The sequence below is a fragment of the Lycium barbarum genome, chromosome 6, assembly GCF_019175385.1.
Source record: "Lycium barbarum isolate Lr01 chromosome 6, ASM1917538v2, whole genome shotgun sequence".
NCBI classification, from domain to species: domain Eukaryota; kingdom Viridiplantae; phylum Streptophyta; class Magnoliopsida; order Solanales; family Solanaceae; genus Lycium; species Lycium barbarum.
Window position 1 is genome coordinate 97647954 of NC_083342.1, and position 144179 is coordinate 97792132.

Here is a 144179-nt window from a genome sequence, read left to right on the forward strand (position 1 = left end):
TTGGTAATTTATGATAAGACATACCACAATATTTGTGACATACTAAAAGTACGTGACCAAGGACCTTTTGTTCCAATTTTTTTTTTCTTTATTTTGTCTCAAATCTCTCGTAGAGGTGAGTTGTGGTATTTATCCAACCATACATGAACACGTCCTTATCCATCATTTTACACATTTCACTATAAAAAATGGGTGAGCATTCATAATGCTTATCACGAGTCATATTCTCTTCAAGGAATGGCCTATAGTCATATATATACGTGATTCATAATTTCTTATAAGACCATTGTCATGCCTTGACATTTTTCAAAATTATATGACTCACCTCAGCATCAGCTTGAATTTTATTCCTTTCTTTTGATGGAGGATTTATAAAATTTTATGAAATTAGGTTGCACGACAACCGCGTGCCCAATGACCTTTCATACCATATTGATGACAAATAATTACCTTCACCTTTAGAAGAATCATTTTGAAAACCTATAATGTTCTCCCTCTTATATTGCCGCAATGACGATTAACATTACTTTGTCATTTGCCACGCCCACGTTCATTCGTTTAACCACTTATTTTCATTTAGACTTATTATGTACTATTTTCACATTCTCCTCACGGAATGGAGCATATTAAGTGGGATGGGCTTCACGAATTTTCATCAACTACACATTATTTTGCCTTAGTCATCATGATTTCATCAATATAGTGCATTGGTACTTAAAACCAACATCTTATCTATATAAAGACGTGTTAAGCCATAAATCGATGGGACTCGAACCCAATATTTTATCATCATGGTGCATCGATACTTCTAACCCGATGTCTTATTCTCTTGGTGCGATGTGACTTGAATCCACCGTGCTACCCTCAATCAATGGTATAATAGGCCAAACTGAAATTATTTATTTAACATATCTTGACAATGAAATCAATCACGGTGGAAGAATAACTTAGCACATCTTCCGAGAACACTTTGCAAACCTTCTATCAATCTGTCCAAAAAGAACTCTAAATAGCGAAGATTATAAAATCTAAAACAAAGTATAATTGCATATTTATAGATAGAAACAATATACATCATATATGGATATCACTTTGCCTTACTAGTATTTGACTCTTCATATTCAATTAGTGTAAACCAATAGAATAATAAATTTATGCACCAAAACTTCTGTTTGAATCACGAACTTATTGATACACCAAGAGACTAGAGAGTTCTCAAAACAATTAATCAAATTTGTCAGCTCCACAATGAATTTACTAGTGATCAAGTTCGTCATTTACGAATATTCCTTTACGATCTATACCTGTTTTTAACAAATTGAGATACTTAACTTGAACCTCAAAATATTGTTACTGTTGTTACAACATGATATTGGCCAAATCTGCACCCCATATATGAAAGCCAAATTATAATTGAAAAATCTTTTAATTTTAAAACCATATTCTCATACACAAACAAAAATAAGGAACCACATAAAATACTATCATGCATCATATACTACCCTTCTTGTTATTGAAAGCATTACCTGGAGCAATTAAACTAATCACTTTTTTTCATGGTTGTATACAAAGAAACTTGAAAACGGTTCGCATGCGAAGGCACTTACCAATTAACGGTTTGCATTCCTTTAATTTATGAGCTTCCAATTATAAACATATATAATCAAAATCAATAAAGTATTTAACTTACTTGTTAGGACATTCACAGTTGTATCCTATTAGAACTTGTGAAATAATAACAATTGGGATTAGATGATACAGGAGTAACATGAAAAATATAAGAATCATTCCAAACCATTTTTCCTTCTCGGTATGTCAATCAGTAAATGATAAAGATAATACTATGAACTATGAAGCATTTGAAAACAGTCGTACCTAATAACTTTAAATTAGGGATGAAACTTAAGAATATTACCCACTGCGTTGATGATCAGTGGTAGAGACTCGTGCTGATAACGTGTTGTAAAATTAAGCTAAAAGAGTAATAATAGTAAAGGATGAAAACGATAGAAATAGAGAGACAAGAGATGAGGGATTTCTTATTCATCCAAATGTGTTCAAGTGTGTATTCATATCACATCACATACCTCTACTTATACTATTACATAGAGGTAGAGTTACAAAGGATGTCTTAAAGATGACATTAACCAATTGACATCATGGGATAGTTATGGGGGAGATCATGGGGGTGTGGGAGTAATAACCACATAATGGTGAGGAAGTAGTGGAGGATTAACTATACATCATGGAGAAGAATAGTGGGAGTTAATTCTTTAGGAGTTGGACATCCACCATATTATTCTAAGTAAAAATTACTTGCCATAGCTTCTTTTTAACCATATTTAATGAACATAACTACCATTTGTTTTTATTATTAATAATACCTTAATACTTTTCAATATTATCAATTACAGCTACCATGGTAAAAAAAGGTAAAACATACACAAATACACCTAAAATCACGTTGCCCAATCCCAGTTCCCCCCTTTTAACGGTACAATTACATACTCACACATTAATTAGGATTCTCTCTCTTTAATTACTCAAAATTTTAGCCATTTTTTTCTCTTCAGTTTTTTTCCATTACTTTCAACCTTCAATCACGTTTCATCTGCAATTCAACCACGATTTTGTGCCCTAAATTCTCGGGTGGTTGTGTATTTGTGTAAGTATTTTTATATATATTGTGTATTTTTTATTTTTTAATGTTACTGTTCTTATAATTTTAACTTAAATCAAAGTTTATTTTTCAAGTGTTAATCACTAAATCATTCTTCTAATGGCTTATCAAACCACACCTAATAGGAGAGTAACTAGAGGTATGACACATAGTGTTCAAAATTTAGATTTTCCGACCTTTGATTTGGGTATTTCTCAACAAAAAATCAATGTTGATGCAACTTCTGTTGAGAAAGAATATGCTGAGATTAGATCAAAGAAAATACATGATCCTAAGAGAAAAGCGAGTCTTTAACTACTTATTTCTGAGACTAAAAAAAGCTTCTGTTACAACATCAGAGAGGAGAAATACATCTGAAGTTGATTCTGCTAAAAAGGAGAAGAATGTTGTTGTTGATGAAGATTTACCAGCAGCAAAATTATCCGTGAAGAATCAAGTATTTTTTCAATGTATTTGAACGCATACGTAATTTTTTATGAATGTATGTTTTGATTATTCTTTTTTTGATTTTCATGTTGATGTCGAATTTATCATATTTTCAGTTTATATTTATGTTTTAAACACATACGTTAATCTATATGAATGTATGTGTTGATTTTTTTTAGTTGTGAGACTCGTATGTTTTTGGAAGATAGATGTTGTATTTTTCAGTTTTTATTGTGTATTTGTTGACATCCAGTATTTTCTCAGATTTTACAGATTTTTTCATTATATGTATGTCTATTTTTCTGGAAATAAAACTTAGGTCTAAATATATATATGTGTTGCTGTTTATGTATTTTTGGTTGTTTTTTTTAACTTGCTTCTTATGCGAACATTTTTTCTAAAGTTGGTATGTTTATTTTGTGTTGTAGTTTTTAAATTTTAAGAACCAGTAATTTGTTTTTTTTGTGTTTTTTTTAATATTCAATCATATGTATTTTTTTAGTATACGATGTGTATTTGTTCTCATATTATTAATTATTTTTTCAGGGATCTAAATTCATATTGAAACGTCCTCCAACTGCTCCAGTACGTATTAAAGCATACATGAATCAAAAAATCAGAGATGATTTGAGGGACAAACTTACTAATGAACAGTTTGAGATGTTTGAGAACACTATTTTTGGTAAATATTTGGATATGCCGGTTGAATTCGAGGTTCAATGTCAACTGTTTAAATGTATGATGATTAGGGAGTTGAAACGTAGTTCGAAGGATGCTTTTGTTATGGATATCAATGCAACCGAACTCACGTTTACTCTATTTGATTTTGCATTAATTACTGGGCTCAAGTGTTATGGTGAGGAAATTGAATTTCCGGATGTTGAGAACAAATTCATGACAAAGTATTTTCCTGGGGCAACAAAAAATGTTTTAAAGATGTCGTTAAACAAGTGTTTTGAAGATCAGGATTGGGGTGTCGGGGCTAATGCTGATAGAGATGCTGTTAGGATTGCGATCTTATATTTCATCCATAATTATTTACTGTCCATTGAAAAGAGAAACGTGACAGTACCAAAAAAACATTTTGATTTGGTTGTGAGAGGACGATATGTAGATTATACATGGGGTAAAGAAGCATTCGATGATCTGATTGTTAGTGTTCGCAACAGGATGCAAAAGGTACTTTAGTTTTACTGTTTTCGGGGTTTTCCGTATGCTATGCAAGTTTGAATATACGAGTGTTGTTCCAATGTTGACCCTAATTTAGCTGTTAAGATAGGAAACCGAATTCCAAGAATGTTCAACTGGAAAACAATTAACACACAACCAACGGTTTCCCTACTCATGTCAGGCATGTTCAGAGAAGGTGTTTCCCAGGTAGAATTTCTAAAATAAAATATATTCTTATTACTTAATCCTTTATTAAATTAGATCCTTCATAATATGTTTTTTCCAAATACATGTTTCTTAACTACTATCTTCACAGAAATACATTGTTTGATAGTAGTCATACTTTTCTATTTCAATGTATTTTAACAAATGCATGACTCACAAATACAGATCTGACAAATACATGACTGATAGTTGCAATGTTTTCCAAATTTATAGGATCACATTAACTTTAGGAACATTGTTCCTCTGACCAATGAAGTTGAAGAGCTCGAGTTGCGTCCATTCTTTGTAGACAAACCCGTTTCACCTACGCAAATACAAGAAACAGAGGATGAGTATGCTGATTTCTCTACAACACCACCACATGTTGCTGCTGCCAAAGAAAAAGAGCGGAAAGACATTTCAAAGTCTCCACCACACAAGAAATCTAGGAAGATGTCAACGACACCATTGCCCGTGGAAAATCGGCAATCAACAGTCCAACAAACTGTCATCCCACCGTCAGTTCCAACAGGAGTTTCTGTCCCAGTTCAGCCCGTTCAATCAAAAGGAAAAGAAACAGTTGGTACAAGTACACACCGCGCATCTGTTGATGATTCATCCACCAACAAATTAGATGATATCAAATCTTTGAGGGAAGGTTTCAACAAATTCAAACAAGATGTAAGTTTTATATTTTTTCCGTCATATATGATGCATTTTATGTTTAAAAATACAATTTGTTTTTTTTTTTCATATATGATGCATTTTATGTTTACAAAAAATTGTTTTTATAATCTTCCTGATCTTGTTTTTCTGATTTTTCTAGGTTGTTGATGCATTCAAGTCTGTATTTACTGAATTAAAGGATTTCCGTCTTGCGATGGATGAAAAATTAACAAAGCTTTTGAAAAATAAAAAACTGAATCAAAATTATGAAAAGGTATCTTCACTTAACTAATACATTTGTCAATAAGGACAGAGTCAGTATGTTTTTTCAAATTTATTTGATAAATACATATTGTTAGACACCTAATTTTGTCCCACCTTTCCTCCAAAATATCTATTTATGCTTCTAGTATTTTTTGGCAACTTTAAAAAAAACATATTTATACTTTACTACAATTATTAGCCGGCGTTTCATTATCCTATTGTAGTCATTGCTGTTATTTTTTTACTACCGTTACCACTACTACTACTACTATTATTATTATTATTATTATTATTATTATTATTATTACTATTATTATTATTATTATTATTATTATTGTTATCATTATTACCAGTATTGTTATAATCTGCGTTATAATCATTTCAGCATTTTTACCATCTTATGCACACGCATCGCATTTATTTTCGCACAATTAAATAATAGCGTTTATTTACTGTTGACTTTCAAAATATTATTGCACGGCTATTATGACATCATATAAAAAAAAATTATCTGAGCACTAACAATTACATATTTTTATATTAAATAATATTTTAGCACCCGTTAATATATAATTAATTAAGGTAGATCTTTTACTTAAATTTAGAAGCCCAAATTATTTCTTTCATTCAGCCCATATTTTAATTCATCTAACCCAAATACGCCCCAATCAATTTATAAACAAATTCAAACCCCAGCCCAAACCCTAATCTTTTTCCTATAAATAATCGTTTTTCCAGTCATTTGAGGGGGCTTTGGAGCGGCGAAAATTCCCTAAGAAAAAACAAGTTCGGGAGCCGCCTCGAATCCCCCTAAAAAAAGGAGTTCTTCGGCCGCCCAAAAAACCCCCTTACAAAATAGGGATTTTTTTTTAGCCGCCTCAGTTTCCCCTAAAATATGAACTCACTACTTTCTTGATATCCGAAGCGTTGAATCATTTATTTTATTCTCATTTTTTCTTCTGTTACTGTTTCGCATCCGAGTCTACGCAAACTCGGAGATTTGAAGTGTTCGAGGGTATATCGGAGGCTCGAACCCCACTTCGTTGCACCCGAAGAAGGTAATTCTTCATTCCCTGCTTTTATTTTTTTTTGCATTCTCGGGTTTGCTTTGTGTTATTTTAGTTTGTTATTTTGTGATTGAAGCATGTTAACTTAGTTTGATAGATAAGTCTATTTGTATATTAGTGGTAGTTAGGATTTAATTAGTCCTGTATAATAGTTCAGTTGAACATGTTTCTGTGTTAGTCTGTTTTGTCTGGTTAAGTATGTTCATGTACGATAATTAGTTTAATTTGTTTAAATATGTGAGCTATGACCCTGCCTTGTTAGTAATCCAGCTTAAGACTATATTGAATGGTTGCTTGTCCTGTTTTGAGTCTAGTTTATGGCATAGACAGTTTTGCATCAGTCCAAGTTACATACATAAGTTCAATACAGATTGTGTATACTTGCTAGTATGTTTTAAAATACATGATTAGTTAGAATGTTGCTTCAGTTAAGAGGTCGGAGGTTAGCATCAACTCTGTTAGTTGGTTATGGACTTAGCCTAATATGACATGAGGTGGTTAAAGGAGATCCTTATATAGTTTAAATCTTTCTTTTTTTTGCATTAAGTCCTGCCCGACAAAGAATGAACAAGCATGTTTCAGTTTTTCTTGAATCTGCATATGCTATGTGTTGGCTTAAAAAATGAGATTTGCAAATGATTTATGCTTAGTGTAATATCATGTAAGTTCCCTTCACAGATCTGCTAAACAAATGATGGTCCAAAGAGTCGCATAGTAGTTTGTTGAGCTAGGTTCTGCCCCTGAATTTTGGAAATGCCACTGAAGGTTGACATAAATCGTGTTAAGGGTTACATTATATATGGGAGACTACCATTGTATGCCGTTACTGTGATAGAGACATTTTGAGATTAGTTTTTTTTTATAACCAAATGGCATGGGTTCTTTTCTGTAGTTTACAGGCAACATGTTTTGAACTTGTTTCACTTTATGAGATTTTGTATACACGTCACTGATGCTTGATTTTGACTTTGTTGCATTCTAAAAAGAAGTTTAAACCTTAATCATGTCCACATTGCATATTTATATAGATTTTTGCTCTAGAACGCATCTGTAAGTGTATAATTTTTCAACTACCATGAAGGTATTTGTTCCTCGTCTTTGTTTAGTCCTCTTTTTGACAATAGAGGAGAATCTTAATGGTCACGGTCTGCACATTTCTTTTTTCTTTAATCTTTCACCTTCATAGGGGTGGTAGTGGAGTCAAAGGCTCAGTTAGTGCATTTGAGTTTAAACTGATTTCGTGTCTAGTTGGGTACGTGTTTTTTTTTTGTTTGAAATTGTCTATGTTTTCCCAAGGTTAAGACATTCCATATCAACCCTTCTTCCCTTCTTTCTCTTTTAGATTTGAACATCAGGGAAAGTTGTTCCCTTTTCCTTTTGTCATTAGGTTTATAACTAAGCAGTAACCTATCATGATCTGAATTTTGGCTACTTAAACTGATGTTATTTTCATTCCTAAATTGTTTCAATATTTTGGCTACTTAAACTAAGTTGTTTTCATTCCTGAATTTTGGGCCTGTTTCTTTAAATTGTCATCTGTTGGGCCCTCACTTGTTTGTCTTGAATATTGAAACTGATCTGTTTCGAGTTTACATTTTATATGTTTAAAACGTGTTCATTGATTATATACTAATCCTTTCCTTTCGTTTTTATGCATGACCATCGCGTACGAGTCCGAAGGACTCGTCTTCTTCCGCATCCGGTGTTGGGCTAAAAGCCCAATGCAATTTCTCTCGAGTCAGCCTCATCAGCCCATCCGCAGTAATATATGAAAAAATGAAAAATTTGCAGGGCCGAAGCCCAACAGCAAACAGATCGCAGCAGTCCTATAAAATGGGTTGAGCCCATTTAATTTTATTTGCTCCTTATTTTGTGCATTTAAGTTGTATGGTATAACAAATACTTACTTGGTTTGTTTTTCTTAACTTAGATGAATTCTAGTAAAATTAATGGGTTAGCTTTAGTAAAATGGGTAGTTAATTAAGAGAGAAACTCACAATTAGTCCCATAGATTTCATTCCCTTTTTTATGTTAAAAATTATTTACAATATCTATAATATTTATTTTTACTAGAATAATTGATTTTCAATAATGAGAATACATGTTGTGAATTAGAGGATTACTTTTTGTTTCTTTATCATCTTAAAGATTTGAAATACCGTGGATATGTAAAACATGAATTTAAGTATCGCAAGTTTGACTTAATCATGCGTTTTTTTTTTAAGTATAGTTAAACAAAGTTAATTAAAAGAGAAAGAAAACTCACTTCCTTTTGCATCCCATTTATAAAAAAATAAGTCTAGATTTTTCTACATAGCCATACTCATATAACATAATTTTTCAAAGTTCAAATTTGCTAAAAGCTATTACTTATATGCAAACTATTATATTTTCCGTAAGTCTCATTTTAAATCGCATTATTATACTTTCATTTAAGGCCTTGGCAACATTTATAAATCTTATTCTAAATAGCATTTAAAGCCTTCTTTTATGCAAATCATTATACAAATCTTATTTTAAATAGTATTATTGTATTTCTATTTAAAACCTTAACAACATTTATAAGTATTATTTTGAATAGCATTATTATATTTTCCTTTAAAACCTTAGTAACATTTACAAGCTATAATTTGCATCTTTAGCCTTAATTAACCTAAGTTTGGACGGTAACCATAATTAATCGATTCTGAAGGATGTCTAACCCCTTCCCTTTAGGATAATCTAGAACCTTTACCTAGAATCACGCTAATTAAGCAGACCATTAATAGAGGTTTAGTTTAACTTTGCCTTAGTTAAATGTTTAGGTGTCCTAATTCACCGTTAAACTAATTAGGTGACGACTCCTTAAAATAATAAATAGGAATCACCAATTTGTTGTACTCTAATTTGACCCGTTTAAATGGGGTATAACACATTATATTTGTAGGGGGCTGATAGTAAAACACATGCTTAATTTCGTGATGAGAATATACCTCAAGCGGGTGATGCCTACATGGACCATGGTGATGGTATCCAAATGGATACTACTACTGTTCATGTTTCTTTTCCCGAGGTATGTTACAAATTATTTTGTCAAGTATTTGTCAATTAATTTTCTCTCACTATTTATTTCTTTATATTTTTGTTGATTTATTTTTAATTGTGTTTTTTTGATTCCATATTATATGGCATTTTTTATTAAGGGTGATGGTCATGAAAAACAAGCAGATAATGGCAATGGAAGCGGTGATACTGTCAAAGTTTCAACAGAAGAGATTATGGAAGGAGGTGATCTTTTGGGAGAATAGAAGATTTTCGATGAATGTCCGGCTGTTGAGACAACCAAAGAAACAGTGGAAGAAAAAAAAAAGAATCCGATGATTCAAATGATACAGAGGTATGCATTAAACTTGAATACGTTTAATTCGCAACCAATCTGTTTTTTTTTTCAATTTTATATGTTTGTATTTGTTAGGTTATTGCACAGGTATTGGCTCATATAGCAAAAGAGCATCCAAAAGAACAAGCTACACCACAAAAGAATGTGGGAAACACTAACTTTAATGATTTTATGGATCCTGGTGCAAAGGTTTGTGACGTGCAACCTCTATCTGAGTGGTATCTGCCCGACGAAGCTTGGTCAAGTCAAACTCCTGGAAAAGAGATAATTCTTCATCCATCAGTTCCTCGGACTATACGGCCCGAAAAATACCAGACCTCACCATGGTGCACAGAATTTGGTATGTATTTACATCTTTTTTTTGTTTGTTGTACATTTTTTAAAGTGGAGCAACTGTTGATTTTTTTTCACAAATACACAGGTAGCAGTTCGGCAAGCAACAAATGCCTATGTTTGACAAGAAACACCCCTTTCATCAATTTCCCATAAGCGATGTGTTGGACCTCGATGTATTTGAAGAATTCTGTGAATGGCTTAACCAGGGAATGCTCAAAAGGCATGATGCCAAGTATGTTTGTAAGGTTTTTATGAATTTTGGAATGATTATGAATGTGTCCCTTTTTTCATAATGTATTTGTGTTTTTTTTGTTTTTCCAAGAAAAATTATGAAGATCATTACAGGAAAAACATGGCAGCTTTCGAGGATGGTGTCCAATATGATTTTGTTGTCACAACGCTTAAAAATAAGAACTGATTTTACCTTTTGTCAATGGATGGTCAGTTGTGGAATGACGAGGTAATTTTTATAACAATTTTAATTACCAAAAATATGTACTAATTCATATCTAAAGTTAACTCATGTTTTTTTTGAATCATTTCAGCATATTGACGTCATATTCTACTACTTTCGGAAGAAAGGAAAATATGACATGAACAACAACTACACTTTCACCACTGTTGATTGTGTTTTCAAGCAGCACTTTGATGTTTGTTATCACGCATTCCACAACGTCGGAACACAGACCGATGTTGCCAACGAAGAGTCTACTTTGATCGATTATGTCAAGGACCACAGACTACTTGTGAATGTGCCATGGCATACGGTTGACAATGTGCTAATACCATTCAACATAAAAGAAGAAAATCATTGGGTGTTGGTTGTTTTGTCATTCTTGGACAGGTATTTTTGGTTAATACTTGTCTTTTAAATATTACAAAAAATACATGTTTACTGATATTCTGATTCCTGTTTTTTTTTTTTTAAAATGAATAAAATTTTTGATAGGCGTCTTTATGTTTACAACTCGTACCATTTTGCTCGGCACGCAGCAGTTGTGAGGACTGAAGTTGATAAACTGGTCACATTACTGCCACGTTTCCTTAATGTGTCGGGATTCTTTGTAAATCGAAGACGTCTCAATTTGGTTAAGGATACAGCTTCTAACGATAAGGGGCAGATGGATACCCTTGATGTTGTTTATGTTGAAAATCTGCCTCAGTAAGAATATGGTAGTATGTAAGTATTTCCAAATTAAAAGGTTATTTTAACCAACAAATATATATAGGATGCATCAGTCTATTCACACAAATACATAAATATTTTAAAAAACATAGATGGTGTTTATATCCAAATAGATAAGTCATATAGATTTATATAAACATACATTTTAATACTCTTTTCAAATACATTCTGTTATATGTATGTTTCATTACAAAAAATATTTGCAACATTTTTTATCCTTAATTATAGTTAGTATTAAAAACTAACATGTCTATCCCTTTTTATCACAGGGACTGTGGTATATTTGTGGCAGCATATGCTGAGTATGTGATCACGGCTGGGAGTATACCAGATAATATTGATGCACATATGCTGCGTATGAGATATGACACTCTTTTGTGGGGATATGTCGAAGTCAAGTTGGCCAACAATGCTGAGAGTGATAGTGAGGTTCCACCAAGACCAATTAGGACTGAGATAGATTACAACACTGTTGATGTTCCTGATGTTTGAACAATTATGTTAGGATAAACGATGTTTTTGTTCTTTTTTTCTTTAGTAGCTAGTTTATTGTTTTAGATGTATTAGATTGATGTTGGATAATAATTTTATGAAATTAATGTGTAGGTTTTTTTAAAAGATTACTATTAATGTTGACAATTATTTAACTGTTGAACATACTATTCGGAAACAAGAACATTTCATTGAATATCAAAAAGCGGCCTTCAAATACTGACATCATTAACATCTGTAAACTATGTATTTTACAAATGCATAATGTTTTTTCAACTTAACAGCTAAAAATACATATCATTTTTTTGATATAAAAACCTAATGTTCTTGTAATCCACATACTATATGGTTGTTGTATGTTTGAATGAACAGAAAAACAATTTTCAAGTATTCACATTAAGTTTCTTTAATAGACATACACAGTTATTTACTCAAGTATGTTGTAATACCAAATTTAATCTCAATGTTTGTTTAACCTCTGTTCATGAATTATTGATGATTTTTATACTGTAAACTTGATGTATTTGTACATATGTTGGCAGTAATCAATGAATTTTACGACAAACATTTAGACAAAACAAGAATTATAGAAATACAGATAATAAGTGTCAATAGAAATTATTGACATATTTGTCCTTATTCTTAAAAAAACCTGGAGTATTTCCCTAAGTAAGGGTACGATTATAAAAATATAATTGAAACCAAATCATTTCCTCCTAGGCTCAAAACCACACGAACGCCTATTGTGTCTAAGTTGTCCACAAGTACTGCAAGCATGTCTCTTTTTTCCAGCCATTAATTCATGTAAAGGTTTGTCACTCCTCTTCTTTGGCCTACCAGGTGGTCTTTTGTATCTCGGCGGCAACACCACTTCATCCAAGATGTCTTTTGGAATTTTCCATTCATGCTCGTCTAGTAGAGGATCCACAACAATATCGTATGTCTTTACAACTGTCTCCGGCTTGAATAAATCAGAGCAATACTCATCAACAACCAAATGTTTTTGTTTTATAACTGCCCATGCGTACGGACATGGGATTTCGTCTAATTGAAACATACGACAACTGCATGTTTTGTTACTCAGATTAATAATGAAACACCTTTGTCCATCATGTACCGTGTACACAAATTTTGTTGATGGTTCAATCTGTCAAACAAAAAAAAACATTATGTATTTGAATTTCTTTCAATATAAACTGTTTTAAGAACAAAAATACATTCAATAAAAAAACAGATTTCATTATGTAAAATCAGACTTCAGATTAAAAAAACTAAAATGTTTTCTTTCAATCTGTCACAAAAAAAAAAAAAAAAAAGCTCCATGTATTTGAAGGTTTTTCAATATAAACTGTTTTAAGATAAAAAATACATTCAATAAAAAAAACAGAGTTCCTTATTAAAAAACAGTATTTAGAATTAATTTTTTTTATAAATATATTTAATTTTTTTTATAAAAACACATGATTTTGAAACATACCATCATTCGTAGACACAAATACTCATTGATTGATAGCATCTCTTGGAATTTTTTACCGAGTGGGGTGAACGTGTATGTTTCATTTCTCCTATTATTGTAATTCCATCTATCAAACATCTTTCGAACCTCTTTCAGAAAGTCATATATTGGCAGTTCTCTAGCAGCTAGAAGATGTTTGTTAATACACTCTGCAATGTTAGAAGTCATTGTCCAACCTCGGTTAATAGTTGCATAAACTCTAGCCCACCTATCCCTACCAGCTTCATACAAATACTCTGCAACCCGCATATCTACTTTATGAACCTTAAGCATCAACTCATCAAACTCATCTTGAGTATATTCTTTTGCCATTGAATAAAAAACAGGCGACAAAATATCATAGCTTTTCCTGTGTTTTTTACATACATTACCCCATAGATGCCATATACATGCATAATGTGTGACTTCTGGAAAGATTCTGAAAACAACTTTGTTTATACTCACATGCGTATCGGATACGATACACATGTTCTCTTTTACTCCGTATGTTTCTCTGAAACGCTCGAAAAACCACGTCCAAGATTTGTCATTCTCAGAATCAAGCACACCATATGCTAGGGGCAATATATTACCTGCATATATGTAAGTATTTCTTCTGTAAAAAAGCATATTGTATTTGTGTTTATTAAGATTAATAAACAAAAGGCATCGTAAATTTTACACATACCTGCACCGTCTAATGTGCTTGCAGATACAAATGTCCCATTGAACGGTGTTTTTAAGTGGCTACCATCAACAACCACAATTGGTCGACAACACTCAAATCCCTTGATAAATGCATAGAGAGCAATAAAAACATACAGAAATTCATTCTCTCTGGTTTTACGCATTTTATATTTTAACCAGGATATGTTTTATTCAATATATATAGGTAACCAGGTAGCCGGTTATACGATTCAGCCATTGTACCCCTCAAATAAATCATCGCCTTTTCCTTTGCCCGCCACGCAACTATGTATGAAACATCCATGCCAAAATCATTTTTTATATCCTCTGCAATGTCTTTAGGAGTGTATTTCCTCTTATGATTTGCTATTTTTGGTTTAACAATTCCACTTATCAATCGACTCGTAGCTTGTCATTGGGAATAAACCTTTTCCTTTAGGGGACATGTATGTTTATCTTGAAACTCTCTAATTCTAAAAAGTTCAAACTTCCCTATACTTGACGCCCTCAATTTCCAATCACAATCATCAGATACGGAGACAAGTGTGTAGCTACATATAAGGAGCATGAGTTAAAAATACATTAAAGTCAAATACAATAATGACCACAAATAAATATAATCAAATCATTATTAAATACTGAAATATATAAAAAAAAGTTTTTAAAATATATAATGTAAAAGAAAACTGTTTGCACGTATAAATTTGTAAAAAATACAATCTAAACATACACTGTAACAGTTTTAAACATACACTGTAAATTAAACATACACAATTACTGACATTATAAATAAGCATAGTCACAATTTCAAATACACAATTTACATGGTAAAATGAAATACCTTATTGCACTACACCTTTCTGTGTGGAAGTTGAATCGGTTTGTAATCGCATAATTCACCATCACAGTTTTTAAAGTATCTTTGTCTTTGTAAGCTTGATCGACAACAACTACCTTTTGGTTTAGGTCGTCTATAACCATGAATTGTTTGTTTTCAAACAACGCATCAGCCTGTCCACAACTAGATGATGCTAATTCTACCGAATCAACTGTTTCTCCCAATGATGACTGATTCGTGTAACCGATTTGCAAGTGATTACCATGAACATAACTCTCTCCGGATAAACATATCTCCAAACACCTATCACTTGTAGTTATACACAGCGGATACATTTGTCACGCCCCAAAACCCACCCTAGACGTGACGGGCATCCGACGTCATGAACAACATCGGAAGAACCTAAACAACACAACAATATTACTTGAACCCGCCAGGTTCAACATTCGCCTCCAACAGTTTATAAATCAAATGTAACAAATCATGAATACATGAACTAAATCAGCGGAAGTCTTTAATATCATAAAAGTTAATCAAAACGTGACAACGCCCAAGAGTTAACAAAACTCAATAGCTACCCACAAGAATGTATACTATGGAGCTTCTAAGATAAAGAGGTAATAGTTTGACTCATCGGGACGCATGCCAAAAACTAGTAATAAATGAACAAAATAATAGGGTGTCCCACGAATGAACGTGTGGGCTCACCAAATCAGCAGCAACAGCAAGTCCTTCCTAAGCGCCTGAGGTATCAAGAACCTGCTCTCCTCCGTTACCTAACATACCATAAAAAACAACAATGGTATGCCTGAGTACTTCGTACTCAGTGAGTGCCTTGGGGACGATAAGTAACATAAAAATAAAATATAATAATACATAAAGAAATCAGTTCTGAAAAGATGGTATAAAAACTGTCATTCCACTTTATGATTCTTAATATCATTTGTTAAACAGTTTATAAAGCCATTTCAAAATCCCGGTTTCAATTATGCTTTAAATCGATCAAGCATAAATACCAGTTCCATAATAAAGATGGATATCACAATCTCCCATATAGGCCCAACTCAATATCAACAACACTGCGTAATACACCGGAATATGGATTCACGGTGGCTACTCTTCTTCCCGAATAGCAAGGCAATTAATACACCCCAGGTAGCGAACCCGGAAGTGGTCACTCTTCCCCCCGAATGGCAAGGCAATTAATACACTAGGATCCATAGTGGCTACTCTTCCTCCCGAATAGCAAGGCAAACACAACAACAAAGTCCATGGCATAGAAGCCGATTCACAATTTTTCCCAAAGTAGTCACACCATCAATAACATTAACGTTCATTATGCATATCGAAAGAATAAGTCATTCCAATCAATGTTTTGGAAACGTACAACTTCTTTACAAAGATTTCCATGTCCCAACTCACCAAGGAGAATGTCATTACCAACTCTTAACTAGCATTACTAAGCATCTCTCATAGAGGAAAACATTCATAACATCTTATACATATATAGGGTTTGTTACAATCTAGGTTTAATGTGGGTTTGTCCCCTCACACACATTAACCACCATTTAGACATGAATTAGAGTTCAAGAAACATGAAAAGATTGCTTTTCCTTTCATTCATTAAAGAATCTTGAATAAAATTTATACTTCCAACAATAGTTTCAAAATGTGACTTTCATTCAAAATAAGTTTTTAAAAGAGAGACATACCTTAATTTGTTAAACAAGGTTAAACAAATCACTTTTCTAATGAAGAACACCCAAACCCTAGCTTGAATCACTTTGGGAAGAATTATGTTGCAAACCTTAGGTTTTGGTCACAAAAATCATGTTAAGAATCATGGGTTTGATGTTAGAATGATTTAGTAATGTTAAGGATGCCCTTACCTTTGATTTGAAGACTTGGGTGAATGATTTTCGTCCTTAGGTTTGTTTAGGAAGTGGAGGAATAAACAAAACAAGGGTCTTATTTATATTTTTCTGGTGAAAACGGGCCAAAGGACGCCCCCAAAGGACGGACCGTCCTTCGTGTTACGGACCGTTCTTTGGACCTCCTTTAGTGAAAATTTCCAGAGAGTTCTGGTATTTTTTGACACGTTACGGTGCCATGTTACGGCCCGTAACACGTGTTACGGTCTGTAACGTCTCACCATAACACATGACAAATTTCCAGCAAAGACAGGCTTCAGTAAAACGGGCATAACTCTTTGTACGTAACTTTTCTTGGGCTGGGTGACCTACCGTTGGAAAACTATTTCAAAGAGAACTTTCATGAAGGAAGTTTTTCCAAATGCGCAACAAATTTTCATGAAAATCGTCCAGAAGACAGACCTACCAAAACATAGGCGAATTTAAGAGGCCTTAAGAACTTCACTAGTTGGTTTGACTTCAAAACGACCATCTTCCACCCGAATTCATCAAGAATGGATTCATATAGATATAATATCATCTTAATACTAGATTTTTACACATTCACACCTAGTTCAAGTTTACGAGGTGTTACAACATTGGTAATGCTTTATTCTCTTTCTTCAACTCCACATACACCTTTACACCCATATCATTGTGAATTTCAATTGGGATTTCATCACCTTCAAAGTTTTGTTTACGTATATGTTCTTTCGGAATTTATCCAAGTTCAGCTGTGTTGCAATTGTTTCTAAAAATTCAACATACGTAGAATACTCTTTGAATGTGACCGTTCCAAAATCCAGAGTGTTTAATTAACGATGAAATATTTCGACATCTGTTTTATAACAAATTTTATTCAATTATTCTGTATTAAAAAAATTTAACATGAATAAAAACCAGATTCTACCAGGCTTAACATACATCACACGTAAATATTGACAAATACAACATACATCATACTGTTAAATTAAAAAATACACATTTAAAAAAAGTTAATATTAACATTACAAATACAACATACACTTAATTATGTTATTGTATTTGTAAAAACGTATAATTTTGACAGGTAACATATAAACCAAAAATACAACATCAAATTATTCAATTTACAGTCGACAAATACATACGTTTCAATAACTTAAACCATTAAGAAAATTAAATATGTCAATCAAAATTTCCAAAAATTGGATTTATTTGCAGTTTGCATAAAATAATATCGATCAAATACATTATAGTGAATTTTGAATAGGTGTATGTCAATCATCAAGTACTGTTTATCTGTTTTCAAATTTACAATCAAAATCACTAGTTTTGAAATTGATGAAAAAATTATTTGAAAAATATTTATCTTAAGGTGAATATGTTCTTAAATTGGTATAAGTTCAAACAAAAACATCAATTATAAATCTCTTTAACATTGCAGGTATAAATTTCATCTAGTATTTCTGTTATGTATTTGTCAACAGATTGTTAAAAATACATGATTCTTAAGGTAAAAAAATTTAAACAGTAGATTGACGTAACTTTATGAAATTTTTTTTTGATATAACAAATACGTATTGATTGAATTACCTCAAACGATGATCTTCTTGGTGATCTTTTTTTTTTTTTTGAAAAAAACAGAGTAGTTAAAGGTTCAATAGATTTTGAAATTTGAATTTGGTTACGTTTGATTTTGAATATTTGATTGATGAAGGAAAATAGTTTTGAGCTGATTTTGTGTAACTAAAATTTGAATTTACCAAATATAGGATTAATTACAGCTTTAATGGTACACGGTTGATTAGGCATAATTTTAGGCGTTTTTTTTTTTTTACTGTTTGACCGTGTATTTGTGAGTTAAACATACACTTAAAACTGGAAAGGTAGCTATGTTTGGTAAATAAAAAAAAGAGTAGCTATAATTGGTAGGAAAGTTCCAATAGGTAGCTATTTTGTTAAGTTTACCTTCTAATATTTCATAACAATTTTACTATTTTTCATCTTTTTCCTTCATTTTCTTTTAGGCAGGGCCAGGGCAAGCGATCCTCTCTTTAATATTGTTTAGGGACAAAATTGTTTAAAATGTTTTACACTCTTGATAAATGGTAGTAATTTTTTAAGAAGGCACGTTCCACAAATAACTCAAAACAAAGCAGCTAATTTTTAAATACTAATATTTCACTTCTACATTAGTTTTTATTTCTATTTTTATTTTTTATTTTATACCTCAATCAAATATTGCTGAAAATCGAAATGCCTATTTTGACAGACCAAACCACACACCCAAGTTTGAGACTGTACCTTGCAAGGAGGCTGATCTTCATCTAAAATTGGATCTGATGGACCTGGGCCTAGCCTGGAGTCGGTCCCATTCAGGCGGGTGGTTTGCAAGGATGACCTAATGGGAGGTTTTGAACTTCTGGTCCAGCTTAAAAAAATCTTTAGAAAATAATTGTGGCTCATCGAGCATAAGTTGTTTTGTCTATAAGGTAGGAGTTCAGTTCTATTTTGATGGCGGCGAAGGGATATAATTTGAGCATTTCAATAAGGGACTGTTTGGAAAGCCACCCAGGTAATTGGAATTGGGTATAATGGGTGTAATTACACAGTTTGGCCTGTTTGTTTGATCAAGTAATTACACAGTTAGATGAGAATTGAGTGTAATTGATAGGGTGTAATTACACTCTCCAATTTTCGGGGGGGGGGGGGGGGGGGGGGGGGGAAGGGGAGGGGAGAGGGAGGTCGAGAATTGGGTATAATTACACCCTATAATTACATGGTTGTTATGAAATATAGAATGGATGTCCACTACACAAATATAATGTCTCTTCCATTATCTTCCACCATATTAATGGTTCTTCCATTATCTTCCACCATATTAATGGTTCTTCCATTATCTCATATATTGAATGCATATGTAGCACTATAAATAGAGACATAAGTTTTCATATGTAATGTACTTGGAACACATTTTGGAAGAATAATAAAATCTCTCCTCTTTGTCACTCTATGTTTATAGTTTTCATCCTTTAATATTATTACTCTTTTAGCTTCATTTTATAACACGTTATCAGCACGAGACTCTGCCATCTCGAGCAAATACTTTAAAAGACTCTGCCACCTTGAGCATGTCCTTTAAACAGATGCTAAGATGTTATCATTAATGTCCTTTAATGTTGATGATATGGTGGCTTTATAAGATTGTTTGGAACTGTTCCAGCAAAGCTAGAGCCATGAGCTTTCTAAGGTAAGTAGTACCAATTTGTTATATTTATATAAAATTCTACCGTTTATATAATGGCTAGAGAGGAGTGGTATTCCTTTAGCATACTAGTTACTTTCTATATTAACAAAATAACGTGATTCCATGATTGGTTGAAACTAAGAAAAGGATTAGAGAATTCTCAACATTTTGCACTTACATATATTTGATCGTTACTAATTTTGTGGAAAAGATGAGTAAGTGAAAGTCTAAAACAATAGAACAAATGGAATTGCCATCATTAAGAGTTTGACATAAAAGGTTAGTGTTTCCTTTATACCTTGAGTCTTTTTTCATTTGCTTCTAATGGCAGTTGATACCTCAAATTCATAATTGGAGATGTGTAATTCTCTACATTATATATATTTCAATTTGCTCCTGAAGTAGCAATATCATAACAAGATTATAAAGTGGATAATATAGACCCACTTAATATCCAGCAAATTTTGCAAGAAATATGTGATCACCAGAAGTGACAATATTTTTCAAGTCTGATTATGACTGAATTCATTTATGCAAACCACCAAAAGTGGTAATATTTTCATAGACTTGTTGTGGCTACAACTGAAGATATGTAAAAAAAATTCTCTACATATTATATGTATGCCTCGATTTGCTTCTGAAGTGGCAATGTTAAAGGAGGTTCTAGCTATCATTATTTGATATGATTAAGCCACTTTCAGATATATTTCATTCCTGAAGAATGAAACTTCTAATAAATGTTACAAATACGGATCTATTCCCTGAAGTGAATGTGACAGTATGTAGTAAAGCTTATAAATATGGACGTGCTCTTGGTTGTGAAGAAATCACGACTCAACTCCAGAAGAGGTAGAATAATTGAGAAGAAATATTTCGAATATTCTATGCTTTACTCCCGGAGTATTAAACTCATAAATCTGCTCCCGAAGTAGCAAAACTTTGAACTTTACTCCGAATGTTATAACCTCCGAGCTCTACTCCCCAAGTAGTAGAATTCTGAAATTTACTCTTGAAGTAATAAATAACTCCGAGATCTACTCCTGAAGTAGTAAGACCTTAAAATTTACTCTCGAAGTAGTAAACATTTAAACTTTACTCCCGAAGTGGTAAAACTTTAAACTTTACTCATGAAGCAGAAAGAATCGGTAAAATATTTGAGAAATATTTTGAAGCAATATCTGAGGAAAATAACGAGTTATTGATGAGTGTCGTATAGCAAGCACATTTGAATAATCAGGATTCATTTCCCGAAGTGAATGAAAAAATACCACAACCTATCTCCTGGAGAGATAAAATACAAGGAATATACATTTTATTGTGTGGTATGAAATTAAGGCATTGCAACACGTACCTGTCGTATGTAGAAACATCTTGAATAATTTTATTAAAGTATCATTTTAAAGAAAAAGGAAGCAGAGTAAAGTGCTTTCTACTATAACTACATTGATAAATTATGGTTAGTTGTTATTGATTTCCTTGAAGGAAATAAACATTGGTGTATCCCTTTCCTGAAGGGTGTGATTACTATGTGGTTGCTGCTTTGATACAAAATATTCAGATGTTAATGGCTAGTCTCCTTGAAGGAGATATTTAAAATACTGAAGTTAGAACTTAACATTTACTTTTCGTAATTTACAATTTATAATGTCCATTTAATTACTGTTTCTTTCATGACACCAGTAGTGTCTAACCAAATTTTCTCTCATGATACTAGCAGTATCTAAGCAATATTTGGTGATACAAAAATCAATGAGTCCAGAAGAGATAATTGTTTATTTACAGGTATCATGAAACTAGTAATGTCCAAATAATATCTGATTATGATAAATAAATTGAAGTCTCTTGAAGATGTTATATATGATAATACCATTTATCGTAGATCGTAATTGGTACGATCGGAACACTGTAGTAGGCCTGAAGTTTACTAACAATAAAAATGGTTATCATATTGAGACTACAAATGATCGGAATATTAAATATCTTCAAGTTACTATGGGTAAGAAATAAACAAGTGAAATGTTACCCGAGCATGATGAGATCACATACCACGATAAACCAGAAGTTTATTGATATACAATTTCATGCTATAGTAAACCAGAAGTTTATTAAAAGAAATATCACTCGTCATGGTAAACTTGAAGTTTACGGGTAAAGATAATTTTATCAGTTGACAAGACCATTTTGATCGTCCTGATTTAAATCTGATGTGCTAATTGAATATTAAAAACATATTGAAGACTAGAAGATTCTTCAAGAATTTATTTGTGTTGCTTGTTCTCATGATAAATTGATTACACCAGCTAATGTTGGGACTGAATCCCCAAAATTCTAAAAAAATATAAAAGGTGAATGTGGGCCCCATTCACCTGCAATGTGATATCTTAAATAGATGCATCTATGAGACGGTCACATGTATGTTTATTGTCAACTGGCAGTTTGACATTTACGAAGTTGCTTGCTCAAAATGATTGAGTTGGAAGCACAATTTTCAGAATATGTAATCAAGACAATCATCTTGATAATGCTGGTTTATATCTAAGTTGGTTTGGCATTAGATGACTCCATAATACAGCTAAACCATTGCTTATGAGAACAAAGTTTCAGATGTTGGTCTGAGATATGATATATTGCATACAACAACACTTGTATGCTTCAGATCAATAAATTTTGATAAATTCTCCCCTCAAATTTGGTTCAGGGTCAGGAACTAGATATTTCCATCTTTTAGCATTTGATGTGCGGTACATGATTAATGGATATACCATGATGCACACAGATGGATTTTCCCAAAGAAAATGGAGACATATGTCACTAAAATAAGGGGGAGAGAATAGGCAGCTAAGAAATATGTTGTGAATTATCATCAGTATGATCCTCAGATAATTCAAGTCAAATGCTGGAAGCATTTGCTGACCCAACTATTTCATATTTCATCTGCAAAATGCTCCTAATGTCCCTGAAGGACAGAGTCTACAACATACATGGAGCATGGTAGACCAATCGGTTCCAAATATAATAATCCTTGAAAAAAGGGAGGAGCAAATGATCATAATAAGGAAACAAAGTGCTCTTGAAGAGCCAACGACATAACACTTCATGAAACCTTATGCGAGGTTCAGGTACCTGAAAATAATGAATGATAATATCTCAGTAAGTTATGTCGAATTGCGAATCGATACAACATGATATCTTGTCGACAATATTTTGATACAATATAGCGCGCAATATTGTATAAGGTTGTGAGGATTTGATTTCTACGTCTCTTAAAGTATGTTGATGTAGAAATAATTACCAAGTAAAATGATGCATCTTGGTAAACGTAATGTTTATTGGGCCAGCAGTCCGAACATCAGAAAATGTCACATTATTTATAATGATGGAAGTTGTCACAGCCTATATGGCTTACTTGACAAAATTTATATGAAAATTCCTGAAGGATTTAAAATGCCTGAAGCAATTAGCTCAAAGTCTCGAGAGATGTATTCAATCAGATTAAAAAGATCGTTGTATGGTCTAAAACCATCAGGGTGCATGTGGTACAATCGCCTCAGTGAGTACTTGGTAAATGAAGGTTATATAAATGATGCCATTTGTCCATGTGTTTTTATTAAGAAAACAAAATCAGAGTTTGTTATAATTGCTGTTTATGTTGATGACATAAACCTAATTGGAACTCCAAAAGAGCTCTAAAAGGCGATTGAATATTTAAAGAAAGAATTTGAGATGAAAGATCTAGGAAAGGTTTTAAAACGATTTTACATGGACAATGCGCATCCTTTAAGTACTCCAATGGTTGTTCGCTCATTTGAAGTGAGTAAAGATCCGTTCCGACCTCAAGATGAAAATGAAAAGCTTTTTGGTCCTGAAGTACCATATCTTAGTGCAATTGGTGCACTTATGTATCTTGCTAACGCTACAAGACCTGACATAGCGTTCTTTGTTAATTTGCTAGCAAGATATAGCTCTTCTTCTACACGAAGACATTGGAACGGAGTTAAGCATATATTACGATATCTGAAGGGAACTAGCGATATGGGTCTGTTTTATACTAACAAAGAAATGCTATCTGTTTACATGCGGAGGTACTGCTATATCATGGCGATCCACAAAGCAGTCCATTATTGCTACTTCTTCGAATCATGCTGAGATACTAGCTATTCATGAAGCAAGTAGAGAATGTGTGTGGTTGATATCAGTGATACATTTCATCAGAGAAAGATGTGGCTTGAAGTGTGATACAAAATTACCCACGGTATTATATGAAGATAATGCTGCATGCATAACTCAATTAAAAGGAGGATTTATAAAAGGAGATAGAACGAAGCACATTTCACCAAAGTTATTTTTCATACATGATCTCCAGAAGAAAGGTAATATTGATGTGCAACAAATTCGTTCAAGTGACAATCCTGCAGATTTGTTCACCAAATATTTGCCAACTTCAACTCTTGAGAAGATGATATTCAAGATTGGAATGCGAAGGCTCCGACATCTGAATATTGGTCTTCGTCAGGGGGAGTGAAATACGCGTTGTACTCTTTTTTCCTTAACCAAATTTTGTCCCATTGGGTTTTCTTGGTAAGGTTTTTAATGAGGCAGCTCTCAAAGCGTATTACTAGATATGTGTACTCTTTTTCCTTCATTGAGGCTTTTTCCCACAGGGTTTTTCCTAATAAGGTTTTTAACAATACACATCACCTATGGACATCCAAGGGGGGGTGTTATGAAATATAGAATGGATGTCCACTACACAAATATAATGCCTCTTCCATTATCTTCCACCATATTAATGGTTCTTCCATTATCTTCCACCATATTAATGGTTCTTCCATTATCTCATATATTGAATGCATATGTAGCACTATAAATAGAGGCATAAGTTTTCATATGTAATGTACTAGGAACACATTTTGGAAGAATAATAAAATCTCTCCTCTTTGTCACTCTATGTTTATAGTTTTCATCCTTTAATATTATTACTCTTTTGGATTCATTTTATAACAATGGTTACTTTTTATTGATAAAAATAATTAGTTATTTCAAAAGATTTTGTTGGCTAAAATTGAGGCCATATACACGTGCTATCTATGTTACTATTAGTCACCTCATTTGTTGACAAATAAGTGACAAATGTATATCCAAGTGTCTATTGGTGGCACAAGCCATTGATGAGTGGCTAAGACACTTGTCAATTTCCTATATAATTTTTGTACCTATAAATAGCCTCAACATTCCCATCCGTGATATACACACAAAATCAGTGACCATCAACACCTATTAAACACACGCCTATCCTCTCTTCTTTTTCAGATTTTCCATTTTGCTTCATCCGTATAACCATACCATGAACAGATTCCTATAATAATTACCTACTACAAAGCCTTCTTTTTTTAATTATTATTATTCTTATATAACTTGATGGTATAATTTAGATTTGCTGATTCTTATATCCTCTAATTAATTAGAGAATGGCTTCTTTAATTCTCGAGAAACATTTCACTTTGCTGAAATAGTTTCTTAGGACAATGCCTAACACGGTTCAAGTCATATTTACTAAATATATTATCGTAATAATATTTATTTTCCTAGTGTTATTATTTTGCTAAGTAAATAATATTAATTATTATTATACTGGTTTATTTGTGATTTTCCCAACAATCTAAGAAACTATTTCAAATAATATCACTAGTAAAATTATTGATAACGCCGATGTTAGTGTTGTTATGGCTGCTGTTGTTCCCATAATCTTGCCAAATGTCCATGGTATTGAAGATGCATTAATATGTCCACAATTTAGCCAAAAAATGATGCCAAAATTCAAGTATGTAAATAGACATGATTACAAGCCTAAAGCCAATAATAAAATCTTCATGAAAAATACACCTCAATGCAAGAGGATTTTTGCGAGAAATGATAATCCCGTTAAATCAAAAATAAATTTGACTGAAGCAGATGATATAATTATTGCGGTCATTTCAGAAATAAATATTGAGGTCAATATAAGAAATTGGGTGATAGACTCTGGTGCTACTAGGCATATTTATGTAAATAGAAATAATTTTGTGTCATACACCCAAGTTAAGGAAAGAAAAGAAACTGTGTATCTTGGTGACTAAGGATAACTTAAGTCCTTGGAAAGGGAAAAGTTCTTCTCAAACTCACATCTGATAAAACTCTGGCATTGAGTGATGTGTTAAATGTTCCTAATATCCGAACTAATTTGATTTCTGTATGATTATTAGGAAAAGTTGGGGTGAAGGTATCTTTTGAAGAAAATGAGGTTGTGTTGACCAAAAATAATATTTTGGTGGGCAAAGGATCTTGTAACCATGGTCTATTTGTGCTTAATATTTCTAATGATATAAGTTAAAATGCATCTACCTCTGCTTCTATGGTTGAGTCTATTTCTTTGTGGCATGCTAGATTAGGACATGTTAATACCACATATATAAAGAAAATGCAATCACTTGGTTTAATATCTGGTTTAGACTCAAATGATTTTGACAAGTGTGAAATATGTGCTGAAACTAAAATTACTAAAAAGTCTTGTTTCTCAATAAATAGAGATACTGAGTTATTATCTTTGATTCACACTGATTGATTCACACTGATTTAGGTGATTTAAAGCAGACTATGACAAGAGGCAATAAAAGTTGAAATTGATTTTATCATGAAAAATAATACATGGGTTTTAACTGATTTACCTCCTGGTGCAAAACCTATTGGTTGTAAATGGATTTTCAAAAAGAAGCTTAATCCCGATGGCTCTATAGATAAATATAAAGCTCGTTTAGTAGAAAAAGGATTTTCTCATAAATAAAATATTATTATTTTGGTACATTTGCACCAGTGACTAGAATTGCTTCAATTCGAGTGTTAATTGCCTTAGCATCAATTCACAAACTTTTTATCCATCAAATGCATGTAAAAATAGCTTTTTTAAATGGTGATTTAGAAGAAGAAATTTATATGGTTCAATCTGAGGGATGTATTGTTATTGGACAAGAAACTAAAGTTTGTAAATTAATGAAATCACTTTATGGCCTTAAGCAAGCTCCTAAAAAATGGCATGAGAAATTTGATCAAGTCTTATTGAGAGATAGTTTTTCTTCTGTTGAAGTGGATAAATGTGTTTATACTAAAGTGGTAGACAATGATTATGTGATAATATGCTTATATGTTGATGACATGCTCATATTTGGTACAAGTTTAAATATTGTGGAAAGCACCAAAATTATTTTTGTCTACTAATTTTGACATGAAAGATCTGGGTGAAGTAAATATGATATTGGGAGTTAAAGTTATAAGGAGTGATGATAATATATTGCTGTCACAAGAACATTATGTGGAGAGACTTCTTAAGAAGTTTGGATGTTTTGAGGTGACACCTGTGGCCACTCCTTATGATGCTAACTCTCGATTGAAAAAGAATACTGGTGACCCAGTTGCTCAGTCTAAATATGCTCAGATTATTTGAAGCCTGATACATTTAATGAATTTTACAAGGTCTGATATAGCCTATGCTGTGTCTAGACTGAGTAGATATACTCATAATCCCAATCATGAACATTGGTCCGCATTAATTAGACTGATGAAATATTTGAGAGGAACCATGAATTATGATATCATGTATAGTGGATTTCCCTCTACTTTAGAAGGGTATTGTGATGCAACCTGAATCTCTGATTCAGATGAGACAAAATCCACTAGTGGCTATGTGTTCACCTTTGGTGAGGGTGCAATATCGTGGAAATCATCTAAGCAGACGATCATTGCTAGATCAACTATGGAGTCAGAGTTTGCAGCTCTGGAGTTAGCTGGTTCTGAGGCTGAGTGGCTGAGAAATTTCTTAGCGAATATCCCTTTAATAAAGGATGAGTTGCCTCATGTGTTTATGCACTGTGATTGTTAAGCGGCAATAACTATTGCAAAGAATAAATCTTATAATTGTAAGAGCAGACACATGAAATTGAGACATGATGTCGTTAAATAGTTGTTGAGAGGTGGAATAATTTCCATTGATTATGTGAAGTCAGAAATGAATTTGACCGATTCACTGACTAAACCCGTGGGAAGAAAGTTAATTCTTTAAACATCAAAAGAGATGGGGTTAAGGCCACATGATTGTCAATAGAGATGGTAACCCAACCTATGTGATTGGAGATCCCATAAAGTAGGTCCATATGGATAATAACAAGTCGATATTGGCTCTACGCGCACTTAAAGAAAGTGTTTGAGCTGCTACTAATTGTGAGGATGAGTTATTAACTCTTAATGAATTCATAGTCCTTATGGATGGTGTATTTAAAGTAGTGTACACTTGATGAATTCACCTATATGAGAGTGGAGCGGGGCCGCTTCTATGAGATGTTGGCCTAGTCTCTAGAGCTCTCATGAATAACCGGGCACGCGCAGCGGGGCCGCTTCTATGAGATGTTAGTCTAGTCTCTAGAGCTCTCATGAATAACCAGGCACGCGCAAGGCCTAGGGCGCAAAACTGCGTTGAACAGGAAAATTACGGAGTCGAAATGTGACTGATAAAGTCTCTGACTTACGATAAGAATTATTGATTCATAGAAATTTTATATTTCACCAGTAATTCTGTAAGTTAAATTTTATCGGTCTAATTTTGATTCATAGCCCAAAAAGCACCAAACCTACTGCATTTCAGACATGCAAATCCAGCAAGTTTTACTCTTTTATTTCTCATCTCTTGATTCCAAAAATCTTTTGAAATAGGCGGGAGATTGTTGATAAAGATAATTAGTTATTTCAAAAGATTTTGTTGGCTAAAATTGAGGCCATGTACACGTGCTATCTTGTCACCTCATTTGTTGACAAATAAGTGACAAATGTATATCCAAGTGTCTATTGGTGGCACAAGCCACTGATGAGTGGCGAACACACTTGTCAATTTCCTATATAATTTTTGTACCTATAAATAGCCTCAATATTGTCATCCGTTATATACACACAAAATCAGCGAGCGTCAACGCCTATTAAACACACGCTTATCCTCTCTTCTTTTTCGGATTTTCCATTTTGCTCCATCCGTATAACCATACCATGAACAGATTCCTATAATAATTACCTACTACAAAGCCTTCTTTTCTTTTCTTTTAATTATTATTATTCTTATATAACTTGTTGGTATAATTTAATTTTGCTGATTCATGTATTCACTAATTAATTAGAGAAGGACTTGTTTAATCTTCGGGAAACATTTCACTTTGCCGAAATAGTTTCTTAGGACCTAGCACGACTCAAGTCATATTTACTAAATATATTATCGTAGTAATATTTATTTTCCTAGTGCTGTTATTTTGCTAAGTAAATAATATTAATTATTATTATACTGGTTTATTTGTGGTTTTCCCAACACTTTTTAGTTTTTTTTTTAATTTATTTTTATTATAATTTATTTTTTATTTATATTTTTTTAATTTCTTTTTTATTTTACTTTTTAATTATTTTTATTTTTTAAAATGTATTTTTCTTTTTATATTATATATTTTTCATTTCCTTTCTTCCCATTTCCAACCTTTACTTCTTGTGGTTTCATGTAATTGCTTTTTTTATTTTTTATTTTATTCATTTAGCATAATCGTATTATTATTCTAATTTTTGAAACTACACCTCTTAATATTGAAAAAAAAAAATTATTAACAAACTTGGCATAGAACGAGTGACATTATTAAAGAAGAATTTCGTTGTGAATAAGGTTATAGACTTATATTTTTTCTTTCTTTTGAATTATTTACTTAAGTTACGTTGGAACTTACTTATGTAATGTTGGAATTCGACATAAGAGTATTGTGTTAAACTTTTTCTTTTGGATTTTGAATTTAGGTTATATTTTCAATTTTAAGTTATTTGCTTTAGTACTATTGACTTGTCATTTCACATTGCATGCTGCTTATTTTTCACTTACAGTTGATGGATTTTTGTGTCAAACATTTGAATAATTTTATAACATTTTATTTATAAATATTATTTTTTTATTAAATATCTAATCCATGACGTTCTCGCAAAAAAAAGTCTTCTTTTAAGTTTTATAATTAATTAAAATTAAATATTATTAATTTGAAAAACATATATCAACTATTTTTTACAATATTAGTTACAAATATATGATTATTAATTAATATATTTTCAAGAACAATGTGTTATTAAATAACTAATTTAATATCATTTATAAAGGTAAATATTTTTTAAATATTAATTTTAATTTTTTTATAATTAAATTTTATTTTTAAATTAAACTAACTATATAATTACACTTGTGCAACCAAACAACACGCTTGTAATTACACTGTTATTACATTATGACAAACAAACAGGTCGTTACAATTACACTATTGTGTAATTACTAGGCTGTGTAATTACTACCCTAGTAATTACACCAATTCCAATTACCAGGTGGCTTTCCAAACAGGCCCTAAGTTAAGGATAGTGAGCTTTCTCAATTGTCAACAAATTCTACCTCATAAGCAAAAGTTATTTGTGTTGCTAAATTATTCGTGAGTTGCAAGAAACTCATGTCCAATAGGCAACACAGTGAGCTATCTTCACTGTCTATAACTTCTTAAAATGTCTCATGCCTCATAGATAAAATTAATTTGTTAACATACTACAATTAGAACTTATGTCCAATGGGTAAGAAAGATCATTTTTACAAAATTATACTAAGTGAGGCCAAAAACTCAAAATCGCTCCTTGTAATGTCCTATTTCTGCAATGTTTTCTATTCAGATGGGGCCTGCTGATTGAACTCCTTACCCCTCGACCCTGACCTTTCATCTCTACCTTTGAGCGGTCGGGTAAGTTTTTATATGAATTTTTTATTTATTTTACTATAGTAATTATACAAAGAATAAAGTAATTAAAAAAGTTGATAGTAAATGAGAAAGACTAGTAAGTTTCTGAACTTATGTGTTTGTTTCATTTATTACAAGGTCTGCTTAATTTTGAAAGAGTGTCCTTCAGAATTTCAGTATGCGTTTCTCACTGTTCTGAATAAAAATTAAACAAATTTACCATGGATCCCAATTCGTCCATTGTTTCTGTTAGTGCATGTCAATATTAATAATCCATAGTTGTAAACACAAATTAAAAGTTTGTTAATTGGTGATACATACAAATTCGTTGATTTAATTATTTGTATTAAAGTGCATCATTCGTCACAGATCACTCTGTTTGCACGGTTCTATACCCTGTTCAGACTTGGTAAAAGATTCAAAATCGGTCGTAACATCCTGGATAATATTGACCATTTTTTTGCGTCGATTGTCCTTTTTTGGGGTGGTCTTTAATTTCTGTCCCTCAAATTGCTGGTCTTTAATTTTTATCTTTCGCTTCAAAAGGTGGCTAAAAATACCTCGAGGTTCTGGGTTCGAACCGCCGCTTAGTCTAAAAAAAAAAACGCATGGCAAGGCTTTTGCAAAAGTCTGTCTTATGCGGCAGACTTTGCCTTAAGGCGTAACTAAAAGCTTGCCGTCTCCGGCATATGTTCTAGTAATTTCGCCTGAATAGGCATAGATTCATAGAAACCTATGCCTTGCGAAATTATTATTATTGACTCTGCTGGGTTTCGAACTCAGAACCTTGGGGTATTTTCAGCCACCTTTTTATCGAAAGACAAAAATTAAAGACCAACAAATTGAGGGGAAAAAAATTGAAGACCAGTTCGTATGAAGGGTAATCGTGCAAATTGCCCAATATTTTATGGGTTGGGCTCAAGATAATTTCACATTGAGCTGATTTTAGCCCAACCCAACATAACTCATTTTCTCCAACTTAACCCAATTCTAGCAATTTGAGTTTATTGTTTGAGATTTTTTTTTTTTCTATGTATTCACTTTTTTCTTGTATCATGTATCTCATATGTTTGGGGTGTGTATGATATTTGTGGAAACTTTCTTCCATGAAAAATGCTTTCCGCAAAATATAATCCACGAAAAATGTTTTCCGCGAAAAAATATTCCACCAAAAACTTTTTCCCCGAAACTATTTTTCACAAATAATATTTTCCTAGAAATTAGACTGTTAAAAAAAAATTAGGTTAAGTTGGGCGAGTCATGACCCAGCTCATTTTTAGCCCATTTTAACTTGCCTAATTTCAGTCTAATCCGCCCACTTGACGACCCTAAAATTGACTCAAAAGGGCTTTTGGAAGAGGGGGGGAGGTACACTTGGCAAGTGGGCTTGGTTAGCACATGAAACTCAATGCAACAAATTTAAGGCACGAAAGGATCAATAGGAACCAAGAAGCAAAAAGTTCGTGTGCCAAGTTTTAAAGGGTTGCTATTTGATGCGAATAATATCCTTATGTTGATACACCTTGCCAATTTCTCATTTTAAAATCTATGCTGCAGTTTTATTTTATTAAACTAAGGCTTCGGTTGAGGAACCATTTAAAATATTCTAGCCTTGTTGACAATACAGCGTAGTTGATCTTTGGAGAAAATCTTCTGTAAATAATTGTCCAAAATAAACTTTGTGACAAGCTCAAATCGTGACCAGCAGACTCCGGGTTAAGAAAATCTGTACCAAGAAAGTGCTCTACACAAAATTAAACAGTCTCCAACACGAACATCCGGCAAGCCATTAATTTTTGAACTAATAAGAAGCTGCTTCTACGGAATAAAATGGTCACAATACCTTAACTATTAAAGCAATCATATGAGGAAAATAACTACTTTATACATCCAAAACGACCAACTTAAGTTGGCGCTCAGCTGGTACACCTTAATGAAAAGGAGTATTTTGCTGGAATTCCTTGGAATACTTTATCTTCATACAATTCTTGCTATAGACTCGGCAAAACCAGTCTTTCCCTTGTACACACTCAAGGCGAGGGTCGCAGTTATAAAATATAAATGCCAATGCCACATCCATGGAACCCCCTTTCACCAACACGTATCAGCATTCCACGTTACTGTTGTTATCTGATGGCACCGTATCTACAACAACCTCTTCCAAGCGATCTGCCAGGTTTTTCAATGACCTTTCTACCCAAGTATGAGTACTGTATTGTATGTAATTGTCACGGGAATAACAGGGTTTGCACACATAAGCCACCAAGTAGTCAGGCAAAATGCAAGGTATCTCGTGCCTTAAGAATTCTTGAACCCACATATCATAACGGGGCATGGTCTCATCGACAACGGCAAAATCGACACCTGAGTTAAGGAAGCGAGTGTAAGGCGGTGAAGTTGCTAATATTGTACCATCTCCGGCCTTGACAGTGCGCTTCAGTGTATCCTGATTCAACAAAGAGCAGCAATATTGAGACATTCTAGAGGAGATATGGGAATTCAATTTACAAGGAATTTAGTGAACAAGTGCAAAATAACTTACCAATGGTGGTACAATGCAGTCTCCATATATGATTATCTTCATTCCATAAAATGCACCATGTCCAGTTCTCTTCCTCAAGAGCCGCCACTTCCTTGGAGCTTCTAAGTCGATTGCTAAATCTTCTGTTAAGCCTTTTTTGTGCCATTCATATTTTTCTTCATCCAAAAATCTTCCAGCTTCGTTACTGGCTGTTAAATAATCAGACTTCAGGATCCACCTGCAAGAATCAATAGACCAATCAGTTTACCTGTAGAATTGACACTACTGTAAATCATGATTATTGTAGCATTACCTTCCAGAGGCTGCAGCAGCAAAGAATTTTTCAGTTCTGCGAACTGGATCTGGAACAATAAAATGAGTTGCCTGATATGACCATTGATGAGAATCTCTGCACACATTTCCTTTCAAACATTCAACGGCCTTCTGAAATTCCTTTCTTTGCAGCCGATGTCCACTAAGGATAAACCACTTCGGCTCAGTTTCTGCTTTAGTAACCTGCAATGAGCGAGGATTTGCAACATCAGCCTTTAGAGGTTTTCTTTTATCACATTTTGGAGAAGTTTCGCCAGCTCCACATTCATTATAACTCCAGCTTTGGCCTCCAGTAAGAGGTCTATTCTCCTTCTCCACAACCGTGGAGTTCAATTCATGATCAAGTGCCAGTGCTGTGGGTTCACCTGTTTCAGGTAAACCTTTTCCATTCTCTGTTTCCACATTCTTGTTTTTATCATTTTTGGACTTCTTTCTTTGGGCAACTTTTGCGGAAAATACAGCTCTTTTAGGAGCTAAATTAGTTGCTTTGCTCCTCTTCATCAAATACTTTGGACCTTTGGTTACTTTCTCATCCACATCATTCTGTGCAGAAGTTGATTTATTTGACCTGGTCTTCTTGCCAGAAATAGTCTTTTGACCTTCAGAGTCCTTGTTGTCAGCATCATGCCTCACAGCACAATCTTCCACATCAGTCTGATTCGTGTTCACAACTAGTTTCTCTGCAGATTTAACCCGAGACTGTGGTACTCCACTGGACTTTCCTGTTAAGACATTCAACTCATCATACTCTTCGTCCTCAGGAGTTTCAGCATCATCATTTTTGGATTCAGCTGTTTTAACATCTTTCTTTGCAGAATCCACGTATTTTCTTTTCTCAGTCTCTTTGCTTGATTCTGCACTTCCTGCTGATGGAACCTCAACCTTTGCAAATCTCCGAACCTCTTGGTGATCTCTGTCCTTTCTACCCCAGCTCACAGAGGGTGCAGAATCATTTGATGGAACAATCTTGTTAAGAACTGTAATACCTTTCTGATTTCTTGCGTCCCTTTCACAGAGATTTAGTCCAGATCCCAGTGTCTTCTTAGAAAGGGATTTTCTCTTTAATGGATTAGACCCTGACCTAGTATCTCCTACAGCATTTTCCAGTTCAGCCAACTGAATAGACTTCTCAATATCTTCTCTTTCATTGCCTGGAGATGGATTTTTGACAGCTTGCAGTTCGTTCCTTGGGCTGTTGTGTTCACCAGTAGAATACTCAGTGTCACATGAGTGAAAATTCACAGGGTCAACATTGCTGCTCAAAGCAGTCTTTTTTAACCGCACGATCGCACAAGTGCCAGCTCGCAATAGATCCTCATCACACTCTAGCTGACTGCCATGTTTTAAGGAATTGGAAATAGAAGAATCACAAGTTTGCAAGGGATCAAGACTTGCACCATTGCCAAACTGGACATTCTTCAGTAATGACAAATGTCTGCCTAACTCTTCACCACGATCTTCCACCAGGTCACCATTTAACATGCTTTCTGGACTATGAATAGTTTTTGCAGAGCCATTATATATCATGTCCACACTCCTTTTCTCAGGGAGTATACTACTTTGGCCCTTTTCAAGGCATGACATTTTACTAGTAGGAATTTTTGCAGAACCAACATCAGTTTCATCCTGCTCTTTCTCTGAGCAGAAGTTCAAGTTATCACAATGTTGACTCACAGCATTAGTGGAAGGACATCCTGCGCTCTCAATTTGTTCCGAGGCCATGGTAAGACCAATTTTTCTAGGTTTTTTTTGGGAATAACTACTAACACAACTGTTTGGCAGACAAGAGTTAGGAGACTTCTTAGCACTATTACAAACTGAGGCTGTACTAATTCCATTTTGTGGCATGCTAAGTGGCACATATTCATTTCTAGTCACAGTGGTGCCAAGGGTCTCAAGATGCCTCTTATGAGATTCTTCAAAGATTGTAACCAGGTCCGATTTTGATTCCTTGGGAGCACATGATGCCAGCTGCTTATTGTTTTCAAGATCTGACAAACCTGTAGGTGTGTGTATCTCTGAGATGTTTCTAGAGATTTCCTCCTTCAAAAGGAATTGATTGGGACTCTTTGAATGTTGAGGACTAGTGAAAGAAACTCTCTCTCCACCCATGTTAGCAGCAATGTCGTCTTGCTCATCTTCAGAATCCTTGGCTTCAGCTTCCATCATCATCTCCAACTCATACCCACTGGAGTCCAAAAAGAAAAAAGCACAAGCGTGGCATGTTACAAGTTTTCTTATTAATTTAATTGGATATTCAAAATTGAGGCTCACAAACATAAGCACATAGTGTCTAGCATGACCTCTTGTTTTGTCCGATAGATAGGATTGTCAAAAGGCAGTACCTGATGCCATTTTCATTTGACAACTCTTTTTCAGTAATTATTACATCATTTTAGGTGCATTACGCTTTCATGTTTATGTTTGTTGACTCATTTTCCGTTGGCACAAAAAGCTACCACAACTAAGAAAGAAAACAAGCGAAGCAAGAAGCATTAGCATTACAGACCTCTACCATTCTAAGACAAATTGATGACTGAAATCCGAGAAAGTACCTCGAAATTTCTGCATGAGCTCCCTCTAGATTGAGCTTAAGCACGTACAATAATTTATATTGTTTGTACTATTGATTACATAAGACAAATTGATGAATGGGGTCTTATGCCAATTGATCTGATAAACTTAAAAGATTAATCTTTGTGATGATTACTTCAAATAGGAATACTGTGACATTTTCGAACAGGATTTCATAATCCACATTGTAAAACTTCATAATTAAGTTTTGCAAAAATAAAGTGCAGCTTGTGAACTTCATACAGCGAAACCACCACCAAGGGGACCTCGATATGCTGTAAACTAAAACTTCAAAACCCAAAACAAAACAATATGCCCTCTGACTGATAAAACGAGCCAATTCACATTCAAGGCGGAAAATGTCTCACCTTTTATCATAGCCAGCCTCCGGAAGAATTTCCCAAGCCATTAAACTGCACAATAAAACAAGTATAAAAGGAAGCAAGGAAAAATGACCAAAGGGGTATGGTAACACAGACACATGTAACTTCTACAAAAAGTTCTGCCTTACCAATCTTCTAACCACCGGTGATTCACTAGTTTTATCTTCTTCAGTTTCTTGGCAAGCTCATATTTCTCTCCTATCAAATAACATAGGCTTGTTTTGAATTGTAAAAGTATAGTAAACAAAACAATAGCAAATACAGTAAAAAGAGAAAAATCAGATTGAATTTGAAGTCTCTTTCTTCCATCTCCTAATTTGGTGGAAGAAGCAAATTAAAAGGCATAATGAGTCTCATAAGAGTGAATTTCCATAACTTAAGGTAATCCACCATTTGCCAAAGACAGCTGTATTAGCAAGCGTCATCACTTTAAGCCTCAAAGCCTGAAATTTCCCATTGTAAACCATACATATGAAAGAAAGAACTCAAGAGTGAAGTTTATCAAGCACTTTCAGTTTATCATGCCAATTTAAACTATGCAGGTGATATAATTAAAGATGCTATGCTAACTGGATCTTTCACTTTGCTGCGACCCACCCATGTCCAACACATACCAACATCCAACATAATTTACAACTTCAGAATCAGCACTGCAGGTTACATATTTAGATGTTAATTCAAGTATTAAAATGAGGCTAAGGGGGTTGCTCCTTAAAAAGAGCTTTGCCAACCTGAAGCTCCCTTAACTCCAACTAGGATAAGATGCACCAAAGAAAGCAAGATAAGAAATAAAGGCTCGAGGTATTATAGCCAGCAAAACTGCAACAGAAGAAATCGATTTACCTTCGAATTTGTAGCAAATAAGATGAGTGACTTTGTTTGCAATCAATGGCTTTGAAAAATTTGCACCCATCAGCCCAACCATTGTCTAGAAGAAGAAGAAGAAGGAACCAAATAGCAATGTCACATGACATGAAATTGAGAAGCAACTCTTTAAATTATTTGCGAAGAGATATATAATGATCTTAAAAAAACAACAGAGTTGGAATCTACTAACCATTATATCATCTCGATCTTGCCGCTGATATCCAGTTAAGCACAGAATTAGGGATTTCGCGCCTGGGATTCCATCCAAATCCCTCGAAGGTCTGTACATGATCTGTAAGAAAAGTAGTGAATGTACTAAGTTGTGATATCAAACAGTATTTGGGGATTGGGGCTGGGGAGGGCGGAGGTAAACTGTCTAATTTTAAAGGGAAGGACTACAAATGTCCAGCAGAATCATGGAGCAAGGACTCAAAATGTTCCAGCAGACAGAATTTTGAGCTCATACAAACCAACGAAGACATCCATGTAGAACTTAAAAGGAGCAACACACGGGCCAACGGATACACTCACGGCCCCATCAAAAGGTCAAAGTAGTTAGTTACATAGCTATTTAGGACAAATTTTGTACAGATCTTCCATGCAAAATATTTTCAACTCTCTTTGTCCTGAAAGATAAAAAAGCAAATACGGGCTCCTGAACTTACTTTCATAATTGATCAAAGATCAAGTGAGGCACCATACTAGCATTCATAAGAGGTAAACAAGAAATTCTCAGGGAAATGTGCATATCAAGCCTATCACAAAATTGCTATTTCTCTGTCGAATAATTGAAGCCTTGCAGTCATTATCATTAAACATTCAGGTATTAGCATACATCCAACTTATTTCCAATTCATAAACAAACCATATGTATTACATAAGGACATTCCAGAATGAACTCACAGAGAGGTGATCGACAGGCATTCCCAGATCAAAACTGTGCTCGACCCACAAGCCTGTGACTACAACCTTTCCGTCCCGTCGGGCAGCAACACATACATGATCATCCTAAACATGAAAAAACAGTGCCCAGTTTCATTAATAACAGTAAGATATCTAAGTAAGAAAATAAAACCCGGGATGAGTTGATCAATTAAGAGGAAACTTATAAACACATTAACTTAGGGGTCTTTTGGTTCGAAGACAAGTTATACAGGGATTATAATGCAGGAATTAAGAATTAGTTATACAGGGATTAGTAATACAAAGATTATTTCTTGTTGAGTGTTTGATTCTTGCACTAAAATTGGGTATACAAGAAATAATCTAAAATATTTATTTATTTTTTAAACTAAAAAGCAATATGAGTTTACAATTATACACTTGGATGCTTGACATTCATTGGCTTCTCGGAAAAAGACATAGTTAGTATTGTCCTTTTGGTGCTTTATCCATGTACTATAAGTTATACATGGATTAGTTATTCCATGTTGTTGGTCGTATAAAATAATACAACAATTGGTGTATTAAGTTATACATTATTCAAGTTATACCATGATTATTCTCCTTATACATTACCAAATGAAAACAAGAAACAAAAATTGGAAAAAAAAAAAAAAGAATTGCAGTTATTCAGTTGTTCTTACATAAATAGTTTTATCTACAATGAGGTGTGTGCAATCCGGTCCGTATTCGGACACGTCAACTCCACCACCCACCAACAGCTTGAACCGAATCTTCAAAGAAACAGAAAAGTATATTAAAATATGACAGTAACAATGGAAACCTGATTAAAAAGAAATTACAGCAATAACCAAAATACTTTGAACTGTGAAAATACAAATTGATTAGCTTAGTAATACCTGCTCCAATTTTAGAAAATTGAATCCGACAAGAACAAAACGAACACCAGTGAAGATTCTGGAGAACATATCTTGCTTGGTTTCTGCCATTGAAGTTCCTATCCTTATTTGTATCAAAAATATATTCACTCAAAATAGAGAATATAAACTTATGTACAACTCAAAATACTGTAATTGAGTTTTCAAAATCATAGAGAAAAGAGATCTTTTTAATTTCATAATTTTGGCTTGAATGGCGGGAGATCAAATTTGGCGGACACATGATATACACGTGTCTTATTACGGGTCGTTCGGGCCATGGGCCAAAGCCTCGGGCTAGGAGGTCACTTGCACTTTTGGCCTCTATTTGGTGGTGGTCTTTAATTTTTATTCCCTGTGATGAATAATTTTTTGGTGAGACATAAATTTAAATTTTCGTATCATAATATTTCACGAGTTATGTCCCGTGCTCTTAAAGAGTGATGCACTTAAAGTGATAAGATACTACTACTTTGGTCGGATTCTATTATAAAAATTACAAAATTGAACCAAACCGACTAACGCCCATCCCTTCATTAGTTCACTCATGATAGTTATTTTAAAACTCTATCACGGGTAGCATAAGTGAAACAATCCTTTAATATTTTTTTAATTACCTTTAGAGTTTGAGCCTTTGTAAATTGATACTCTATGAAAAAGACATTGAATTTTGAACTGTTTCGAAACTCCCAAAAAAAAAAAAATCAAACCGCAACATATTATGGTGGACTTTCATTTGTCAAAACGTCAAACTCTAGCACCGTTTTTTGAGGTTATTCTATATTTTAATTAGGAGTATTTTTGTTTTGATATTATTTTCGTATAAAAAATTAGCTCTTTCTTGATTACATTTCAGATGATGGTTATGTATTAGAAAGGGTGAAAAAAAGGGTCATTCAGATTAGTTTTTATGACTCAAAACAATTCTATAATCAAGAGTAACATGTGTGATTTGACTATTGGATGATATAATTTTCTTTTATATTTTTTGCACCACTAGAGACTACCAGTCAACAACATCAGTTAATTTAATAAGGTAGTCAGTTTTCACTTTGAATTTAAGTTATATTTTATTTTTTTAATATTATTTAACATGCTCAGATAGTTGTGTGGACATATTAGGAGAGATACAATTAGGAACGAAGTTATATGGGATACGGTGGGAGTGACCTTTGTGGTGGTCAAGATGAGGAAAGCTAAGCTGAGATGGTTCGAGCATGTGCAGAGAAGGTGTGGGGATGCTCCGTTAAGGGGGTGTGAGAGGTTAACTATAGAAAGTTTTAAGGGAGGTAGATGTAGGCTTAAGAAGAACTAGGGGGAGGTGATTAGGCATGTCATGACTCGTCTTAAGCTTACTGAGGACATGACCCTAGATGAGAAGGTACGGAGGTTAATGATTAGCGTGAAAGGGTAGTAGGTAGCCGAGTGTTGTAATACTTTTACGTGGGAGAGACATGGGCTAGTCCCTTCTTCTCGTCTCCTCCTTATTTAGTAGTAGTATTACCTATTACTGCATTTGCTTTGTTTAACTTGCTTTTTTGATGTCGTTATTTTTCTTTCTATCCTGCTTTGATTACACTTCTTTTGAGCCGAGAATTTATCAAAAACAGTCTCCTTACCAACATTGTGGGAATCTATTGGGTATGTTATTATTGTTGTTGTAGTTTCCTTACCCCACAAAGATAGGAGTAAGATTTGTGTACATCCTACATTCCTCAGGCCCCACTTACGAAATTTCACTGGATTGTTGTTGTTATATTATTTAGCATGTAATCAGTATTGGTAAATAAAATAAAAGCATTGTTGCTTCTTTGAAATAGCAGGAAGAAGACTATCAACTTCTGCATTTATCTACTATTTGATGAATTGAAAGAACTATCATCTATATGCCAATTTCACATACTTGTGTATGAAGTTAAATTTGATAATTTTAACTTCAAACATACACGTTTGAAGTTTAGGACTGTCAGTCTGAACTTCCGATAACTACAGTTAGAGTCTAGATTTTAATGATGACTAATCAAATATGGTATATGTGCAAGAAGAATAAATATATACAAGGAAAGGAAGTAGCAACTGCATATGGAAGGATAAAAAGGAAAAACAAGATCGCGAACAAACACGAAAGCAAATAGATAAGGCAAGCTGACTTACTATCAAAAGTCGGACAGAATTAATAAAGACTGATGTAATCAAGGAAAGAAGGCTACAAGGCTTTCCCAGACGTAAATCAAGCAGAGTTACAAAGGTTTTTCAGGCGTAAATCAAGAAAGAAATAATCAAGCAGGAAGGAAAGGAAATCGACGAGATCAAGGGTGTATTCGATATGAAAGAAAATGTTTTCCTGGAAAATGTGTTCTTGGAAAAATAAGTGAATTTCTATTTATTTTCTCATGTTCGTTTGAGTAGCGAAAAATAAGTGAATTTCTTACTTATTTTCTCATATTTTCAGAAAAATACCCACCCAAGCCCCACAACTCCGCCCCACCCCCAACCCCACCCCCACTCCCCACCCCTTTTTTTTTTGAAGTATTTAATTTTTTTCTGAATTTTCTAAACCACCACATCCCCCTCCCCCACCCCCCACCCCCCCGCCCCGGTGTGAACTCATACCACACTAACCCCACCCTCAATTTTTTTTGGAGGGGGTGGTGGGGTGTCTGGAAAGGGGGGGTGGGGGTGGGGAAAAAAACAAAAAAAAATTCAAAACTTTTTTTTCAAAATAAAATTAATTGTAGGGGGTGGGGTGAGGCAGGGGTGGGTGGGGTGGTGCAAAAAATAAAACAAAAAAAAATTCAAAACTTTTTTTTCAAAACAAAATTTTTTTTTTTTTGGGGGGGGGGGGGGGGGGGGGGGGAAGGGCGGTGCAAAAAATTAAAAAAAAATCAAAACTTTTTTTTTTCAAAACAATTTTTTTTTTTTTGGGTGGGACGTGGGCTGGGCTGGGTTGGCGGCAGGGGTGTGGTAGGAGTGGGGTGGGGTGGTGCAAAAAATCAAAAATCAAAACAATTTTTTTTTTTTGGGAGAGGGTTGGGGTAGGGTGGGTAGGGATGGGGTTTGATTGCGGGTGGGGGTGGTGGAAAAAACCAAAAAAAAATTCAAAACTTTTTTTCAAAACAAAATTAATTTTTTTTGCCAGAGGTGGGGCAGGGTGGGTGGGGGTGGGGTGGTGAGAGTGGTTGGGGGGTGGGTTGGGTGGTTGGTGGAATACACTTATAGACTTGTTTTCCCTACTTTTATTAAGGAAGTCATTTCTTCCATTTTTGAGGAACTTATTTTCTTAAAGAAAATGTTTTCCAAAATTTTTGACCAAACGAAAATGTTTTCCTCCATACCAAACACACCCCAAATGTAAAGATAAATCAACGACAAGAATCAAGGACTCAAAATCAGTAAAAGATATACTCAAAGGAAGATCGATGAATATGCAATATTGGATTATTGGAAGATCTGAAAAGTTGACATCATCAAAGAAAATCGGCATTAAATAAATCAACAATTAATCAATCTATAACCTTACTCTTGAAAAAGAATCAATCAAATTTTATTAAGGATCAAATCTCTTGAATTATTTTTATTTGTTCCAGTCAAGACATCAAACACAAAGGATAATTAAGTCTCACTCAAGGATGAGCAAGATATGCATATTCGTCTTAACCAATCTTGAATTTCTTTGTTCTACCTCGATAAATCGAATACGCGAACCAATTAAAAGTAAGAAAATAATGAAGAACGATCAGGGAGGATAATTCTATAACTAAAATAGCAATTAAGAATGAATTCACGAAAGAAGAGAAAGAACTCGTACATGAAATTTTCCACATGAATGAACAAAGGGGGTTTCTAAAGCGATGCGTAGAACAAATCCACAGAACACTCAGCACGGGAGTAAAACCCTTAAATCATTCAAAAGCTGGCTAATGAAGATAACCCTAAGTATTTTACTATTTATAGCAGCACTAGTGTAATCACATAAATGTCCTAATGGGCCTTAAGGCCTATTTGTAAAACTAGCCATTCTTTGAAACTTGATCTTTGATTTCTTGAGGCACTTCAAGGTCTTGAGCGTGACATGTACCCGAGCCTGACATGTACCCGAGCCATGTTGTGTAGCGAGAATCAAATGTTATCAACTCTTTATAAGAATTGTAATTCTAGTCGATTTACTGTGTATGGAAAAGAGGGAAGTGAGAAAAATATTATTTGTTAAGGCATTGTATCAAGTGCTACAAGATGAAATTGCTAGTGTATACGTAAGAAATACATTCCCAAGACTATACACAAGAACAAGTTCAAAGAGCTTACAGAGAAACCTTTTACAATCCAAGGCGATCGGATTAGGATTCATATTGAATCAGTTAGTATAAAAATTCTAAATGTCAACTGTATACTCCCTCCGTTCCAAAATAAGTGTTACCTTAAAAAAAAGAAAAAAAAATTATTCCAAAATAATTGTTACCTTAGGAATGAAGATAAAAATTGGAAAGTGTTTCCAACAATGTCCTTAACATTAAAGAAATAGTCCTCTTTAATATTGTTCTTCTCAAAAAACATAATAGAGATAGTTTAGTAAACTCTACATGTATTTTTTTTTTTTTGGCAATTAAAGAGACTTTTATTAATCACCAAGTGCAAATTACAGAACCAAGAGGGATCTTCCTAACCCACTCTTCTCAGAAGTAATAAATCTACCACTACATCAAATTTGCAACCCAAATTCCTATCTACATACTAGTATGTTTCAATGCAGTTCACCAATCTCCTATTATCCTTAACTCGAGTGCACAATCCTAGTTGCAAATGATGGAGGATAACTTCAACTGGCCTGGCTTTGTTCTGAAACACCCTTGTGTTTCTCTCAATCCAAATGGAGTACGCCACATCTGCAAAACTGGTCTTCAGGATAATACCTCTAGCCCCGCTGCCCTTAGAATGTTTTACAATCTATTTCCATTCATTTTCCCAGTTGCTAATCCTTCTACACTATGTCTGCCACTTCAAGACTTCCCTCCACAATGTCTGAGAGTATGGACATTCAAAGAATAGATGATTTGCATTTTCAGGAGCTTGATCACGTAGTACACAAGTAGGAGAAACAATCAACCCCCATTTCAATAGCACTTCTCTTGTCCTTAGCCTTTCCAACAGTTGTAGCCACAAAATAAATACTTGTCTTGATTATGCGCAGTTATGGCAAACTAGATGTTTCCATTCCACGTTTTGAACATCACCTCTAATAGCAGTATACACCTTTGAAATGAGGAATTTACTACCTTGAACTATTTTCGTTACATCCATTGTATGCCGGACTCTCCTCATGTTGAAGATTTTCTTTACCATCCAGGAAGCTTGGCTAGGAGTGTTCATGCTGCCGATCTCCTGCCTTTTAATGTAATATGTGTGGATCCAGGTTATCCACAATTTCTCCTTTCTTAGGCTCAATGCCCGTAATAGCTTACAAATTGCAGCTTGATTCCAAATTTTCAGGTCCAGGAGATTCAATCTACTTGCTTCTCTAGGTAAGCACACCTTATCCCATGCAACCAATGCTCTCTTGGAGATTGTAGCTTCTCCAGTCCAAAGATAACTTCTACACACAGCTTCTATCAACTTCATCACCTTCTTAGGTAGTAGGAACAATTGGGCCCAGTAGGCTTGAACCCCAAACAACATTGCTTTAATGAGCTGAATTCTCCCTGCATAAGATAGAGTTTTAGCCATCCAAGTATTAATCTTAGTAGTGATCTTATTTACCCGTGGTTTACATTATAAAACAGTCAATCTCTTGGTTGATAGTGGGAGACCTAGGTACTTAAAACGGAGTTCACCCAGCTCATATCCCAGAATACCTAATATACCCTGTTGTTTTTGCATAGTAACTCCTCCAAAATAGACCTGGCTTTTGGACATATTAGTCTTCAGGCTGGAAGCAGCTGAGAACTGGAGGAACTTTTCCTTGATCAAACTCACTAATGGCTTATTCCCCCCGGCAAACATTATCAAATCATCAGCTAAACACAAGTGAGTAATTCCCAATTTCTTGCACCTAGGATGATAATTAAAATCAGGTTCTGTTTGTAAAGTCCCCATACATCTTACTAGATATTCCATAACTATAACAAAGAAATAAGGGGACATTAGATCCCACTGTTTAAGCCCCCTTTTGGCTGGGAAAGTTTCTGATAGATTACCATTAAGCATGAGAGTGTAACTGACTGTTCTAATACACACCATAGTCCATGTTACCATCATACTGGGGAACCCAATCTCCTTTAGCATCTGCTCAATAAACATCCACTCAATGGATTCATATGCCTCTACAAGTCCACTTTGATCATACATCTGGGTGATATATGTTTCCAAGTGTATTCCTTAATCAATTCATGGCTCAAGATGATATTATCCGCGATAAGTCTTCCTGGTATGAATGCTGATTAGCCTTGTCCAATTATCTTATCTAAAACACCTTTAATCCTATTGGAAATGATCTTAGCAATCACTTTGTATATGGTAGAACAACATGCAATGGGTTTGAAATCCCTTACAGTCTGATGATGGGAAGTTTTTGGAACCAATGTAACCACAGTATTGTTTACTGCCTTTAGTAATTTGTTGCACTGAAAGAATTCCTGAACAACTTCAAATAGATCTTCCTTAATGATGTTCCATTACTTCTTGAAGAAATAGGCATTAAACCCATCAATTCCAGGGGCCTTGTTGTCATCAATGGAAAATAGAGCATTTTTTACTTCTTCTTTTGTAACTGGCCCACAGATGTCCTTTTGTTGCTGCATAGTCACCCTGGGTCCTTTTCTCATAATGCCGACATCAATACTAGGCAGATTTACAGCAACTGCACCCATCAAACCCTTGTAGAACATCAGGAATTCCTTTTCTACATCAGTTTGCTTTGTTATCAAGTTTCAATTTTCACCCTTAAGTACTGAAATACTAGTTGAGCTAGCTCTGGCCTTCATACAATTGAAGAAATATCTATTGTTATCACCATCTAATATCTAATATGCTTTTGACTTTTGCCTTAGGATCCCCTTTTGTATAGTCAACCATTTATTCAAACCCTGCTGAGCTTCTTTCTCCTTCCCCATCAACTCCTGATTATGCTGGAAGTTTATTTGTACTTGTATGGCCTCTAGTTCAACTCTAGCTTCCTCCGCCCTCCTTCCCCATTATCCATTTCTCATACAAATGGCTCTATCAATCCTGCTCCAGACATGTCTATTTGACCAAGTAAAATACCTTCCTGTTGCTTTATTATCAGCTAGAGTAAGGCTATCTATAAGCTGTTGAAACTCTCTTGTCTCACTTTCTGCAACATGTTGACCCCCGATTCTATCTTCAGGCAATAATGGTGTATTAAAGTCCCCATAGATGCACCATGGATCAGTCTTCGTCCTTCCAATCCTGGTCAAACCAGCCCATAGAGCTTGCCTCTCCACACTACATGTGCTTCCATACACTACTGTGATAACACTATGAAAATCAGAGTTTCTATCAGTGATATCGCAATGGATATATTGTCCATGAACCTCCAGTATGTTGACACATACATCAGCATCTTGCCATAACAACCAAATTCTCCCATTAGCTTCAAATGAATAGTTGTTTGCGGACTGCCAGCCCTTTGCTACTTTATTGATACTAGTCATAAACTTATTCTCTTTAACTTTGGTTTCCAACAACTCAGCAAAACTAATTTTATACTTCCTTAAGTAATTCCCCATTTCCCCTTGTTTAGAGGGCCTATTCAACCTCTCACATTCCATACGAGCCAATTCATTGGGCAGTGACAACCCTACCCCCCTCAGGTTGCCTATCCATCCTTATCTCCCCTCCTTTCTCCCGTGTAAGCACAACATATTTATTCAAAGTGGGCAACACATTGGTGACCTGTGGTGGCCCAGGTTTTAGCTGAACAAGAGCTGAGTAGGACATACTGCCCATGCTCCCACTTTGTGGTGATGATCTTCTATCTGGTCTAGGAGTAATGCCATACACCTTAGATGGTTTAGGCCCCAGCTGCTCCGAGGGTAAAGCATCGGGTATCTTTGAAGTTCCATTGGTTTAAGCCCCCCTCTTTAGTTGCATTCGTCACTAGCGCTGGTTGTTGAGGAGGACCAGGTTTTTTAGACTGCCATGCTTGGGTAGCTTTACCCCTCTTTTGGCCTTCTCTAGTTTGCGTTGGTAGTTTTGGATTAGTCTGCACATTCGTAGCAGGCTGTGGATATCTTTTATTCTCTATTTTACACACATGCCCACACTTGACACATTTCTTGCAAAACATAGGCTTCCACTCATACTCAACTGCCCGAGTAACCATTTTACCTGAAGATACCATAATGTCTATCTTAGTAGGCAACTCCTAAGTAATATCCATATCAACAAGCACTCGAGCATAAGAAACTCACGCTTTAGTCTTAGTACATTTATCCGCAAACATAGGCTCTCCAAGCCTACTTGCAATCTTCTCCAAAGTAATAGGCCCCCAACAATTTAAGGGAAGTTTTTGGAAATCTAACCCACAGTGGGATTGTGCTAGGCCATTCCTGTTGGAAATCAAACTCCGGATTCCACAATTTCAATACCCATGGTACACTATTCATAGTATATGGTCCAAAAGCCATAACATTATCCCTATCTTGACTGTTCTGAAATTTCACAATGAAGTATCCCTCATCATGAAAATATAGCTCCGGACTCGCCACTTCATTCCAGGTTCTAGCAATGTAAGCGCTCATATACTTGTAGCTAGGAAGCTCACCCATGGTATATAGTATAACAACATTCCTCCATTCTAGGGTTTGTTCCTCAATTTCCTCACTATCCAATTGTACTGTCAATTTTCTATTCATAACAACCGGAGGAAAATACGCTAATGGCATTCCACTAGCAGCAACACGGTTACTAGTAAATAGGCCAGCCCATTTACCTGTAGTGTTTGGTTTACCTTTAGCATCATCTATAGCTAGAACTTGATTGACCTCTAAATCTTCCTCCACCTCCTTAATCTCCAAATCAACCCCTTTCTCCGATTGATTTTCAGTATTTCCCTTTTCAACTGGTGTATTCAAACCTGTCATAGGTAGTACCGATGTCGGAGTCGTTAGAGCACTAACTTCTTGTTTGCCCTTTTCTGCCCCAATACCACTCCCACGCCCCTTCCTTATCTGGGTATGACTGCCCGATCCCCAATGTTTCTTCGAATTCGAGTTGCCTTGGTCCTTCCTTGGTCGTCCCCGACCCCTTTTTGCAATGGGAACAGCCTACAGTGCATGTTAGCAAAGAGCTCTAATCGTGCGCTGAGAGCACTTTTTTTAGAGAGAGAATTTTTTTCGTTTAGCCTAAAGCTTTGATCTTTTGTTATTAATTTTTTAATAGGCATAATTTTTGCTAAGATAATATTTATTTTGAGACCACCCCCAACTTAAAGTCTTTGCTTGTCCTCAAGCAAGTCAACTAACAGACTCAATCTACAAATGTCTCGATATCATAAAGTCAAGCTGTCTACAGTGCTTGTGGCAATTAACTTCCGGCACATCCTATGTATTACAATGACTCTCCCTTCAATAAAGACAAGACCAATCAAGGACTCGTTACAACTAACCATAAGACTTCAATTTATGACATCTAGTTATCACAGAAACTATAGCGCACACGAATCAAGACTCACGCGAAACTAGTCACTTAACAAATTCTAATGCCCTCACAAAGACCAACGAATGTCCCAACATATATGTACACACAGAATGGGACAGAAGTCAAATGAGAAGAGAAACACTCACACTCACAAAGAAATTCTCTAGCTATACATACAACTACCATAAGCTTGCCCTTATTTTTAGCGCCCTCGACTTTGGATAGTTCCACTGTGATCACACTAAGACTTTTTCAAGGTTGTAGTGTAGGCTTGGGGACGGGTGGGATAGATATTTGGATAACAGTGACTCACCCTCCTTGAACACTACATCTTATTCTTTTTTTTTTTCCTTTCGCCTTTTGTTCTTCCCTTCTTTCGTTTTGTTGCCTCGGTGTGGTTTTATTGCAATTCTACTTCTTTATTTTGTTTATTTGTTTGCTGTTTTTTTCATTTATTTTATTTTATTACACTTACCACACTGTTGTCTTTTAACTAGGCATTTTACTTCAATCCCACTTTAGGTTTACGCCTCGTGATCCCCTTAGTCCACCTATCACCCCCAACTTAGGCTTTTAGCTTCAATCTTATAATTTTAGTGCCAAGGAGGGACCGGGTGCAAAAGGATGGATATTTAGAACGGATATCGGCTTGTTACGGCTAGTAAAAAAAAAATAGGTTTTCAGGCTCCAAATGGCTAACAAGAGATATTAATCTATGGGTAGGCTTATATTTATGCTAAAAAGGGGTTCCTAACACAAACAAGGCCTAAGATAATTTTACAGCTTCACTTATCTTTAGAATGCAGGCACGACTAACTAGGAAAGTTCTAGATTACATACACAACTAGAGAATATATCTACAAAACCTTACAACACATGGCATCAGAATTGTCAACACACTAGTCTCCCCACTATAATTTCGCACACAAGGTAACCCAATAATCTAAATGTCACACAAAGAAGCATGCATGTCAATTAAACAACCAAGTCTGTTTTTTCAAAATTTTCGGACGGGAGTACTTTGTTTCTCAAAATCAACATAAGACAGCCCTAAGTTAATCAAACCACCACCACATAAGTCAACATTACTCTAATTTATCTAAACACGACCTAAACATTCTAGGTTCAACAAGAAATAAACCCATCATGAAAAGAACCATGGCAAAGAAAAGCCGAGGGGGTCCTAAACACACATATAACAAATCAAATACTCCCACCCCAACTGGAAAAGTCTGCAATGTCCTCAATGCAGTAAAACCAGAGAGTAGGAATACCTGTGGCGCACTGCTCATCTCGTGACTCCTCGGTCTACGAGGCATCAGATGGTGCAACCGCACCAATGGCGGTCTCTGTTGCAGCGTCAGCAGCAACATCAGTAGTGGTGCCTGTAGGTACTGGCATTGGAGTGGAAGGGGTGGTGGCAATGTCTCACCACTGGGAGCACTGCTCGAGGTGGCTCCCCTAGTCCCAAATTGGACATTCTCTATGAGCGATCTCTGAATGACCTCTGTCACCTGCTGCTCCTCTATACTCGGGCCCCTAGTGCGAGTGCTCTTTCGCACCTCCTCCTCATCATGGGCCACTCTCTTTCTCTTTCCCGGACCACTTGTTGCGGTAGGCGCAACTAACTGCACCACTGGAAGCTCCTCCTCAATCTCCTCCGCAACAGACGGTGGTGCTTCTACTAGGCTCGGATCACGAGCCTTCAACAATAACACATCAGCCTTAAGCTGCTCCAACTCTGCCCTCAAAGCATCTGTAGAAGAGGTCGGGCGATCCATCTCCAATATGGTCAATCTCATCTCAAATCCATCCAGCCGAGCAGACAGTGTCGTCCTCACAGGATCTAATTCCTCCTCCACTCTCGTCCTCACACAATCATCCAGCTGGTTTACTATGATCTTTGACTGCTGATCCGCTGTAGCCACCTGTTTTGCAAATTTCCTAAAGTTGTCCAGTGAGAAAGCATATGGATCAATTCTAGCAGTACCTTGGGGCTGTGCAGCTGGACCCGCTGGCTGTGGGACTGCAGCCGGAGGCGGTGGAACCGAAGTGTGTGGCTCAGGAATAGCAGTATGAGTCTCAACAGAATCATCACCAACATCAGCAACTGGAGTCTCAAAATCTGCAGCCTAGATAGTCTCAATAATAGAGGCAGTAGTGACGGGTTACTCCAGTGTAGAGCTACCCGCGGCCCTGGGATGAACAAGCTCCTGCGGTAGGGGTACCCCTCCAAGTGCCACCGGGAACCCATCTGCTTCCCCTTGGCTCTCATCAACGGCATCATTCTTGCTCGTTTCTACCGAATAAACCAACGAAGCTGTAATCCGGTGGTCGATATCATCTATAAACCGCACCTGTGACCTCCGAACAAGCTCTGTAATCAGGCATGGAAATATCAGGGAAGTGTTGGGCTGGGAAGCCCTCAACTGTATCTCCGTACTAGCCAATGCCCCAAAATCAATCGGGTATCTGGACATCAATGCGGCTACAACAACCTGTCTGTCAACCGTAAGAGCATTATCGGCCTGAGTGGGGAGAAGCCGCAACTGCGCCACGCTCCACCAAAATTTTCTCTCTAGAGTAAACCACTTCTTCTATATCCGATTCTTCAAATTGGTACACTCGGCTCTCTTGGTCGGGCGACCTACCACTGTAGAAACCCAGTCCCTGACGGACTATTCCTTGCAACTCCGAAACTTGTCTTCAAGCTCAATTATTTGCCTCGGGGCGATGTAGTTATTACCGAAATATACTCTGTTGATGGCCTGGGCAAATAGATCAACACTCACCCCTCTGATCTCAATCTCGCTCCGTGACAGTATCTCCTTCAACTTCTAGCGCCTCTTTCTGACTTTCGAGATCAATGCCCCATATGCGGCATATATCTGACGAACCAAAATAGGGCAATAGTCCCCAGGAGGCTCCTGTATGAACTCTAACTGATAGTGACGAATAAGATCCCTGGCTCTGGGTAAGATCTCGAACCCCTCAAAACTGATCCGCCGCTCTTCATTTATGGTTCGTTTCTCATGTTCAGTGTCATCTCCTTTCAATTCAATGCCATACTCATACAGCTATCTGGCACCCTCAACAGTGAAACGATACTCAAGCCTCTTGCTTCTTAGTTCCTGAGCCCTAGCCGCCACAGCATCAGTATCAGTATCAGCCTCATCATCACCAGGCTGTGAGCTCTGACAGGTCTGGGATCTAGAATGTGCCTGAGAGGACTGAGCAACATCCTCAGTAGACTGTGCTCGTACGGCAGGTGAGACATCTCCAGATGCAGCCTCTGATCCCTCCTCCTCGGATCTATCACCGGACCCAGATGTAGATGATTCCTCCTCGTCAGACTGGGAGGAACTGGGAGGTGTAGGAGCCGGTACCGTGACCTGCCTGTTCCACGGGGAGGCGCAACTCTGTTTTTCTTCACGGGCATAATCTCAGGCTCGTCATCCGACCTCTCGTCTCTAAGTGTGGGTTGGCCACTAGCCTTCTTCGACCTGTTGTTCTTTGAGTTTGCCTCGAGAAACCCCCTCGGGTGGTTATCAACTTGGGTGGCGCCATACCTGTAATTATCAAGAATCACAATCTAGTCAATCCGTATAAGTGAAATCAACACAGTTAGTTTAAAAAAATCAGTTTCAGTTCTCTGTCTGCAGATCGTCAATGCGCTTTGACGGACCGTCGAACCTGTCGATGGACCGTCAATCAGCTCGATGGGACCATCTTTGTACAAAGACGGTCCATCGACCTGTCGAAGGTGCCGTCGACATGTTTACGACCCTGCAGTAGCAACCAACAGTTAACAGACATCAAACATTTGCTTCGGCTTTACGTTTTCCACTTCAACTAATCAGAGAACCAATTTTTCATTATTAGGCACATTTGCGGTTTTGGGGCTTCGGGTTACTCAGACTTCACCCTTATTTTTGACCGTTTCAACCCTTGGTAATTGTCGGGGTTTTGTTTGGTGGGTATAACGATTTCAAACCGAGATTTTTAATCGAAATACCCTCCAACCGTTGGAGTTACTCAGACTTCACTCCTCAAGCATCATGTTTCAACAGAATTTCTCTTTTTTTTTGGACCATTGGCGGGAAAAATGAATCAATAAGTTGATCAAAATGCCTGCCGACTCAATGGGGGCACGATATCTCGTCCCCACAAGTTCACCTAACAGCAATCATACCAAATTCCCTTCTCCCAACCACAATTTCATAATTTTGCAGTTTCAAGCATAGATTTCATTCATAAATACTAACCTTAGGTCATGATCTCTACCCTTTGCACTACACATCTCATATATCACTACCCCAACCCAATCAACACAACCCCAACTGATTTAATCATGCTAAAAACACACACCAAATTCCCAATTTCAGTACCCATTAAGTTAGGAGTCCTAGGGCCGAAATAAATCCAAGAAAGGGCCGAAATTCTCTTGCCATACCTGATTATGTGAAGAGGTGGAAGAATACTTGAGCAAATATTGAAGAAAAACAGAGCAATTTTTGTGGACAATAGGCAAAGGGTTTCAGTTTATGGAGGTTTTTTTTTCTTTGTGGCGGAATGTGGAGAAGTTAATAGGGAGTTTATGGAGGATTTTGTGGGAGTTATGGAGGGAATATGGAGGGGTTTTAGGGATTTGAATCGATTGGGGAGTATTATCCGCGAATGTGCTCTGTTTTAATATACTCTGCCTGTTATTTCTTTGTTTTAAATCGCGACTTTGCCCTTTATATTTTTTTTTCAAAGTTTTTGGACGAGTCATCGACAAGGCGTAAAGACGACCCAAAAATAAGAAAGAGCTGACCTGTTGACGAGCACTTCGACAGCGTCGTCGAACGTGTCGACGGGCGGTCGACATGCTCGGCGATTTACTTACCTGCAGATGAGCAGTTGCTAATCCTCAGAAGCTCAGCTCCTGTAAAAAAATTAAAAAAATAATTAAAAAAAAACTAAAACCTACAAAAACAAAATTACAGAATTTTAAACTTGGGTTGCCTCCTAAGAAGCGTTTGATTTAACATCGCAGCATAACGGTGTTATCAATTTACTCTTGGTCGGGACTCGCCGCGTCAGCATTCGTCCCAAGGTGCTTCAACCAATATCGGTCCACAATTCTATCTCCCGCAATCATACCATGGTAGTGCTTTACCCTCTACCCGTTCACCTTAAATGTCCGAGTTCCATCTTCGGACTTCAATTCAATAGCTCCATGTGGTGAGACACTTACCACTTCAAAGGGACTTGACCACCGTGATTTCAATTTGCCCGGAAGCAACTTCAACCTAGAATTAGACAACAAGACGGGGTCACCCTTGTAGAATTCCTGCTTCAGGATTTTCTTGTCATGATATTGCTTCATCCTCTCTTTGTATAGCGTTTCACTTTCAAATGCCTGATAGCGGAACTTATCCATCTCATTGAGCTGAAACAACTTGAGTTTGGTCGCTTCTTCCCAATTCATGTTCAACTTCTTCAAGACCCACATGGTCTTATGTTCAAGTTCAACTGGCAGGTGACATGCCTTCCCGAAAACTAGCTTGAAGGGTGAAGTCCAAATCGGAGTCTTGAATGCAGTCCGGTAAGCCCATAGAGCATCATCGAGCTTGCGGGCCCAATCAGTTCTGTTTGCATTCACCGTCTTTGCTAAAATACTCTTTATATCCCGATTAAAGACTTTAACTTGCCCGCTTGTCTGAGGATGATACGGAGTTGCCACCCTATGCTTGACTCCGTACTTCTCCATCAATCCCACAAAGGCTTTATTGCAAAAGTGAGAACCACCATCACTGATTATTGTCCTTGGGGTATCAAAAGAGTAAATATGTTCTTTTTCAAGAATCCCATGACACTCTTGGCTTCATTATTAGGTAAAGTCACCCCTTCTACCCATTTGGAGACCTAATCAACAGCCACCAAGATGTATTTCATGCCACAACAACTTACAAAGGGACCCATAAAATCAATTCCCCAAACATCGAACACTTCAACTTCCATTACAAAGTTCATAGGCATCTCTTGCCTCCTATCAATATTCCCCTGCCTTTGGCACTGATCACAAGAACGCACCATCAGATTAGCATCATGAAAGAGAGTAGGCCAATAATAACCACATTCGAGGACCTTTGCAGCAGTCCTCGTACAACTATGATGTCCCCCAACTGGAGAGTCGTGGCAAGCCTTCAGAATCTCCAATACCTCACTCTCTGGGACACAACGCCGAATAATGGTATCAGCGCAAGTTCTGAATAAGTATGGTTCATCCCAATAGTACTGACGAACGTCTTACAAAAACGTCTTTTTCGGATACGATTTTATCTCATCGGGAATGCTACTCGTTACCAAGTAGTTAGCAAAATCGGCAAACAAAGGTGCCACCTGCATAGGCACCGCCAAAACTTTCTCATCTGGAAACGCATCTTCAATATCAAATTCTTTTGCTGGCACCCCAGTTTCTTCAAGCCTAGAGAGATGATCTGCGACCTGATTTTCGGATCCCTTTCGATCTTTTACTTCGAAATCAAATTCTTGTAACAAAAGGACCCAACGAATCAGTCGCGACTTAGCTTCCTTCTTTGCCATGAAATACCTCAACGCAGCATGGTCAGTGTACACCACTACCTTGGACCCTAGCAAATAGGACCGAAACTTCTCAAAAGCATATACTATTGTAAGCAGTTCTTGCTCGGTCACCGTGTAGTTCATATGCGCCGCATTAAGTGTCCTACTAGCATAGTAGATCGGGTGCATAATTTTATTGTGCCTCTGGCCAAGCACATCACCTATTGCAAAACCACTAGCATCACACATCAGCTCAAAAGGTAGGGACCAATCCGGAGTAACAATCACTGGAGCAATAGTGAGGCGCTCTTTTAATTCATCAAACGCCTTTCGAGGAATCTTGGAGAAATCCTTGATGAAGCGCCTGTAGAAACCAGCATGCCCTAAGAAACTCCGGACACCTTTGACTGGGATGGGTGGAGGAAGTTTTGCAATCACATCTATCTTCGCTTCATCGAACTCAATTCCCTTTTCAGATATTTTGTCACCGAGGACGATCCCTTCCTTCACCATAAAGTGGCACTTCTCCCAATTTAGCACGAGATTTGTCACATCTTTTCAGCACTTGACCCAGATGGTCAAGACAATCATCAAACGAATCACCAACAACAGAGAAATCATCCATAAATACCTCCAAGAAGTCCTCTACCATGTCAGAAAAGATTGACATCATGCACCTCTGAAAAGTGGCTGGTGCATTACACAACCCAAAGGGCATTCGACTGAACGCAATCGTCCCATAAGGACAAGTAAACGTCATCTTCTCTTGGTCTTCTAGGGCGATATTGATTTGATTATAGCCCGAGTATCCATCTAAAAAACAATAATAAGACCTCCCAGCCAGCCTATCCAGCTTCTGATCAATGAAAGGCATGGGAAAATGGCCTTTACAAGTGGCAGTATTCAACTTCCTATAGTCCATGCAGACACGTCATCCAGTGACAGTACGAGTGGGAATCAGCTCATTTTTTGCATTAGGAACCACAGTGATGCCTACTTTCTTTGGTACACATTGAACAAGACTTACCCACTAGCTGTCTGCAATCGGATAAACTACCCCAGTATCTAACCACTTTATGATCTCTTTTTTCACGACCTCTTGCATGTTCTGGTTCAATCTCCGTTGATGCTCAACAATCGGCTTGCTGTCCTATTCTAGCTGGATTTTATGCTCACAGATGCCAGAAGGAATACCCCGAATGTATGTTATGGTCCAACCAATAGCATGTCTGTACTCGCGCAAAATCTCCACTAAACGCTTAATTTTTTCCTCAGTCAATAATGCCGAAATGATCACTGGCAATGTCTTGTTCGGACCAAGGAACACATACCTCAAGTGTGCCGGGAGCTGCTTAAGCTCAAGCTTTGGAGGCTCAACAATAGAAGGCTTAGATGGTGGAGTAGTTCTATTTGCAAGATCAAGATCAAGCTTTCTTGGGTGGTAAGTATAGGAACCTAGACCCTCAAGCGCGTTTACAGTTTCCACGTAGCCCTCCATATCACAAGCATCAAAATTTATCAGAACTGCAGCGAGAGCTTCGCCCAGATTTTCTTCTTCCATTTTATGTTCAACAGCATCATCAATGCCATCAAGCGAATCAATAACTGAGATACTCTAATAAGCGCTTGGAAACTTCATCCCCTTGCTTGCTTGGAAAGTTACTTCTTTATCATTCACTTAGAACTTAATTTCATTCTTTTTCGAGTCTATAAGCGCTCTTCCCGTAGCAAGGAACGGTCTTCCCAAGATAATAGGAATGTCTCTATCCACCGCGCAATCCAGAATTACGAAATCAGCAGGCAACATCAACTTACCTACTTGCACCAACACGTTATCTATAACACCAATTGGCATTTTGATAGATCTATCTGCCATCTGTAATCACATAGAAGTCGGTCTAGGAGTCCCCAATCCAGATTGTTTGAAAATAGTAAGGGGCATCAAGTTAATACTCACCCCATTATCACACAGAGCACGAGCGAATACATGAAGCCCAATATTGCACGGAATGGTAAACGCCCCTGGGTCTCCCTTCTTCTGAACTGTGGTGGAAGCAATGATTGACCTCACACGATGAGTTAAATTCTCTGTCTTATGTTGAACAGACCTTTTCTTTGTAAGCAGGTCTTTCACAAACTTAGCAAATTCGGGCATCTCTTTGACAACATCTAAGAATGGAAAATTCACTGTTAACTGCTTCAACTGATCATAGAACTTCTGACACTTAGCATCATCATTCTTCTTTGCTAACCTCTGAGGAAAGGGAAGCTTTGCTTTGTACATCTGAGTCAAAGGGCGAAGAGCCCCTTTTATCGTGTGTTTCCTTGTATCAGCAGCAACTTCTGGAATATAAGCAATTTTTTCTTCACCACAGACTTCCTCATCAATAATAGGCACATCAGAATGCACCTTTTCTTCCTCAATAATCGGATCTAGATCAACCACCTTTTTGTCAGCACCTTGAAGTATTTTACCACTCCTCGTGCTAATAGCAAAAGTGTGTTCCACTCCCCCACCATTCTTCGGGTTTGGAATAGTATCACTAAGAAGCCCTCCTTTTCTAGCAGGATGTTGTTCTCTAGAAAGATCACGCATATGTTGTTCAAGATTCTGAATAGCTGCTAAATGAGAGACCACCGTCTCTGATAGCCTAGATAATGTCTTTTCAGTATTTGTCTGACTTGCCAACACTTTTTCAAGCATTGACTCCAACCTCGAACTACCTTGATCATTAGATTGCCCTTTTGGTGGAATATAGGGGTTGGAACTTCTGGTCCCAAAATTTTCGTTATTGTTGTTGTATCTCCCTTGGTTCAGTCCACCATAGTTGTTGTTGTAGTTCCCTTGGTTGTTGTTATAGTTCCCTTGATTGTATGACCCCTGCCCTTGTTGGGGTCGCCAGTATCTCTAAATTGGCCCAGGAATATCCCCCTTCGCTATGTAATCTGCATACTAAACATTCTCAACTTGCGGAGGGGGGCCCTCTTGATACGGACCCTTTGGGACTTGGTACATTCCAGGCGGCATGCCTGAGATATCTTCACCAACATTCACCTTCTTGGCTTCTCTCTCATCAAGCCTCTTTGTCAGTAACGAGAGACTAGTGGCCAATTGTGCCAACGTCTGCTGCGTTTCCTGACTATCTTTCACAATATTTTGAATCAACGGTGTTCCAAGTGATAGCCCATCAGAATTACATAAATGCCATGCTTGGCTATGTGTAGTCAATCGATCAAGTATATCAGTAATAGTAGCATAGGACTTATTCATGAAACAGCCGCTGGCAGCATTATTGGCTATCGCTTGGGTCATAGGATCCAACCCTCTATAGAACTTCTCCTTCAAAATCTGATCTGGAAAGCCATGGTTTGGAATCCTATCCAAATATTCTTTGTACCTCTCCTAAGCTTCAAAAAGTTGTTCTCCATTACGTTGTTTGAACTCGTAAATCTGATCACGAATTTCAGCTATTTTACTCGGAGGATACCACTTCCTGAGAAACACTCTGACCATCTCTTCCCATGTAGCAATAAAGTTTCGGGGCAGCTTTGTGAACCATTTTCTCGCTTCTTCGGCTAACGAATATTTGAAGAGTTTCAGCCGAACTATTTCTTGAGTCACACCCCGCTGGCTATACTGAGAGCACACATCCAGAAAGTTTGTTATGTGTTGGTGAGGGTCATCATCGACTGCATTCCGAAAGTATCCCTCTTGTTTGAGCATATGATAGAGGGAATTATCAAACTTGATAGTAGTAGCAGTCAACCTTGGATGAATGATTGCAGATGCTAAGTCTTCATCTATTTCTGGTTCATCAGCAAAAACATTCTCGATCGGAAGTTCGTTGTTGGCCATGATCACCTGGTTTACAAGGTAACAAACAAGGTGTGTTGGAATATGACAGACTTTAAGAAGAGTAAACACTATTTAGTAATTTCAAAACCGTATTCCTCGGCAATGGCGCCAAAATTTGATACGCTCAAATTACGCCGATAATGGTATAACGCGGACATTGTCAAATATAGTAACCCAACGAGGTTAGGGTCGAATCCCACAGAGAATATGGTGTGAAAAGGTTACTAAACAAGTATTATACTAATCTTGCGGTCCTGGTGTATTCCAGAAAAAGGTTTTATAGTTGATTTGGTTTGTGGACTAATTTAAAGTGACTGGAAAATTAAAGTTGTAAATATATGGGTAAAAAGAACCAAGGTTGTGTCCCCGTCAGATAAAGTGTATGATCATGGGTATCGATCTTGATATACTTCTAATGGACTGTTTGTATGGATGCACTTAACTTCTATGTGAATCTGAACTATTTCCCAATAAAAAAAGATTATTTCTTTCTATGTTTTTTCCAAAGATAAGAAAGTATGCATGAAGAACGGTTAATTATGCCAAGTAAATTCCTCTTATTCCTAAGTGAATTTATTAAACAAGGTTTAAAGCCCTGAGTTCTTGTTATTTGTTCTTACCTAACCCTAGCTATTTTCCCAAATAATCTACAGTTTATGGTGTTAGCTAATGTTTGCAACCACTAACTATATGATGAAAACGAAGAACAAATAAACCCTAACAATCCATTATTCGTATATCTTTCGCGATCCCCAATCACAACACACCCATCCTTGGGTTCACAACCTTAGTAAAGGCGTTTAGCTACTCATGGCAACAAGAAAACAATAAAAGATTGAAGATTGCATAATTGAATTATTGTATTGAACTTACGAATAAAACTTGAATGTAATTGTCTGGAAATCTTTAAAAGTAATAACAACTCAAAAGTAATTACTACAAGTCTAAAACTCCAAATGTCTAAAAAATAAAACCTAAACAGGTATTTATACAAGTCAAACTCGGAATAATCAATCCCAGTCCTGTTCCAACTCGGCTTGCACTTCGACGGGTTGTCTTTGCACTTCGACGGTCGTTGACATGCTCAACGACCACATCGACGATCTGAGTATACTTTTATCACTCTGCAGAAACTCCATCGTCGAAGCACTTCGACGGACCGTCGATCATGTCGACGGTGCAAGTCGACGATCTGATGATGCTCTGATGACTTGTTACTTCGCAGGAACTTATTGCCGAGGCAATTCGACGGAACGTCGAGCATGTCGGCGGTCCGTCCTTATGCTTATCAGAACAGATTGCCTATTTTCCTCGTTTTTTTCGCTTTCCGAGCATTCTAACTTCAAAATACCTGCACAACACACAAAACACATCAAACTAACACAAACTTGCTCGGAAACAAGTGAAACTTAGAGTTAAAGAGCATTAGATGTGCCAAAACTCCCGACACATCAACGGGGGACAACTACATACTTAAATAGTCGACTGAAATACGGAAAAAGTTGAGTACTACTTACTAGTACAATTCAACTCACCCCTGTCCACCCTACTGCACTTTCAACTACAACTTCAAATATAGGCATATGCTTGAAGTTTGCGAAAGTTAATTTCGAAGTGGATAGACTTTGCAAAATGTTTACGAAATGTGGCTATGCCTTAAACAAGAGTCCTAAAATTGGCTATTTTTGCTCTCATTTTTTGTGCGGATTGACCTTCAAAGGCGTTGGTCTTTAATTTTTTCCCCTCAAATTGTTGGTTAAGAAAGTTTTGCCCTTTGCTTAAGAAAGTGGTCGAAAATACCCCGAGGTTCTAGGTTTGAACTCCCGCTCAGTAAAAAATAATAATTTCGCAAGGCAAGGCTTCGCGAAAATTCTCCCTTATAAGGCAAAATTTTCCTTAAGGCAAAAGTTTTCGCAAGGCAATTTTTTTTTTTTTACTCTGTTGGGATTCTACAGAAGTTAGGCCTTCTTTTACCCGAATAGGCCTAATCTGCTACGAAATTCTGCCTTGCGATTTTTTCTTGGGAAAATGACATAGGCTACCTACTTAAGACTCTTTATTACAAAATATAACGGATCTTAATTTTTCAAATTAATTTTCATTTTTTATTTTAAAAAAAATTCAATCAATTTTTTGTGTATAAAAACTGTATGCAACATGTATGAAATGTGTATATCTGTGCAAAATTTTTAATATAATTTTCATACACAAATTTTGAGCGAACGTTTTAAGCCTTGAGCGAGATATACACATTTCATATATTTTTTCATACACAAAATTTTGAGCAATTTTTTTAAGCCCTAAATATTGTATGAATGTTGTTGTAGTTGTATTAGTTTTTCAGAAACCTAACATAAACGTTATATACAAAAAATGTGAGCAAAATTCTAAGCCTTGAGCGAGATATACATAATTCATACTGTTTTATACACAAAATGAGGGAAAGCTTTAAGCCTTGAACCAAATATACACATTTCATATATTTTTCATATACAAAATTCCGAGCGAACTTTTTAAGCTTTGAGCGAGATATACACATTTCATACACAAAATTTTGAGCAATTTTTTTAAGCCTTGAGCAGAAAAAATTAATTATTTTAAAAAAACAAACTTGAGCGAAAATTTCGTATATATTTTGTAAGAAATCTATTGTTATGTTTTATAAATAGAAAAATTACTTATATTTCGTAAATATTTTTCTTATTATGTATATATATGTCAATTTGAGTATTTTCCCCACTTAAATTGCGGAAGGACAAAAGTTAGATACCAAATTAGCAATTTGAGGGACCCGAATAAGGTCATTTGTGCGAATGACCCTTCTGCTCTTGTCCCACCAACATCTGGACTGAAGAACCAATTAGAGCAATTAAGAAGCTTCTCGAAGTGTAGTAAGTAGTAGTTAAAGCCAAAGCTAGTGACCCCCTTAATCAATCTCACCCAGAAAACCCATTTTCCTCTGTTATTATTCTGAGAATCATAGAAGAGAAGACCATCATGGCTTGGATGACACGATTCTTAGCTGCTGTAGCGTTCTTGGCAATTGGAGTACTTTTTTCTCCAGAAACTTTCGGATCAAAATCAGATGGTCAACATCCTCCTAAGCTTGCTACTTTTCTGAAATTGGCTCATCTATTATGCTTTTCCACTGCCTTTGGTGCTGCTCTATGGGTCACTTTCATTGGTGGTATCATCATGTTCAAGTATATTCCCCTTAATCCTTTTCTACCTACTCCCTCCCTCCATTTTTACTTGTCCAGTTTAGATAATTAAGATATAATTTACCATGTCATACCTATTTTACCCTTATTATTAGTTATTGGGTTGAAAATTTCTAGCAATTGTTAGTGGCTGTGCAACTTTTAAAGTATGAATGATTGATCGTTTATAATAATTATGGGTGGTATAGTAAAATTGTCATTTTATTTATTGCTCATTAAGGGGGGTGTACTAAGTCAAATATGGACAAGTGAAAATGGACGGAGGGAGTATGTTTTCCTTTTTCCGGTATCAATCAACTATGTGTCAGTCCCGAATTAGCTGCGGTTAGCTATGTAAAATCCATTTGTATTTACTGGTTCTTTACCAGAGGTATTAGTGTTAGGATCAAAATAATCAAGTGTCATGCGTAAGCTAAATAAGCAAACCTTGAAAAATGATAAATTAGACAACAAAAGAGCAATATACATAGGAGATACAATATTTTGACGTGGTTCGGTCAATCGACCTACATCCGTAGGAAGAGATGAGTAATCCACTATATAAAAGAGAGTACAAAATATAGAGAGAAATAAACTCACAAAATTCACTATGAAAAGAGGTTCACACAAGTGTCAGGATAACACTCGTGTCTCACAAATTCTCCCCCAAACAAGACCCACAAAGCCCTTAGGACTACATTGTGGATGCTACCTAGAGAAAAGGAAGGAGCCTTAATTTATAGAAGTCCAAAACATTTTCCTCTAAGGAAAAGAAAAACTCAATTATGGTAAGAAATAAACACCCAGGGGCGAATCTAAGAGGGGGTGAGGGTGTAATTTTTTTTATTCTTTATGTATATATGTATAGTTTTTGAATCCCTGAACACAAGACTAGAGGTTGGCTCAATGGTTAAGGGGGTTCAAAATTTACCTTAAGGTTCCAAGTTCAGATCCCAGACTAACATTTTTATCTTTTGAACCCTCTTAGTGAAAATCCTGGATCCGCCACTGCAAACACCTAACATTACTTCTATATTTCAACCCCCATTTCGTCTAATTTTAGTTTTTTTGCCTCATTTTCTAATGGATTTAATTGAAATAACATCAACCAACTTTACCTCGACCCCGAGTTAGTTGGTGCCTGTTACATGAAATCTCTGTGCTCACTTCGCTCAATGGGTTTTCTGATGACGCTTCCCTTGTACCTTTGGATATTTTTCTTGTAGGAATTTGCCTAGGCATCAGTTTGGGAATCTGCAGAGTAAAATGTTTCCTGCCTACTTTTCCATGGTGGGTGTATGTTGTGCTGTGTCCGTGGGTTCTTTCGGGTACTTGCATCCTTGGAAGACTGCGTCTGCTTCTGAGAAGTACCAACTTGGTTTCATTCTTGCTGCATTTGCTTTCAACCTCAGCAATCTCTTTGTCTTTACTCCTATGACCATTCAGGTACTAGATTGTATTATGCCATGTAACTTTTTTATGTCCAAATGAGTACTAATAAGCTTGGTTAGTCCAATTGTTATGTGCGGTTTTAGCAGCAACTATCCCGAGTTTAGTGAAAATAGATAGGATAGCCACTTAGTTTGTAAAGTTTGAATTTTAAAAATTGGAATCCATTGTATTGACTGAAATAAACTACTAACATGGTTAAGGGAATAGATCAGTCTATTAATGGTCACTTTTTTGAAAAACTGCCACAGGGAACAGGTTATAGATTTATCCCATCCCATCCCGCCTTGAGATAAGGGATACAATCAGAAAAAGAAGCGCTTATGCAACAACATATAGCCAAACTGTTATTTTGAAGGAGTTACACAAGTGATAAATGCTATGCTAGAATAGTATGGCTGTGATTTACCAGTTTCAAAAAAAAAAAAAAAAAAAAAGAAGTATGGCTGTGTTGCTATTTCAAAATAGTTTCACCTATAGGCCCTGCAGCCTTTTGGAATGCTGATGCAGGCTTATAAGGTGATACCCTTTTGAATGGAAAACCACTTTTAATGGGTTTACCTTAAGTTTTGGCCTTTGGTTTACCTTTAGATTGTAAATAATTATCATTACTTGGTTTCTGAGGCCCCTGATGAATAGAAACTGATAGGAGTTGTCCTTTAAAACATTTTATTCTTATCCAGGAGAAACGAATGCTTAGTTTCTGTCCCCTGATGACTAGGTACTGGTAAGAGCTGTTCTTTAAACATTTTATTGTTATCCTGGAGAAAAGACTACTTAGGCCAACATTAGAAAATGACAATAAAGTGTGGGGATTAAGATGGAGGGAATCCAAAGAAAGCCTGACCAGTGTGTCTTTTGGACTGTAAGGAAATTGGGAGAGGCGCAAGATCCCGTGATCTTATCACAAAGAAAGCTTTGATTCCTCCCTATACTTGGAAATATGGGAAAGGCATAAGATCCCATGAACTTATCACAAGGAAACGATAAATTCCCTCCCATGCTTTTAGCACCTCCAGTTACCTCGTTGTGGTAGCAAAATAGGCTAGTCCACTACTTCCAGTTTCAAAAACGAAATGATTCACCCTGTTGCTATTTCTTCATGTTTAATGCTGTTAGTTTTTCCATTAAAACATCTACACCTGAATCCCTAAATAGTTCTGACCGGCTAGATGATCATTAATATCCATCTTGCTATCCCGCTTGATCTGGACACTTTCATTACAATAATCAATCTTTTGATTTTAAAGACAAAGAATGAGTTATCTACATTTTTCTCTACTAACATACAAATCTTTAACAAACTAATAGCCCTGGCAAATACTATATTTGTTGCAAGTGTACCAACAATTCCAACAAGTTGATATAGAGTATATGAAACTTTTTCTTCCATTGTGTTCTAATCTTCCTTCAGTCGGATGGGTACCGAGAGAGATTATAGGCCTTTTGAGAGTTGAGACATCTTCCTTCCATGTGATTTTAGCTTCCGCATTGAGGAAACAGTAAAATTTACTATTTTGGTATTTTCTCTAGTATCTAAACCTTCAATGATTAAGTATATAGTAATACAACAGTCTTATAAAACTTTATTTATACCCTTGTGCTTTCTGCCTTGTTACTCTCCTGGTACTTTTATGCAGCTTCCTATTATTACTAAAGTTATAGAGGAAAAACAGAATTGGTTAATTACCATTTTTTTGATGAGTACTCTCAGTGTGTATATTCATGATTTTATCCTCTGGTTGGGTGAAAAGAATAGTATTCACCAGGGAGGATTTGTACTCTATCAATGATTGGTCATATTAGTGAGTTTCAAACTAGAAAGGGGTAATATGCATTTTTACGAACAGGGTAACGATGTCGAGCGCAGGGAGTAACCACAATAGGTTAGGTTGCTGAGATTTTGAGAACAACTATTTGTTATCACAGCCCGATAGAGTTTACGATCCCTTGAAAGATAAAACAGAAGTTATGTTTTTGGAAGATGATGGAATTATCTTCTATTTAGTGGCACAAATTGCAAAGGTTTCACCTCTTTTTTTGAACCTACCCGTGTAAAAAAGAAGAAAAAAGAAACTAACCCATATTGGAGCTGTCCTTGCAAGGACCACCTTTCTTATGGCATCGGTATTTACTCATTATGAGAAATAATAATTAGATATTTAAAGGAGTAAATAAATAAATAAAATATAGATGGAAGGTAAAAGAACTAATTAATTCCCTAAGAACATTGAACGTTTTAGAAGAGATAGTATTATAATATGGATTACTTGTCAATAGCATATTAATCTGTTGAGCTTCTCAATTTCACTATATACTAATTTTTTGATAGGGAATTATTTTTGATAGGAACTATATACTAGTTTTCGTAAGTACTTTCAGAATATGCTTGTCAAAGGTCTAATATGAACAACCAACTGCACCAAGGGTGCGGTCTAGTGATCAATGAAGTGGGTGCAAACCTTGGATATCATGATTCAACCAACTTAGGACACGCCTACCCTGAGCTTCTCAGAGCTTCAGGGCTTAGGCACGCCTCAGATGAGCATTTGACAACATTGTCAGAATCCATTTTTCCTTTGATTCCTTGCATGGAAAGAAGTTGCCTCCAAAGACTTGCAATCTTTTTGAATCCATGCAGATTTTGCAAATAATCGGATATTCCATTTCAGAAAAAGATCCATATAAGTGATAGCGACTAGTTGGAATTAAGGTCCAATCATGTCAGTTCACTTAGGTCTAATGTTTGGTAGGAGAACTTATAATCTCTATTTTAAAAAAAAAAAAAATGGTTGTCCAGCTAGCTTATGCGACGACCTCAAAACCGTTCTGCCATGTAGCTTTTATATTCCACGATCACCAATATTGGGTTACTCTGCCTACCAAGACACCAGGACTTAGGCAGATGAGAAGAATCACTTAACATTTCTTGCCTCTACTAAGATATGAATCCTGGTCTCCCATGGTTTTCACCCGTTTCATTAGCCATTAGGCGACAACCTTGGGTGCTACAAGTTTCTTTAATCTCGTTAGGTATTTGACGTCAGTAGAAAATGTAGAGAACCTTTTGCTGTGTCAAACATTGATTTTAGAATATTGGAATGAAATGGGTCCTAATGGAGCGAAATAGATAGCGTTGATTCAGGTAGGCGACCCACCTTGGTTGTTTTTGCCATTCATCAAACAGATTTTTCTTCAACTGTGATCTTATTAATTATTACTAAGTAAAATGTTTATGTAGTTTTTAGATTTGTATGTTTGTTATGCAATAAATTTGAACGGATGTCTACATTCATACTGAAAATTGGATCATTGCCCTTCATATATTCTGCCCTACGTTTCTTCTTGAAATGGAAAGTATTGTATAGATGCATGCTCTAGGGAACTGCTAACTTTATTTGTTTTCGTCTTGTCTTGTTGTTTATTCGCTTTTTGAAGCTCAAGTAGCAATTTTTGATCCTCTAGCTGTTTTCGTATGCATTATGCTAATAATTTTTTCTAGATTAATTCATACAAACAGGAGTTTTCCTATAAGTTCATTAAGCTTATTACTTACAAAACAGGTTATGTGTGGTAGAAACATATTACTAACTTGTTGGGAGCTTTGCGCCCAAAGACATGAGGTTCTTTGACTTTGTTCGTATGAACTAATGATAACGAGCAGCGGGTGATTTTCCCTGCATTGATGAATTTCACTATTTGATGCAACATTGTGATAGATTATGAAATGGTTTGACATAATTGGATAGTACTGTTGCTTCATTTATTTGCTTATTTGCTAAAAGTGGGTGGTTTACTGCAGACAAATATGTTTGTCTTGATATTGAGATGACACCTGCAATCTTAGAGCACTTCTCTAAATTAGGAGATACTGTGATATAGAACACCCCACTTCTGTTAAAATTAGTAGTTTGAAAACTGTCCCAGAAAAGTCTTTTGATTAGTTTTCTCATTGGACTCTGATGTGAAAAAATGCGTTTGATGTTGGGCAGATGATGAAGGAAAGGCATAAGATAGAGAGAGAGGAGAACATCGGGGAGGAAGTCGGGTGGACTAAAAACCAGGAAGTCGCAAAGGTTAATCCAAAGCTTAAAGCAATGAACAAGAAATTTGGGATGATTCATGGGCTATCTTCCCTTGCAAACATTTTCTCATTCGGTTGCCTTGCAATGCATTCGTGGTACCTGGCAGGAAAATTGGATCTGTAGATTGTTTAGATATGCCTGCTGTTACAGATACTAAAATGACTTAATAAATTGTATGCCTGCTACTTTGAACCATTACTCTAATGGCTTCTGTATTGTGTTAAATGTAACTTGACGCCAAAATAGGAATAAAAATATACACGTTATCCGCTTTAACTCTTCAGCCAGAAAGTTTATATACTGAACTTTCCAAATTGTTTGGCATTTCATGTTAATGTAATTTGATTTGGGATGGCTTAAGTTAATATTCAAGCTTTTACCAAAAGTTGCTCAAATTGTGTGGCTTTGAGATCAACAGTATTTGCTGAATGAGGAGTCCAGAAGGAAAAAACACTAAAAAATAACTTCATCATTATTGGAATGAAACAAGTCTTAATGGAACCAAAATTGAGACGTAGTTGATTGATTAACATTTTCGTTGTTAGTATTTACTGGAAACGCTACTCAGTTGCTGCGTGCAAGATTGAATTTGATCTTGACCCAAAGATAGGTGCCACGTACTGTGAGACTCTGGTTTCTGCCTCTCCAAATTGTAATAGGATCATGAGCAAAAACACATGGAGTAATATTTTGCAAATTTTCTGGTAAATCCACCAACCTTCCTAACTTATTGGATATCCATAATAAACACAGTGATGTAATTGATGAATACAGCTGGTTGTCGGCTTCATGAATGACCTATAAACGAAGACTTTTAAACCTCAGCTTAGGTGTGCAATTTAAATTCAACAAACGTGTGTAATGTTGCATGATGTCGATGTTCCTTGCGGAGTCTACAATTGGTTTATTTTTGCCCAAAAAATTAAATAAATAAATGATAGCGATATGTAAAATTGAAGAGTTTCTATGACGTCCGAATATTAAAGTTCTAGAGTCATAAGTTTAATTTTATACTCCTAGTTTAAGACTAATTATTCTATTTTCTTATTTAAATTGTTCTCAAAATGTTGTCTAATTTCTTTAAATTAAATATTTTACCATATTTTAAATAGTATAAAAATTTAATCCATATTGAGTTCACCCTTGCTCTTCTTAACACTTTATCTTCGTTTTGTTTTTCAACACATAAGTCAAAGTATGGTACCTAGCTTCGCTACAAGTTTTAAGTAACTAGCTTAGATTATTTTATTAACAATGCTGAGTAAAATGAGACTAGAAATTGACTAAAGGAGGTGGAGTTTTTTTTTTTTTTTTCCTTTTGTTTTTCTATTAGCTATATTAAATATTTATTATTTTCACCCGTCTAAGTTTTAAAGGACGTGATTCCTTGTGGTGGAGGAGGTAACAACGCTAGTTAATCAAGGTGTGTGCATGCTGGCCTAGACATCATTATCATAAAGAAAACGTTCAACCCTATAATAGTCCATACGTTACACGTTGTTGAATAGAAATATGAAATGTCAATCGTTGATAATCCTGTTAGCAGCCTCCGTGCAATGAAGTTAATACGAGTAGTATTTTCTGCATTTTTCTCTCCTACATTTTGAGAGGATTATTCTATTTCAGGCTACCAGGAAAAAAATAAATGAACGTTAACATGGTGGATACTGGATAGGGTATCCTAGAATGATATGTCAACTGACTCGAAATACTAGTTGGTGTTCGACTTCTGGGGCATTTCCCCCAATTTGATCTTTCTAAATCACTTGTCAAGTGTTCGTGTAACGTCAAATCTAAGAACAGGAAAAATACCTTTTGGCATAAAATACAAAGTCAATTATAAAAATCCGATTCAATATATTACACCTTATTTTGTTTGTGTATTTTGGTTTTATCCTACTCCACGCTGGATGTTTTATCCATAATAATATTGGATATGCAATGCATATACAGCTGAGAGAATTATCAATTATGTGTGAATGAAGGAAGAAAAGAAAAGAAAAGGAGATCAAAATGAAAGAAAAGGTAGTGACAAAATTGGGGTCTAATGCCTAATGGCGTGTACAGATAAGCGAAATATACGCATAAAATGTAGATGAAGATGAAAAAGGGGTCACCATCAACGGATGTGGTGAAGTGGATGAGGCTGCTCCTCCTTTGATTAAAGGTCTCGAGTTTAAATTCTGGGTATGAAAAAAATTCTTGATATTACCCCCAAATGAGCCTACACGATGCGTATTAGTCGAGCTCCAATGTGATTACCGAACGCCGGATAAAAAAAATAAAAAAATAAAAAGATGAAAAAGTGGTTATTGGCGTGGAGGGTCCGGTGGCCCATGTGCATTGTTGGATTTGGATAGGCATTACACACTACTTCATCAAGATTCAGTTGTCACTATGGATCCTGTTACATCTGTTTTTTTTTTTTTTGGCGCGGATTGTCCTTCATTTGGGGGTGGTCATTAATTTTTGTCCTTCAAATTGGTGGTTTTTTGCCCTTTGCCTAATACTCTGAGGTTGTGGGTTCAAATCTCAACCTAGTTAAAAAAAAAAAAATCACAGGGCAAAATTTTGCAAATCTATCCATGTGAAATTTCATGCGGAATTTGAGCCTTAAGATAGAATTTGCAAAACTATCCATCTAAGGCAGAATTTGAGTCTTAAGAGCAAAAGTTAAAGACCACCAATTTGAGGGGCAAAAATTAAAGGTCACTCCCAGCGAAGGGCAATCCTGCAAATTGCCCCATCTTATTAAAAGTTTAAAACCACTTTCAACTTTAGAAGCACAAAGAACATTGTGGGGCTCGCGGATGTATTTGTATGTACTAGGTCTAGAGTTGGATAATTATTATATGCTAATAAAAAAAAAATCAATAAATATTTTTTGCTCTGTCAATATAAACTTTAGGAAATAAGTAACATTTTCTACTTTGTCCTGCAATTTATATGTATTGTCACACAGTTTACTGGGTGTACTTTAGCTCCATGGAAAAATATATTACTCTTGAAACAAGGAAGAATTGAAATCTTAGATCAAAACACTATAGATGAATGATATCATTTGCCTAAACAAGAATTCTTGAACAACCAACAACCATTCAAATATTCATGATCAAAAAAGTACATAATGTTGCATTAGTGACTTGATCTGCCTGAGAGAAAGTGGACAGCGGAAAAAAGGGAGATAAAAAATAATATCACATAAATGCTTATAATGGAACTACTAAGGTTTTAGGAAAATATTACTATAAAAAGTGTACTACTTAATAACATTAATCATAACGATCATTTGACTAAGTAAGTTACTTATTATCTCTCCTCATACTTTTCCTAAAGATTGGTAAGACCTTTTAGAAAACTATATAAATCATTTTATTGAAACAAGAATACATTTGGAAGAAAATAGTAATTAATATCATGTAGATTTTTTTAAGGGACAATTATGTTGGACCAAGTTTGTTTGGCAGAACCGACAACTAAAAAAGACTGGAGAAAGTATCATATATCGGCACATTGCTTCTCTCAACTTTCAAAGCTTTTAAAATTTTGTTTCTTGTTACGTTGTAATTCTGATATTCATTATTAAGATCTTTACCAAATAAGGAATCTGGACTGCCACACACATGGTTGATATTCAGTTGTTTAACACTTCCCAAATGTCACACTTAAGATATTACTTCTTGCCTTCTTGGGCACTGCTTTAATAATTGCTTACTGATTGAGACGTTAAGGAGATGTGAAAAAATACACTTGTTGCCTACGATATTTCTCATAAAATATCTTGTTTACTGCACGTGCCTAATTATTAATGCCACTCCTTTTCGGTTACATCATTAATACTCTTTTGACAAATTGGGATACTTGTTTCCTGGTGACTCTGATGTTTGTTATAATTAATTCCCATAATAATTTTCAATTGTTCTTTTAAGCATCAGCAGAATTTATAGAATAGCCTCTCAGGGTGCGTTTTATCCCAAAACTTTGGACATACAGGGCCAGCCATCATTGTCCCAACATTTTGTTCTCATTTTTTTTCTATCAATATTAGATAAATTAAAAGGTTAGAAGATCTAGTGCCACTATGTATGTGTGTATTTTGTTTCTTATTCGTCCGTTCTAAACCCGCCGACTCTAAATTCTAAATTGGCCTCTCAATCCATAAGATTCTTGTGATGCAAAGCTAAACATCCCTTTGAGAAGAGACTATATCATTACCACATCAAACATATATAAGTATACATCATTTGCATTCCATAAATGGATTAATAATCTGGCTACAATTTTGATCAATAACAAATGGATCCAAATTGTAAATCTATTTTGCTAATATTTGGATTTCTTTCATCCAAGAAGTTCCCCACTTTCAGAAAACCAGGGAGGAACAATAGTTGTCAAAGAATAAAGAATCATCTAACCCTCCTTAACTTGTCCAATGCTTTTCCAGCGATTCATCGAAAATTCAACATGCTAAAAGTCCCCACAATAAGCAACCTTGCAGGAAACAAAAGCACCACAAGCAAGTGCATGTGCTGTGATGCAACTAGTGTACTGAATCGCTTTAATGACTCTTTCCCACTATGTAAAATGCCAGCAAAGTTGATCTTGCCATGTCCCATATTACCTGATTCGACATACTTTCTAACAACAATACCAGCATTAGCTCCACTAGGTGAAACCAATGGCCACCAAACTCTGCGCCTGTGCTTCCTCCTAGCTTTTCTGATGTTGTTCAGCTCGTGACGAATTACGTTTCTTACAGATTTTAAGTAGGAGTTCATGTCGTGATCTCTTTGTATTGTTCCTCCAGAACCATAGGCAGATCGATCACTTAGGATCTCAAGTGGATGAGGTGAGTTTAAAAACACAGCCTGCGCGGCTTGAATTTGTTTTTCTGCCTCTGTTGAATCTGATACAGGATAGCTCATTAAATACAAACCGGAACCTGAAGGTAGCAGGTCATGGTTTGGAGAGAACTTGTCATCTGGCTGCAGAATTAAGAACTCCCCCATTGGAGCAAACAACAACTTCTGTTGATAAAAGAAACAAATACTTAAGTAATCTTCAAGGTAAGTGGACCAACACTGTAAAAGAAACTTGTGACACTATAGGTTCTAACCTGGTTATTCAGACATGGATGATTGCGGAAGTTTCCATTAATAGCTTTAAGAAATTCTGCAACATGATTGGGATAATTGCAAGAGAAGGCTCGGGGTACAATGTCTCGGTGCATTGTGATTGCCTGCAGATGACTCTTAGGCAAGCCAAGGCGGCGAAGGAGGCGGTCTCCTCCACACATTATTGATGGTGCACCGAAAGTTATAACAGGAAGCAAGGAAGATGGGGGAACTTCTCCCCGTATGAAAAGCATGAGATTGAGAAGCAATGATAAACTTCCACCAAGGGAGTGTCCAGTAAAACGGAATTTCGCATGACTACCATGAGATTTAAGGTGTGAACGTACTTCTGGCAGCATTTGTTCATACATGCCCTTTGCAGCTTCATAAATACCTCGGTGGACCATTACATCCAGACCCTAAATAAAAGATGCAATCACATAAGATTTTACTAGGTGGACTTCATCAATTTATATGAAGGCAATCAGGAAAATACTTGTGCACGTTATGCTAGCCCGACAACACAGTCGGACTATAAAACAGAGCATAGTTTAAATTTTTAACAAGCATCTATTAATGTGATAAATACCTCAAATTGAATAGGTTCGAAGAGTAGATTTGCTTGCCATGATGCTAACGACTCTGATCCCTGCAAGTAGATAAAAATGAAATTCAGGAACAAGAACAAGCCAAAAAATGCAGGAGAAACTCAGAATTAAATCTATCTCAGTTATTTTTTTTTTCCTCGACCCCTTTCTTTATCAAATAAAAGACAACCACTACATTATCATCAACACCACCACCCTGCCCTGTTTCCAAGCTGAATGACGTAAAAGGTGACAATAAAATTGGGCAACCCGCATACCTGAATGACGAAAAATCTTGTCAAGCTCTGATCATCATCACATACGAACCACTCACAGGGCGAAGAATGATTTGAATTCAGGTCGTCTGCAACAGCCTGTTTTACCTCCTCCTTTGCAGCAACTACTGATGTCACCGAGTCGCTGGTCGCCATGAAAGAAGCAACATCCCTGTTCATTGCATCTATATTATCATCACGTCCGGTGGTTGTTTCAGAGGAACCTTCATTTAGGATAGTGTTGGAAGATTTAAAAGGAAGAATGTTCTTTGTATGAGAGTGCAGATAAGACGCGGCAGAGGCAGCTATATGGTAAGCCGTGGATGCACTTATCCTATTCCCCCTGGGCTTCTCATCCCCTTCTACTGAATTTGTAGTGCTTTCTTCATCTATCTGAGTTTTAGAGACTTCATTCTCTTTTTTCTCCTGGTCTTCAGCTGCTGCTGCTGCCTTCTCTTTCTCAGCTTTCAATGCCTCTTCTTTCTTCTCCAATGAAGACGTAACAAAACGTAATCCATGATTCCTTAATAAATTTTCTGGCTGCACAATAAGAAACAGAAACATGAAACCCTATGACACAGGCTGCCAAATGAAGTTGCTTCTGAGATAAACAGAATAAACCCAAGAAAGATCTAGTTTTCATACTAATAACCTACTACAAAATGTAATGCCAACTTGACAAAAGCTCGCGATAATCATAGAACAATGTTAAATCTTGAATAAGCAAATATGAAAACACAAAAACTATCTTGGTAACAAGGTTGTCCTTTCCTTGTTCTTCAAATCCAGGTTTCGTGGTCAGCTAGAAGAAGTCATTTCATGATTCTGGAATAAAAGTTTTGATTCCCTAAAACCCATAAAAGTTTTGATTCCCTAAAACCCATGTCAAGTTAATCATATGCATAAAAACACCTCTAAAGTTAAAGATCGCGCCTTTTGAGACCTTTGTAACCTCAGAACACTAAAATTAAGCACTAAAAGCTGTTATTCTCAAACACCCATTTTACAGACAACAGAAGAAGTCAGATCTACATATTCAATATTCAATCAATTTATGCAACATATTAATCCACTCACATATCTACCTATTTTTCCATCATAAGACCTCATTTTTCACAAATCAGCACAGAAATCAAATAATGAGAAATCAACATAAACAACAACAACAACAATAACAACTAGTATGCCTGAAGAATTTACCTGAATTCTTGGAATTGAATAAGCCAAACTTCCCAAATAAGACATCTGAGCATACAATCTAGCTTCAGCTAATGACACCCTTCTAAGCAACTTTGAAAATGAATTCTTATCAAATTTAAATTTCTCCTCATCATCATCAACAGAACACACATCACATTCTTCATCCACACCATCACATTCCCTATCATTCCCTTCACTTTCCTCACCACCACTTTGTCCCTCCACCTTTCCCCCCACAACATCTTCCTCCTTTTCCTTACTCAAAGATCTAATATGCAAAATCTTCAAAACCCAATTCCCATTATGCCCTTCATCCTTCTCCTCAATTACTTTCTCCTCCTTTTGATCATCCATCAAAACTGCATCATCTACAGCTATAGCATCATACCTTCCTTTACTACCAGACCAAAAAGATCTAAGTGGATACCTAAATGAAAAACCCCATGACTTATTATTATTATTATTTCTATGAGATGATGGTTTTTCAACTGACATGGATGATGGTGACCGGCCACCGGCACCGGCTACGGTGATGGGCCCCACCATACCTTGAATTCCACCTGTTAAACATAAACCATCCATAGATAACATAAACCCTTTCCAAATTCTACAACTTTTTTTTTTTTTTGGGTGAAGTTAAAATTCAAGAATGAATATGGGTATTGTAAGTTTGTGAATGTGAAGGTTAAGGCTTTTTTCTTTTTCCTTTTTCCTTTTTTGGGGGTGTCAATATATATATGAAGTTAGAGTTCAAGAATGAATGTGGGTGTTGTTGTAAATGTAAAGGTGAAGGTTTTTTTTTCTTTTGGGTGGTGGCAACAATCTTTGAATTTGGAGATGATTTCGGGTTTTTTGTACAACGAATTCAATATTAAGGGGAAAGAAAGAGAGAGTAAAAGCATATAAAGATGTTGGGTTTGTATTTGTAAACAAAGAAGAAATAAACAGGTGAACTACTTGTTCAGGTTTCTTCTTTCTTTGAGGAAAAAAACGATATTTTTGCACCAAAAGACTCGCCTATTTTCCTGGAAACTTCAAAAGCATCACTCCACCTATACGATGTCGTATCTATGTGGCAAGATTTGCTTCTTTTATTTAATTAATAATTTTAACACAATCTTTCTCACAGCACTTTTTCGTCCTGCCCACTTTTCATTCCCTTCTAGCTACCCTTTCCATTTTTTATTAATCCCTCCCGATAAAAAAATGTCCACTTAGAGTTTGGTTAGCTTATAGGTTATTTTATACTTAAAATAAGTTTAAAAAAATAAGTTGAGCTATCTCAATTTTTTTTTTGTTGCTTTTTTTAAGCTCATCCAAACAGACTCGTAGTTTTTTTTTTCTTGAGTCAAAAAGAGTGTTCACTTATCAAATTAAGAAAGAATTAACTTTCGTTTTTCAAATTTGCCCTTATTAAGTGTTATGTAGTCAAATCCAATATTTATTTAATTAGGGATAATTTAATCAAATTACCTTTTTTTTCTAGGAGTTGGTATTTTTTTTAACGGTGTGTAGATGATTAAATGGACACTTTTTTTATCCGGAGAGAGTAGTGCTTATTTTCCAATCCTTTTATTCTACTTTTACTATATTTTTATTGTTATACATGATCATTTGAGTTGTATATTTAAATAATACTATTCACTCTTTATTTTAATTTGTTTGCTTTATTTTGATTCGCATGGAGTTTAAGAAAATGAAGAAGACTTCATAATCTTGTGGACTTAAATTAAAGATATCAGAATGTCATTTAATTTTGTGATTATAAACATGTTATGTGAAATGTCGAAATTAAAAAGTTACCAATTTAAGAAAAATATAGTTTTTTAAATAAATTAAAAATCAAAGTAAGATAACAAATTGAAACGAAGAAAGTGTTGTTTTTTCGCTTCAATGGGAGAACAAAGAAAACTTCACAATCGAACTCATGACATTTTGATTTGAAGTGTGGTAACTTTGCTATAAAAATAAAATAATAATAACTAGCTTCAGATAATGTTCAAAATTAATTAAATAGAAAGACATTACATAAACGGATAATCGAATATTAACGTAGTTAAATTCTTAAATTTGGTGTAGTTTGACAACTTCTAAAGTAAGAAAAAGAATATGATTTAAAATGAAAAGAATTAAGAATTTCTTTCACGTCACGACTTAAAAAAAAAAAGGTACCAGGTGACCGCGTCCTTATGGACCCTTTGAAACAGCTCATAAAAGGACTTGTCATATACACTTGCATGATTGCCACGTCAACTTTGGTAGATGAACTATTCAAAATTATGGAGTGACGTGTCCCAATCTTGCTTCTTTAGTCTTTACGTGCATTTTCTCTCTCTCTCCCCGTCCGATACAAACAAAGTACACAAATTACATTTTTTTTTGTTTACAAAACGTGGAGAAAACGTTCTTAAGGAATCAACACAAAAAACATTACTTTCATAAATACTACTAGTAGTATTTAATGCCTAAGCAAAATTACTTTCATAAACTGAAGTAGCAAATTTAATAAATTAAATGTTGACAAATATTCCTTCCAACCTCCATTATACTGCCTAATAGTTGATTCATTGACAAATTGTGTTACAAGCCTAAAATAGGTTTAGCTTCTAGGTGTATCAGCTTCCAAACCTCCACTCTACTGCCTAATAGTTTTCCCGACTGAGAAAAATAAATACAATTCAACTACAATTAATCCTTATACCTTTTCCTTTTGTAACTTGTGTTCAAATCGTATTTAAGAGTTTAATTTACTTCTTTATGTTTTTCAATACTTCCTTTAATTCTTATCGAGAAAGGAAGCTTGGAACTCACTTTTATGCTATTCAACAACAACCCAGTGTGATCCCACAAGTCAAGTATGGGGAGAGTAAAGCGTACGCAGAACCGTAATTCTGCCTTTAGAAGATAGAGGTTATTTCCGATAAATCTCCGGCTCAAAGATAGGTGAAAAAGGAAGGCAATAAGCAGTAATAACAAGCATAACCAACAAGAAGATAATAGTCTAAAAACTAAGAATATAACAATTAAGGCTAAATAAACAACAATTGGTAATAGAAATCTACTAAAGCGATAAAGGACATGTGTGATGGAGCCAAGACCAGGGTAAGGACAATAGGAGGAGACTTGGAGCATTTTCCTGTTCTGATAGGGTTGCATCAGGGATCAACTCTTAGCCTGTTTTTATTTGTCTTGGTGATGATTGGATTGACGCGACAAATACAAGGTGAGGTGCCTTGGTGCATGTTGTTCGCTGATGACATAGTCTTGATTGACGAGACTCGCAACGGAGTTAACGCTAAGCTGGAGGGCTGGAGACAGACGTTGGAGTCTAAAGGATTTAAGTTGAGTAGGACCAAGACAGAGTACTTAGAGTGCAGGTTCAGTGGCGTACCACATGAGGCTGACGAGGAAGTGAGGCTTGGTACCCAGGCCATCCAAAAGAAAAGAAGTTTCAAGTATCTTTGGTCTATTATTAAGGGAGATGGGGATATCGACGATGATGTTGCACATCGTATTGGTGCAGTGTGGATGAAATGGAGGCTCGCTTTTGGAGTGCTGTGTGACAAGAAAGTGCCACCAAAACTTAAATGCAAGTTTTACAAAGTGGTGGTGTTAGACCGACTTTGTTGTACGCGGCGGAGTGTTGGTCAGTTAAGAACTTTCACGTTCAAAAGATGAAAGTCGAGGAAATGCGAATGCTGCAGTAGATGTGTAGGCACACTAGAAGGGATAGGATTAGGAATGAAGATATCCGGGATAAGGTGGGAGTGGCATCGGTGGAGGACAAAGATGCGGGAAGCGAAGCTGAGATGGTTTGGGCATGTGACGAGGAGAGACACAGATGTCCCAGTGCGGAGGTGTGAAAGGTTGGCTATGGACGGTTTCAGGAGAGGTAGAGGTAGGCCAAAGAAGTATTGGGGAGAGGGACATGATCGTAGATAGGAGGTTGTGGAAGACTCGGATTAGGATAGAAGGTTAGGAGGTAGTCTTGCTTTTTCTCTCGTCCTAGTAGTTGTAGTTTTGCTCATTCGTGTATTGTCATTTGATTTCTGCTTATATTTGTTGGGTCTTGTACTTCGATTATCTTATTTATCTGTGGTAGCTATTGCTTCTTTCTTTCTAGATTGCTTTATCATGACTTTCTCGATTTATTTCTCATTTTCATATTGTTTCGATATGCTTGTCCCTATATGACCTTTTTGTCTTGTTGTCTCTTGAGCCGAGGGTCTTTCGGAAACAGCCTCCCTACCTTTCAAGGTAGGGGTAAGGTCTGCGTACACTCTACCCTCTCTAGACCCCACATTGTGGGATTCTACTACGTATGTTGTTGTTGTTGTTGTTTGGTAATAGAAATCTAAGAATGCAAAAGTATAAGAATAATACTAATACATCGAGAATGAAAAAGAAAAACGCCCGACTACCTACTAACCTTCCATCCTAATTTTTGACCTCCATGTCCTCCTATCAAGATTTCCAATAATTCAATTTTATCGATGGTTTTATTAATATTAAAGCTACCAAGTCTTGTTGTAATACTCCCTCTGTCTATTTTTACTTGTCCAGTATACTAAAAATAGATGTCAAGTTTGAAAAATCAAGAAATAATTTACCATTTCATATCTAGTTGATCCTTATTATTAATTATTGAATTAGAAACTTCAAGAAATTATTAGTCGTTGCACTACTTTTAAATTATGTTTGATTGGTTTCAATTATTGATATGATTTATAATAATTAGGGTTGATATAGTAAAATTGTCATTTTATTTATTACCTCTTAAAGGATGTTTTAAGTCAAACTTGAATAAGTAAAAATAGACCGAGGGAGTAGTAAATGGAACACTTATAAGGGAAAAATGAAGCAAATTATTTAAGGCAATTTGCACGATTGCCCTTATTACGGGGTGGCCTTTAATTTTTGTCCCTCAAATTGCTGGTCTTTAATTTTTTTTTTCCATCGCCTAAAATATCTCGAGGTTTTGGATTCGAACCTCGACTCAGTAAAAATAAATCGCAAAGCAGAATTTCGTAGAAAAATTAGAATTCCAACATAGTAAAAAAGAAAATGCCTTGTAAAAATTCACAAGCCAAATTTCTGCCTTAAAACACATTCTGACTTATTGCAGAATTTTCGCAAAACCTTGCCTTGTGAAATTGTCCCCCCCCCCCCCCCCCCCTTTTTTTTTTTTTAACTAAGCGGGGGTTCAAACCCAGATCCTCAGGGTATTTTCGGTCACTTTTTTAAGCGAAGGACAAAATTAAAGACCTATTTTGAAGGACAACCCGTGCAAAAAAATGAATTATTCAGTTAGCTTATGTGATTGGGCCTTTCAGAAAAAACTAGTCCAGTACTAGTTTGAAACAGGCAATTTGCACTATTTACCTTATTCGGAGTGATCATTAGTTTTTTCCCCTCAAATTGCTTATCTTTAATTTTTGTCCTTTATCTAAAAATTCATGAGTTTCGGTTTAGAATCCCCCGTTCAGTCAAAAATTAAAAAAAATTAGCAAGGCAGAATTTGCCTGCAAAATTCTATCTTAAGGCAGAGGTTGCTACCTTATAATGTAGAGTTTGCCTTAGGGTGTGTTCGGTATGGAGGAAGTTTTCCAACTTTCTCTTGTTCGTTTGGTAAAATATTTTGGATTTTTTTTTTTTTTTGGAAAATATTTTCCTCAAAATTGGAAAAAATGACTTCCCTAATAAAAGTAGGGAAAACAAGTTCACAAGTTCATTCCACCAACCACCCTATCCTCCCTCCCCCCCCCCCCCCCCCCCCGGCTCAAAAATAATTTTTTTGTTGGAAAAAAAGTTGACATTATTTTTGGTTTTTTGCCCCCCCCCCATGCAAACCCCGCACCTACCCCCCACCCACCCACAAAAAAATTTTTTTTTTTGAAAAAAAGTTTTGACTTTTTTTTTTGCACCGCGCCCCCCCCCCCCCCTGCGCAAAAAAAAATTAATATTTTTGAAAAAAAAGTTTTGACATTTGTTTTGGTTTTTGCACCCCAACCCCCACCGTACCCCCCCCCCCCCCCCCCAAAAAATATTTTTTGACATTTGTTTTGGTTTTTTGCACCCCACCCCACACCCCCGCCACTCTAAAAAAATTAAGAAAAAGCTGACAATTATAAAAATTGAATGTTTGCGTGGTTAAAAATTAAAACTTTTGGAGGGGGCGATGGGGGTATTGGGAGAGGGGGCTGGGAGTAGGTGGTGAAAAGTTTTTTTTTTTTTTTTTTGGGGTAGGGGGTGTAGAAACCCGCAAAAGACAATAAAAACTTTTAAAAAATGGTTGGGGTTGGGGGGAGGTATTGGTGTGGTATGGGTTCCACGCAAGGGGGGGAGGGGGTGATGGGGGATGTGGTAGTGTAGAAAATTCAGAAAAAAAAAACTAAAAACTTCAAAAATAATATTGGGGGGGGGGGGGGTATGGGTTACTGGAGTGGTTGGGGTTAGGGGTGCAAAAAAAAATGAAAGTGGGGTGGGGGCGTAGAGGTGGGTGGGTGGGAGCGGGGTGTGGGTAGGGGTCGGGGGTATGGGGTTGGGTTGGATTTGGTGAGGATTGGGGGTGGGGGTGCAAAAAACAAAAAAAAAAAATTAAAAGAATTTTTTTTTTTGAAGGAGGGGTCGTATGAGGTTGGGTTGGAGTTGGTGAGGCTTGTATGAGTATTTTCCGGAAAACGTTTTCTATCGACCAAACGAATATGAGAAAATAAATAAGAAATTCACTTATTTTTCACTACCCAAACGAACATGAAAAAATAAGTAAAAATTCACTTATTTTATAGGAAAACATTTTCCTCCATACCGAACACACCCTTAAGGTAGCAAATTTTGCCTTGCGAATTCAAAATTCTGCACTGAGATTTTTTTTTAAATTTTTGGTTGAGCGGAAATTCATACTCAAACCTCATGAATTTTTAGGCCAAGAACAAAAATTAAAGACTAACAGTTTGAGGGACAAAAATTAAAGACCAGTGTCTTTAGAGGGAAATCTGTTCAAAAAAATCGTTTGAAACTACGTTTCTCAACATTTGAATTTGCAGTCCACTTCCATTCATTAATTTTATTGGTAGGTAACATAACTAGAGGCCTAAAATAGTGTATTGGGGTAGGCAGGATGCGTCGGGTTTAGAAACAATGGATTCCGAACAGGACAATTCGTGGGAATGCCCTTATTTTGGGGTGGTTTTAATTTTTATCCTTCACTAAAATTTTTTGGTTTCGGGTTCAAACCTTCGCCTAATCAAAAATGAAAAAAATTCGCTAGGTAGAGTTTGGATGCAAAACTCTGCCTGTAGGTAGAATTTTGCTACCTTTAGGTAGAGTTTTGCCTTCAGGCATGCCAAAACTCTGCCTTAAGGCCTAACTTTGTAACAAAATTCTGTCTTGCGAAATTGTCCTTTTTTTTTTTTTTTTTTTTTTTTTAATTGAGCTGGTGTTCAAACTCCAAATCTCATGGTATTGAGCGAAATGGACAAAAACTAAAGACCGGTGCATTTGAAGGACACTCCGCACAAAAAATTGTTCCGAACGCACAACAAATCCAACAGGACCACCACTTTCATTACATTTTATTGCACGGTTTGTCCTTCAAATGGGCTTTAAGTTTTAACCTTATGCCTCCGGGCATAAGTTCTTTAAGTGTGCAAGACATAATCCGTGAGATATTATTATGCGAAAATATAAATTTATATCCCGAAAAATAGTTATTTGTTACCAGGGACAAAAAGTAAAGACCAGCACAAAACAGAGACACAAGTGCAAATAACCCCTTTCATTAGCCTGCCCAAGTGCATTTGTTTGCACGGATTGTCCTTCTTATGGGGTGGTCTTTAATTTTTGTACCTCAAATTGGTGGTCTTTAATTTTTGGCCTTCGCCTAATACTTCGAAGTTCTGGGTTCGAACCCCAGCTTAATAAAAAAAAAAAAAGGAATTTTGCAAGGTAGAAGTTTGGATTTGTAAGGTTGGATTTTGAAGGCAAAATTCTGCCTTGCGATTTATTTTTTAATTTTTAACTGAGCGGAGATTCTAACAAAGGACAAAAATTAAAGACCACCAATTTAATTGAGAAAAATTAAAGACCACCCCAAAATAAGGACATTCCTACGAATTGCCCGCCCAAGTGAAGCTACCCAAGTCCACAAAAACTACTCTTTAGATGGGCTTGGTGGGGTCCCCCCCACCCACCCCCCCCCCCCTTTTTTTTTTTTTCGTTGTGCGGATTGCCTTACAAAGGCACTTGTCTTTAATTTTTGGCCCTCAAATTGCTAGTCTTTAATTTTTGTCTTTCATCTAATACCACGAGGTTTGGGATTCGAATTCCGGCTCAATCAAAAAAAAAAAAAAAAAAAACGCAAGGCAGAGTTTCGTAGCAAAAGTTAGGCCTTAACATAGAGTTTTGCAAAATTCCAACTGAGTTAAAAAACAAAAAAAATTGCCTTGATGAAACCTTTATCTTAAGGTAGAGTTTTGCCTTCAGGCATAAGGCAAAACTCTGTTTTAAGCCTGAAGGCAAAACTCTGCCTTAAGTAAAGTTAGCAGTCAAACTCTGTCTAATCAGGTAGAGTTTGAGGCAAATTTTGCCTTAAGGTAAAGTTTGAAACTCTGTCTGAAGACAGAATTTTTCCAAACTTTACCTTGCGATTCTTTTTTGAAATTTTGACTGAACAGGAATTCGAATCCAAAACCAAGGGATTTTTAACGAAGAGCTAAAATTAAAGACTACCAATTTGAGGGGCAAAAATTAAAGACCACCCCCGAATAAGGACAATCGGTCAAATTGCCCGCCACTTTTTGGCTTGGTATTTAAAGTTTAACCAGCATACTAAATGTTCAGCAAAAATAATCAATCTTTAGCTAATATAAAGACCAAAAGACCTTTTGCACTCATCTCCCTAATATTGCCTGTGGCTTTGCAATAATGCTGTTTTCACAGACCCAACTGTTAGCTGAACCAAATTCAACACCATTAAATTCATGTTCATTTACTGAGCCAATGAAATCAGTGAACGAAAAGTTAGGAAGTTTAAGTTATGATTCATCACTCTTGTAATTTTTTTTGTTTCCATCCTTGTTACTTGATACTAGTACTTTTTTTCCATGTAGGCTACTTCGACATTTGTTTCTTTTCCCCCCTTCTTTCTAGTAGATAGCTATGCAACGGTGTAACTATAGAGAAGGCTATGGCGTGAGATCAGTTGAGAGTCTGAAAGGAAGGAGGAGCACGTCTGCATGTTTCTACAATAAAAGAGGAAGGAGGAGAAGTTGGAGTCTATATTAGCACTATTTTTGTTAACGGGAACAAAAAATAAATACCAGTCCTTAAAAAGGACACCCAGCGAAAATTCTTGGTTTTACTTATACCAAAGACTGGAAAACTCTATTTTGGAGGCCTAAAGTTTAACATTGCCTAAACCCATCTTATTAGCATATCAATCTCATTCTGCATTATATGGGGGTGATGAGAAGACAAACAAGACGTTACATTTATCATAGAGCATAAACTATCTGGGACTAAGTTACTCACTGACAAACATCATTGCTAAAGAGAGGCCTTCAAAATAAAGCAGCAGCTAATAGGTTACTCAGTCATCCAAATATACTTGAATCACCGCGCTAGTAATATACAAATTTCCATCTACTCAACAATCATTGTTCAATACATATAAAATGGCCTCTATTCTATACCTCAAATGAGCACCCCTACCCGAAAACAGAGAAAAGGAAAATGTGAATTCGGAAGAAGAGCCCTGAAAATTAATATCACGGACACCTGGAAGATTATAGCAAGTCAGAAGCACAATGCATCCTCAAACAGATGCCCAGAGTTCATCACTTGGGACAAAAGAGATCCCCGAAAATACTATATCTTAACCAAGAATTTCCTTGATCTGTTTCTTTTGGTCCTCCGTCAATGACGTGGGGAAAAGAACCTCAAATTTAACATGTAAGTCACCCTTCTTATTACTATAATGCAGTGGCATCCCTTCACCTTTAAACTTCCTCACTTCCTTAGGTTTAGTGATTCCCTAGTGAAGAATATAAATAATGATTTCAGTACATGGTCATATAGCCAAACAGACAAGTCTAGTTGGTTAGTCTGCCAGACATGTACAGAAGTATATACCTTTAAACTAATATCCACCAAATGATCATCAAGATGTTTAATGGTCTTCTCAAAACCAACCAGAGCTTGCACCTGAATGGAAGTAAAAGCATCACACCAGGAAAGGAGTTAGCTTTCTAGGATTCTTAAGAGTTCCAAAATAGATGAAGCTGTAAACCCCTTATGTTCATAACATGAGTCTATCCATATTCGTTTGGTTGTTGCTGATTAACTTCACAAAAGAAGGTTATGTAATCTCTAAAGAAAAACGTCTTGTTTTAAAAAACACCGAAATATAATGCAAAACCCATAGTAACTTGTTGAATGCTAGTTCAGAAGTTCATTTGTTTAATACTTGAAGATGGAAAAAACTGCTGACTAGGAAAAATATGTTCAAAACAAAAAAGATAAGAGTAAAGAGTTCCATTTCAAGCATTCCTTCCATAAACGAGTAATCACCTCATTCCACCCAGCCAGATCTAGCTCAAAGGAAGATTACATTTGCTGACGCATTAAAGTTACATCTAGTTCAGATCCACATAGGTTAAGCACTCATCATTTAGTAAATTCACTAATGCCATTTTCCTCAAACCTCTCATGGCAGTAACAGCTCCCTATATCTCTCTTCACGAGCTACAGTGAAACAGAGATCGACTATCCTGATAGGGATCTCGACCCAAATAAAGGTAATTGGTCAACAGTTTGAGTCTCAATGACATCATTTATAATGTAATAAAAGGTCTCGTTCATGAATGAAGTTTTTTGCAGGTATTCAGATGGAATTATTTGTCGAGGTAACAAAGGTCTGCATCAGTAGCTAAAACTAGGTTACAGCTAATCCATCAACCAAGCATTCTAGAGTAAATGCTGTCTGCTATAGCACCATTCATTGGTTGGCCATTACTATATGGGCAAATATATGCATGCTTAGTGAACAATGAGGCAGACAAGGGCAGAAAACAAGAGGTGAGGATAAGGGGAACTGTCTCTACTAGCATTATGTCGGGCATCGGTTTAGCTGAATTTATCTTCATGCTTGCTGCCATCAGTCTCTCTGAACAGCATAGCATCAATCCCTTATTCTAATTTTTCTTTAACAACCTTCATCTTTTAGTAAACTAAAATGTTAAATTCTATGCCATATGAATAAAAAGGGCTAATTACGAGGCACTATTCTAAGTAAAGCAATGTCAAGATTACCAGAGTTATAGTAACAGTGGTGCGAAGGTCGTTTCCTTCTCTTTTGAATTGCTCATGAGGAGCTGTGCGGATGCGGAACTGTTCCAAAGTATGAAAAGGAACCAACATAAGTCACACTCAAGGCATATATCATAATGAAATAAGTCCATTTGTTTAGCATGGGATAGAAATCTAACCTTCAGGTCTCCAGGTTCACCATCTATCTTAGGCTCACCATCCTCATAAAAGACCACTTCCTATAAAAATGATGTTCTATTATTTCAGGGCTCCAACATAATCAAAGACTTATTGAGAAACACACAACACAATGAAAAGCAGTTTCCGGTTGTTCAGACATCAAGTTTAGCAAGACATGACACGAAGAGAGCACTTCTAGGGAAAAAATATGCCACTCAATGTTATGATCTATTGTTCATGCAAATATATTAGCCCATCTAGAAAGGAGAAATCAGTTATAAGATTAAACATGATATGACTTTGCTTACGATTTAAAAAAGAAAAGTTTGATAGATCTAAAGAAATTCTGAAAGGTTTCCCTCATTTCAGAAAAAACGAATAAAATTACAATGAATTAAGCTTCTTTTGAGTGAAAGAAATTACATCATAGACAAGATATAGATCATAAATGCTAACACTGTAAATCACATTCATATCAAAGTGCCCCACGTGTCAAGCCTAGGAAGCTTTCAAATAAACCACTATCAGATTGTTTTTGGGTGAACTTAGGTGCACCTCATATTTTGGGTGAACTTAGGTGCACCTCATATCAGCGTCTAGCAAAGGCTACTATTTTTACTCTTTTTGGGTGAACTTAGGTGCACCTCATATCAGCATCTAGCAAAGGCTACTATTTATAAGAGTAAAAAGTAAATTTCACAGTTTAGGCAGGAAGATCTAAATGGCCAGAAGGACATCGAAAGCAAAATTATTCTGCTATCCAAATGAAGCTCCTGAGGGTACTAGCAGCAAAAAGGGTGCAAGGAAGAAAGTACACCAAAATGCATAAACACAGGCTTATGTTCAGTATCTACGTCAGAAACGGATCGGTGCAAACAAATAAAGAGTGTAAATAGCTTAACAAACAGCATAAAGCATACAAGTCAAAAATGTAGAAGAAAGCTCACCTGACCATCTTGCATTCCTTTCTCAATATCCACAGTAATGTGGTAGCCCTCCCTTTCAAACTTCACGTTGGGGCATTGGTCACAGACCTAAACAACACAATTGCAGAGTTTAAGATAATTCAGACGCTACACCAAAAGGCTTGAAATTGACATCTAGAACTTTGGAGAGCACATATACCTGCTCAGTCATCTGCTGAAACATTCCTGGGCCGATTTGTCGATGATATACCTCATTTCGGCAGTTGCACCGCCTCTTACCAGGGGCTGGCTTTAAAATGTTTTTCTCCCTCCAAACCTATACTTTTCCCAGACACAAAAGAAACATTTCTTGATTAGTACAAACATTTTAGAAAAGCGTTGACAATCGATATAACCAGAAAAGAAAAGGCTTAGCGTAGCCCGGAATTCAAACAAGGTGATTCAAGAAATGAAAGATTGCCCCACTCTAGGATATAATATTATGACCCAAACTAATTTTTGAACCACCTTTGCCACTACAGTAGAATCTTCCCTTATGTTAAGGGGATTACAATATATACATAAGCAAAAAGAAATTGTCTTTGCTCTATTTTACGCAATATAATATTTTGAAGAAGGGGATTCAATTGAACCCCCTTGCGTCTACCTAGCTCCACTAGCCCACCCCTAGCTTAGAGACATTTTGGTCACTGAAAGCTCCATCGATGGCGTTAGCATTTAACATACTAAATCTGCAGAAATGCACAATATATCTACCAGAGCCGGTCTTCCAAGACAAAAATAGCAGTGAATTAAAACTATAATCCCACACTATTTAGATGAAATCATAACTCTAAGTGTAAAGGTTGTGGCTGAAAGGACTGGTCCTCTCATAATTTCTTAGCCATAACTACTAGGTGAGATGTATCTACCTGCCTCTAAGACATAACTTCTAGCTCTAACTACTGCCTCTAAGACAAATGTAGCAGCGAATAAAAACTATAATCCAACACTATTTATGTGACATCATAACTCCAAGTGGAAAGGTTGTGTCTGAAAGGATTGGTTCTCTCATAACTTCTTGGCCATAACTACTGCGTGAGATGTATCTCAATGTCAAATAGGAGAAAATTCTCAACTTCCTAAATCTCTACTTTAAGTCACCCGCAAGTTGCGTGATGGAAAAGAAGACATGTGGAAAGCATATGATAGCTTTCTGAAACACACATGTATCTTACTTCTTCAACGATCAGGATAGTTGTACCCCTTCGCCGTAGTAAAGGGGCGATGATGTCAACTTGAAAGGGGCGATTATGTCAACTTGACAAGGAGTATTTAACAAGAGATGAGCAGATTAGTTCACAGAATTCACCTTCAAGGAGCCCCCCATGTATAAATCTTCCAATGTTGCATCCAAATCAACGATTACATCATCACCCTTCACGATCTTCTCGTCCTCCTCCTCCATTGAGCCTCCACCGAAAAACCTTCAGAGATTATTCATTTTGTCAATGCGAAAGACAGCACATGCCTCATATTTAATCATCACAAAATAACAAATATACAACTTCAGGAGAAACCCGATAAACTAAGGAGAATAGCTCCTTTAGAAAAAAAATATTTGAAAATCATGGCACAAATGTGTGCAATGTGTACTTCTCTCACAAGTTACAAGAAAAAAAAAAACAGAACCAACTAACATTTCCAACTAGATGAATAGAACAGGCAGAGGGAAATAAATGAATACAAGAGTTATTTCTTAAAATGTCTTTTGCAAATTATACTCGTAATGTGGGAAACCAATGTTCGCAATAACTTAGGAAAGATTAATAGAAACGTATCTGACATATATGAATGGAACGTAGTGTAGTACCACCACAATGCACTTCCATAAAGAAAGTATGTCTACGGAGCTTCTTACCATCATAATTAGTGAAGGTTCTGGTTACTTGAGTCTAAAAAAATATTTCAATATGGAATCTTTTGGAGTATCTAGAATGTATCTTAGGGAGTAGCTGGTAAGTAGTCAACAGAAAAGAAGCCATGCCGGCGAGCCATCTAATTATCACTATAAATAAGAGCCACAATACTAACAATAGTGATTTGAATGAATTGAAAGATTAGACATGATGCCTATTTTGCTAACATATAAGAAGTTTTAACGCATCTAAACATCAAGTAGAGTACCATACAAATATTAAAGACAAAACAATCAAACCACCCTTACCATATCGCACGAGAAATGGTCAATCATTCATTAGATATCAAATATCAACAAACAATGGACAAATTCTTTTGATTGCTAATGTAAGTGAGATAAATTCAATAGCTGCCTTGCAGTGCAAGGTAATAATATAAGGTGACCAGATGATGAGAACCAACTATAATTCTGTAGATGAGTAAACTGTGAAGTACAACCAGAGATATCGCTTAAGCTTATGCTTGTAATCAGAATTATATAAGTGGGCCATGGGCCTATTGATAGACCTTACTACGACTAGCTCAATATCAGTTGTTTAAATCCATTTTTTAAGTTGAAAGGTGCAACCTTAATCCTACTTCAATGTTGCGGCTTTAAACAAAAGGGTAAAGCTCATGGCTGGAAGTTGTAAATTAAGATTAACAGTTGCTGAACACTAGACATTGCAATAAGATGCACCTATCTGATCTATCAATCAGATATAGTAATAGGGGTCTATCTTTTCGGGTCCATTTCGTTCCAACAAGAATATGCAACCGTTGAATGGGTATAATTCTTAAATGAGCAAACAAAATTAACGGCACAAAATAATATCGAGGATAAAGTGGAGCTAAAAGTAACTCAACATACTGGCTAAATATGTCTTGCATGTTCATTCCAGCACCTCTGCCTCCACTAGCAGCATGTTGTTTAAGACCCTCTTCACCATACGTGTCGTATATTTTCCTCTTTTCACTGTCCGATAGTACTTCATAAGCTGAAAATATTCCAATAAAGATGAATGTCAATCAAACAATCATCTAAGCATCAGTCCCAAACTAGTTAGAGTGAGCTATATGAATAATCTAGATCCATTCAGCATCCTATACTTACAATATGTCTTTTGGAGCATCCAAATAAGATGCGTAATTATATAAAACTAATCTCAGTACCACCTAATGAGTCCAATAATTTATTAGTAAACTTCATTTAGACACCCGAACTACAGTTTTTTTTCAATTGAGCACCTGAACAAGTAATGAAGTGTTACTATAAGACACATCACGCTCAATTGAAACAGGTTTGAGGTTTTACGACTTATTGAGACTAATGCGTATAATTAAATCACGTAATGGGCACAGTATAAAAACATTCCAAAATTTGAATGAAAAGTGTCTAATAGAAACACTTTTATCATGTGTTTCATTGGAATAAGTTGTAGTTTGAATGTCTAAATGAAGTTTACTAGCGAATTTAAGAGGTCATCGATGTATTAGCCCTGTAAAGAAACATACCATTATTGATTTCAGCAAATTTCTTATTAGCCTCCTCATTTCCCTGATTTTTATCAGGATGATACTTTAAGGCAAGCTTTCGATAAGCCCGTTTGATTTGTTCATCAGAAGCACCTTTTGGAACTTGCAAAATATCATAGTAACTCTTCCTGTACACACTCAATAATTAGGAACAGAATCACATGGTATTCATGCAAATGGAGAAGAGGAACAAGTATTCAAAAAACTCACGCTGCAATGGCTATTGATAAAGTGTATGATAAACAACACAATAAGATGAGCAACTTTGATCTTCCATTTCCCATAATTCGTTTGGCACACCGATCAAAGGAGTCAAAATTGAATGGATTGATTCCCTTGGAATATAGGGCTTGTTAACTGATTTAATCAAATTGATTTTGTTTTCATGTCATTGCTATTGTTACTATAAAGATTTAAGAATATTGAACCGCAGAATGGGGTGGACGTTTGAATATTGAACCAACGACTGACTTCACTGCCACGACGTGGTCATGCCAAAAGCGACCAATAAGAGAGGACTCCAACATGTTTCCAGCCAATAGGATATCTCCACGTGTTTTAATACTTTTTTTGTTGTGTCTAATTCTTTGCGTATTTGATGGACAAAAGAAATGTTTCAGGTATTCTCCGCTTTTCACTTTTCATTTGTCTTTTAGCATAGACAAAGCTTTGAATATCATTTATTGCGGAAGCTTTTAAGAAGATTCTCCATCTTTTTGTCGTCTTTCTTCGTTAACATTATTGTAAGCTTCATGAATATTCTCTTTGCTACTATTTTTTATTTAATGAGTATGAGTAGTTAAATCATTTAGCTAAGGTTGTAGGACCAAATATGTTAGTTATGTGATCGGGTTTTTGCATTCAACTTCCATTTATGTGTGATGATGTTTTTCTATTTACTCTTCATTCTTTAATGCCATTTAATGGTGTACAACATTATTTGTACCTATTCACTTTTCCTTTGCTTGAGAAAGAAAGGGGAAGTTAGGAAAAGAGTAAATAGCAAGGATTTGAAGCTTATAAACCACATCTAATAACTTGAGCTAGAGATAGGAGAGTTACTTGAGATAAAATGGGTGTTCATATTTTTCACATTCTAAGGCTTGAGAAAGCTTAGTAATGGTCTTTATCAATTTGGTTGAGAAACTTTTGATAAGCATTTGTATCCCATATTTAATTACATCTACACATATAAAGGAGTTGGATTAATACCCAGTTGCATTACTTTCCATTGGAACCACAACCTTAGTGCCTTTAGTAATTGTTAATTAAAAATCAAGCATTCTCTTACCAATGATCATGACAAATATTAAAACCAAACTTTTTTGTACATTCCCGTCTCTAGAAATATAGACTATTAGTCAAGCGTTACACTTAACGAGTTTATTTCTTCACTGTATTCTTTGTGGGATTCGACCCCAACCTTGTTGGGTTCTATATTTTACAACGACCGCTTACTCGTATTTCTAAAGGTGCAATTTGGGCGTATCAAAGTTTGGCGCTGCTGCCGAGGAATACGATCTAGAAATTTACTAACTAGTGTAAAACATTACTTTTACTCTTTATTTCTCTTCTTATTTTTGTTTGTTATTGTTGTTGTGTTGGCTCAGGTGCAATGGGTGATGACATGGATGAATATGAAATGATTATGGAACCGGGTGATGCAGCCGCTATTCGCTCACCTCCAGTGCAAGGAAACGAGAGTTTCCTTGTTAACAATACTATGTTGCACCTGCTCAACACTAAGGGCTTATGTGGGGGTCTACCAACGAATGACCCGAATAGGCACTTAAAGAATTTTCTTGGGGTTTGTACCACTAATGTGCATCCAAATGTCTCCGTCGAGACGGTTAGGTTGAGGCTCTTCCCGTTCTCTTTCACGGGTGAGGCCATCGCATGGTTGGATGATCTTCCAGCCGGTTCTATTACTACATGGGTGGAGTTGACCGAGACATTCCTCAAGAAATTCTTCCCTCCTTCCCGGATATTACAACTCCGTGATGAAATCAACAACTTTCGTCAACTTCCAACAGAAGCTCTACACGAGGCTTGGACTCATTTCTAAAAGAAAGTAAAGAGTTGTTCCAAGCATAGGTTGCCCGATAGTGTTCTTCTCCAAACATTCTACCAATCACTTGAAACGGTCAACAAGTCGGTGGCAAATAATATTGCGGGTGGTTCTGTGATGGAAAACTCTTATGCGGTGATGAGTGCTCTCCTAGATAAATTGACAGAGACCAACGAAGCTTGGCACAATAGGGAGATGGAAGTGGAGGGAGAAGGTCCTTCCAAAATTGTCTTGTCTAGGGAGATAATAAAGAAGGAAGAAGAGAGAGATGAGACCATGGTAAAGTTTGTTACCCAAATGGATCTTTTCACTAAACATGTGTTGGGTGGAGGCTCCAAGCGAGTAAATGTAGTAGGATCTTGTGAAGGAGATTCTATGGATGGGCAATGCCTCCAAGTGTGTGAGGAGGAAGCAAACTTTATCAACAATCAAGCGAGGGTTCCCATCCAAACTGCTAAGGTCCCAATCAAGGATCTTGGCGGCAAGGTCAAGGGAATCAAGTTGGAACAAGGATAGCGGAAATCAAGGGTGGAGCAAAGATATTGGGAATTATCATTGGCGGGACAACAATCAAGGGGGTTATAACAATAATCAAGGGGGTTATAACAACAATCAAGGTGGTTGCAATAACAATTACAACAACAACCGAAGCTCAAATCCTTATGTCCCACCAAAGGGGAACCAAATTATTTCAAGTCAACCATCCATTAGCGACTCCGCTAGTTTTAAAATGGAAGATATGCTATCAAGAGTGTTGAAAGAGGTGGAGTCAACCGATTCCTTTTACAAAGAAACAAGGGATGAAATGAAAAGCTTGGGGCAAATTGTAGGTTTTCATTGAACGTCCATCAAGCAATTAGAGTCGCAACTTGGCCAAATCTCGGCCACTCTCAACCAAAGGAAAAAAGGCACACTCCCTAGTGATACAGTTGCAAATCCATGGAATGATAATGATCATAAATGACATGAAATCACTACTAGGAGTGGCAAGACAATTAGGGGAGATGCATTGGTGAAAGACGATATGGTGGTTGATGATGAGAAAATGGTTGAAGAACCCATTGTTGTTGAGGAAGAAGTGACTCCAAAGAAGAAGCGGGCTAGTATTGCAAAGCCTATTATTGTTGAAGACGGTCCGAAAATTGATAATGCTTCAGAAGGAGAGGAAGCGGTAGATGAGGTGCAAAGGGATTTACCGCTCGTTCCAAATCCTCCTTCTCCTTTTCCTCAACGATTGGCAAAAAAAACGGGTGATGGAAAATTTCTCAAGTTTATCGAGAGATTGAAAGGGATTTCAATTAACATTCCCTTGGTGGAAACACTAGAACAAATGCCCTGTTATGCCAAATTCATGAAAGATCTTGTAACTAAGAGAAGACATGCTAGTTTTGAAACGGTGGGAGTTACACATCATTGTAGATCTATTGTGATGAAGGCCTTGGTTCAAAAGAAGGAAGATCCAGGAGCTTTAACCATTCCTTTCACAATTGGGATGTATAAATTTGCCATAGCACTATGTGATCTTGGAGCAAGCATGAACTTGATACGACTTTCTATTTTCAACAAGTTGGGTTTGGGCACTTTCCGACCCACAACAATGAGATTGCTAATGGCAGATAGAACCGTGAAGAAACCGGTTGGTATTCTCTATGATGTGCTTGTGAGAGTTGATCGATTCATTTTTTCGGCCGATTGCATGATCTTAGATTATGAAGTTGATTTCGAGGTGCCCATAATCTTGGGAAGACCTTTCTTGGCCACGGGGCATGCTCTTGTAGATGTGGAGAGGGGTGACCTAAAATTTAGAATGAATAATGAAGAAGTCACTTTTCATATTTGCAAGTCAATGAAACAATTAGCGGATATGAGTGTTGTGTCGGTTATTGATACAATCGATGTGCCATGGATACAACCGTTGAGCATGAACATATGGGTGATATGTTGGCGGCAGTGATAATGAACTATGACGGGGAAGATGATGAAGAGTTCGAGGAGACGGTTAATGCATTAATTGGGTTGGGGTCATACCACTACAATCCAAAGAGGCTTGATCTTGATTTAGAAAACCGAGCAACTCCTCCCGCAAAGCCCTCCATTATTGAGCCTCCTACTTTCAAACTCAAACCTCTTCCTTCACACTTGAGGTATGAATTCCTCGATCTTAACAACACGTTGCCCGTGATTATTTCCGCCCGGTTGACGGATGAGCAAAAAGAAAGATCGTTAGTAATCTTGAGAAGATATAAAAAAGATATTGGTTGGTGTATTGCAGATATCCAAGGGATTTCGCCCGGTATTTGTACTCATAAAATTCAAATTGATGAAGAACGTGAGCCAAGCGTTGAACATCAAAGGAGCTTGAATCCTCCTATGCAAGAGGTTGTGAAGATTGAAATCATCAAGTGGTTAGATGCCGGTGTTGTGTACCCTATATCGGATAGCTCTTGGGTTAGTCCGGTTCAATGCGTGCCCAAAAAGGGTGGAATCACCGTGGTTGCAAATGCTAAAAATGAATTGATTCCCACTCGCACGGTCACCGGATGGCCGGTTTGCATGGATTATCAAAAATTGAACAAATGGACCAAAAATGACCACTTTCCAATGCCATTCATGAATCAAATGTTTGATAGGATTGCGGGAAGGGATTATTATTGTTTTCTTGATGGCTATTCCAGGTAAAACCAAATCACCATTGCTCCCAAGGACCAAGAGAAAATCACTTTCACTTATCCTTATGGGATCTTTGCTTTTAAAAGGATGCCCTTTGGGCTATGTAATGCACCCGTAACCTTTCAACATTGCATGATGTCTATTTTCTCCAACATGGTTAAGGAAGTCCATTGAAATCTTCATGGACGATTTTTCCGTGGTAGGGGATTTCTTTGATGAATGCTTGGAGAATCTTGCCCAAGTATTGAAAAGATGTGAAGAGACGAACTTGGTTTTAAATTAGGAGAAGTGTCACTTCATAGTGAGAGAAGGTATTGTCTTGGGGCTAAGATTTCGAAAAAAAGGCTTGAGGTTGATCAAGCTAAAATTGAGGTTCTTGTCAATCTTCCTCCTCCAATCTTTGTCAAATGTGTTCGTAGCTTCCTTGGGCATGCTAATTTTTATAGAAGATTCATCAAGGATTTCTCAAAAATAGCCAACCCTCTATGCAAGTTGTTGGAGAAGGAGTCGAAGTTTATATTTGATAATGCTTGTTTGAGGGCGTTTGAGGGCTTGAAAGAGAAACTCACATCGGTTCCTAGCATCATTGCTCCGTATTGGTCTCAACCCTTTGAGTTAATGTGTGATTCAAGCGGATTGATATGGGGGCCGTTCTTGGTCAAAAGCGTGATAAGATCTTCCACCTGATTTAGTATGCAAGCAAGACTCTAAATGGTGCCCAAATGAATTACACGGTCACCGAGCAAGAGTTTCTTTCTATTGTGTTAGCTTTTCAAAAGTTCTAGGCTTACTTGTTAGGAACCCATGTGATTGTTCACACCGACCATGTGTCTCTATGTTACCTCATGACAAAGAAAGATACTAAACCGAGGTTGATACGTTGGGTCCTTCTCTTGCAAGAATTTGCTTTGAAGTCAAAGATAGAAAAAGTTATAAAAATCAAGTGGCAGACCATTTGTCTCGCCTTGAAGAGGGTGGGCGTCCATTGGATGGCCTTGAAATAAATGAATTATTCCCGGATGAGCAAGTTATGGCGAGGTCATACGATATTATTTCGTGGTATGCCGACTTTGCAAACTATCATGCTAGTGACATCATGCCGAAGGATTTGAACTTCCACCAAAAGAAAATGTTCTTGAGTGACGTCCGAAAATTCTGTTGGGATGAGCCATATCTATTCTGGGTTTGCGCCGATAACATCATAAGGTGGTGCATACCTGAAGTAGAAAAGATGCCCATCATTGAAGCGTGTCACTCATCTCTGGTAGGTGGACACTATAGTAGCGCAAGAAAGGCGGCCAAGGTTCTTCAAAGTGGTTTTTATTGGCCTACCATCCACCAAGATGCTCATGAATTTGTGATAGCTTGTCACCAATGTCAACGCCATGGTAGCATCCCAAGAAGGCATGAACTCCCAATAACGCCGATTCTTGAAGTGGAGTTGTTTGATGTTTGGGGGATCGATTTCATAGGTCTATTTGTGAGTTCCTATAATAACGAGTATATCCTTGTGGCCGTGGACTATGTGTCTAAATGGGTGGAGGCCGTAGCGCTTCCTAACAAAGAAAGAAAGAGTGTCACCGTGTTCTTGAAGAAGCACATCTTCACAAGGGTTTGGACTCCAAGGGCAATCATTAGTGATGGGGGTAGTCATTTTTGCAACCGGTTGTTCAAAGCACTTCTTGAGAAGTATGGCGTCAAGCATAGAGTTGCTACCCCTTATCATCCCCGAACAAGTGGTCAAGTGAAAGTGTCAAATCGTGAAATAAAGAGCATCCTTTCCAAAACCGTCAATGCCAATAGGACCAATTGTCAAGAAAGTTGGATGATGCCCTATGGGCTTACCGGACAGCATACAAGACACCAATTAGCATGTCTCCTTATCAATTGGTGTTTGGTAAAGCTTGTCACCTTCCGGTGGAACTTGAACATAAAGCGTTATGGGCTTTGAAAAAGTTGAACCTTGAATGAGGCGAAGCTTTGCAATTAAGGATGGATCAAATCAATGAGCAGGATGAATTCCGATTTCAGGCCTATGTGAGCTCTTCCATCTACAAAGTCCGCATGAAGCACTTCCACGACAAAAAAGATCTTGCAAAGAGAGTTTAGCCCCGGGGATCGGGTGTTGTTGTTCAACTCAAGGCTCCGGCTATTTCCAGGTAAATTGAAGTCCAAGTGGTCCGGGCTCTTTGAGGTAGCACAAGTGTTCCCACATGGAGCTATTGAACTTATTGCCCCGGATGGAGAGCATTCAAAGCAAATGGGCAAAGGGTTAAGCATTACTTTGGCTTACCCAATGATGCAAAGACAATGGAGGTCACCTACCTCAATGAACCATAAAAAAGGTAAAACCGTCATGCCGCGATGTTAACTCAAGCGCTTCTTGGGAGGCAACCCAAGTCTTTTGTTTAATGTTTGCTTATGTGTGTAGGATGCAGGGAAAATAATTCAAGGCGGACCCGTTGGAAGAATTGGAAAAGAGCATGAGAAAATTACAGATGGGGGTGAATTTGCAGCCTTGATACGGTACCACATCTCGGGATGCGGTGAAAGTTTGCGGCCGCAAACTTCACCCCATAAAATGGCAGTGACCAATGAAAAAAAAGGAAGTTTGCGAGTAATTTGCCGCCGCAACTTTGCTCAACCCAATCAGCCAGTACCACTCTAGGTAAGTGAAGTTTGCAGTGGGAATGCGAGGTCGCAAACTTGATATGCGACCGCATTCTCCATGCAAACTCCAAAAAGTATAAAAGGCTTGTTTTGAAACGTTTTCTCCCATTCTTTTCCCTCTAAGTTTCAAACGCGACTCCTGTGCCCTTTTGTCACCCCTAATCACAATTGCAAGCATACACCCCTTAAAACCGACCCAACCCCATCCTCATCTTGTGTGTGGTGTGTCTATTGGATCATAATCAACAATTTCCCGCTTGCCCATCTCTACTTTTGATCTATAAGGTATGTTACAAGGCTATTGACTTTTACTCTTTCAAATCTTGCAATCTAAGCATAGTAGTAGCCAATAACATTGCCTTGTAGCATTAGTGTGATGCGCGAAATGTTATTCCCATTTGTTTAATTTGATTTACAATGGTTTTGTGGGATTGATGTTCATATGTGGAAATTGTTAGATTAGGGGTAGGGATTGCTTGTTAGTAGATTAAACGTGTTGGTAATGCTTGTTGGGATTGGGAGAATGGGGGATACTTTCTTGAAAATGGATAAAAATGCCTGGAGGTCGTTTAAGCATGAATTTTGGGGATGATGATGGATTTGCGGCCTCAAACTAAGTTGCGGTCGCAAACTTAGTTTGCAGTGCCACATCTCTATCGCATCCCATATTGAGTTGGCGGTGACCTCGCCAAAAACCATGAGTTGCGAGTAAGATGCGGCTCCGCATCTTGAGTTTACAAAGTTGTGGCCACGCAAACTCTACTTTTCAGCCGCATCTTGTCTCTTCTTCCCTTGATTTTTTTCTGTTTCCTGTGCATCGTTGCTAGTTTACTGCTTTCTTAAAACCATAAAAACATCAACAAGATTTTCCTTTTTGTTTTTCTTAGGACCTAATGTTTGTTGACTGTACAGGATGACTGGATGCAAGAATTTGGCACAAAACAACCCAACAAGCCTGACTGGGAAGAAAAAGAAGCGGCTTACTCTGGGTGCGGGGCCATCTACCACACCCTCTACACACAGCCGACTCCTACAGCCCAGGGCACTCCGGCCACTACTGATGATGTGATCCACCAGAGATTTGAGGCCCAGATTAAAAGGGAAGAGGGTCTCAGATGGGCAATAAAAGGGGTGAAGGAGCGTTATGACATTAAACGGTGCTTCAACATTGAGAAACGCATTAGTATTGATGGGTTAGAATAGTCTTTCCCAAAGATCATGGAGCAATTGCACCAGCGAAATTGGATGGTGTTCACCAAAGAGCCCGGGAAGTTTATCTCCCAAATTGACAAAGAATTCTACGCCAACCTAGGTGTGAATATGGGCAAGAAAAAGGAAGTCGTGGTGGGTTGCACTGTTAGAGGATGGGCTGTGCCCTTGTTCCACGAGGGGATCAACTTAGAATATTTTGACAACAAGGGCATACCTCACAGTGAATATGAGGACATGATTCAATCAAATATGGCTGAAACCAAACGAGGCTGGTTGGCAGAAATCATAGCGGCTCCGGGAACTACTCCTCCGTGGATAAATCCTAGGACGAGTATTGAAAAGGTGACCCTAAATATTGAAGTAAAATTTTGGTTATCCTTCACCAGCTCTCGGTTCTGGCCGTCACATAATGAGACCCTAATAGGGATTCACAAGGCCATTCTCATCGCGTGCATCATGATTGGGGTACATATTAATGTGGGTTGCATTACGTACCCCCACATTATCGATAGAGCTTGGCAAACATCTTGGTCCATCCCTTTCTCATGCTTGATCACTGCTTTATGCAGGAGGCAGGTGCCGATGTTTAAAAGGGTTGACCGAGAATGTGCAGCAGTTAGGGTCGTAGATATTCTCCAGATGAAAGATGATGATAACCCTGAGAGAAAAAAGAAGAGGGCCCAGGCCCAAACCTTTGATCTCACAGCAGGCTTAGAGGACCTTGCTAGGCCTGCCACTTTTTCCATCCCGACACCTTCGGGTCTTGCTTTGGCTGGGGTCCACCAGTAGTATTGCTGTGGGGTCCACCACTAGTGACACTCCCCCACCTGCTATAGGGGCCCCACCTCGAAGCACACGCCCTCCCTCTGTTGATGATTTTTGGAACATGGCTCGGACTATGAGGGTTATGGATTCCAAAGTGACCCGCTTCATCCTCTCTCTTCCCGACATGATTTAAAAGGCGGAGGAGGAGTCCAACAGACAGTGGGAAGAGCCTGTGGTTAGTCTGGAGATGAAGGTAGAGAAGTTAGAGGCTGGTGAGATAGAGAGTGTGAAGGCGGTAAAGACCGACTTTGCTCAGTTGTGCACCGATTTCACAGCTTCCCGGACTCCACTATTTGAGGCCATAGGTACCGGGGTTGGTATGGATACTGAGGAGGTCCATAGGGCTCAGCATGAGTTAGAGGCAGCAGAGAGTTCTTTGCATCACACCCCTGCCAGAGATGATCCATTAGATCTGGGTGAGGATGAGTACGAGGAGCTGGATGATATTGAGACACTGCCGGATGCTTCAGAGGAGCAGATTCAGGCAGTATTAGCAGCTTCTGCCCAGCATGACCACCGTGTCGCTCGTACAGATACTGAGCTTAAGCGCGACATGCAGATAGCGTGAGAGCACTCCCTTATGGATATGATGACCCATGCGGGGAAGAGTACTGGTGCCACCTCCAAGCCTCCACGGTTGGCAACACTTCAGCACCATCTGAGCCCACATCATCTACTATTGCCGCTACTGAGTCCACCGCTGAGCACAACACTGAGGTAGTTCGAGAGGCCACATGAGCGGTCACAGGGAGTGCTTACTTCCTTTTGAGTGCTACTTGTTTATTGCATTGGGGACAATGCAGTGTTTTTAGTGGGGGTGGTACTCCTAGTGTCGTTTGATGGAGTTTTTGAGTCTTTTTGATATGATGTACCAGGGATACTGTACATATGACTTGTGTTTTGACGGATAGTACTTATGTGTGTTGTTTTAAACATTGTAGTATTTTCATTATTGCATATGTGTTGTTGTGTGTTGCCCGTATGTTGCTTGTGTTATTTGTGGTATTAGCTATATCCTTGGCTTTTCTTAGCCGTGGTTCTTTTCCTAAGGATGCTAATGGTCTTTTGAACCCGGTATTTTTAGAAAGTTTTGAGTTGGCGCTTCCCAATGATAGATATTTGGGCGCTTTCTTAAGGAAACTAAGCCTTGTAGGGTCGGGATGTGAGCATGACTTGTTTTGTATCAATACAGTTAGAATGTCACATAATATTGTGTACCCCTCTGAAAATTTTGAGCTTTAACAAGAATTGATGATCATGACAACTTAGGCTTCACTTTGTTACTCTTGACTATTCAATTGGGTAAACCATAAATTAATCTTGTTTAGAAAGATATTGACTAATTTTAAACAATGAATGTGCCAGCAGTGGTGACGTTTTGTACTAACTTGTGTGATTGCTTGTGTCAACTCGAACTTGCCCGGTTTGTCTTTCTAAGCTAAACTTGAATGATCGGTTGAAGAAAGGATCTTAGGCAATCTTTGAATTTCCATGTGAAACACCTTGTACATATATGTATCACTAGTCAACCCTTTTGAGCCTTTAGCCTTTTTCTTGTTGCCATATTACAAGCCGTACCACTTCATGTATCTCTTTTGAACCCATCCTTCCTTGAACTCTAAAATCTCAACATAGTCTATTAGCCTAAGTTGGGGGTGAGAGGCCATGCGATTAAGTCGACGAAAATAGAAAGTGGAATGGCGGTAGTTAGAAGTGAAAAGGTTGCCCTTGCACGAAAGAAAATAAAAGAAAAAGAAAGAAGTTTTGTTTATCGTTGTATTTGCTAGAAAAGATTCTAATAAGTGCAAAAGGGGCGATTAATAAAAAGGTGATAGACAGATGTGACTAAGGAGAGAAAAGGTGGAAGGAAAATGAAAGTGTGGTGAACCTAAGAAAAGGCCTCAACCAAGTCAAATGTAGTGCTCAAGGAAGGGATAGTCACTGTACCAAATTTGTATTCTACCCAACCCAACGCCGTCATTACAACCCGGAAAGACCTTTGTGATCTACAATTGATTGTTTTTGGAATTAGTCTGGAAAGAAAGTAAGGGCAAACATATGGTTTGATACTTGTGACACGTAAGATTCTTTTTGAGTGCGAGTGTTCTCCTTTTGTCCCTCTCTATTGATTGATAATTGTGTGAAAGGGACTTTCTTTCTTGTGAGGGTGCATGTATTGTAACAATAAATGAGCAATAAGACCATGTAAGAGAGTCAATCAAACGTGAACACGAGTTGAGTAATCTCGTGAAACCATGTGAAGCTTAGGAATGTCATAAGTTCATTGTTAGTGCATATTAATAAGAAGGGGTGGATATAGTAGAAGGATTATGGGTGTTCTCTAATTATTGATACCAACCGATAGTCATGTGCATCCCATGGAGGCCAGTTAGCAAATAGTGAGTCATGAGTATCGAGTCGTTTGCTTGAGGACAAGAAAAAGGTTAAGTTGGGGGTTTTGATAAGTCATGGATTTTAGGGCTTTTTACATCTACTACTTATACTTTTTTTAGTAGTCTTTTCAAGTGTTTGTTCGTGTTTTCGTGTGTTTTCATATGTTCTTAGGTTTTTGTGAGTCGAGGACAAAAAAGGGACAAAATGAAAAAAAAAAGAAGCAAAAGAGCATAAAGTTGCGGCCCCGCAAAGTGGACTTGTGGCCGCATCTTTTGCCTAGAGAAATTACAGTGAGCTGAAAAACTATCATCAACTTGCGATGAGAATACGGCACCGCAACTTCGGAGTTGCGGTCGCATCTTGGAGGCCAGAACTCCCAGTAAGCCAAGCTACATTCCTGAACTTACGAAACAGATGCGACACCACAAACTCAAGTTGCGGCTGCATCTTCAGAAGGACCAAGAAGAATTGTTGAGTGTTCTGCTGTCACAAACTCAAGTTGCGACCGCAAATTGGGATCGCAATTCGTGAATTTGTCCGAAATTTGACCTTTTGTCCTCCCTCTATAAATACTTGTACCTAGTGCTCTGTGCACATTATTGAATATTCTCCGCTTTTCACTTTTCAGTTGTCTTTTAGCATAGAGAAAGCTTTGAATATCATTTATTGTGGAAGCTTTTAAGAAGATTCTCCATTTTTTTGTCATCTTCTTCATTAACATTATTGTAAGCTCCATAAATATTCTCTTTGCTACTATTTTTTATTTAATGAGTATGAGTAGTTAAATCATTTAGCTAAGGTTGTGGGACCAAATGTGTTAGTTATGTGATCGGGTTTTTGCATTCAACTTCCATTTATGTGTGATGATGTTTTTCTATTTACTCTTCATTCTTTAATGCCATTTAATGGTGTACAACATTATTTGTACCTATTCACTTTTCCTTTGCTTGAGAAAGAAAGGGGAAGCTAGGAAAAGAGTAAATAGCAAGGATTTGAGGCTTATAAACCACATCTAATAACTTGAGCTAGAGATAGGAGAGTTACTTGAGATAAAATGGGTGTTCATATTTTCCACATTCTAAGGCTTGAGAAAGCTTAGTAATGGTCTTTATCAATTTGGTTGAGAAACTTTTGATAAGCATTTGTATCCCATATTTAATTACATCTACACATATAAAGGAGTTGGATTAATACCCAGTTGCATTACTTTCCATTGGAACCACAACCTTAGTGCCTTTAGTAATTGTTAATTAAAATTTAAGCATTCTCTTACCAATGATCATGACAAATATTAAAACCAAACTTTTTGTACATTCCCGTCTCTAGAAATATAGACTATTAATCAAGCGTTACACTTAACGAGTTTATTTCTTCACTGTATTCTCTGTGGGATTTGACCCCAACCTTGTTGGGTTCTATATTTGACAATGACCGCTTACTCGTATTTCTAAAGGTGTAATTTGGGCGTATCACAAATATACTCCAAGTATTAATCATTCCAGCTAATTCTTTTCCTAAGATTTCTATTGGGTAAATATATTTTATAGGTGGTATTGGGTAAATACATTTTATAGGTGGTCACATAGCCATCACTTTTTTCACCAAAGTCACTTATCTGTGTTTTCTAACACAAAAGTCACATAACCATAACTTTTTTTCACCAAAGTGATCACTTTATACTATGTTTTCTATCACAAAAATCACAAAACTTTGAGCCTACTAACACAAAAGTCACATCTACCGGAAAATTCAAATCAGATGAGTAATATTATTTATTCTTTTTTGTATTATTATTTTAATCTAATAAGTAGAAATCTAATTAAATATCTTTCAACTATTGAACGATTTTTATACCCTTAAACTGTTACTTTTAACTTCAAAAGGACAGAATTGTCATTGAAAAGAGGCCACAAATGTAGCCAGTTATTGATGTAAATACAAAGTCTAGATAATCAAGTCCTATTTAGTTGAAGTTTGTAGAAGTTGTGTTGGTAAACGTATACCTCTTTGAAATTATTAGGTGAGATATAACTACGTAGATAAAATACTTATAGAGCCCGTTTGGATTGGCTTATAAGTTGCTTATAAGTTGTTTTCAACTTTTTTGAATGTTTGACTGGCCGGCTTAAAGTCATTTTGTGCTTAAAATAAGCTCAAAAAAATAATTGGACCCATTTGACTTAGCTTATCTAAAGCAGCTTATAAGCTGAAAACAGCTTATAAGCCAAAAAAAATAAATTAGGCTACCCAACTTATGTTTTTTAGCTTATAAGCTGCAAACAGATTATAGGCATAAACCCATCCAAACAGGCTCATAATCTATACCTCACGAACTTACATAAGCATAATTTGAATGCAAATAATAATATATTATGGACATGGTCTTCAATTGCTGTGGCAAAAGCAAACACTTTTTTTTTTTTTTTTTGGAGATTTACTTAGATGTACGAAAATAAATTTATATTTATCATAACTAATAATATTATTCTACTCTACAAATAACAAATATTATTCTTATTGTCAAAAAATACTTTGTCAATACTGAACAATATTTGGAAGAAACACTTCATGAAAATACGAACTCACTCACGAATATCTGACACAAATAAACCATGCACAAAGAATATCATTAAGAAAATCACAAAGAGAAAGAAAATCTAATTTAAATTCTTTTTTCGCATGCTAAACTGAGTTTTCTAATAATTTAAAAAGATTATATTTTATCATCTACATTTTTGTAACTCATAAAATAAATGTATATAATTAAAAATAATTTTATCTATTATTTTCTACTACGATTGAGATTGACTGAAAATAACGTGAAACTGCACGTTTTTAGAGACAAGTAATATCTAAATATATGTATGAATTATAAAATTTAACATTGTCATACGTATTTAAATTAGGAACTCCAATAATATTGAATTACTAGATGAGTATTACTTTTCGATTAAATTTAGAACTCCAATAACATTGATTATTAGAGGAGTATTACTTTGTGATTAATTTTATCTTCTCTACTTTCATGTGTCCAGAAAAATATAACAACTTCAACTTCATATATGACATACGTTATCTCATTTAAATCTGTTCCAAATAAGATCAACGTTGAGTATAAATAAGTTAGAAAATCTAAAATGCATTTGAGTTATATTTGATTCACTTTTTAAGAATACTTGCACATAAAATAATTCGCCCTTGTTTTATAACTGAGGTTATTACCGCGTGCATACACTACATGTGTCTTCCTTTTTTATTTTGTTTTTTTACTTCAAGAAGCACTTACACATGAGAATATTAAATGATCTAGAAATGGTTCGTTAATCCTTGAAAGTTGAATCACTCTTTTCCCAATGTATTCTTGCTAAATACATGATAAATAATATTTTCACCATAAATTAAGCTATTCAATCTTGACCTGTTCTCTTTTCAACTATTTTGAAATACTCAAAAATAGGATTTTGATATCCAAGAACCAGTCTATAAATTTACACAAAAGATTCTGTCATCTAAGGAAACAACGGAAAAAAAAAAGAAACGCAAAAAAGGAGAAAAAAGCAATAGAATAAGCAAAATACAAAGGGAGATCACAAGGGAATAAGAAGATAAATAGGTCAGCAAATATGACGCAATTGATGACGAATTCTTCCAAAATCTGGCATCTCATTTTAAATATTCATCAGTTATAATATCATTTTGAAAGAGAAACGTTAGATCACTAATAATCTAATAGTTAACAGATTCGATAAAGGAACCACACTCAAACAATCGAAAAACTAAAAAGAAAAAATAGGAAGATAAAAAGATAAGAGTCGTTGAAATCCTCAATAATCTCCCGCTTGCGGCTCACAAATTGGCTCTTATCCCTTCTCGGCTTCTCAACCTCCTCCTAACAATAAATAGTATCGTTGTTAATTTTTTATTAATAAGAATGCACAATCCTATTATCAAAGATAAAGCCAAGTCGTTCCACACCTTTTTAGCATTGTATAACTTCATATTAAATCATGCTCATGTCCTGGTAGAAGAAAAATGAAGAAAAAGGAGGAGAGGAGATTTAAAAAAAAATGATAAAAATGTGAAATGGATATAGATCATGCCCTAGGAGAGATGCCACATCTAAGTGAATCAATCCAAAATTTTTCACTCGTGAACCGATGGCAACACACTATAAGAACTTTTAAATTCATATCATGGATTTTTGGTTTTTTTTTTTTTTGATGTTGTTCTTTGTTAGTTTGATTCATAAAAAATATACACTAAACTCTGATATATATATTACTCAATTTCATTGATGCCTTCCTTGCCCACAACTTTAATTTCCATTCTAAAGAAATTGTTTCGAATTGCTCATACGTAATATCTCTATTTTACATATTAATAATATAGAATGTAATGTGAAAGAACATAGAACACCTGATTTACATTACTGGAAAAGTTTGTACCTATGACAGACTTCAAGGTTCATTGAATAAAGAATTACTTTTAAATAAATATACTTGAGAGTGTAACCTTAAAAATTATCTCATTGCATGACGGGAAGAACAATTTCAACTCTTTATTTCCAATAACATATTGCTAAAAATCAACGAATAGTAAGTTAGAACATGCAAATGCAAATTAGTGTATGCACAAGATTCACTTCTAATCTCTAAGTAGTGCATAAAACAATATGTAGAGGCATAAGAATTAATTATCAGCATAACTGTGAGGGATTAGTAGACATTAAATAGTATTGTAAGTTAAGGTTATGGAAAAAAAAACTATCACAAATATAACGATTGTTGATACCTAATTTTTGGCCTCCTGTAATTTATTTTAATCACTCAGAGTCCTCGGGTAATAAATAAATGAGCTGAGCATTTTGAAAGCCTTAAATGATTTTTATAAATTGTCCAAGTCAATATTTCATTCCCTTAAATTAATAAAAGGGATTTTCATGCATCATAAGTTAATTTAGAAGTTTATGAGTATTTTCATGATATTTTGTTAAATTTAATTTATTTATTTTTTTTTAAAAGAAGAAAGATAGGGGAAGGGTTTTATTTATTTGATTATTTAAAATTGTCAAGAAGTCAAATTTTGCAAATACTTCATTCTCTTTTTAATCTTTGAAAGTTTGAGTAATTTAAATAATTTCAGTAATTAACTATTTAACCCTTTAAACTTTTGTTTTTTATTTAATCTGCATGATTTGTCAAAAATAGGCATAATTTTCCATAAATGTTTTAATTAGGTTAATTAATTAATTAATTAAGTGATAATTACTGCAAAATTGATCCTTTTTATATAAATATATTTTGTCTTGGCAATAATTAAATTAGTCATTTCATGATTTACAGAAATTAGATTTATTTTGTAAAATCAGCCTATTAATGTTTTAGTTGAAATAACTAATTTAGTTTAATTTCAAAATTGCTAATTAGGCCAAGCAAGGCCATAATTGAAATAATTATGCTAGGATTATTAATTAAGGCCATTTTAGGCCCATTAACAATTTGGTCGAGTTTTTAAAATTAGTTTAATAAAATAATTACTGCCTAATTTTTCCTATAATTAAAACTTCTTCAATTTTAATATTTTTTTCTAATTATTCGTTTTTATGTACAAAATATACATATGTATACACCAAGTATACATACATATATACAAGGTATACATATGTATACACTTGGTGTATACATGAACCCGCAAGGCCCTTTTTAAATTATTTCAGATTTTGGACCGTGTCTAGCCCAAGCCAGGCTGAGACGCAGACCAAATTAGTTTGAATGAATAAGAGGGGTATACCCCTTCAGATTTTTATTTTCCCCCTTTTTGCAAAAAATAAACCCCCCTCCCCCTCCCCCCCCCCCCCCCCACATCACGACCCATTTTGGCATAAGCCGTGCGGGCACTTACCTCTCCCACTTCTGTATGCGAACCGTTAACCCAACGATAATTAAGACATAACTATTAAATCAAGCAACGGAATAGAATAAATATATAAGTCTCACAATATATATATATATATATATATTAGAATAGTGCAAAATAATAATGACACCCCCAGGGTCTAGTCTGAGTAATACAAGAGCATCTAAAAGGGAAATAATACAAGTCTGGAATAATAATACATAAAGTGTCTATGTCTCTGAATAGAAATAGGATAAAATGATATAGAAGTCTTCAAGGCAGCGAGCGGCCATGCTCACCCTAGAAACTCAAAGATAATTTTGAAGCGACTATCAGCCACGTGTAACGGAAGCGGATCCAACCTGATACTCTGCATTCATAAAGGAATGCAGCAAGTGCAGATCAGTACAAAACAATAGTACTGGTAGGCATCATCGGCCGACTAAGCATAGCTAAAACAATACAGAGAATAAAGCATATAGGCAGACAAACCAACAAGTATAAATCAGATGTAATCAAAACCAAGTACATGTCATCGCCTAAGTAAAACATCTAATCCCAAATGCGTCAAGTCATAATATATCAAGTTTGAATCCAACATCACAAGTACAACACCAAAACATCTCAAAATCAAGCCATAATGCAATGCAATGCATTAGTGTATGAATGCAATGCAATGCCATGTAATGATGTGTACACATGTACTCCGGACAAAAATATCGACATCTCGGTAGCACAACCCAAGGAGACTCGCGAAGTCTAAGTGCCACCCGTCCTGGACCTTTGCCCAACAAATAGGCGGAATCCCGGATCTTTGCCCACGGGGGGTTCTCACCGGCACCACTCTGGAGGACCCGCAGAGTCCATGCACTCACTCAATCAATGATTTTGGAACTAACATCGGATATCAGCCTCTCACGTCACTCAAGTATAACCGAGCCTAGCTCATCAAGGTGTTTCATAAAATATCATCAGTAGCTCAACAGTGTATCATGAAAAATGAGAGTACGTGCAATGCATGTATCATCATCAATAATCATGCTCAATATCACAAGTATCAACAATGGGTACGCCAATAATATATCCGAGTCACGAGTACCAACAGTGGGTACGCCAATAATATATCCGAATCACAAGTACCAACAGTGGGTACGCCAACAATATATCCGAATCACAAGTACCAATAGTGGGTACGCAAATAATATATCCGAATCATTAGTACCAACAGTGGGTACGCCAACAATATATCCGAATCATAAGTACCAACAGTGGGTAAGCCAACAACATCGTAATCAAGATGATAAAATAGAACCCAATATCTATCAATAACTCATGGCATCAGGCCAACACAATAGAACAATCAAATCACTACACAACGGGGTGGCTAGCTCCAATACACAACAGGGCCCAACCTAAGGCAATATCTAACCCAACTTTATACTCGAAGGTTCACATGCTGTCTCTGACAATAAAATCTAAATATATGCTTCGCTATACGAAGTCTCACCAAGGGTAAGTCATAACCTACCCGGATGGCCGAACTGCAACCACCAATAACTCACTCATTTGCCTTGCCTTTTCATTGAACCGCAGAACCAAAGTAGTCTAGGCATATTCAAAATCTAGATTAGAAATCATGAAGAATGATACAAATATCGCTATCATTCAATTTAGGTCAATCTAACCCTAGAAATTGGAGAAACAGGACCCACAAGGGCAAAACGGGAAATTCGAAAGAAAAATATCAAATTAAGCACTAGGTGATCATAACCCAACTACTAATTACTAAATTAACTCATAGATTTACCCAATTTGAAATTTGAAGCAAAACCCCCAATTTGGGTATAAACCCTAACTCTTTGATTCTGAAATTCAACACTAGAATGGAAGATATATGATTAATAAACTTAAATTCATCAAAATCTAGCATAAACTCCATCAATTTCATCATTAATAAGCCTAGAGAAAAGTTCATCAAAACCCACTTCCATTACTAAGGGATTATTAAAGGAAAGGGGGAATCTATGATGATTAGGATTAATGGAATAGTAAAGGTATTAGCAAGATTTACCTCCAAGAATTTTCTTCAAATATTTCCAAGTACAGTCCCCAAAGCTCTAATTTCGAAATGGTAATACATGATAGACTAAGGGCTTATTTAAAACACACTTAATGAAACAACAAGGCTGTTACTGCAACGAAGCTAACGAGGCCGCAACAGCGGTGCCGCTATTGTGGGCACCATGTACCATATATTCCCTAGTTTTCCTAAGTCTTAATCAAAATCTCGAACCATTCCCGAGGTCATCTGCTCACAAACCACATACACAGACCCACACAAAAATACACTACGAACGCGCTCGTGGTCTCGAAATTCCCAACGGAGGTCTCGTTGATCAAGTCAACCCCCGATACCTTATTTTCATTTCCCAACCCAAGTTCCAGAATGCATCCGAGTGCATTGAAAACCGAACTAGATATATACACAAGTCATAAACGACCATTCGGACCTCTCCAAATCGACGGATTTTCGAAAAAGGTCCGTTTACCTAAAAGTCAACTTCGGGTCAACTATTTTTTACTTTAAACCCATATTTCACAAAACATTGCCCAAATCTGTTCTAGACACCTCGAGAAGCGTGCCAACTGTCCCCTCGGGTAAAAAATGAGCTAATCAATGCTCGAAAAAGGGAGAAAATGCCGGAAAGACTATAACGCCCAAACGGGTCGTTACACCCCTTCCCCCCGTCTCTCTTTCTCTTCCCTATTGCCTGAAACCCTAGCAACTGCCTTTGATTCCCTCGTCTCCCTCATGCTAAAAATGGCATATTTACAGTGATATACTGACATGCACAACATTTGCATGCTTGTTGTGGTGAAAATATCAAAAGTTCACTCAATTCCATGATTTCTTTTACCCGAATATGGTATAAATCTTTGTTTACTATTTATTTTTAGATTTTTAGTCCAAGTCGTCATTTTCATTTGCTTTAAAGTTCATTTTGTTTGCATTTTTACTATTGGTTCATGATTGTTGGGTCAGATTGAGCCAAGAAGGATCAGATCTGACCGTATGTTGCCTACGCCTTAGATCTGGGTTGTTGGATTGTTGTTTACTGAGTTTGATTGTGAAAAAGGGTTTTATCCCACATCGTCGTTGGTAGTTTTAGTTGAACTTTTGGGGTTCTATAATAGAACCCCAAGCCTCTTACAAAAACAAGTTTGAAAAGGTTGGGAAAAAAAAGGGAAAATAGTAGATAGAAAATAGAGAAATTTGAAAATGGAAGAAGTTGAAAAACTTAGATTTTTCGAAAACTTCTCAGTAAAAATAATTTTAAAACCTAGACTGAAATAGTTGGGGTTTTCTTAGTTAAAATATTTGTTCTTACTTCATTTATTTTCGCGTGTAGCTGAGTTGTTGAGGTTTGGAAGCACAAAGGCTCCCAAATTCGATCTTTTCGTGACTGCGCATACAAAAGGTAATTCCTTATTAATTTTAGTTTGTTATTTATAGTTTTTCCTAGTCTAAGTGTACTTATATTATTTAATTTGGTTTGTGATTAATACTTCTTAATGGTGGTTACTACTGCTAAGGGGTTGTCTATTTGGTTTTGTGCTTAACTTTTGGATTTATTTTAGATGTAGTAGAATTCATGTGAATGCTTGTATTGGAACTTATTTGGAAATTAGGCTGTTTGAAACTCCTATTGGTTTGTTTGTTCATGTGATTCTAGTATTCTTATGTTTGCTGTGAAAGGATGTGGTTGAAGTACTTTGAAAGTTTCATGTTTTTTCACCTTCCTCCCATAAAGTCACATTAGTTGTTAGTTACAATCCTAAGCTGAACCAGTGCAGTAAAGTCTAATTCTAGGTGCTGTTTAAAAGAGATAAGGTAGTTTATAGGTTGATTTAGATGAACATGAATAGACTTCCTGTAATGTGTGCTTGTGCTCTTAATTTGAAATTACCTCTCTTACTAATCAATCATGAACTACCCTCCCTTGTGAAGCAAAGTCTCTTATCAGGATCATCTTGACTATGGATGTTTGAATTTAACAAATTGGTTTAGATAGAGCTTCTGGTGTGTTCTTTTCTTTAAAAATGAATAAATACTTAAGTATAAATTGAACCTGCTTGCTGATTTTCTTTTGTGAAGATGTAACCGTAGATGATTCCATTTTTTTTATTTCCTTCCTTCTTAAGTGATCTTACTCACATGAAATAGAGTAAAGGTAAGGATTAATTAACATTTTGCCTTTTCTATTAAATGGTACTCAGATTAAAATTAGGTCCATTTTAAGTTTTGTAGATTGATAAACTGTCTATGGCAGCACCTGTGATTATGTTATCATCTAATGTAGCAAAGGTGTATTAATTGTCTATGATTTATAGCAAATGCTAGAACTAATGTGACTAAGGGACTTTAATGTGAAAATCTGTTCTTTCCCTTGGTTTGATTAAGCTTTAGTCCATTGTCTGAACTTGTTTCTTAATCATATAGAGTCCATAACTTGTTTTATGAAGTTCATGGCACCAGTCCTCCATTTGAAAAATGATCCATTCCTAAATGTTCAGAGTTTGGTAAACAAAAAAAAAAAGTGAAAGTGAAAGGAAGTGATTAACTTTAGGAATTGTAAGACTAAGTTCATTTGAAGATTAATTGAAGTTAGTCTAATCAGTATTTAACTAATAAGATGGTTGTCAATCTGTAACTTGAAACTGAAAGGTATAAAAGTGGAAGAAAGTGGTTGTCTGGGATGTAGTCTGCTCTTTGATCTCTTGTTGACTAATCCTATCCTCATTAGTTGTTTCATATAACTGTTGAAGTGAATTTGTTGTGAAAACAGATTGATATGCCATACTCTTGCATCTGTGTTGCATTCCATTCTTGAATAGGTCTTAATTTAGTAGATGGTTATAAGTGTTTCAATTTTTTGGTAGATGGTTATAAGTGTTTCAATTTGATAAGTTTAAGTGCTAAAAGAAGAATGAAAGGAAGCAATTTGGTTTTGATTTGTCTAGTCTTAAATAGTTTGGGGAATTGAGGCTTTAGTTTTGAGATATGGAATTCTGTTCTCTTTTCTGTGTGCATAAGTGAAGAGTATGATGATAACAACTTATGATTCTTGACTGTCTAGACTTAAAAGATGAAAACAAATAGGAAAGATCCTATAATTCTAGTATGCATGAAAGAAGAGGATAAAAGGGAAAAAAGAGAAAACAGTAGTTGAGAACTCAAGAAAATATTTGTCTTTGATATGTGAACAATCCAGTCTCTCTTTGATATATGCTAAAGGGGTAACAAAAGGGATTATAAGTGTGGATGTTGGGGTTGAAAACCACTTGGCTAGATGGGGAAGGTCTTTTAAAGACATCTTATGAGAGGATAGAGAAAGGGTTAAGCATTACTTGACCCTTAGTACCTTTCTTCCCAAATAAAAGATTGTCATGACATCCCTCATGAGCACATGAGGTATAACCTCCTACCTCTGCATATTTGGTGTTTCCTTGCCATTTGGTTAAGTTCATTGGATCCTAAAAAAATGAAATTACTTGTGCATTTACTAGTTGTTCACTGGGATTGATAGTCTGACCTTGCTGTGTTTGTTTTGATGTGTCCTAAGAAAAGTGGTTGGACCAGTTTGGATGATGTATAATGATTTGAAAACTTATAATAAAACTGGAAAAGAGGAAAAACTTTTTCAAAAGGGAAAACTTTTTTTTTTATAAAGATGATATGATAATATGCAATAGATTCTTTAACATTTGGTTAAGTTAGGATCATGATTTAGACTATTATGTGGATTTTGTGTGCATTACTGTGGGTCCAACTTGTGTTTGAAAGATGGTCTGTTCTCTCCTTGTATCCTAAGTCATAATATCTTAAAAATAAGGAAGTTAATGGTTTGCATTCATTCAAGGTGGCAGTATAGGCTGAGGGGTATATTTGACCCTTTTCTTTGTGATACTTTAGACAATGTCGTGTTTTTCTTTCCATATTTTGAGATGTGGTCTGAGCTCATTAGTCTAAAAAAGGTCTAAGACTCTAAGCAGATAAAGAACTTAATCAGTCATGTTGGATAGGTGTCTTTTCCCTTTTGTGCAGCATTAAAACCAGTTAAGGATGTGAGGTACTTGCCAGTTTTTTTCTGAAGAAGTGAAAACTAAGAGTAGGCCATTGTTTGTGAGCTTGTCTAAATAATGTGCATCCTTTTAAAATCAATTTGGCTTTTTCTGCAATAGGATAGAATCAGGAGCAAAGGTCTGAAAAATCTCAAACTTTGAATTTAAAAAATGTGAAACTTCTGTGTATTCATGGGACTTTGACTTTTCTACTTGCTTAAGTTATATGTTAAGGTGTCATTGTTGTACCTGAGACTTGTATATTCTATATAATATGGGATCATCATGACTTAAAAGTCTCTTGGCAGTTGTTCTACAAATGATCCTAGTTTGGTTTTCATTGTTGCTTATGTCTTAAACTGGATTATGTTGAGAAGTGATATAGTACCATGTTAGTAGATGGTTGTTTCAATAAAAGAGTTTTGATTTTTACCTATTGGGATCTGCCGTATCATATCTGTTAGGATTACAGTTTGCTTCCTTCTGTTCATTCTCTGTATTCTCTAGGAGGATCATTTAGACTTTGGAACATAATTTCTAAAAAATGACTAGAATCTTCACTTGAATTGTCCATAAAATGTGTAGGCTCATTTGAGGATTATACTTAGATAGTTCTACATATACTTCATGAATACCAAACCTGTTGTGATTGTACCATATCTAAAGGCTGGTCTTTTCCTTATCCTTGTGTACCTTTGTACCTTGCCACATTTACTTGATTCAACACTTTTAAGACTTGTGTTATTTACATGTTACTGCCTGTATTGTAATTACTTAGTTTAAGTTTAATCTTGGCCATGTTATGTTCATACAGATCACTTTTGTTCTTCCATGTTTAAGTCATAAGTGATGTCTTGGCTTTGGTTCATGAGATTAACTTGCCTGCTGAATTTATTCATTCATTCTCTCCTTGTCTCATCTATTCTTGTTGGCTTCTAGTTGTTCCATATACATGTATATTGGGCCTATCCTATTTATTCTAAGCTATGTGTGTGTGTGGATCTGTGTTTTCCATGGTTATGGTTGTTTGAGAGGCAGTTTAGGTAAGGGGGGGGGGGGGGGGGGGGTCTAGTTTGAACCCTTCCCTGGTGACCAACCATGCCGGAGGTTCATGAAACCTCTTGGAACTTTTGCGGCATCAGGAATAAGGGGGTGATGGCTTGGCCTTCCACCACCTAGTTTAGGGTTTGAGTTTAAGGACATGGAAAACACATATGCCCATCACATGAGCTTATGAAATAAATATGATATGTTGCTGGTATATGTGTATATTTATAGAATATGACTTGTAAACAGTAGTGCATTGTGTATATTGTGTGTGTATATCATGTGTATGATAGGGACAGTACAATATAAACTAACCGGGGTCTTTTATTTCTTCGATTCTCCACTGCATGGCCACTTGGGCCGAAGTCCAGCTACCCTATTGGGTTAAAAGCCCAATAGGGAAAATTCTTTCAAGTGTCGTTGAGTCCAAAAAAAAAAAGGGAAGCTAATATATTGAAGACCCAATCATGGGTAAAAATGACATGAAGGCCCAACTATGGGTGAAAATGGTTGGGGTTTGGTACACCCCAATTTACTTTCTTTATCACATTTTTCTATTTGTTTAAATTGCTTTCTTGTATTGTATTCATTACTTGTAAAACACACAAACATTATTGGAACCATTATATTGTGAATTAAGAATCTTAGGCAAAACGGTGCATATGCCGTTCAAATTGCCTTTAGCAACTAAACATTCTTTTGAAAATCTGGAGAAATGTACTGATTTTGAAGATTAAAAATGGAAAACAAACTGCTTTTGGTCTTAATAAATGGCGAACCAGAGAGGTTTTCTTTTGAGAAAATAGAGATGGTATAACGTATGAAAATGAGTAAGTTTAGGCAAAAAATATTGATTTTTTAAAACTATTGAAGTGTTTACCTTTCTGGGCTTAGAGTTGGCCTAAAAATATGCTTCTGGGCCATATCCCATCTGAGTTTTCTCACGAAAAATGTCCATTGAAGAATTCTTTGGGCCAGAGTCCACTTAGTTTGGTCTTTTGAAAATTCAAATTTACATGAGCCATTATTTGGGCTGAAAACCCCTTTTGTTTTTTTTTTTTTTTTTTATATATCTGTGATTAAAAACGTAGCTAAGGCCCATATTTTAAATGGCTGGAAATAAAACATATTTGGGCCCAAGCCCACGCAGCTTATCTTTAAACAGAAAATCCAACAAAATCACTTCTTTGGGCCAAGACCCACCTAATTTTTTCAAGATAAATAACCCATGGCTGAAATTTTTTTGGGCCAATGCCCACGTATAAAGTAAATAAAGTAAAGTAGTTTGGGACAAAAAATGAATCTTTAAAATCAATACCTTTCCTTCCGAGATAAAATGTGGGAGTTTATATAAATAGCGAGTACATTGTTTTTTTAAAGGAAATATATGCACAAGTTATTAGACCCACAAATGCAATTCATTTTTTCTAAAAAAAGACCAAGTGTGCAAAATGTAAAGAACCCCTTTTCGTAAAAATCAAAACAGTCCAATTTGCGCTTATAAAATTTTTTTTAGGTAAGGATAATCTAAAAATGTATTAAACGGATTAACCCGATCCACGTATGGGTAAAGCATGAACAAAACTTATTCACCCAAATCATAAAAAAATAAATAAACTTTTCTATTTTTTCCTATAGAGAAAATTACTATCCTTATATATAAAAGGAAGTAATTATACTCGGATATCATAAATCCGAATCTAAATACCCTACATATAAAGGGAATATATTCAATTATTTTCAAAAAATGATATGCAACATGACAATATTTTGCGGGAAATAAACACTAAATAAACAGTTCATGCAAATACTCACACATTGGAATTCGAAGGTCAATCTTATAGTACGGATCCTTAATACTAGGGTGCCTAACACCTTCTCTGGGGATCACCAGAACCCTTACCTAGAACTTTGGATTAAGAAGGTTTTTTCATGGCGTATGAATAAACCCTTCAAAACTGGTTTTCCTAATTTCCTAAAACTTAGGCTGCGACTCTTTTAAAACAAAGTTCGAAAGAACACCAACGATTTCGAAGTAGCTTTTTCCGAGCGCTAACCCCGCCCGCAAAAATGCGAACCGTTACAACGATTTATTAGAGAAAACTGTTACAAACACATGTAATTATCATAAGAAAACTTAAAAATAATGAAAACGGGTCTAAAATACCTTTTCGTGAACAAAAATCATATCCCAAGTAATCAACTCTCCATTTTTCTTAGTATTAAGAGATTACCGCATTTTACAAAGTCTAACTCTCACAAGCCAATCATTCCTACTACTGTTTTGCTCAGATATGTCATTCTTATAAGCCAACTAAAGCAAGTTACATCAAAAATACCTTTTCGTCAACAAAAACCATATCCCAATCAATCAACTCTCCATTTTTTTTGGTATTAAGAGATCCCCACATTTTATAAGCCAACTAAAGCAAGTTACATCAAGCTCAAGTCACCTTTACTTTATACATAGTGTATAAAATCATGGGCGGAGCTAGCCCTTTGGGTGTGGGTTCGGCCGAACTCAATAGTTTTTGTCCGAATCATATATTTATATTAAATTTTTTGTCAAATATGTACAAATAATTAATTAAGAACCCAGTAACTTTAAAGAATTAGAACCCTGAACCCACAAATTTCGAATTCTGGCTCCGCGTCTGTATAAAACCACATCATTGAATATGAAGTGGCATATGAATTAAAATACATTCATTATTCATAAGTAGCATAATCTATATCTATATATAATATAATATAAAGCTAGACATAGACAAGGTGATGTGGCACCTCTCTATGACCTCAATTGCTATTTATCTTTTTTTGTCAATTTTTGACCTTTCACCTCCTTTTATTTATTAAAAAGTTCATAGAAAAAGAACTTAATTCAACACAAACATAAAAAGAGTCATTATTGCAATTAAATGCTCAACTTTCATATGCAAAGAGAGCTCAACGTTCATCTAGAAAAAAAACGTTAATCATAATTAGATACAAGCTTAAACATCTTATTTATTGCAGTCTTTATGGTCAACATTAATTACAAGTTAATGTAAGAAAATAATTTTAAAAACAGCTTTTCAACTGAAGGAAGTGGCGAGGCCTTTTCCTCTCTTTTTTTTTTCTTTTCATTTTAAAATTTATGTGCTACATTGAAAAAAAAAAGTCAGATTTCTTAACTAAGCAAATTAATGCTTTTAATATATCCTTGAATGTGGTGATAGTGGAGGATTAATTCTGCCCCTCACCCTCATATTTTCCCTAGCTATAAATAGGCTCGATGTCCTCTCTTTGGACATCACATTCTATCCATTTTTTGAGTTTCTTAATATATATTTTTTACTTTATTTTTATCAAATTGAAGTAATTTTTCGGCAATACAAAAATTAGATAAGTAGGTGTTAAATCTGTGCAAACTTCCCTATGGACAACAAAAGAAAGAAAAAAAGAGGGCAATAATATGAGGATAGGGACGGAAAGGAAATCTGTTCATATATATTTTGTTGTTGGTTAGTTTGAATATTGATATGAATTATTTTATATTTACGTTTTCAGACCTTTGGAGCTTACAAATGTGAAGGCAACTTGAGTTATCTCCCCTCCACATTCAGGTAAAAACTTTGTTCATTTTACTCTTTTCTTGACATTTTTGTATATTTATTTTTATGTTAACTCACTTATTTTTAATTTTCTGTGAATTTTCCTTAGCCAATATGTTTTTTAATAAGTAATAATACATCCTAGACGATTATATATTACGATAATGTATATGTAAAATTTAGTTTGGATTACAAAAAATTATTTTAACAGGTGGTTTGAAAATTATTTTTCTATAAAACTCACTGCCTAATTTAATATTTTTACGAATATTTTTCTAATTTTTATCATCATATATATTCCACTAAAGGTCTTAATACTTTTGGATGTTAATTTTTTATCACATTATTTTTTCCTCATCTTGTATGAAACTAGTGAAATTGTCCGCGCTTTGCGCGGTCATATGTTGATATGTATTCCTAATTAATTATCTTTTTATTTCTTAAAATGCTGAAGTTTGAAGTACATTTAATACATGCGTATCTAAGTCAGCGTTTTTAAATATTTTTTGAGAGTTTCTCACATAAAAAAGAATATAAAATAAAAAATACAAAAGATTAAAAAAGTTACACTTACTCGGTTGTTTCTATAAATACTCAGACTTACAATTGATTCCATGGAGAAAAAAAAGCGTTAGGAATTCACATGTGATCATCTTCTTTAGAAGAAGAACACAATATTTATTCTTGCAACTTACAACGATTTTAAAACAAATTAAACACACAGAAAGAGACTAAAAACTATAATGTATGTGCATATACTGCCCGTGATTTCCACAACTCTCATCTCCATCCAAATACAATAACAATGTACTCCCTTAACTGTAAATTCAATCAACAAAAGAACATGCAACTCGATTTATTGCACACCGCTGCGCCACAGCTGAAACAATATAATCAATGGCTATGTTATGCAATTCTACTCCTTTTTTATCATCGGACGAAAATTCATATAAAACCTGAACTTAAGAGACATCATAGAGGTACATAGGGAAAGAAAATAGAGAAAAAAAAAATAAGACAATATACACATCATTACGAAGATCTTAATCATTAAAAGATAGAAGGGAAAAATATGGAATTAATACATAATTTAGGAAGCTCTTGTTGATATTCACTCCCACAAGCCTATCACCATTCAAGAGCGTTCTTCTTCTTCAAGTAAGAAAAACATGAATATAATACTGCAGTGAAAATTGAGGATAACTTTGGGTAGAGTCTCATGAAACAAAAAATATGAATTTATATAGGAGTAGATGGAGAAATACCATAAGGTATCTTAAACTTTTAAATTAAATTTTGGGGGTTAGGAATATGAAAACTTGGAAAGCATGAATTATAAATACTATTAAGAGCAGAAATTAATAGGTCAGTTATGGTCTTATGGAGGTAAAAATTTAAAGCAAATAAAGGGTGTAAAACAGACAAATAAAGGAAGGAGGAAGATAATGCAAATCGTATTTACTACTATAGTATACTACGTGGGCTCAGTTTAAGAAAATGGATACAGTAGCGCTTTATTAGGCAAATCAAATGTATCAGACTTTTTTCCTTTATTAATGCATTGTATTAAATAGAATGAAGGAGAAAAATATCAAAAAATGCAAAAAAATGAGAAAAAAGATAAATGCAAATGGAGGCCATAGAGAGGTGCCACATCACCTTGTCTATGCCTACCTTTATATTATATATAGATTATCCTATTTTGAAGTGTTCTCCCCAACTAAAAAAATGTTGGCTATTTATAAATAATTTTCTTATTGAAATTTACATGTACCAATTTAGAGTGATTTTTTCATACTTAATCTGTAATATTTTTCACAAATTCTTTCCGCAAAATAATTCTCTCTCTCTCTCTCTCTCTCTCTCTCTCTCTCTCTCTCTCTCTCTATATATATATATATATATATATATATTTTTTAAGGATTTCAATCATAGTTTTTTAAAAAATAATGGCCGCGTGAAGCGCGGATAAATACACTAGTTAATCTGGAAGGGAGTGCAGAAACTGAATTAAATATGGTTATAATTATAATTAGCCCGATAAAATGTAATAGCTATTTAACAATTACACCAGTAGGGGAAAATCTTAACTTAGAGAAAAAGTAAAAGGAACAATATATCTGCAAATGCTATTAAATAGTGCGAGCGACTCTTTATTATGGGTGGAGAGATGAAAGCTTTAAACATTTTATTTAGTAAAATAGAAAAATGAATAAAAAAAAGTCAAATTTGAGAAAACAGATAAATATTACCTTGTCAATGTCTATATATATATATTCAATTTTTTTTCTTGTAATCTAATGATTAAATTTAAACTTCCATTCATAAACTATGTTGTGAGCCGGACTTGACTTATACAATAGATAAAATATGCTAATAATAATGTATGATTATATATCTAGTATTCTTTAGCCTTCGACGATGTAAATTAACTTCATTTACTGTGGTGTTGCTTGCTTTCTGTGTTTGTAATTAAATTCCTACAAATACAACGATGCCTACCATGAAGCATCTGTTTTTGAACAGTAAATTAATCATGACTGAAGCTAACTATTCTATCACGTAGTCCATTTTGACAGTGGCTGAGCCAGGATATATATTAAGGGGTGTAAAAAAATATAGATATGTTGCTAACTAGGTTTGAACACATAATCTTAGGAAAATTTTCGACCCCATAACCACTACACTAAACTCTCAGCTTGTGTCAAGGGGTGTCAACACTAGTATATATACCTAAAAAACAAAATTTTTACCAATCTATACAATGTAATTTTCCAGCGAAAGAGTGTCGCTTGACACCCCTCGGGCAAGGGTAACTCCGCCCCCGCATTTTGATGTAATATATGATTTGAACCGATCTATGATGTGCCGTGAAATTACGGCAAATTAGATGTCAATTCCTTAGGTTTTTGTGACTCTTCAAGCACTTTTGGTGTTACTTTTCGTATGTTTGTGTTGATTTGTAGAATAAAGGTTCGGAGAGCATAATGAAGCAAAACAAGCCAAAACGGAAGAAGCGTGACCTGCGAGCCGCATGTGCTGCAGCAAGTTTGTGCAAAAATTTTGAAAATTTGAAGAAATTGGATGCAGCATTTGTGAGTAGCACCTGCGAGACTCATCCATGAGCGGCAGGTGCTGCAAGTCATTCATGTACATTGCAAGACCTATGAGAGTTTTGTGCAACCTACGATTCGCAGGTTGCACGTGCGACACAACCAGCGACACGCAGGGCTATTTTTGTCCACAATTTGTTCCCGTTTTGGAAGGCTATAAATACTCTCCTTGGGTTTTGTAAAAGATATTCTACACTTTATTTTGTTATCTTTTTGTGGAGGCTACATTGAATATTGGTTGTTGAAGCTTTAAAGAGGAATCTTCCACTTTTTGTTGTCTTCTTCCATTAACTTTGTAAGCATTTATGAGTAGCTAAACCCATTAACTAAGGTTGTGGGACTAAATGTGTTTAGTTATGTGATTGAGTTTCATATTTAAACTTCATTTTTATGTTAAAGATGTATTCTATCAACTCTTCATGCTTTAATATCTCTTAATGGTTGCAAACATTACTTGTGCCTAAGTACTTTTACTTTGCTTGAAAAAGAAAGTGAAAGTTAGGAAAAGAGTTAGATAGCAAGGATTTGAGTCATTAAATCTCATCTAATAACTTGAGCTAGAGATAGGAAAGCTAACTTGAAACAAAATGGGTGTTCAAATTTTCTACATTCTAAGGCTTGAGAAAGCTTAGTAATGATATTTATCAATTTGGTTGAGAGACTTTTGATAAAGTTACGTAGCCCATGTTTAATTGCATCTAGACATTTAGATACCCATTCGCATTACTTTCCATTTGAACCGCAACCTTAGTCTCTTTTACCACCAGTTACATTTTATAACAACAAAGAATTAATGATCAAACTCAAAACCAATCATTATTATATTCCACTTTCCCTTGAAATATAGACTAATAGTTGAGCGTTAAACTTTAGCAAGTATATTTCTTCATTTCTGTGGGATTCGACCCCAGCCTTGTTGGGCTCTATATTTGACAACGACCGCTTACTCCTAATATTAAAGGTGTAATTTGGGCGTATCAAATTTTGGCGCCGTTGTCGGTGATACAGTCTAGAAATTTATCAATTAGTGTAAAACTCTACTCTTAGTCTTTATTTCCCTTGTTATTTTCGTTTGTTGTTATTGTGTTGAATCAGGTGCAATAGGGGATGAACACTCTGATGATGAAATGACGGGGGAGATAGGGAATGCTGCTGCTATTCGCCCACTTCCAGTCCAAGGAAATGCATGTTTCCATGTGAACAATACTATATTGCACCTGCTCAGCATTAAGGGCTTATTCGGGGGTCTACCAATGGATGACCCGAATAGGCATCTTAAAATTTTTCTTGGGATGTGCACTGCTAATGTGCATCCAAATGTCTCAGCCAAGATGGTCAAGTTGAGGCTCTTCCCGTTCTCTTTCGCGGGTGAGGCCAGCGCATGATTGGATGATCTTTCTGTCTGGTCTATTACTACTTGGGCGGAATTGACTCAAGTGTTCCTCAAGAAGTTCTTCCCTGCTTCTCGGATGTTACGACTCCATGACAAAATCAACAACTTTCATCAACTTCTGGTTGAGGCTCTACACAAGGCTTGGACTCATTTCAAAAAGAAAGTTAAGAGTTGTCTAAAATACGAGTTGCCCGATAGCGTTCTTCTTCAAACATTCTATCGGTTACTTGATTCGGTCAACAAATCGGTGGCTAATAATATTGCAGGTGGGTCTGTGATGGAAAATTCTGATACGGTGATGAGTGCTTTGCTAGATAAATTGACTGAGACCAACGAAGCTTGGCACACTCGGGAGTAGGAAGTAGTTGAAGGAGGTCCTTCCAAAATACTATTGTCTTGGGAGGCAATCAAGAAGGAAGATGAGATAGATGAGAGCATGACAAAGTTGGTTACTCAAATGGATCTTCTCATGAGACATGTGTTGGGTGGAGGCTCCAAGCGGGTTAATGCAGTAGGATCTTGTGAAGGGGATCCTCTAGATGAGCAATGCTTCCAAGTGTGTGAAGAGGAGGCCAACTTTATAAACAATCAAGCGGGGGGGTCCCGACCTAACTACCAAGGTCCTAATCAAGGATCTTGGCAGCAAGGTCAAGGAAATCAAGGTTGGAACAAAGAGCATGGGAATTCTTGTAACGCCCCAAAATTTTCTTTTTTGAAAGTAACACCTCAAATTTTTTAGAAGAAAAAAAAATATTTTTTTTTAGTTATGTTTCGGGTGACCTGACTTCGGGAGGTCGTAACCCCATCCGAATTTGGGAATTTGGGAAAACTCATAAAATTAAAGTTGTAGATAATTGAAATACCTTTCCAACCATATATTATGGGATTGTAGGTGACATATGGATAAAGAGTTATGAACGTTTTAATGCAGAAAGGTCAAGCTGGACAGCAAAAATTCGGCCCAACCCGATTCCAAGTCGGGTCCGGCCCAACCCCTTAGCCCATTAAGGGATATTTTCAGCTCCCTTCTTCATTTCCAGACCAAGAATCTCCAGAACCTCCTAGAGAAAGAGAGAGAAGAGAGTAGAGAGAAAAAAACCAAGATTTGACCAAAATCGGAGCCCCGAATTCCGAAGCTCGTGAAGAGAAAAGTGTTGTACGTTGCATTGCCTTCATTTTGAGCCAAAAATCAGCTAAGAAGGAGAGTGGTGACTTGGTTGTTGCATACTTAAGGTAAGATTGAGGTCCCTTTTTCATTGTTAACAAGTTTGTTTAGAGATTTAACGGATTAGAACGGATAAAATAGCGTTATAAACTCGTTTGTTGCCTTATTGCAATTTATGGATTGGGGGGCTGTTTTGTTGGATTTAGATGGGTGGAATTGGTTGAGTTATGATGTATAATGATTGTTGATGTTGTTGATAAGTTGCTGTTTTCGAAATTGGGTGAAGAAAGTGTATGAAAATATCGTATACAAAGCGTATACTGGGCTGTTTTGTATGATTTTTATGGCTGTTTTGTGATAATATTTTGGGGCAGTTGATATGATTTTTTTTGTGGCTGTTTATGATAATATTTTGGGACTGGTTGGTGGTTGTTTTGAATTGTTTTGTGGGCTGGAATATCAAGGGAGTTGCTGCCCAGATTTTTGTTTTGCAAACCCGTTTTTGGATTGGGACTGCTGTTAGTGTTTTTAGCATAACTCCTTGTATACAGCTCTGTTTTGAGTGATTCAAGATGTTCTGGAAAGCTATTTCATAGACCTAAAACTTTCATCAAGGCTGTAAAATCCAGTTTTGCCTTTAGCTACCCGAAAAGGGGTGATGAAGTGCAGGGGGAGGTGCTGTCCAGATTTCTGTTTTGAACATTCTACATGGACTGCTGTTAGTATTTTGAGCATATCTTTTTGTACAAAATTTTTGTAGGGGTGATTCTAATTTCTATGAGACCCTAAGACATATATCTACAACTTTCATTGAGGACACAAAGTCCAGTTTTTCCATTTACCCCTTCGAAACTGAGCAACAATGCAAGACAGTAGCGCTGTCCAGAATTTCTGTTTTGATAGTTTGGGCTGATTTCCGTTGATTTCGTGTTTAGTTGTGATGTGATGGGACTTTTGAACTTAAGTAGATATTTATTTGTGTATTTAAGGTATATATTCTCTTGTACAAGCTAAGAGGAATTATTTGACGAAGTGGACTTTGATTGGTCTATGGCGTAGATGATTTGAACTCCTCGAGTTGTGGTAGAACTTGTTGTGTGGTAAAATGCCAAGGTTTGTGTATAAACTTGAACTTAAAATATCTTTATTTTTCTGGAATTTTGAAGTATCTTGATGAGTTATTTCTTTACTCTTCATCTTATATTATTGTATGGTTATTGTCTCAAGTATTGCAAGACTTTTGCTAAATCGCCCACTTGTACGAATCGCTTGATCATTTTGCATTCTTGTTGGGACTTTGTCCTTCTCGTTATGGTGACTAGTCATCGATATTGGCATGCCCCTCGATTCGGATCTTGCCCATCTTGACTTTGGATTTACATTTCGTCTTGACGATGGATTTTCGTCCATTTTCGAGTACGAGTGGAAAGCCACTTTCAACATGGTTCTTGATTCTCTTGATATTGGGTGACGACCCTTCTTGATATGGGCTTCGGTCCTTCTTGATTTCGGGGCTTCGGCCCGTCTTGATATTGATTGTGCGTAGTGTGATGGCATGACGTACATATTGGGCGAAAGTGGTTATTTGACAAATTCTCTTGAATTGAATTATAAGCTTTCTTAATACTTGAGCCTTAGAATATTAGTATTGATATTTTGAAACTCTTCAAGGTTTGTATTCGATACTTTGATATACTTGTTCACTTGGGCTTATTGTTACCTTATTGAGCCACCTACGGCGAACAAGGGAATTGGAGAATTTAATGGCTCCAAGCCCAAAGTTTATACACCACTAAGCTTCATGCTTAGCGATAGTTGTTTTCTATCGTAGGTAATGCGCGAGATGAGGTATGAAGATGGCCATTTGGAGTAGACTTTATGGGAGCCCTTGTGAAGATCACATCTGCATATGCATCTAGTTTTTGTAAATTTTTGGGGACTTGTACATGATACATATGTGACACTTACGTATGAAATTTTGAAGGCTTGTGGAAAACAAGACCATGTGCTTGTAACTTAAACTTGATGACTGGTTTTGCTATTTTAGGGTGTGTTTTTAACCCAAGTCATGCCATATACTGAATTTGTATTTTGTCTTGTAATTATGTACAAAGGATGATAATAGTTTTGTGAAAATCACTAGTTTGAGTTTTGTGCATCTTATGGACCCGTAATGGTGTTGATTTGGAAATAAAATTTCAAAACAAAGTTTCTTAAATGTGTTGACTATTTGAGAAGGGAATTACCATTTTAAAATGATACTCTGCTATTTTATTTCATCTAAGAAAATTTTTGGAGCGCACAAAAAAAAATAAAAAAAATGCCGTACTTCCAAATTTTTTCGCATGGGCCTTTTTCCGCTATTAAATATATTTGTGAATATCTTTTGGCATAAGTTCCTTCTAAACGGTGTAAGTGTAAAATTGGCTTTTGTTCGTAATAGTGTCCTCCCAAAGGGGGTGCTACAATTCTCATTGGCGGGATAACAATCAAAGTGGTTACAATAACAATCAAGGTGGTTACAACAACAATTACAACAACCATCGAAGCTCAAATCCTTATGTCCCACCCAAGGGGAACCATAATTTCAAGCCAGCCATCCACTAGCAACCCCGCTAGTTCTAAAATGGAGGATATGCTATCAAGAGTTTTGAAAAAAGTGGAGTCAACGGATTCCTTTTGTAAAAAAATGGGGCAAGTGGTGAGTTCTCGTTCCACTTCCATTAAAAAAATTGAGTCACAACTAAGACAAATCTTGGTTCAACTCAATCAAAGGCAAAAAGGCACACTCCATAGTGACACGGTTGCAAATCTGGAAAATGATGAACACAAATGCCATGCAATCACTACTAGGAGTGGGAAAACAATTGGGCAAGAAGAGTTGGTGATGAAAAATGGGTTGGTTGAAGAGCGGAGGTTCAATAAAGAAGAAGTAGAGATGAAAAAGAAGCGAGCTACTATTGAGAAGCCCATTGTTATTGAACATGTCCCCGAAAGTGATGAAGTGCCGGATGGCGAGAAAGTGGTAGATGAGGTTCCTAAAGCTTTGAAGCCTATTCCTAAACCTCCTCCTCCATTTCCTCAAAGATTGGCTAAGAAAGCGGAGGATGGTAAATTTCTCAAGTTCATAGAAAAATTGAAACAACTTTCAATTAATATCCCATTGATGGAGGCACTTTAACACATGCCCGGGTATAAGAAATTCATGAAACATCTTGTAACCAAGAGGAGGCATTCTAGTTTTGAAACAATGGGAGTTACACATCATTGTACCTCTATTAAGATAAAAGCTTTTGTTCAAAAGAAAAAGATTACCCGGGAGCTTTCACCATTTCTTGCACAATTGGGAGGTGCAAATTTGCAAAGGCCTTATGTGATCTTGGAGCAAGCATCAACTTGATGCCACTTGCTATCTTTAACAAATTGGGTTTGGGCACTCCCCGACCCACAACTATGAGGTTCCTTGTGGTGGATAGAACCGTAAAGAAACCGGTGGGTATTCTTTATGATGTGCTTGTTTTTATTTGTTTATTTTTTTATAATGTGCTTGTGAGAGTTGACCGATTCATTTTTCCGGCCGACTTAGTGATTTTAGATTGTGAAGTAATTTTGAAGTGCCCATAATCTTGGAAAGACCTTTCTTAGCTACGGGGCGTGCTATTGTAGATGTGGAGAGGGGTGATTTAAAATTTAGAATGAATGATGAAGAGATCACTTTCCATATTTGCAAATCAATGAAACAACTAGCGGTCATGAGTGTCGTGTCGGTTATTGATACAATTGATGAAGCTATGGAGATAACCGTTGAGTATGAACATGTGGGTGAGATGTTGGCGGCGGTTATAATGAACTATAGGGGGAAGATGAAGAAGAATTCGAGGAAACAGTTAATGCATTGGTGGGGTTGGGTACATACAAATACAATCCCAAAAAGCTTGATCTTGATCTAGAAAACCCTGAGAAGAATCCCACAAAGCTCTCTATCATTGAGCCTCCCACCTTTAAACTCAACCCTTTTCCTTCACGTTTGAGGTATGAATTCCTTGGACCAAACAACACTTTTCCCGTGATAGTTTTCGCTCGGTTGATGGATGAACAAAGAGAGCAACTAATGGTGATCTTGAGAAAGTACAAAAGGGCAAATGGGTGGTGTGTTGTGGATATTCAAGGAATTCCTCCCAGAATTTGCACCCATAAATCCCAACTAGATGAAGATTGTGAACCGAGTGTTGGGCATCAAAGGAGGTTGAATCCTCCCATGCAAGAAGTGGATAAAGCGGAAATCATCAAGTGGTTAGATACCGGTGTTGTGTACCCAACAGCGGATAGACTATGGGTTAGTCCGGTTCAATGTGTACCCAAAAAGGGTGGGATCACCATTGTGCACAATGAGAAAAATGAATTGATTCCAACTCGTACGGTTACCGGTTGGAGAGTGTGCATGGACTATAGAAAGTTGAATCGTTGGACAAAGAGGGATCATTTCCCAATGCCTTTCATGGTTGAAATGTTTGATAGGCTTGTGGGAAAAGATTTCTATTGCTTCTTGGATGGCTACTCGGGGTACAACCAAATCACTATTGCCATGGAAGATCAAGAGAAAACCATATTCACTTGTCCCTACGGGACTTTTACCTTCAAAAGAATTCCCTTTGGGATATGTAATGCTCCCGCAACTTTTCAACGTTGCATATGTCCATCTTCTCCGACATGATTGAAGAGTGCATTGAAATCTTGATGAATGACTTTTCCATAGGTGGGGGCTCCTTTGATAATTGCTTGGGAAATCTATCCCAAGTATTAAAAAGATATGAAGAAACAAACTTGGAGCTCAATTGGGAAAGATGTCACTTCATGGTAAGGGAAGGCATAGTCTTGGGGCACAAAATTTCAGAGAAGGGGCTTGAGGTTGATCAAGCCAAAATTGACGTTATTTTTAAGCTTCCTCCCCCAATCTCCGTCAAAGGTGTTCGAAGCTTCCTTAGGCATGCCGGATTTATTGAAGGTTCATCAAGGATTTTTCAAAAGTAGCCAATCCTCTTTGCAAGTTATTGGAGAAAGAATAAAAATTCGATGATGGTTGCCTAAAGGCTTTTAATTGTTTGGAAGAGAAACTTACATCGGCTCCCATCCTTATCGCTCCGGATTGGTCTAGGCCTTTTGAGCTCATGTGTGATACGATTGGGTTTGCAATGGGGGCCGTGTTTGGCCAAAAACATGAAAATACCTTTCATCCGATTTACTATGCAAGCGAGACTCTCAATGGTGCCCAATTGAACTATACGGTCACTGAGCAAGAGTTGCTTGCCATTGTCTTTTCTTTTGAGAAATTCCGTGGTTACTGGTTGGGAACTCATGTGGTTGTTCACACCTATCATGCGACTCTACGTTACATCTTGACAAAGAAAAATGCAAAGACAAGGTTGATACGATGGGTCCTTCTTTTGCAATAATTTGACTTTGAAGTCAAGGATAGAAAAGGGTGTGAAAATCAAGTGGCGGACCATTTGACTCGTCTTGAAGAAGGTGGGAGGACAACGGATGGTCTTCAAATCAATAATTGTTCCCGGATGAGCAAGTGATGGTGAGGTCATATGATATGATTCCATGGTATGCCGACTTTGCCAATTATCATGCTAGTGACATCATGCCGGAGGATTTAAATTTCCACGAAAAGAAAAAGCACTTGAGCGATGTCCGGAAATTCTATTAGGATGAGCCATATCTATTTCGGGTTTGTGCCGACAACATTATAAGGCGGTGCATACTCGAAGTGAAAATGATACCCATTATTGAGGCTTGTCATTCATCGCCCGTGGGTGGACACCATAGTAGCTCAAGGACGACGGTAAAATTTCTCCAAAGTGGTTTTTATTAGCCCACCATCCACCAAGATGCCTATGATTTTGTCAAAGCTTGTGAATAATGTCAAAGACAAGGGGGCATTTCAAAAAGGAATGAGTTGCCAATGTTACTGATTCTTGAGATGGAATTGTATGATGTGTGGGGGATTATTTCATAAGTCCATTAATATGCCCAAATTACACCTTTAATATCAGGAGTAAGCGGTCGTTGTCTAATATAGAACCCAACGAGGTTGGGGTCGAATCGCACAGAGAATACAATGAAGAAATATACTTGTTAAGTGTAACACCCGATTATTAGTCTATATTTCAAGGGAGAGGGGAGTATAATAGTAGTTTGATTGTTGTTTGTTCATTAAAGACTAAGAATGGTTATAAGATGTAAACTATTGGTAAATGGGACCAAGGTTGTGGTTCCAATGGAAAGTAATGCGCTTGGGTATCAATTCAACTTATTTTATATGCCTAGATGCATTAAACCAAGGGTCACGCGAATCTTGCCAAACGTTTTCCAACCGAATTAGCAAATTTCATCCTAGGCTTTTCCAAGCCCTAGAATGTTTTATAAAAGAACACCCATGTAGCCTCAACTAGCTTTTCTATTCCTTGCTCAAGCTATTAGATGGATTTAATGACCCAAATTGTCGCTATTAACTCTTTTCCTAACCTCTACTTTCTTTTCCAAGCAAAGTAATGGTATTAAGGCACAAGTAATGTTGTACACCATCACAAGACATTGATGCTTAAAGAGTTAATAGAAAACACCAGTAGCATATAAATGAAGTATGAGTATGAAACCCAATCACATAACTAACACATTTGGTCGCACAACCTTAGCTAAAAAGATTAGCTACTAATATTCATTAAAGGTAAAGCAATAAAGTAAAGTGTATTCATAAAGCTTATAAAAGTATTGAATGGAGAAGATGACAAAAGTAAAAGGAATCTCTTAAAGACTTCACCAACCAATAATAAATGTGCTCCACAAAAATCTAGACTAAAAATCTGTAGAATAATGAGTCCAAAACCCTAGAAAATCTATTTATAGAATGTCCAAAACTTGAACAATTTCCAGACAAAAATACCCCTGCGCATCTGGTGCGAATCGCACTTGGTGTCGCATGTGCAACCTGCGAGTCGCAGGTTGCACCAAATCATCACAGGTGTTGCATCTTCAATCAGCTGTGGTGCAGCATCTGCGGCATAAGATGCGACTCGCATGTGGTGTCGCATGTGTTGCACCACTATCTTGCTTTCTTTTGCCATCTCTGTCAATAGATGCTGCAACACCTGCGACTCGCATGCAGTACATGTGATTCGCAGGTGATGTTCTGGTTCATTTCAGCTGGTTTTTTCTTTATTTTGCCTCAAGTTGATTCCAGCACATGTTATTCTACAAACTAACACAAAACCACGAGAAATGACATCAAAAGTACTTGGGGATTTATAAAATACTAAGCAGTTGGCGTCGAATGTGCCGTAATTTCACGGCACATCATCCATTCATGAGCTCTTACAATAACAAATACATCCTAGTGGCGGTTGATTATGTGTCTAAATGGGTTGAAGCCGTGGCGCTTCCAAATAGTGAAGGAAGGAGTGTCACTGCCTTCTTGAAAAAGAGCATATTTTCACGATTTGGTACCCCAATGGGGCTCTTATTATTGCAAACTGTTGTTCAAAGCTCTTCTTGAGAAATATGGAGTCAAACACAAAGTTTCCACCCTCTATCATCCTCAAACAAGTGGGCAAGTGGAGGTATCAAATCGGGAGTCAAAAGCATCCTATCCAACACCGTGAATACTAATCGGATTGATTGGTCAAGGAAATTGGATGATGCTCTATGGGCTTATTGGATAGCTTACAAAACACCAATAGGCATGTCTCCTTACCAATTGGTGTTGGCAAAACTTGTCATCTCCCAGTGGAACTTGAGCATAAGGCATTGTGGGTCTTGAAAAAATTTAATTTAGATTGGGGTGATGCCTCAAACTTGAGGATGGATCAACTGAATGAGCTGGATGAATTCTGTTTTAAAGCATATGTTAGCTCTTCACTCTACAAAACCCGCATGAAGCACTTCCATGATAAGAAGATTTTAAAACGATAATTTAGCCCCGGGGATAGGGTGTTGTTGTTCAATTCAAGGTTCCGGTTATTTTTCGAAAAATTTAAATCCAAGTGGTCCGGTCCCTTTGAAGTAGCACAAGTGTTCCCACATGGAGTGATTGAAATTTCTTGTCGAAATGGAGAATGTATCAAAGTGAATGGGTATAGGGTTAAACAATACTTGGGCCTTCCAAATAAGTTGGAGACGAAGAGTATTGAGGATATCTACCTCAATGAACCATGAAAGAAAGATAACAACGTCGTGCCACGACAAATAGTCAAACGCTTCTTAGGAGGCAACCCAAGTTTTTACTTTCAGGTGTATGTTGTTTTTATTTTCGTGATGTTTTTACTGTGTGTTTAAGTGTGTAGGAGTGAGAGGGAATACACAAAAAGAAGAAAAAATTAGAAAAATGCTCAACGCACAACCTGCTGTAGCACATGCGTCTCGCATATTGTGCCTGCTGCATCACCTACGTCTCGCAAGTGGTGCGAAATGCCAGACCAAATTTGGGATTTCTCTGTCAATACTTGCGGAAAGTGAGCACCACCTGCGAGACGCATATGATACATAGGACATCACCTGCGAACCACAGGTGGTACAGGTAAGTTAAAAAGGCGCAGGTCAGTCTACCTGACCTGACCCGTGACCTTTTGAATTTTAAAAGGGACTGTACCAAATTAAATCTCAACAGTTACAACTATTCCCTCTTCTCACTCTATAACCGTCCCTGTCCCCTCATCTGTATATTTTTCTTCTCTCTTACAAATCATATCATCACTTACACAATCAAATCATAACTAGGGTTTCCTAAAGTTCTGAAAGTTGCAAAGTTACTCATTTTCTCTAATTGTCTTTGAATCTCAGGTATGCAAAATCTACTCTTCTCTTCCATTATTTCATGGTGACTAAGTAGTTGTTCAAAATTTGATTTTCAATCCAACCCTAAGCATGAACTTTATATTGCTTTTGTTTTTCTTGTAACAAAATTGTCTCTTGAATGAGGCTGGTTGGTTGTCAAAGGTAGAAATTGGGGAATTCTTGAGTACCCAATATAGAGTGTCATATCAAGATTATGGAGGATATTTGTTATGTCGGGAGTGATGAAATTGGGGAATTATTGAGTATCCATAGTCATAGTGAATGTTGTTATCCATGAATGGCTACAACATGCTTGATAAAATGCTTGAATGACTCTCTATGCCTTGAAACTGTGAAAATGAGTAATTTGTAGAAACCTTGGGGAAGTCTTGAGTACCCAAATATCATTGATCATGTCAGAACCCGTAGTACCCCCAAGAATCTGATAGTTTATCGTATTTATTGAGGGGGAGTTGTTAAGCGAACTAATGGGCATCGTTCATTGAACAAACCACCTTTGTCCAAATGAGTTAAGCGGCTTTTCCCAATGATAGACGGAGTGAAAACCTTCTTAATGGAAATAGTCACATGTATATAATATTTTTTGTGTGTATAAATATATATAAAAAAATCACCATTCAGCAGTGTAAAGCTTCACCTGTGTACAGCACCTGCGAACCGCATGTTTAACATGTGGCTCGCACTTGCTACTGTAGGTGATGACAGATATTTTACTAAGTTTTGGGTTCAGGTAGCATAACATGTGACATCACCTGCGGTTTGCAGGTGCTGCTCGCATGTCATGCCACTATGTGCTATTGTTGGTTTTTTTTTTCTTCCTGTGTTTATTCTCTTTACTTGCTTCCTCATATTAAGAAAAACCATAAATATTGGTTGTTTTGTGTTGTATTTATAGGATGGCACGAACTAAAAAACCAAAGGGTGGGGGCAAGAAAACAACACCACAAGCCTCCTCATCTTCACGGAGAGAACGAGCACCTGTGGAACCTGTCCCCCAGTCTGAAGAGGGGATAGGGAATACCCCTTCACCTGAAATGGTTGATGCTCTTGAGAGGGGTAGATAGAGGGAAGCTGAGGAGAAGCGATTCACCATACCGGGTTCAAGAAAATTGTATCAGGCCTGGAAAACTATCAAGGATGATGGCAATGACACTCGGGCATTCAACGCGAAAAAATAGGTGACTTTGAATGGTCTGCAAGACATGTGCCCAGTTATGATCCGTAAGCTAAAGGCATTGAGATGGAACTACTTCATGCAACCCGCCGAGTATTGCCCAGTTCTTGTGAGGGAATTTTATGCTGCATATGGGGCATTGTTGAATGCTAAAATCAATCGCCGCCAACCCAAAAAGAGTATTAAACACCTCAACTAGATCCCGGTTCGAGGTACTGATATTGATCGGTCAGCGGATCTGATTGATTCTATCATTTATGAGCAAATAGAAGATGACCCTATTGAAGGATGGTCCCCTCACACCTCAAAATATCATGAAAGGATAAAACATAGGAGCAACGTGCATGGGTGTCTTCTATTATTGCATCTGGGACACCAAACTGGATGGACCCAATAGTTAAAATTCATAAGAACACTTTCAACCTCGAGGCAAAATATTGGCTATCTCTAGTGTCCTCGGGGGTGATGCCATCCAAGAATCACACTGGCATATCCATTGAGAATTTTATTCTTATTGCTTCCCTCATGTCTGGGTTTTTTGTTGATATGGGGGTCATTATCAGAAATAAGATTAAGGATCGCTCCACACAGAAAAATACTTAGCAGCCTTTTCCTTGCTTGATGACAGAGTTGTGCCGGAGGGCCAATGTGCGTAAGATTGATAGGTTGGTCAAGGCTAACCAAACAGTTGATATCACCAGATTGGAACCAGGTAGAAAAAAGAGGAGGAGAACTACGGAGCAACCAAGGGCCTCAACGACCGTGTTTGATACTCACATCTTTGACCCCGAGGGACAAGCCACTGTTACTGCTACTATTGATCCTAGTTCCGGGCCCTCTACGGGTCCAACTATCTCTTCGAGGCTTGCACATCCGACTACCCCATCCACCACTACGGGTCCTTCTGCTTCCATTCTTGGCTCTATTTCAGCTTCTCGTGGATACGGGATCCCTAGTGAGGGTATGCGGTTAATTAGAGTGGCGGATGCCAAGGTGAATCAATTTGTGGGCCCATCCTTGACTATGTAGAAACAGCTATGCTACTTTATATAGAGACAGTTAGAGAGGTGAAAAATGAGCAAGCACAGATAAAAGAACATATGCAGGCAATTGAGCTTAGATTGGAGCGCATTGAGGGTGGTGGTGATGATGACCTTCCAGCCATTCGGGCAGACCTGGCAAAGGTTAAGGCAGATATTCAGGGGCTGAAAATCCCGGACATAGAGCTTAGTGAACCCACTCTACCATCGGGCATAGACCTATTTTCTACTAGTCTCACTGGATCTACTAGGCCTAGGGGACCATTGGTTGATGAGTTAGATGGAGAGGAAGAAGAAAATGAGAAGGAAGAAGAAGAGGGTAAAGCGAGTGTGGAAGAATATGAGGATGGGGTGGATGTTGACCCAGCTAGTGAGATAGTGGAGCCGGCTCGGGTCAATGAGACATTGCAGGAGGCCCGATCTAGAGAGAGACCTGAGACAGCCCGTTATGAGGCATTTACAGAGGGTATTGATGAGGCTGAGGTTGATACTTTCGTTGCTATGCAACAGTCTCTTGAGAAGAGCAAGGGTACTGAGGCAGCACCATAGCCTCCTCGGGCAGGCGAGGCTAGTAGTTCCTCCTCTCCCCCTGTTGATATACCACTCCCACAGCCAGTCGGTCCTGGGACCTTTACACCTCCACCTATAGAGCCTTTGAGTGGTGACCCTGCTGACACTGCACCTATGATTGTCCCGCCTTTGGTGATGCTTCCTGCTGATTAGACTCCCACTCAACACATGGGGTCTGATGCTACTCACCCAGACTCTGTCCAGCCTGACGCTTGAAGCATCCCCAGTGAGCTACTCACCTTTCTTTTTTACATTTGATGCATTGGGGACATTGCATATTTCTTTCGTTGGGGGTGGGGGTAGCTCACGTTTTGGATACTCTTGGGTTTTCTTTATCAGTGTTCTTTCCCGAGAGTCTTTATTTTATGTTGAACCTGGCATATTTAGATAGGGTTGACTGTATCGTTTGTTATTTTGAGTATGCAAAGTATCCTGACTTATATGGTGATGGTTTGATCAATTTATGGCATGCATGTTTTCATCTTGTTTTGATAATATAACTCTAAAAAAAAATTATTTTCAGTGTGCATAAGTACTTAAGGGGACTAGCATAACTGACATGACTCATTTGGTGACATATTGTTTACTAAAAAGTTATCTTTTTTCCCTTGAATTCTTGATTGAGAAGTAATTAGAAAATAGTTAAGTAATATATGTGCCATGTGTTGTGAGGCGTTGTCGTTTAAGTCTTGTGCATGATTGTGATCTAGAACTTGCCCGTAAAGTGTCTCAAGGTGAAATCATAAACTACACTTTGTATGAAAGAGGATATTAGGCTTTCCTTGGATCATTACTAAGCCTTAAATTTCCTACCATTGCATGTTTGAGCTTTAGTCCTTTTTTTTTTTTTTTTTTTTTTTTTTGTGACAACCATATTACAAGCCTTACCTGTTTGTTCATATTGACTCATCTTTTGGCACCCTACCTCCCCAAGTGATTCGAAAAAAAAAAGAATGAGAGGTAATTATATTTTGAATGCATGCTTGTAACCGATCACTATCACCATCGTAGCCATTACTACCTTTTAAATACTTGAACACTTGTCGTGTGCTATAACTTTGTTTGAGTTGCTTGAGGACAAGCAAAAGTATAAGTTTGGGGGTGTTTGTCACGACCCAACCCCGTAGGCCGTGACTAGTGCCCGAGCTGGACACTCGTATGTACCTGTTAACTATAATCATCCACAACTAGCATAATACAGACTTATCAATACCAAGGCAAGACGTCGTCTCAAAACTGTCGCATTATTTAGACGTATCACAACAACCTGTCTCCTGGGGAGGTACAACTTTCAACAGACATTATAGTACATAAGCCGACAAGGCTTTCATAATATATAAGGGAACATCCCCGCCATAAACGAGCCGACAAGGCTATCATAACACATTACTTCTCAAAACATATATATATATATATATATATATATATATATATATATATCTACGCAAGCCGACAAGGCTGCCACTACGAATGGGAACGTCCCAAAACATAAGCCATATAGACACAATTGAACAACATCGATACACAACCCACACGTATGTCTATAGACCTCTAAAAGTAACAACAGTATCATATAACGGGACAGGGCCCTCCCGTACCCCTGGATAAAATACATATACACCACAGATATTCTGTACCAAAATCCAGGCTCCGAAACAAGCGAGCTCTCCAAGATAGCTGAATAGGACTCCTAAGCTGGCGGGTTACCAACGTGAGCATCTGTACCTGCGGGCATGAACGCAGCCCCCCGAAGAAAGGGGGTCAGTACGGAATATGTACTGAGCATGTAAAGCATAAATACAATAAACAGGATCATACTGAAGTGAGGAGTACAGAAAACCAGTACAATAACCAGAAAACCACAAGGCTTACCTTTGAATCATAAATCATGGTGTCAATATCAGACTTAACTCGTTATGAAACTTAATGTCACCATTAGAGAATCATCCTGTTCATATGCATATGTATAACGTGTCCCGGCCCTCTAGTGAGGGACTCGGTAAATAAAATCATATCATCATCATGTATATATATAACGTGTCCCGTCCCTCTAGTGAGGGACTCGGTGAATAAGATCATCATGTGCCATCCTAGCCGCCATCCCCATATCATCATATCATCATGTCATCATATCATCATATACATATATATAACGTGTCCCGGCCCTCTAGTGAGGGACTCGGTGAATAATGCAGTGGATTTGTGCACGAAAACATGTCCTGGCCCGGGACTCAGTGAAGGATGTAACAGTAAGCACGAGCAGAGTAGTGAGTAACCATATACATACAGATCGTCTTTTGAGACTCAATAGATAAGTAGACTAATCAGCTCTCAAGTATCAGGATAATAACCATATTAAGTTCTTTCTAAATGTCATTACGAACTATATCAAAGAACGTCTCAAGGATCATAGACATGTATCAAATTAATACGAGATAGCTTATGAAAGTCAAGGACACCACTCATTATGGAATTCTTTAAGAATAGAAACCTTTATACATCATATACTAGTCAATCATATAAGAGACTTGAGGGCAATAGCTCAACTATCCTGAGAGTATCAAGAAACGAATAAAAATCATAAGTCATGCTCGGAACTAGTGAGTAGAATTGCCCTAAAGCTCATATCATATCTTACTTACATCTAGGACATGCCAAAAGAAAGAAAGGAAGGATAGACTTTACATACCTGTTAGAGGCTATTCGTAAATCCGTTCACCTCGTCGCTCTTTTAGCCTATTTAATATAAGAATAACGATATAGTTAGTAACTATATTTTCTAGTTCGCAAATCTATAGCCCATTTCTTATAGAACTTATCCTTTAGCTTCAACATCCTCGTTTAGGGTTTTCCATTAGTTAAAGACTTAACGCAAATCGGGCAGCATTTCCTCTATATAACTCGCCTAATCCGAACTTCCAATTAATTTCTGATTACCACAACAATACCAACAACAACGATACAACAATTTCATATCAAACTAGAATTAAATCCATCCTTAAATCACTTCCAAAACAGCCCAGTATACATTCGTATACCAATGCTTGTATACACTTCTTTATTTTCGTATATACATAGTGTAACGGCAATAAAAACAACAACAACTACAACTACAACCAATCCCCATGATATTCCAGCCTACAAAATAACTCATAACGATTACCAAATAGCCCACACGATAACAATAACAATTTATCCGACTTCCGATATAACTTTCGTATTTCTCATCCCACAATTTAGCTATGGCCTCGATGAGCCTAGATGAATTTAAAACTATCTAGAAGAGGATAGTTATTACCTTATTTGCCAAGAATTTCTCTTCACCCACCTTAGTTCACTTTGAAAAAGATCTGCCATTTGTTATCATCTGGCGGAAACCGACAATACAATCACGCAACCGACGAGGACATAACCTCCAAGTCGTTCTGCATATTATTTTTTTTGTGCGTAGAAGCTTGATAAATTTTTCTTGAATAGAACCTCATTTTCCCTTACTTAATATAGAAATATATTGCTGTACACTTTTGTTCTTTCACAAAATTCTACGTATAGAAATGATCCCAAATAAATCTTGGTGGATAGTGGGGCCTACCCACTTATATATTTCAATGCTTAGCAGCCATATAGCCAAAAAACGTGTCACCACTAGGTCCTCCACATAGATTAGTCACTCTTTTCTTTCTTTAATTGTCATGGTCCCACGTGGACAAGACAATTTGTTTACACTTATCCACTTAATTATAATTAATACCATAATTAATTTTTTGATCCCAATTCACTTAAACATGGATCATTTTTAACACACTTCATATACTCATTATCATAATCATGTAGTAGAATTCTAATCCATAGCCCAAACTAATACCACAAATAAATTCACTATTTAACCTTTCACCGCATAATTAATTTCTTGATCTCAATTTAATTAAATAGTGATCACCTTTAACATACTTCATATACCCATTACCATGACCATGTAATATAACACCACTTCCATAGCCTCCATTGACACACATAAAATATTATTTTCGATCATCGTCGTCACACTTTTTCGTCTTAAAAACTTTTTTTGGGACTCCATTCCTCGTATACACTGAGCTCTTGATTTTCATCCTTGGATATGATAGAATTCTCCGGGCTCGGGTAATTTTGCTCATATCGGACGATTTAATTTCCTAGTCCAAAAATACGGGATGTAACAGTGTTAATGTGCTGTGAAATTATGGCACATTTGGTGCCAATTCCTTAGGCTTTTGTGACTCTTCAAGCACTTTTGGTGTTACTTTTCGTATGTTTTTGTTGATTTGAAGGATAACAGGTTCGGAGAGCATAATGAAGCAAAACAAGTCAAAATGGAAGAAGCGTGACCTGCGAGCCGCAGGTCACACATGCGAGCCGCATGTGCTGCAGCAAGTTTGTACGGAGATTTTGGAATTTTGAAGAAATTGGATGCAGCATCTGCGAGTAGCACCTGCGAGACTCATCTATGACCGCAGGTGCTGCAGTCATTTCTATAAATTGCACGACCTGCAAGAGTTTGTGCAACCTGCGAACATGCGACACAACCTGCAACATGCAAGCAGGCGCGCAGGGGTATTTTTGTCCATAATTTGTTCTCGTTTTAGAAGGCTATAAATACTCTCCCAGGGTTTTGTAAAAGATATTCTACACTTTATTTTGTTGTCTTTTTGTGGAGGCTACATTGAATATTTGTTCTTGAAGCTTTAAGAGGAATCTTCCACTTTTTGTTGTCTTCTTCCATTAACTTTGTTAGCCTTTATGAATACTTTATTTACTTTTGTCTTTTACTTACTGGAAATGAGTAGCTAAACCCATTAGCTAAGGTTGTGGGACCAAATGTGTTAGTTATGTGATTACGTTTCATATTTAAACTTCATTTTTATGTTAGAGATGTATTCTATCAACTCTTCATGCTTTAATGTCTCTTAATGGTTGCAAACATTACTTGTACCTAAGTACTTTTACTTTGCTAGAAAAAAAAAAGTGAAAGTTAGGAAAAGAGTTAGATAGCAAGGATTTGGGTCATTAAATCCTATCTAATAGCATGAGCTAGAGATAGGAAAGCTAACTTGAAACAAAATGAGTGTTCACATTAACTACATTCTAAGGCTTGAGAAAGCTTAGTACTGATATTTATCAATTTGGTCAAGAGACTTTTGACAAAATAACATAACCCATGTTTAATTGTATCTAGACATTTAAAGAAGTTGGATTGATACCCATTCACATTACTTTCCATTGGAACCGCAATCTTAGTCTCTTTTACCACTAGTTACATTTTATTACAACAAATCTTAGAATTAATGATCAAACTCAAAACCAATCATTATTATATTCCCCTTTCCCTTGAAATATAGACTAATAGTCGAGTGTTACACTTAGCAAGTATATTTCTTCATTGTTAAGGCATCACAAAAATTCAAGACCAGACACTTTTGGAAACACTACGTGTCATTTCCTGTTTATATTCTAAGACCTTTCTGTTAGAGTGTGCATCTCATCTAAAAGTTTGAGTTTTCAGTTCATATATTTTTTTTTTCCACGAATTAAGCATGTGAAGATTCTTATTGTTAATGGGTGGCACTGAGATTTTAACCCAATACCGTAATCTATTCTGATACCATATTAAATTGAATTGTGTGACCATTTTATCAACAAGCTTAAGTTATTAGTGATGACACACTTTTATTTACTAGTAATTAATTTGTGTTCAAGTTTCAAATATTTTATATAATTTTACTAATCATTCACATCCAATAATTAAATAATTTAGTTAGCGACTTGTTGTAATTGCCTTTTTTAAAATTTAAAATTTATACCACGATATTAAATTTGTATCAATTGAATTCCTACTCATATATTTAGTTCATCACATTTTCATTAATATAAAGATGAAAATAAATCATTTATTCATAAACTACGACATTAGCTTATGATGTTTATATTCTAACTTGACTTACACTACAGAGACGAAATACTAATAATAATAAAATGCTAATTATATATCTAATCAAACACATAAAAGTCATAATCATTTGAGTGATCAAATCATATGAGTTGTCGTTCAAAATATAAAAGTAAAATTTTAGAAATGTGAATTTACCATCGGCTTCTATTATTATTTAGCTTCCGATGATAAAGTAAACTAGCTTCATTTAATGAAGTGTTGCTTTCTGCATTTCTAATTATATTCGTACGAATATAACTATGGCTAATACGAAACATCTATTTTCAATCAGTAATTTAATCATGACTGAAGCTAACTATTCTTTCACCAAATTCATTTTGATGTGATATATGAATTCAATTGATCCCTATACATGCCAAATAAAAGGCTTTATACTCACGCTAAAAATAATGTTTACTAATTTTGAGTAGAAATTACTTCTAAGTGTAATTCATATGCTCTAATTTTGAGTAGAAATTTATAATGACCCCTTTGGCCGTTACTGTATTTCCGACCCTTTTGATCCTTTTTCGAGCTTTATTAGCTTATATTTGACCCGCGGGGACCGTTGGCATGCTTCCCGAGGTCATCGGAGTTGATTTGGGTAAATTTTGGGAAAATTGGCTTAAAAGTGAAATATGGTTGACCCAAAGTTGACTTTTGGGTAAACGGACCTTTTCAGGAATCCGTTGATTCCGACAGGTCCGGATGGCCTGTTAGAACTTGTGTGCATATTCGGTTTGATTCCCAATGCACTCAGGTGCGTTTTGGGACTAGGTTTGGATTACTAGTTTGGAGGTTTCGGGGGCTGACTCGGTCAACGGGGCCCTCGATGGAGATTCTGAGACCACGAGCGCGTTTGTAGCGCATTTTTTTTATAGGGGGTAGCGTATATGGCATGTGAGCAGGTCTTACCAAGCAATAATTGGATTTCGGGGGCAAGTTATGAAATTTGAGTATGTGACCTGGTGTCTGATGCCCGCTATGGCGGCACCAGAACCGCCGTAGCGGCAACATGATTTGATTGAGGGACCGCTATGACAGTCTGAGTTACCATCATAGCGGGACCGCTGTGGCGGTCCTGACGCCGCAGAAGCGATAATTGCTGAGTCAGAGGCCTTTTACTGTGTTAAACCCTTAGACACAAAGTCATTTTTCCATATTTCGTTCTTGAGGCTTAAG

The 144179-nt window shown here is 36.5% G+C and overlaps 5 protein-coding genes and 2 long non-coding RNA genes across 11 annotated transcripts; 1 reads left to right on the forward strand and 6 right to left on the reverse strand.

The window, feature by feature from the left end:
- Positions 1 to 32562: 32562 nt before the first annotated feature.
- LOC132644952 (BRCT domain-containing protein At4g02110-like) lies at positions 32563 to 43285 on the reverse strand. Of its 5 annotated transcripts, none has more exons than XM_060361642.1 (11): positions 43153 to 43285; positions 39327 to 39429; positions 39111 to 39200; positions 38428 to 38532; positions 37715 to 37816; positions 37501 to 37585; positions 36786 to 36855; positions 36643 to 36687; positions 33681 to 35888; positions 33389 to 33605; positions 32563 to 33292 (listed from the first exon to the last, which is right to left on the reverse strand). In XM_060361642.1, coding segments are annotated over exons 1-11 (3369 nt in total). In that variant the 5' UTR covers positions 43155 to 43285; the 3' UTR covers positions 32563 to 32950. The 5 variants fall into 5 exon arrangements, with proteins under 5 accessions (XP_060217625.1, XP_060217627.1, XP_060217628.1 ...); XM_060361644.1 differs by having other exon boundaries at positions 39327 to 39424; positions 43153 to 43282; XM_060361645.1 differs by having other exon boundaries at positions 39327 to 39409; positions 43153 to 43242.
- A 1237-nt stretch (positions 43286 to 44522) lies between these two features.
- LOC132644239 (uncharacterized) lies at positions 44523 to 45686 on the reverse strand. Its single transcript, XM_060360818.1, has 2 exons — positions 45149 to 45686; positions 44523 to 45040 (listed from the first exon to the last, which is right to left on the reverse strand). The coding sequence occupies exons 1-2, from the start codon at positions 45684 to 45686 to the stop codon at positions 44523 to 44525; spliced, it is 1056 nt and encodes a 351-aa protein (XP_060216801.1).
- A 16528-nt stretch (positions 45687 to 62214) lies between these two features.
- LOC132644954 (uncharacterized) lies at positions 62215 to 68434 on the forward strand. The gene is made up of 3 exons (XM_060361648.1): positions 62215 to 62627; positions 63851 to 64070; positions 68066 to 68434. Exons 1-3 carry the CDS (start codon positions 62422 to 62424, stop codon positions 68279 to 68281), a joined length of 642 nt encoding a protein of 213 aa, XP_060217631.1. The 5' UTR covers positions 62215 to 62421; the 3' UTR covers positions 68282 to 68434.
- A 3952-nt stretch (positions 68435 to 72386) lies between these two features.
- Positions 72387 to 76333, reverse strand: LOC132644955 (phospholipase A1 PLIP2, chloroplastic-like). The gene is made up of 5 exons (XM_060361649.1): positions 75335 to 76333; positions 74138 to 74674; positions 73862 to 73921; positions 73275 to 73691; positions 72387 to 73185 (listed from the first exon to the last, which is right to left on the reverse strand). Exons 1-5 carry the CDS (start codon positions 75923 to 75925, stop codon positions 72607 to 72609), a joined length of 2184 nt encoding a protein of 727 aa, XP_060217632.1. The 5' UTR covers positions 75926 to 76333; the 3' UTR covers positions 72387 to 72606.
- Positions 76334 to 84857: 8524 nt separating this feature from the next.
- On the reverse strand, positions 84858 to 91719 carry LOC132644956 (dnaJ protein ERDJ3B). Its single transcript, XM_060361650.1, has 10 exons — positions 91432 to 91719; positions 91201 to 91349; positions 90557 to 90683; positions 89099 to 89213; positions 87947 to 88063; positions 87769 to 87855; positions 86821 to 86880; positions 86645 to 86722; positions 85466 to 85537; positions 84858 to 85367 (listed from the first exon to the last, which is right to left on the reverse strand). The coding sequence occupies exons 1-10, from the start codon at positions 91503 to 91505 to the stop codon at positions 85209 to 85211; spliced, it is 1038 nt and encodes a 345-aa protein (XP_060217633.1). The 5' UTR covers positions 91506 to 91719; the 3' UTR covers positions 84858 to 85208.
- Positions 91720 to 120271: 28552 nt separating this feature from the next.
- On the reverse strand, positions 120272 to 121185 carry LOC132599832 (uncharacterized). The gene is made up of 2 exons (XR_009567034.1): positions 120804 to 121185; positions 120272 to 120598 (listed from the first exon to the last, which is right to left on the reverse strand). It is a non-coding gene; the product is annotated as an uncharacterized LOC132599832 (long non-coding RNA).
- Positions 121186 to 137575: 16390 nt separating this feature from the next.
- LOC132599833 (uncharacterized) lies at positions 137576 to 140527 on the reverse strand. Its single transcript, XR_009567035.1, has 3 exons — positions 140328 to 140527; positions 139719 to 139765; positions 137576 to 138754 (listed from the first exon to the last, which is right to left on the reverse strand). It is a non-coding gene; the product is annotated as an uncharacterized LOC132599833 (long non-coding RNA).
- Positions 140528 to 144179: the final 3652 nt, after the last annotated feature.

Coding starts and splice junctions, on each gene's coding strand:
- LOC132644952 (XM_060361642.1), bottom strand. Junction 38,533..39,110: donor TTGTAGATAAAACTATTTAT/GTAAGAACAACT, acceptor TTTCATGTTTAG/GATGATCATGTATGTGTTGC. Junction 37,817..38,427: donor TGCCTGTCGATCACCTCTCT/GTGAGTTCATTC, acceptor CTTTTCTTACAG/ATCATGTACAGACCTTCGAG.
- LOC132644954 (XM_060361648.1), top strand. CDS start 62,422: ATGGCTTGGATGACACGATTCTTAGCTGCTGTAGCGTTCTTGGCAATT. Junction 62,628..63,850: donor GGTGGTATCATCATGTTCAA/GTATATTCCCCT, acceptor TTTTTCTTGTAG/GAATTTGCCTAGGCATCAGT. Junction 64,071..68,065: donor TTACTCCTATGACCATTCAG/GTACTAGATTGT, acceptor GATGTTGGGCAG/ATGATGAAGGAAAGGCATAA.
- LOC132644956 (XM_060361650.1), bottom strand. CDS start 91,505: ATGGGAAATGGAAGATCAAAGTTGCTCATCTTATTGTGTTGTTTATCA. Junction 91,350..91,431: donor TTATCAATAGCCATTGCAGC/GTGAGTTTTTTG, acceptor GAGTGTGTACAG/GAAGAGTTACTATGATATTT. Junction 86,881..87,768: donor AAGGAATGCAAGATGGTCAG/GTGAGCTTTCTT, acceptor TCATTTTTATAG/GAAGTGGTCTTTTATGAGGA.
- LOC132644955 (XM_060361649.1), bottom strand. CDS start 75,925: ATGTTATCTATGGATGGTTTATGTTTAACAGGTGGAATTCAAGGTATG. Junction 74,675..75,334: donor ATTCAATTCCAAGAATTCAG/GTAAATTCTTCA, acceptor CTTATTGTGCAG/CCAGAAAATTTATTAAGGAA. Junction 73,922..74,137: donor CAAGATTTTTCGTCATTCAG/GTATGCGGGTTG, acceptor ATCTACTTGCAG/GGATCAGAGTCGTTAGCATC.
- LOC132644239 (XM_060360818.1), bottom strand. CDS start 45,686: ATGTATGATCAAAGTGGACTTGTAGAGGCATATGAATCCATTGAGTGG. Junction 45,041..45,148: donor ACTCCGTTTTAAGTACCTAG/GTCTCCCACTAT, acceptor TATCTTATGCAG/GGAGAATTCAGCTCATTAAA.